Below are 144179 nucleotides of genomic sequence, written 5' to 3' on the forward strand. Positions count from 1 at the left end.
AAGGATAACACATCTCACCTCAACTCTGAATTTCCTGCCTTTTGTTTTCTTGAATCATAGCCTTGATGTTGTTTAACTAGTGCTCTGTATATTTAATTTCCTTTTTCTCTTCACAAAGACCAAACAATTTTTTAAAATCACCCCATCTTTCACAGCGGGTTATAAAAGTGTTCTTGAGCTGCCATTGAGCGAGTCTCTTATTTAAACATATAAATATATATTTAGGCATTTTAATCTACTGTCATTTATTTTATTGGCGATGGCTTGGACAGAAATGTATTTGTGCACATTTTATCCATGTCACATGCTTTGTAGTTAAAGATAACACAGCTGATAGTGCCTGCTAACATGTGTGCACAGATGGTTGGGCAAAGAACGCTCATCGTCCAGGGAACACGTACACAGAGTCCGTTCTTTGCTGTTTGCAGACTGTATCATTTACTCCCTTCTGCGTCTCAGAACCTCCCCAAAGTCAAGGGTATGTGGAGTTAGAAGGACATTTAAATAATTATTAGCCCAACTATGAAGCAGGCGCCAACATTCTCCAGCCTCTGCTTGCAAATCTCAGTAATAACACAGTGACCTCCTCGCAAAGGCAGCCCCTTTCATTGTCACTCATCTCTTAGTATTAGAAAGTCCCTCCCTTTACTGAAACCAAGTTTTCCTTCATCTAGCTCCCACCCCGTTGTGGTGCCTGTTAGACCTGCACAGAATACACTCAGGGAAGTCTTCAGGAGCCATTCTGACATCTTCTCTTCTGGCTTCTCAAAATGAAAGTTTCTCCTTTCCTTCAGGAGTTCCTTGTTATCTTGATAACTTCCTGTCAACCTACAAGAATTTATCAATGAGAGACATTTCAGGCCCGGTGATGCCTAATGCATCAGTGGGACGCCACCAACTCTGATATATTTATGCTATTATCTATAATAATAAAAGGGTAATATTAGACGGAACGTCCTTCTGGACGAAGCTGGGGCCGAAGTGAAGCCACCCCCGGGTGCCTGCCGGCAGCTGGAGAGAAGCCTGGGTCCAGGGTGCCGGGGGGAAGTCGGTGCCGACAGCCGGGGAAAGGAAAGCCTACTCTTGCACGAATTTTCGTGCATCAGGCCTCTAGTGTTTTAATAAAATGTGTATATTAAAAGCTATCAGTATTTAAGTTTTTGCAGCTTAACTCCTAAGAATTTTATCTACATGATCTCATTGACTTCTCCCAACACTTTGTGGTAGGTATCAGCCCCATTTTACTGATGAAGAAAATGAGGGCCAAAGGACATGGTATTACTACTGTTCACCAATTCCCAGTTCTACTATCTTTGCGAGCACGTGTACATAGCTATTCTCTGTTATATTAATAGTAGTCATGGCCATACAAATTCTGGCCAATGAAATATGAGCAGAAGTGATGTATGTTACTCTCCACCAATCTTTCCTCCGCCATGGTGGTCATGGAAACCAGAGGAGATGTGGAGCGTTAATGCTGAGCCATCACAAGGGGAACAGCTGTGCTGGAGAGTTGCCAGACCTGTATCAGACTTTGCTTGAGCAAGAAATAAACCATTTTTGTTTCCGGCCACTGAAATGTTAAGACTGTTTGTTACCACACCATAGTTTGGCCTTTCCTGACTAAGGCAGAGTGCTTAAAAGACTCTCCAAGGTCACAGAGCTTATAAATAGGGCAACCAGGAATTTGGATCCAGATTGGTATGACCCAAAGCTCATGTTCAATAGCTTGTGTAAGAAGGAGAAGATATAGATTTTCATGAGACCTATTATAACAGCTACTGTCATCAGCTTCCTTATTTCACCTTGAATATGGTACTGATGGCATCATCTTTTAAGTTGTGTGCATTTCTCCAGATTTGCACATGTTTGGGGGTGGGGGTGGGGTGGGAATAAACCAAACAGTATATAGCCTGACCATTTATGGCGGGGTATGTGTTTTTGACATTACTACTGTGAGAATAATAAAAAGTCATGTTCAACTTGTGAAGCAAAGAGTGTTGGTAGCACAGCTTGAAGGGGGGAGGGGAGGAAAGACATCTAAATCAAATACTATTTTTAAAAAAATACAAAAAAACTTTTACCCAGCAAGAAATTTCAATAACAAATCCTTCAGAGGCACTTCTGGGAAGCTAATCCAAGATTTCTTGGGAAGTTTAGGTAATAAAATTGGTAAATCCAGCAGGTAGATCAAAGGCTTTAAAGACAGAAATTGCTGAATACCCAGTCAGGTTGAATGGTTAAAGGAGGATCAAGCAGACAGAATACAAAAACAGTCATAGTTTCCAGACTCTGACTGTTAAAACAGCATAAAGCCCTATATGAACTATGACAGGAACTCCATAACTTGTCAAAGAGTCCTACACCACCAGGGTGAAAGATACATTAAATTTGAGTATGGCTCCTAAATTATTTAAAGAAACTAAAGACAAAAAGAAAAAGAACTGAAAGATAACATCTTCTTAATGTCTCTAATCCATCAAGCATCAAGCACATTGGGTACTTTTTCAAATCAGAACTAAAAGAAAAAGTAGACAAAGAAGGAAATAACTCCAACTGCCTATTTCCCTACTCACCCTGTCCTGATCCCAGGACAGGATATTATCATGGTCCAGGCACTTTCCCCTGAGGAATGGATGTGATGGGTGACAAATGAGGTGCTAATGGCTCCATTGGACTAAAGTTTAGATGCATGTGGGTCTTTGCCAAGGCTCTTTTCCAGGGAGAACAGAAGGCACAGAATTGGGTCTTGGTGTGTTATCTAAACAGAATGGATGTAGCACCAACGGCAGTAACCCAGGCCATGACCAGGTTCCAGCATCTCCTAGTCCCTTCTCCAACTCTATCCATCAGAAACAGGCCTCCCCCTCATGAGGTCATCTCCACCAGGGCTATTACATAGGAATTAGAGGCTTTATCAGCTCTGCCTTGATTGCTTTCTCTGATATAAGATGTTTATATTCCAGAATGAAGCGATTTGTGTGGTCACGTTGTGCAGAGCATTACAAGGCTGCCTGCAATTCCTGGCATCCTAAACTAACATGAACTCAATGCTAACCCTACACATGCTCAAAGTGATGTTCACGCTACCTTTTCTCAGTGGGAGATCATCGTAATACTGCACAGGAAATTCCTCACAATGTCTCCTGCTGTTGACATTGTAGGTAAAAATATTCTTCTCCCTCATCATCCCTCCGTGTAGGTATAAAAAAAGCCCTATGTACCAGAGGCCTCTGTACAATTCCCCACCTTGGTGGCCAAAAGCATAGCTTTGGCCATTAGAGACAGAGCATGGTGCTAACTTGGCTTGGTGATGTTCAAAGCCCCCAGCTAGAACTCAGAACTGGTCTGCAGTCAGCACTTAACCAGGTCTACCTGAAACCCTGCTGCATCTTGCTTTTTCCTGAGAGGCACTGGCATCTTAGGAGGTCTGGATGTTTTCCTCCTCTCCACTTCACCATCCACAGTGGCTGTGTCATCTTAAATGTGGTTCACATCACGGCTGCAGGATGGCTGTTACAAAAGTGAGGCTGCGCCCTGACTGGTTTGGTTCAGTGGATACAGCATCGGCCTGGGGACTGAAAGCAAGGGCATGTACCTTGCTTTTGGGCACATCCCCAGTAGGAGGTGTGCAAGAGGCAGCTGATCAATATTTCTCTCTCATCAATGTTTCTGACTCTCTATCCCTCTGTCTTCCTCTCTGTAAAAAAATCAATAAAAAAATATTTTTTTAAAAAAGTGAGGGCTGCATGCTTTTCGGCTCCCAACCACGGGTAGGGGTGGTGGAAAATTGACCTTAGGTGTCTTTCATTGAATAGCAAAAAGCTTTCCCAGGCAACTTCTCCTGGCATCATTTTGGCCAGAATTGGGTCACATGGCCACTGAGCCAGGGGGGGTGGAAATGTCCTTGGTGTTTGGGGGCCCTTGGGATTTTCAGGGCATTTCCTTTCTTCATTACTTACACTCTTACTTTATATTTTTAAAACTGGAGAGACTTAAACATGTTTAACTATCGATGGTTCAAGCTGTGATAAATGATCGATTATAACAGAGAAATACAATAAAATCGATAGTATAAAGTTTCCCAAGACAGCAGGAAGGAACAGGAGTCACAGCATAGATGGGGGAGGACTGGCCTCAGGTAGGGGCGTGACCCCTCCTCCATGATAACAGGAGAGGAGGAGAAGCAGATGGGGCCAGGTCTAGGGAGGGGACTAGCCACCATTGGTCCCTTTGGTCGACTGAGTGGGCCTAACCACTGCACACTTTCAACCACATTTACAAGGACAGGTTGGGTTGTTTTGTGTTTTTTTTGTGTGTGTTTTTTTTGTTTGTTTTTTTTGTTTTTGTTTTTTTGTTGTTGTTGTTTTTTTTTGCTTTCCGAGCTGCTGCCAAGTCCTGCCAGAGACACTGTTGAAAAGTGCAGCCTTGAAGAGCGCCAGCATTTCTAGCTGGGCTTTTCCGGTCAAGGCTTGACATCGTAAATCATGCGCTAAGAAGCATACTTAGTTTCCTCTTCGGATCATGCCTTCACCAGTCACTGCCACCTCATGACAAGCTCTGGCTCTGCTTTGCACCAAGTGTCCCAGCGTTTAGGCACAGGCTCGTGGGGTAAGATAAACTATGAAAGCTAGGAGTGCACCCTCCATACTTATCGCAGTTCTGTGAGGGGTCACTATCTCTCCCAAGACATGTATTCATCACAAAGGGAAAAACAGTAACTCTGCAGCAGAAAAGGTGGCAAATGCCACTGAACTAATGAATCAAAGTTAATATCACCAGTTATAAGACATATTGACTTCATGTGCTTCCTAACATGACAAATCAGAAGCGCACATTACTTCTGAGGTATCCATGCCAAAAATGCTTACCACAATCTAATCACGAGAAAACCAACTCAAATGAAGAAATGTGCAACAAAAACTGGCCAGTTGTCTTCAAAAGATTTGAGGTTGTTCAAATACTCTTCAACAGGTGAACGCTTAAAGTGGGGTCCATCAAACCATGGAATACCCACCAAGAAGAATGAATGAACGATTGATAAATGGCAACAACTTGGATGGATCTCAAGGGAATTAAGCTCAGTGGGAGAAAAAAAAAAGAAATCTCCAGAGGTTCTACACTGCAAGATGCTATTTATATGCCACTCTTGAAAAGACAAAACTATAGAGAGGGAGAACAGATTCGTGGTTGCCAGGGGTTAGGAGGCAGGAGAGGAAGGGAGGTAACTATGGCTTCTTCTTTGTGTACCATGAGGGATATTTGTGGTGGAACTGTTCTTTGGTGGTAGTCACACAAATCTATATGTGGTAAAATTGCACAGAAATACACACACACAGATAGATACAGGAGTCCATATAAAACTGGTGAAATCTGCCCTAACCGGTTTGGCTCCGTGGATAGAGTGTCGGCCCACAGACTGAAGGGTCCTGGATTCGATTCTGGTCAAGGACACGTATCTAGGTTGCAGGCTTGTTCCCCAGTAGGGGGTGTGCGGCTGATAGATCTTTCTTTGTCATCAATGTTTCTAACTCTCTATCCCTGTAAAATCAATAAAATATATTTTTTTAAAAAAACACACACTGGTGAAATCTGAGTAAAGTCCATGGATTTTTATCAACATCAAGCTCCCAATCATGATTCTGTGCTACAGTTATGTAAGATGCTGCCATGGAAGGAAATTGGGTGAAGTGTATAGGGACTTCCATGCATTATTTCCTATAATTGCATGTCAATCTACAATTATCTAAAAATAAGAAGTTTCTTAAAAATATGTTAAGGTTGCAAAGGTCAAGGAAAGATTTAGAAACAACCCCAGGTTGGAGGAGACTAAGAAGTCACACAACTAGATGTAATAAGGAAACTTGGATTGGATACTGAGCCAGAAAAAAAAGACTTTAGTGGAATACAGTTTGTAGTTAGGTTCATACATAAGTTCATTTCTTAGTTTTGATCAATGTGGTATCTATAATAATAAAAGGGTAATATGCTAATTAGACCAGACTTCCTTCCAGGCATCATTCTGGATGTCCTTCCAGACGAAGCCGGAGCTGGAGCTAAAGCCCGGGTCCCGGGTCCCAGGTCCTGGGTACCAGAGGGAAGCTGGTGCCAGCAGCTGGGAGAAGGAAGGCCTACTCTTGCATGAATTTTCATGCATTGGGCCTCTAGTTACTATATAAGATAGCAGCATTAGGGGAGCTAGGTGAAAGGAACTCTTTGTACTATTTTTGCAACTTTTTCTACACATTTAAAATAATTTCTAAATTTTTAAATAATTTTAAAATTTCAAATAAATTAACTTTAGAATTTCTATAAGGAAAAGTTTCTTTTACCCTAACTAATCAGACATTTGATAAACTACCTTTTAAACTTAAATTGGAAAGCTAGCAAATTAGAGTAAGCAAAAATAAAAAACAAAGGGGCGTATGTAATTTCTTAATAGTCTTACCTACAGCTTTCTTCAAGTTTAGGACCATGTCTAGCAGCTATAATATAAACACCTAGAGTTTAAATATCACATTGATACTACTTTTCTACTCAAGGAGGCTCTATGACTATTTGCCTGATCTGATACTTGTTTCTTAGAGATCTCTGTCCACAGATGTCTATCATGTGAATAAGCCATCTAGCTCCCTTCACCCGCTCTCTATGGAGGAGACCAAACCTGGTCTTGGGGCCACTTTGGTTCCAAAGATCCCATCCAGGCTGTCTCTAGTCTAGAGGAATAGTCCAGCATAACTCAACACATTGTGCAACACGATTGGTTGAAATAAGATAGATTTCTCACCATGATGTCAGTGTCACACTTTCAAGGACAGGGAACTCAAAAGAGACAACCAGCTCCCACCCAGCACAGTGCACTGCGCAGGCGTGTTCTCCAGGCTCGGCTTCCGCCATCTTCTTAGGTTGAGTCATCTACCATCCAGGTTTTGTTATGTGTGGACTTTTTTTTTTTTTCTTCCTTTAAATAAGTATTTTTCCAAGCATGGAATTCAGAGGAGAGGTCACTTCTTCTGCATGGGAATCTGTCTGCTTTCTTTTTATGGTCATTTCTATATCCAGAAGGTCCCAGGTCCAGTACACCAGAAGACATGCTGGTAAAGCTCCCTGAGCAAGCGCCCCTGTGCTCCCCTGGCTGTCTCGTCAAGTCAGATTTCATTCAGTGGTCACTCCCTTCCAGTCCCCTTCGGTCCCTGGTTTTTCTGCTCAAGCGGAAAAGTACCCTCCTTGAGGTTCTCCTTTGGGTTCTTATCTGTGCAGCTCTGGTCCAAGGCTGGGCTGGTCTGCTTTTCATCCATCTAGCTGCAGAGGTTACAGCAGGATGGACAGAAGTTTGGACCCCGCAGCCTGGGAAAACTTCTCCCATAAACCTGACTTGATACATCTGTCCTGCTGGCAGCCGGAGGCCCACCAGGCATCCAGCTGGCTCTTCGCCTCCTCCAAGAGGCTCACTCCAAGGAGGACCTCCCTAACATCCTTCGCTCTGGCAGAAGCAAGCGTCCCGCTCAAGACAGCCCAGTGGGCTAGGCATACATGGAGCCCGGATCGCCACGAGCAGTCTCCCGCCCCGGCAGGTGCACGGGGAGATCCAGACACCCAGCAGTGAAAGTAAGACGGGAGGGCCAGGCTGTGCCAGCCCCCACTGCTTTCAGAACAACATTCTCCTAGAAACAAACAACAAAGCCGCCACTTTCATCTCTTGGGTTCTGCTAGGTAAGCCTATAGGGCCTAAAGCTCAGTTCCACGTGTCCAGGCTCCTGAGACAATGTGTTTATTATGATACAGGAGACCAACCTAGAACTTCAGGTACCCCAAAGTGGCCTGGCACCAAGGACATTAAAGAGAGCCTGCCCCTCCCCCAAGCCTCACAGGCATGAACCCCTGCCCTGCTAGAGTGTTAAGGAAACCCAGCACACTGATACCTCAGGGTGTGTGGCTGCCCAGGGCTCTGGCCACGAGGGACACAGTCCAGGGCAGAGAAGGAGATGGATGCTATTTCGGGCCTCATCAAGGGTCTCTGTCACTTTGGTGAGGTTACTCAGCTCAGAGGGTTTCCAGACTCCCTGCAGGGCTGAGCTCATCCCACTGGCAGGCTGCGGGTGCTCGCGGGAAGCTGGCTAATGACTATCACATGGCTGGATGAGATCCCCCACCCTGGGGCTCACAGCACACTTCCAACACAGCCTGAGGTGAAAGCAGCACCAGGAGGGGCCCAGCCACTGGATGCTCCCCCCGCTCCCCACTGTACCTCCCGGTGCATCAGAAGGTCCTTGAGGGAGGGGTCGGGGCGGGGAGGGGGGGCGCACGGCTGCCACAGGCCCTGTAGGTGGGGGAAATCATCCATGGAACTCTGTGACATTTTCTTTCTGTTTATTCTTTATATTTTAATGGAATTCTGTGGTCCAGACTTGGTTTCAGTCTGTGTGCTCTCAGAGTCAGCTAAAGTACAAAGGGGGAAAAAAGAGAAAGTAGTGGGAAAAATTAGATTCTTGATTTGTGTCCAGATGGTACTGGACGAAAATAGACTCAGAGATTCTCACTGCAAACTCGCCTCTGGTATGACGCTCCCCTCCCTTCATTTAAGGTCTTCTTGGTAGAAGAGGGAATGGGAATGGGAAAAACACTGGGAACGGTCATTTTTCCCTTTCCCAGCCGCATATTAAAAGGCCTGCACAGGTTCCAGCGAGGACTGGTGGGGGACAGTAGGAGGCCCCTGCGCAGGGGCCTGGGACAATGAGATGACAACCGACTTGCAGAGACCCTTGGGAGGGGAGGCGGCCTGGCTGCAGGCAGGATGGACTGGTGTGCCCTATAACGTGTGCCATTAGGGGAAGTGTGGCAGCAGTGGGCGTGGCCATGAGGGGCCACCAGCCTTCCCAGCCCAAATCGCAGAGACCAGGCACAGCCCTGGGCACGGTCCACACCTGCAGGGAGCAGGTTTCAGACATGCGCATTCTCTCTCACTTCAGGGGATGACTCGCAGGGGCCTGGTGCCTCTGGAAAGCCAGCTAGAAAGCGGCGGGAGGGGGGGGGTGGCAGGGGGGGCGGGTGGGGGGAGACACAGTCCTCTTAAAAGACACTGTGGGGAGCTCTGAGGGTGTACACCTGTTAGAAACAGAAAACCTCCCAGATTGAATGGTTCCCCTGAGATACCACAGGCATGAGCTTGACTTCAAAACCAACTCGACCCCAGGCCCCACCCAGCCCAGTTAGAGGCCACGCCCTGTAGTCTCTCATCCCGTTTACTCCCCATCACTGCTCTGGTGGTCAGTGGGGACACCCCCAGTGTCCATAGCCGCCATGCAGGGCAGGCGTCCTCAAGTCCAGGACCTCCTCCATTGACGAGTAGCCCAGCAGCAGTCAGTCAGATGCCAATGAAATGAGTAGCGGCCAGAAGGAAGGTACTTTTAAAAAAATGCACCTTTCTCACAATCGGGTTTCCTTCCAAATGTTTTAACTGCCTTGGAAGACAAGGGGAGTGCCAGCGAGTCATCCTTGGTTCTGGGTGCCAGGGCTGGGCAAGGGCGAAGCCGAAGGGATCTCAGACACAAGGACCAGGCAGATGCCAGAGCGAAGGACGGGCAGGTGGGGGTCAGGCGGCAGGTGGGGTCAGAGCCCAGGCCCCAGGCAGACAGCATGAGCGAAGCATGAGCCCATCATCTCCTTGGGAACCGGGATTCAGACGTGGGGACCTCGTTCTAGTGTTCCCAGGACCACCTCTGGGTTCCGCTCTGATGTCGTTCAGAGCTGTAGGGCTTGAACTAAGATCTTTTAACTTTCCTAACCCCATTCGCTTCTATGTTGGGTATTTTCTCAACTTCAAGTAGCACTAAGGAAAACCTTCTTGTATGGCAAATATGGTCAGAGACTGATAATGTTTTACTATGCTTTAGACTTCACAAAGCTTTTTCCCATTTCTTCCCTCCTGTGGGCCTCATCATTATCCTTGGAGGCAGAAAGGAAAAGACCGGACTCCACAGACCATTTGAAACACAGAGAGTAGTCTGTTCACCACTGCAACCTAAGCATTGAATATGCTGCCTGGTACAGAGTAGATACTCAACTAAATATTTTTTTTAATAAAGGGATGGTTGGATGGGTGGGTGGATGCATGAGAAGGTGGATGGATGGATGGGTTTGCCTTAATTTTCAAGAGGGATTCCATTCCCAATTCCACGTATGAATGTATGGTTTTGTCTAAGTCGCTAAGCCTTCTTTTCCTCACCTATAAAATAGCAGTAATGATATTGTTCTTGCTACTGCAATAGCAAATAAAGAGACACGGGCTAACTCAGTGTCATAGTGACTGAGAATAGAGCCGGGCTTGAACCAGGGCCTCCTGAATCCTAGTCCAGTGTTTGTCCCAGTGTACTGTGGTGGAGGGAGAAAGGAAATTGTTGTGTGTTTATCTATCAGGCGCTGTTTTAGAAACTCTGAAATCCTCATAAAAGCTCTTCAGGGTAAGTATCATGATCCCCAGTTTACAGAGAAGTTAAGTGATTTGTCAAAGGTTCCACAGTGGAGCTGAGATTGAGACCCTGGTCCATCTGACTTGGCTGTCCAAGTTTCTCACCACGTGCCATATTTTCTTTCTTGCTCACCCCAAGTCCATGGTTGGAGGCCTCCCAGGTTCCCCATCTACCCTGGAAACAAGACTGGCAAAGGCTTCCAGAAATGCCAGTACCGCAGTGGGATAAGCCGTTTTAATTATTGACCAGTATATACAAACAACCCAGCAGCGCTGCAATCTTTTGGCCACAAACATGGCTGCCCACGGCCGCAGCCTAGATCTTCAAACCGCTCTCGGTTGCCCAGATATTTTATTCCAGACAGTCTGGAAAACAGCAGGGCAATGGTAACCTTTTGAGACTGGTTCCATGGAACCATTTATGGCCCAACATAAACTCAAAGTACATGAAGATTTATTGTGGAAGTCACAGTGTAGGGAAATCTGGAGGAAAATGAAAACAGAGCTTCGTTTAAATCTTTTCATATACTTTCTATTGGAGTAATTGGTTGAATTCACTCCCAGCCAGGAAGTAGGCACACGAAGTGAGTTAGGATCCAAAACTCTGGTTCGGAATGTTCCAATATGGGGCACACCTGTGCTCAGGAGGCGGCGGGGGAGAAAACTGGGGTGGAGGAGAAAGAAATAGTTTTAATCCTGGAACAAATGGAAACTCTTAATATGTCTGTCTCCAGGATGTATTGTGCTATCAGTTAAAGCTTAGGTACAAGTGACAAAGAACTCAGCCTAGATTAGTCTACAGCAATATATTAATTTATAGGTCCACATTACTCACAAGCCTAGAGGCAGGTTATTATACATAAAGGTTTGTCTCCTCCCCAAATTCATAGATTGAAACCCTAGCGCACATTGTGATGGTATTTAGAGGTGGGGACTGTGGGGCTAATTAGGTTTAGATGAGGTCATGAGGGAGGGTTCTCATGAGAGGATCAGTGACCTTATAAAAGGAGATCGGCCCTAGCTGGTTTGGCTCAGTGGATAGAGCGTTGGCCTTCGGACTGGGGGGGTCCCGAGCTCTATTCCGGTCGGGAGCACATGCCTGAGGGGCATTCCGGGGGCAGCTGATCAATGATTTTCTCTCATCATTGATGTTTCTATCTCTCTCTCCTTATCCTTTCCTCTCTGAAATCAATAAAAACATATTTTTTTAAAAAAGGAGACCAGCCCTAACCGGTTTGGCTCAGCAGATAGAGCGTGGGCCTTCAGATTCAAGGGTCCCAGGTTCGATTCCAGTCAAGGGCATGTACCTTGGTTGCGGGCACATCCCCAGTAAGAGGTGTGCAGGAGGCAGCTGATCCATGTTTCTCTTTCATCGATGTTTCTAACTCTCTATCCCTCTCCCTTCCTCTCTGTAAAAAATCGATAAAATACATTTTTAAAAAACCAATAAAATATATTTTTTTAAAAAGGGAGACCAGCGCATTCCCCCCCCCCCCCCTCTCTCTCTCTCTGCCAGGAAGAGAGCTCTCACCACAACCCAATCATGCTGTGAGAGAGTTTGTTTAAGCCACCCAGCCTGTGGTATTTTGTTACACCAGTCCAAGCTGGTGACGGCATAGGTCTAGCTTTGGGCATGGCTGCCTACAGGGGTGCAGAGTTGTCATTATCTTTTTTCTCTCTCCTTATCTTATACAGCTCCATTCTCATAAAAGTTCATGCCCCAGTGAAACAAAAATGGCTCCCAGGTTCAAGTTGGAAGACCCGCCTTGCAGAGAACACAGAAGGAGGTGGGGGCTGTGGACACTGAAGACACAAAGAGCACATCCTCCCACAAGTTAGTGGAGCCCGGGTGGGGGCCAGGCTAGGGGCTAGGTCTCAGAAATAAGCACTAGGACAAGAAAAGCGCAACATGGCAAGGGATGGATATGCACCACAAACGAAAGGCTGACTTGTCTCAACCTTGTACACTGAGTTTATGATTAAAACCTAACATGTTTTCTTTTTTTTTTTAAATATATTTTATTGATTTTTTTACAGAGAGTAAGGGAGGGGGATAGAGAGTTAGAAACATCGATGAGAGAGAAGCATCGATCAGCTGCCTCTTGCATACCCCCGACTGGGGATGTGCCCGCAACCAAGGTACATGCCCTTGGCCGGAATCGAACCCAAGACCCTTCAGTTCGCAGGCCGATGCTCTATCCACTGAGCCAAACCGGTCAGGGCTTAACATGTTTTCTGAGTGTGTGTGTTTTATCTTTATTATTGAGAGTATTACAAAAGTCCCTCTTGCTCCCCCGATCAATGCCCTCAAACATCAACCAGAAAGAATATATGCACCCCTATGTTCATAGCAGCATTATTTACAATAGGTAAGATCTGGAATAACCGGTAAAATGTTTTATCACAAATCATAAGTTGAAAGGTGGAGTTTGCTATGGTGGAAGCTCATACCTTATGTAATTTAAGCTGTAAAAGTCAGTTCATGGGATTCTGCAAAAGGCTTGCTTTATCCTATAGAAATGTTTTCTATTTAAATAAGTACAGTGGTGCCTTACTTTCCATGGTTCATTGATTCCTGAAATAAAGTGCATAAACTGAATGTGAGAGCAATGGATTGTGTTTCCAAATGCAGGCACTAAGGGCATTGCAAAATGCATCTACAGTGTGAAAAATCTCCCTTATTTTCTCTGTAAGTTTGGGTTGTGGCCTATTGGCTTTTGGTAGAGTGACACCTAGGTAGTATCCTCAACACACACACACACACACACACGCTACTTCAAAATCCACAGACCACACAGCAGTACCTGCAGAAAGAGCTTAACAATTTTTCCCTGCAATTTTTTCCCATGAGTCCATTCTTGTGGGACTAAATCTCAAAATCCACTTCCCCAGGCTGTGTTCCTCCCTAGACAACAACGAATTCCATAAACAAATGGCCCTTCAGTGACTTGACAGCAGAAAGACTCCAGAAGCCAATGCTCCCTGAGCCAACAAACAAAACTCTGTTTCAGTGGTGTTTTCATGGAATCTAAGGTCAGGCCCCCGTGTATCTTGATGGTACCAATGAGACCCAGGCCGACAGCGTTAACCAGGTCTCACTGGCAGCGGCCACCCGCACCGGCGGCCATAAGGACAGATGCCAACATTAGATGTGTGTGAATTGTTCTGATTCATTGATTTGTAAATTTTATTGGAACTGTTGGTAAAGGCGGATATTTAATCAGTACGAGGGCTACAGTTGTGCTTATTAGGAATTTTCCCTTCTCCCGGCTGGAAACTCAGAGGTTTCCTTTAGCCAGGGGCATTCGTGGCAATCTTTTAAGAACGATTTCTTCCACCTAAAAAGCTCTAGGATTTATGAATACGATCATGACATAAGCCCTGGAAAGTAGAGCAATAAGGCAAAGAGGACGCATGTTCAGCCTTTGCATGAGTCTCTTTTCAAGCACAAAATGGGGAGGGGCAGACAGCAAAGGACTTACAAGTGTTGCCCTCCTGTTTCCCCACCCCCGCCCGCTGCGCCCTCTCAGGAAGGAAGCAGAGGGCACCTTTCCTGGAAGGAGCGGGTACCTCTCTACCTGGTGTGATTTCAAGGGGCACTTGTGCCTCACCCCCAAGGAGCGTCCTCACATGCTCTCCATCTAGGCTGGCCTTTCAAAGCTCTTTCCACAGCAGTCACACTGCTTGGTTCCTCAAGTTCAAAGGCAGCTGTTCTGGGAAAGGCTGGTTTAAACCACGCATGTCCCTGGGAGATGTCAGAGCCTTTCCCGAGACTCAGTACTGAGGATATCAAACTTTCATTTTGGAAACTATCCTCATTTTCTCCTCCAAGTGACTTTAAGAACAGGCAGACTAGTATTAATGTCATTGCACAGATGAGCAAACTGACATTTAAAGAAATGAAGGAACTTGCCTGGGTCTCATAGGGTTTTGAGAATCGCAGGAGTTGGGAAGGGGATAGAAAAACATGAAGTGTGGGTCAGCTTTCCAGGGTCAAGCCCTGGACAAGTCACAGCTCAGCTCTTTCTGTATTCCCAGCAAGAGACCAGGTATGAGGTGGGGTGAGGGCAGGGTACTTCTCTACCTGGTGTGATGTCAAGGGGCACTTGTGCCTCACCCCCAAGCAGGTGCCCTCTGCTTCCTTCCGGAGAAGGCACAGGGGATGCCCAGAAAGCACGGTACGAGCCACGCACCCATCTGAGCAAACACATCCATCATTATTTTCCCGTATGGGGTTCCAGGGTGGAAACGAAAGGATCCCGGTGATTCTCCCTTCTTATCTCCTGTCAGTCATGACCTTGTGCCCATCCTCCGAGTTCTCACAGGTTGAGAGCAGCAGCAAGCAGGGAAGAGATTCCCACAGCCCTGGCACAGAATCAGACGTGGACAAAAGGCATCGAGCCCAGAACTAAGAATCAGGGTACCTGATACTCTCCCTGCGTCTCCCTCACCACTCCGCTCCTCAAAGGCTGCCAGATGGAATAGATTACAAACGACGCACCGGCCTCGGTATCTGTGCTTTGCTTTGTAATCCTAAGCCCGCTCGCCCGCAGAAAGTTCCGGTGCACCTTGGATGGGACAGACCAGGAAACAGCTCATTTCGCCCCGAGTCGCCTCAGGCAGCCACCCACCTGGGAAGGTCTGAGAGGCTGGCCGGGAAAGCGCTACAACGTCCAGGGATCCAGATGCTCCTTATTAAGACATTCTGCGTTTGTGCTGTTGAATTAATTTGTCCAATTACGAGAAGAAGTTAGGCACCGATAGCTCTCTTGGCAGTTTCCCGCACGTCCGTGATCAGATTCCTCTACAACTTAGTGGTGAGAATCTGAACAGTGTGACTTCCACTTAGCGGGTTGCTGAATCTGTCGACTCAGTCATTTAACCAATCTCTATTGAGCACCTACTGTGTGCCTGGCCCAGCGATGGCTGCTGGGCGTTCAGAGGTCCCCACTGGAGACAAATGATGACCGTGGCAAGTGACCGACCTGCAAGAGGAACAGGCATGCCCGCCATCGTAGGAGCGGAGTGCAGGGTCAAGGCCACAGCCGGGGCTGCCTGGCTGATGAAGTGTTTGCCATTACGAAGCGGACTCGGGTTTCGTCTGCAGTCTGGGATCCATTCCTATACTCAATTCAAAGTGCAGCAGGGCCCTTCCCAGTGAAATGAATCCACGCCACCCATCACACATCATTACATCCAAGGAAGTGGCAAGTGTTTCCGGGACCTGAGCATGTGCAGTCTGGCCTGGTGGGGGGAGCTGGCCCCTTAGCCCTCCTCCTCATGCGGAGGCCTGGGGACCTCAGTGGTAATGCAGGAGCCAGAGCAGAGTGAGTGCCCGCCAGCTGGATCCGTGTGCCAGTCGGTCAAGCAGTCACTCGTTCAGGTAACACCTATGTCTGCTGTGCCTACTGTCACCAGATGCTGCTCTGGGGCCCGGGCCGCAAAAGGACAAAACTCACTGCCTATGGAGCCGATGGCCTGTGCAAACCAGTCAGCCAATAAGAACAGCAACTGCTGTTACTGTGTGCCACCCCCTTCCTAGGTGCTGTCCATATTTCATCTTTACCACCACCCTCAAAGGAAGGTCCTATTATTAACCCCAATTTACAGACAAGGAAACTGAGGCAGAGAGGTCAAGTAACCTCCTCAAGGTCAAGGAAGTGGAGGAAGTGGAGGAGCCGTGCTTTCAGGAATAACATTCTACCACAAAATAAATGTCAGTCATATGTTACATTAGAACAGCGGTTCTCAACCTGTGGGTCGCGACCCCTTTGGCGGTCGAACAACCCTTTCACAGGGGTCGCCTAAGACCATCCTGCATATGAGATATTTACATTACGATTCATAACAGTAGCAACATTACAGTTATGAAGTAGCAACAAACATAATTTTATGGTTGGGTCACAACATGAGGAACTGTATTGAAAGGGCCAGAAGGTTGAGAACCACTGCATTAGAAGGTGCTACACTCAGAAGGAAAAAAGGATTAAAACAGGAAGCAGGACAGAAAGTGCTGGAGTGTATGGTATGTGTGGGAGGGGGTGGTTTATATTATATTATATGAAGGGGCCACTGGAGCGAAGACCTGAAGGAAGTGAGGCAGTGAGGGATGCAAGCATCTGGGGCAAATGCATTACACGGAGTGAAGAGGAAGGGCAAAGGCCCTGAGATCGAGTAAAGGTCCTGCCTCTAATTTCAACAGGGGGCGGTGGTTTCCATACCACAAGCAATTCCCCGACACCAGCTGGATGTCCTACAATTCCACTCAGGTCTGACTCTCTCCACCCAGAGATAGCGACCGAGTCCAAAGGCTAAGGGTTCAGTCGTACAAGACTACCCCTCCCTCATCACCATGTCAGACACCAATAGCAAATCCAGTTTGTTGCCTGTGCTTCTAACTGACCAGCTATAGATTGGAGACTCCAATGCCCACCCCCACCACCCCACCTTCCTAGGGTTTGATGAAATTGCTGGATGGTTCAGAACTAAGAGAGACATTTAGACATTTTACCTGCTGCATTATTACAAAAGCATGTAACTCAGACACAGTCCGAGGGAAGAGATGCACAGGGCCAGGTACGGGGAGAGGGCACGGGGCTTCCACACCCTCTTGGAGCACACCATTCTGCCCTGATCTCCCTGTGTCCGCCAACCCCGCGGCTCTCTGAGGCCTGTCCTTTCAGGTTTTCAGGGAGGCATGATTGATTAACGCATCAGCCGCAGGGGACTGATTCAGACTCCAGCCCCTCTCCCTCCTGAGGTCAGGGGGTTGGGACAGAGAGTTCCAACCCTTTCATCACAGGGTTGGCTCCTCAGTCAACCAGACCTCATCCTGAGGTGTGGTCCAAAAGTCGCCTCATTGATATAACAAAAGACACATTTACTGCTCTCATCGCAGGAAATTCCAAGGGTTTTAGGAGCTCGGTGCCAGAAAGGGGGTGAAGACCAAATACAGGGGTGAGCAAAAGTAGGTCTACAGTTATTCCTGTGGAAAAAGACAGTACTTGATTAATAAGTAATAATACCAGAATAAACTGCATTTCATGTACTAGTACTCACAACTATAAACCACCCCTGTGTCTATTTCTTATGATAAGTCACAATTCCTCAGGGAGCCTGCCTACAGTAGGAGGCAGCTGGAGTGGAGGGAGGGGGCACAGTAGAATGAGATGAGCCCAAAGAGGTAAGGGGGCTGGGAAGTCATTCCAGGCATGGTGAGGACCTGGGATATTTTCTGAGTGACATGAGGAGCTATGGTAGCCATTATGTTTTCTGAGAAGTATCCGCCCTCTGGCTACCCCATGGGATTGCCCTTCCTTGTCCCTTGGAGGCTACGTGTGACCATGTGACTTGCTCAGTCAACAAAATGTGAGCAGAGGTGATGTGGTCGCTTTCAAGCAGAAGCTTTAAACAAGAAACAAGCTTTGTTGGGTTAAGCTGCTGAAATGTTGGTGCTGTTTGTTATCTCAGCACAACCTTGCCCAAACTGACTGATACAGATTCCAAGACAGGTTTTTTCGGAAAGAAGAGTTCTGGTAGGAACGTTCTGGCAGCCGCTGGTGTTCAGAATAGACCCAAAGCAGAAAGCAGAGAAAGCAATTAAGAAAGTATTGCTTTGACCTAGGTGAGAGACTAAGCTGATGGTCTATTGATCATCAGTAATACTGGAGGTAATGAAAAGTGATCAGATTCTGGACACAATAAGTTAAACCACTAGCATCTGCTAATGAAATGAATACTGAATGGAAAAGAAAAGAACTGATGATGAGACCAAGGTTTTTGATGTGAGCAACCAGAAGTTTTGAAAGAGCTGTCAGCCTTCCAAACTGCCCTCCCATCTCCACCATGTATGATACACACACTTCAAAAAAAGAACTAAGTTTCTTATATTGCAGGCAGAATGCCTGACCTTTCACCATGGAAGTCATTCCTCTTGGAGAATCAATGCCCCCTTCTCAGGGAGCTTATTTCAAAATGGAAATATCCACTAGAGAGGTTGCTTACTGTGGATTGAACTTACAACTCAAAGACACCCTTGAGCCCTGGATGGTATGGCTCAACGGTTGAGTGTTGACCCAGGAACCAAGAGGTCACCAGTTCTATTCCTAGGCAGGTTGTGGGCTTGATCCCTAGTAGGAAGCATGAAGGAGGCAGCCAATAAATGATGTTTCTCTTTCACGATGTTTCTATCGCTCTATCCCTCTCCCTCTCTCTCTAAAAATCAATATGAATGTTTAAAAAACAAACACATCCTTGAAATTACTTAGTCCAAGCCTCGTGTTTCATTTGAAGAAACAAAGGTCCAGAGAGGTAAGCGATTGCCGGGGTCCAACCCCAGCAGGTCCAGGGGTTCCCAAAGGTGTGGACGGAGTCGGCGAAGAAGGAATGACACGGAGACAGCGTTCAGTTGATCAGCAGCCTAGCCAGGATCTCCAGCCAAGTTCTGGTCTTGATCTCCAGAGAGGCTCTGCTTAGGATCTCCAGCCAGGTTCTGTCCAGGTACTCCAGTCAGGTTCAGTCACCAGGTTCTAGTCAGGCTCTCCTGCCAATCTCCGCAGTCAGGTTCAGTCCAGGATCCCCTGCCATGCTCTCTCGCCAGGCCCCGCCTCCAGGCTCCGAGGCCAGTCCCTGTCCAGGATCCTCCAGCATGCTCTCGCCGGCGAAGTTCTTCTGTCCCTAGAGAACGTTCTGTGTAGGTTCTGTGCCTAGGCTCTGTCTCTCTTGGTCCTGTCTTCCAAGCCCTGTGTCCTTAGTTCTGTGTTCTGAGTTCTGTCTCTTGCTGTCTTGTTACATCTGTATTTATACCAGTTGATTCTAATCCTGTCAATTTCTATTACAAAGGCTAGGGCGTTTCTTATCTCCATTCCAGGGAGTAAAGATTATGTAGCTTAAGCATGATTGTTTGTAGTGATTAACTACTCGCCTGGCACTTAGTTAAGGAGTTTCATCCCCTCCCTGACTTCAGGGAAAAATTCCTACCTGGGGAAACAACCTTTCTAGGAGAGGCATCCCCTCCCTGACTTCAGGGAAAAATTCCTACCTGGAGAAACAACCTTTCTCCGAGAGGTGACCTTGGTTAAAACACAGCGCCAAGAAGGTGAGCAAACATATTAAGAACTGTATGCCATATATGCCAGGTCCCTTGAAACAGCAAGGATGGACCGGCTCCCGGCAAGCGATCTTGTCCAAGGTCATGTAGAACATGAGAGTTGAGCTGGTATCCAAAGAGGACTCCTGCCTCCCAGTGCATCGCTTTCTCCCCTGCCTCTGGTCCAGCCTGGGCAGGGGGCTCCTGGCTGTGCTCAGGCCTTGGAGGGGATGCAGGGAGGAGAGGGGCCGCATGTAAAAGGAGCATTGTCTCCTTCAGTATTTTTGTATGGACCAGTCCTGAGCAGGACTCCAGTCCATCTTCCTTCAAGGTTGCAAATCCTTCCATCACATTAACCTTGGCTTTGCTTGTCCTGAACCAAAAACCAAACCCGAGAAGAAAAATTATTTGTAAAAATGAATAAAATGCAGTTCAACTCTGTATGTGTGTGTGTGTGTGTGTGTGTGTGTGTTTGCGCGCGCGCCCTACCAAGCACGGACCACATTATCTCTCTGGACTTTAGTTTCTTTGAATGAAACACGGGACTTGGACTAGGGCTAGTGGTCGGCAAACTGTGGCTGGGCAAACCACGGCTCGCGAGCCACATGCGGCTCTTTGGCCCCTCCACAAAATACTGACTTCTGCCCATGGGCCACGAAGTTTCCATCGCACTGTACATGTGTGCCTGCACGTGGTATTTTGTGGAAGAGCCACACTGAAGGGGCCAAAGAGCCGCATGTGGCTCGCGAGCCGCAGTTTGCCAACCACGGGACTAGGCGATGCCAAGGTGTGTTTGTTTTTTAAATATTTGTATTGATTTTTAGAGAAAGAGAAGAAGGGAGAGGGACAGAGAGAATGTGCTTCCTCCATCTTCTCTGGCGTCTTCCTGCCTGCCAGCTTTGTGCCACTCTCCGGCACAGCATTCTTCGAGCTGCTCCCCGTGGGCCGGGCACAGCTAAAAGCTGCCAGAGCCAGCACGGCTCTCCGCAGCCTCGCACACTGGCCCCTGGCATGCCAACTAGAACCGTTTGTATTAAGCATTTTTCTGCCATGCTTCAAATCTACAAGCGCCTGACTATCGTTTTATTAGGTTTTTATTATTAGTTGTACCTTTTAAAACAGCTATTTGAAACATTTCACCCTGAATCCCTCTGTGGTTTCTGCAGATCCCCGACAATGCCCATTTTTAGTGACTTTTGTCTTAGACTTTTGCGCTGGGGTCCGGGAAAGCCAAGCTGCCTTTTTAGGTCATTGGGGACCAGACATTTCCCGTGAGTGGCAGAGGCAGGAGGCAACAGGAGGTGCAGACCTGAGTCTCCTTTTCGGAGAAGAAGGTAACGAATAACCTGAGGAGAAAAGCATTGCAGACGAGATTCGCGGTCTCAGAGCCCACATAGCCGCCCAGAGCCAGGCGGCCGAGGGACAGTATGTAATGTTCACCAGGCCCCAGGAGTGGAAAAATGTGCAGGATAAACCAAAATGGTGTTAGCTTTTCCTTCTGAAGTTTAAATGAGTATTTGCATTATATAAAAGTGCCGAAAAGTATATCAAAGCCTATAAAAATGTGAACTAAGACAGATGATTTTGCTTTCATTGGAAAAGAAATGTCCCCATAAAAAGGCATAATCTGTGCCTCGTTCCCCCGCTGCGAGATCTGTAAGTACTGTCTTCGATGTCCTGGGAAACCTCCCTTTCTGCCGATGCAGACGGATCGTGTCTTTCCCTGCGCACGTGCAAGGAGTTTGCAACGCCTGCTAAAGCCACACCTGGAACAAGGCGACATTGTGCGCTGATCCTGACGCGCGGCCTGTTTCGTGTGTTAACTTCTAAAGTCCATTAACGACAATGCCAGATGGGCTGCCTTCAGTCTTTACCCCCCCATATACCTTTATTCCACCCTAACAGATCCCAGCTATTATGAAAGAACAGTGCTGACGTTTCATTATAACAAAGATTTCTCTGGAACCAATATCCTAAATGATGGCCCACTGCTTAGAATAATTGTACTCGACTCAATGTCATGACCATGATGGGAAACAAATTCTGCCAGGTACCGTAGGGGCTCAGATCTGCCGATGCAGAGATGGAAAAGACCACAGAGCTGGGCTCAGAGGGCTCGATGTTTGAAATGACAAAATCCCAACACAACAAAAGAACTGTAGTTGGGACCTAATCGAGAATTCCAAGTGGGGATGGTAGTCTCACCCGATGGGAATTTTAGTTTCGTTTTGTGGTTTTCATTTCTGCAGCTCTTTGGCCAGGGGCCTGATGGCTCCCAGGTCCCACCACAGGGATAAGCCCTTCAACAATCTCTTTGTCTCTGTGGCAGCACAGACTCACGTCCAAGGCCTCCTCGTGGACACCACCGGCTGGATCAGGGCTTCCCTGCCCCAAAGCCACATCAGCTGCAGCGTTTCAGCCAGCTCTTTGCCCACCTGAGGTCCGTGGTGGCAAAGTAGCTCTTTATTTTATCTTGGCCCAGTGGGGCGACATTAAAGACAGGAGGCTTTCCTCTGGGGCCTCTTGTGCAGGCATTTTTCCCTCACCACAAAACGTTTTTCTTTTTTTAAAAAATGAACTTGTTGCTCCAACCGACTTGGTCTCTGGCTCTGGGTCCAGAATGAGGGTAACGGTGAAGTTGAAATGTGTTTCTGGATTCTGTGGTTTCAAAGCAGAGGCGCTTTCCAAACCAGGGTGGGCCCTGCGCAAACCGTCAAGCTGGCGAGGCCGGCCGCTCCCCCAGCTTGAGCGGAGCAGGAGGAGATGCGTCCATACCGGTCCCTGTGCAGAGCCCGCACTGTGTGCCCAGAAACATCCCAACGTGCTGGTCTTGGCTTAATCTTTCCATGTTTCCAGGTGCATCCCTGGTGGGGATCTGCCTCCTCAGGCATCTGATGCTCAGAGAGGTTAAGGAACTTGCCCGAGGTCACACAGATCGTGACAGGATAAAGGAACGTAGGATAAAAGACACTTGAAGGCCACAGGCCCAATCTCTAAGCCTCTACAGTCACATTCTTTATGCTACATAACGCAAAGGCAGGCTGCTTTCTAACAAAGGCAAAGAAGAAAATTTCTTGGAAAAATATATAACTTGGCTTCAGCCAAGGTATTTGCAGTCCTCCCACCACATCATATAAGCCCTAAGACAGCGGTTCTCAACCTGTGGGTCGCGACCCCTTAGGCGGTCGAACGACCCTTTCACAGGGGTCGCCTAAGACCATCGGAAAACACATATATAATTACATATTGCTTTTGTGATTAATCACTATGCTTTAATTATGTTCAATTTGTAACAAAATACATCCTGCATATCAGATATTTACATTACGATTCATAACAGTAGCAAAATTACAGTTATGAAGTAGCAACGAAAATAATGTTATGGTTGGGGGTCACCAGAACATGAGGAACTGTATGACAGGGTCGTGGCGTTAGGAAGGTTGAGAACCTCTGTGCTAAGAGAAAGACATAAACTGCTGAAGAACAAAGTCATCTCTGCACCCGGACCACTGTGACAATCAGCACGCCAGGAACGGGCCTCCATCCGGACAGCTCTGCAGGCGCAGAGTGAGGAGGAAAGGGGCTGAGGACAGTCTGCAGCCTTGTCTCCTGTTGTCCCCAAGCATCTGTCAGTCCCTCCCTCTTTAACCTGTGGCATCACCCACACACTGCTACAACCCCTCCAGCTCAGCCCTGGAGCGGCAACAGGCTGCGCAGGCTCAGGACGGGCTGAGGACCGGCCCTCGTGGGAGAGCAGTGAGAACCACAGAGGTGTCCGAAGACGCCACCCGTGAAGACCTGACCTGCGCTGTCCACCTGGTGGCCATTGGGTCATTGGAGGCCTTTTGGGGACAGAGATGCGTCTGAGAACCTGGAGGCTCACCCATGCTCGGGTCAGGAGAGCGGAGGACAGACGCTAATCAACCAGCACCTGGGATCTCATCACCTGTCCCCTCGGTGCCTGGGCGTCTCACCCCCCTTTCCACACGGAGCTCACCGAAATCACTATTTTCTTTTTTATTTATGGGCCTGGTTACGGGGTGGGGCAAAAGTAGGTTTACAGTTGTGAGTATGCAAAACACAGATTATTCTTGTCTTACTAGTTATGAATTATTGTATTATTTCCCATATGAACAACTCTAAACTTACTGTTGCCCCACCCTGTATAATGTACACTACATAAATACTTACTAAATATTTCCATAAATAATGTCAGATGGAGGGAACAGCTTGAACTAAGGCGTGCACCTTATTAGAACTTAAGCTGCATGTGGCTACAGGCTGTTTCATTCATTTCGTTCATGCTGAATCCCCAGAACCTAGAGTAGGACAGACACATAGCAGGTGCACAAACCTATTTATTTAATACAATGAGTAACATGATCATAAGCAGTCATAGTTATTATGGCTCAACAAGGACACGCCTTTCTCCCACGGCCACCCCACCAGAGAGGACAGATAGGGTAGGTGAGCTCAATCTTCCCCCTTCCAAGCTGGTAGCTTTCCTGGGCTGCGGTGCCCCCGCTGGAGACGAGCTGAACTGCTCTGGGCCTATGGAGACAGGACTGGTTCCAGAGATGAGACCCACAGGCTGCTGCAGCCCGAGTTATAAGTTACCACCCAGGTCAGAGTTGAAGCTGGGGGTGGAATCATAACCTTAGGAGGCATTGCGGGAAGGCTGAGGGTGGAGAAGAACGCAGACTGAGCCACAGAAACTTGATGGAAAACTGCTCCCTGCAGGCCGTCCTCGGGGAGGAAGCTGAGGGCTGGCAAAGTCTCGCTGAGTTTGGCTGAGAGAGGGCTCGGTGTTTAACAGCAAGAGCTCCACAGGCACCATCCAAGTCTCTACCCTGCCATTGATGGCTGCCAGCCATCTGAGTGGCTTTTGCTGCGTAAGAGACTTGCCCCTTAGGGCTTCAGTTTCCTTATTTACAAATAAATGGGTGTTACCTACCCACAGGGCAAGTAAAATGCTTGCCCCCCAACCCAAACAGGGGAAGCACTCAAGAAATGCTGTGATTATTATGGTGGTCATGATGTTATCGCAACTGGTGACCTTTAAGGAGAAAATGTCTGTTCAGTGGGGAGGTGAGATGAAGGAGATGGGAATCAGATGGCAGGAAGCTAAGGGGAACCGAAGAAATGCTGGGTGCTGAGGAGTTCCATAGTGCAAGCAGGTGAGAGGGCCAGGGGCTGGGCAGCGGGAGGGCCAGTAGTTTCTTTAAGAGAAAAGACAAGTGGACGGGCACAGGCGAAGGGGAGGGAATCTGCAGGTGAGAAACGGCAGCTGTCAGAGAGAGGTAGAGCCAGGAGCAGGCAGAGATGGCCCCGAGAGGAGACGGGAGCCCAGTGTTCTGCACTCCGCCTGCCTTTGCTCCTCTACCAGCCTTCCAAAGACCGGGGTTGGAGGTCTTTTCCTCGGCCTCTTCCAGAGAGTGAGGTAGCAAGCGGGCTTGCCTACAAGTCAGGAGGCTCCAGTTCTGGTCTGACCGTGGCCATTCCTACTTGGCTGAGCCCCAGTCCTTCCTGGGCTCTTGTGTCCCCCTCCTGGTGGCCAGAGTGATTATCTTGGTGATTCTGTAGCCATGTCATCACACTGAGCTTTATGAAATATTTCCTCTTCTCAAGTTTTTCTCCACTCTGATTAGAAGGAAGGAAAAACAATCTTTGCGCTGAAGCTATTTCTTCTTCCAGCAACTGGGACAATATTTCTGTTGCAGACGTACTGCCAGCAGAGCCCGCCACAGCGTCCACACGGGCAGATCGAGGCTGAGCCTCCCGGCGTGCAGCACAGCATGAGACCTTGGCCGTGGCTTCTGGAATGAAGCAAGAGCTTTGTGCTGGGCTGAGTGCTGCTGTGGCTGCAGGCTCTGGATCCTTGGAAATAACAATTCCTGTGCGCACCACACTCTGTCCGCCAAGGAAGCAAATGCATCAGCTGCCGGTTATTTTGATACCCTGGATAGAAAGCTCTTTCGAGAAAAATCTCCTTCAGAAAAACATTCTTCTCCTCTGCTTGTCTGCACCATTCCCTCTGCCCGCTGCCCTCCCAGCTGCTTCTCATTCCTATACGGTGGGGCCTTGACTTACGAGTTTAATTCATTCGGAGACCTAGCTCGTTAAGGAGCTCGTTTAACTCAAATTACTCTATCAACTCAATGCAAAAAATCGGCCGAGAGACAGCTGGTATCTCAAAAAATTCGTTAGTCGGGACACTCGTAAGTCAAGGCCCCACTGTACATGCAACTGGTCCAAGCCTTCAGGTCCTTCTCTCGGTGCCCCAGGAGAAGGACATTCCCGCTTGGACTCGTCACGAACGTGGAAGAGGCAAGAGAAGAGACCCCTGGCTGTGGGCTCTGTACCACGCCGACCTCATCTGGAACCCACCGGAAACCAGCCCTGTGTGGATGGGCTGTTTGACAGTCACAGATGGCTCTGACCATTACTGGATTCACTAAGCATTTACTGAACACCTACTGTGTGCCAGGTCCTGTGCTAGGATCTGAGGAGACCCTGATAAACATGGCCAGGGCCTAATATCCAGCCTCCACTAGAACACCAGCTCTCTGAGAACAGGCAGCTCAGCCATCTCACAGTGCCTGGCACATAGTAGGCGCTCGTAATTAATCTTTGGAGTATTTGTTTGTTCCTACATATTCTTATTTTCATGTTCTTATTTAAGATCCTTAAAATTCAGGGACAGAAACAGAGCTAGTCACGGATGGAAAGGAGCTCTCATTAAGCCAGCCTGTGCCGTCAGAATACGATCAAGAATTTGAGGAGGGCATCTAGGCCTAGATTCTGCTTACATCATTTCTACATTTCCCTCTTATACACCAGATAAAAGAAAAGCCACAAGTGCCCCAAATCCTTTTGTCCTTCTGGGTGATGCCACAGGGACATATACCAAAGCTCTGCGTTCAACAACTAAATTCTCTGTTATTCTAAAATTTTCAATTTCATCCCTAAATTCTCAGGCAGCTATTATGTCAGGCTTACGGCTAGTGCTTTCAAACAAGTTTATACATGACATGATTGATGAGTGAATTTGTCCTATTGTCCGGACATTTCTTTGTTTAATTGACGATGATAAATTTCCTAACCAGTCACCCCGACTCGGGGACTTTACAGCAAAAGGGTCCTTTATGGTGACCCCGTCGCCAGCACTCACCTCCAAGGTGTGCTCCCCCGCCAGTCTGTACCGAACAACTCAGAAGTGGCCAAGCCTTTGCTGGGAAGCAATGCGGCCAGACCAAAGCCAAAACTGACTTCCAATTCTGGGGCTTTCCTCCTACCTCGTCCTTCGCAGACCATGCACAAATGGGGTGAACTTAGGGCAAAGATGAAACTAGGAAGCAGTGGCGGCCTCAGACCAATCCGTGTCAAGGGCATGGGAAGCGCCTAAGAAGAGCCTCACCTTGCTCAAGTGCCTTCCACTGGGACTTACAACAGGAACCCCTATACGCACTACATCCAGGTACCCGAGGGTGACCTTCACCATGAAGAGACTGGGAGCCTCTCCCTCTCTGCCTCCCTCCCCACATCCCTTCTCCCTGCACCAGGCACAGGGTAGGGCTTCAGCACACAGTGTGCCAGGGAGGAAGTGAAGACATCTGACTGAGTTCAACACCAGAAAAAGTGGGCTATGACTTTGAAAGACCTATGGATCCCCCAGAACATGCTTACATTTGGTGAAAAATCTGACTTCAGGGATATTTCTGACTTGCTAGTGTGGGGCTGGGGTAGGAGAGGGCAGGCTCTGAATCCTTCCAGCCGGTTCTGGTTCTAAGAGCTACCGCCCTCCAGTCGGAGAGCGCCCGCACCTGCATCTTCTGGGGTTCCTCTGGGTGCTCACTTCTCCAGGGGTGACAAGACCCCTGGCTTCTCTAGACTGTGAGGAATAGCCAAACCTAAGGCAGGATGGCAAACGCCAGGCAGACCCCCAGACACTGGCTGCAGGCAGAGTCGGTGGGGGCGGGGGAATCCGGGGGCAACCCCGCCCACCCACAGCCCGTGGGCCCATGGGCCACCTTGGCCAGCACCCCTGCCTGGTGCCCCAGAAAACCCCCGCCTGCGCTCGGAGTGCGCGGCCCCTTCACCCACGTGCGTTTCCATTTGACCTCTGGGGTTTGAACCCTCCGTGGCGGAGCGGAGCAGCCCTTCTGGGAAGGATCGATTGCGAGTCCCCAACACCATCTACCGCCCGGCCTCGCGGCCCAGCCCAGACAGGTGTGGGGCTCCAGCCGGGAGCGATGGAGTCGGGACGGGTTTGGAGCGAGGAGGAGTCTGGGAGGAGGGGCTAAGGATTTCAGACAGTGAGTGTAAAAGCTGCTCGGCGCTCCCGCTCGGCAGAGAGCGCCGGGGACGGAGCGAGCGCGCAGGGTGAGTTCGGAGGCTGGAGCGAGCCCCGCGAGGGCGCAGCGCGGGGGCGGGGCGGGCCGGGGCCGGCGGGGCTGGGCTCCCGGGACGTCCCGGCCCCACGACCAGACCTCCATGCACCCGGAGGCTCCTTAGAAGAGCGTCCCCAGTGGGTGCCGGGGTGCGGGAGTCTCGGCGGGCGGGCAAGTCGTGGGGAGCTGCGGTCTTTCCGGTGGCGGAGTTCACGGTCTCCCAATGGCCCGAAGTCCGGAGGCCACCCTGGCGCCTGCGGTAGCCGCGTGTCGGTGCCAGGGACGGACTATCCGCTCCGGGGCTAGAAGGGGACAGCGCGCAAGTGAGGGAGAGCGAGTGAGCGGGGTGGCGGGAGGCGAGAGGGATGCGCGCGGGAGGGGAGCGCGCCTGGACCAGAGGAGCGTGGTCTGCACCGGAGGGCGAGTGCACCGTGCGCGCGGGCTGAGCTGTGCACGAGTTTGGAAATTCCCCAGGTGAGGGGACCAGAGGGCAGGGCGCGCTGGACCTTGCCAGGAACGGAGCAAGTGTCTGTGGGCTTTTCTGCGCGTAGCTGCAGGGCTGGGATTCACCAGGGAGGGCCCCCGAAGCTTGATGGAGGAAGCCTGCGGGCCAAGGGGCCTCCATCAAGCAGACCCCACCGACCCAGGTCGCCAAGGCTCGGCTCCGGCTTCTTGGGCACAGGCTGTCTGCTGCCAGGTGTGTGAGAAGCTGGCCTGGAGGGGTGGCGCCGGCAGCGCCTTGGTCCAGGCAGCAAAGACTGAGGACCCAGGGGGCAGAGAGCGGCATCGCGCAGCCAACGCAAACAAGAGGCTTTGCGCTGTTCCATTACGACTTTCCTCATTCTTTCAACAACAACAAAAATCTCTGCAATTCTCCTGGAAGGTGCTTTCTGCTTGAACTTTCTCTTCTCTTGCGAACCGAGATTTGAGAGGAGCCTGCTTGCTAGGCTGGTTTTTCCAAGTTGCTCCAGGTTGGAAGTTGTGAGAGTGGGAAGGATAATTTATGGGTGTTCCGTGCATTGAAGAGCATTACAGCAAAGCCTTTTGGGTGCCGTGGGTATTCAAGAACAACTTAGTGCACGTTCCCAGCTGGAAAGCAAAAACAGTGCTCGCCGGGGTGCCTCTGCCCTGTCTGTCATCCTGGAGAAAAGGCCCTTGATTAATGTCCTGGCTCCATCCCCTGGGCGCACCCACTGCCCGTGCCAGCCCCTCCTCCCCCACATGTGCTGCCAGCTGCCTTCTGCACAGTCAGGATCCTGCTGGAGGGCCCACCGGAACTTATCTCCAGGAGCTTCACGCTCTGCGCCTGAAACGCCCCCTCTGCAGAGCTGCAGGAGAGAGAGAGCAGCGGTTCTCAACCTGTGGGTCGCGACCCTTTGGGCGTCCAACGACCCTTCCACAGGGGTCGCCTAAGGCCATCGGAAAACACATATATAATTACATACTGTTTTTGTGATTCATCACTATGCTTTAGTTAGGTTCAATTTGTAACAATGAAAATACATCCTGCATATCAGATATTTGCATGACAATTCATAACAGTAGCAAAATTACAGTTAGGAAGTAGCAACGAAAATAATTTTATGGTTGGGGGTCACCCCGACATGAGGAACTGTATTAAACGGTCGCGGCATTAGGAAGGTTGAGAACCACTGGTCAAGAGAGTCCACTTGAGATCCGGATGGGTCTCTTCTGTGGACTAAGTCACATGACAACCCCACTGTCACTCCATGACAGGCAGCGTTCCCAGATGTTTGGGGTGAGGGGGCAGTGAGAGTGGTCTGGGGGCTGAGACTGGCCCTGCTGTCATGGACACACGGAAGGAAGAAATGAGCGTTCCCTGCACCTGGGTCCTTGGAGAGGGGCAGGGCTCACAGCACAGGCTCCCAAACCTCTCCCCCAGGCTTTCCCCATATTTGTATGCAGGTGAAAAAAAGGGCAGCCTTGAAGGGGAACATGTTAGGAGGCGCCAGGTCTCTGGGGCATGGGGACACGTGTTTGAAAGAACTGGAGGAGTAACAGAGGATTTTATAACCAGCTCTGGTGCCACGCCTTCCCTGGGCAGCCGCCTTACCCCTGCAGCAGCCCAGCCCCACTACAGAATTGGGAAATGGGTCCACTCAGGGCAGGCATCCCAGCACTGCGCCCTCAGCCGTTCTCAGAGTGAGGGTCTCACCTTGTCCCGTTTGCCCTCCCACATCTCCTGCCCAGAGCACCAGAGGGCTGAGGGGATGAAGCTTCACACTCCGCTCTCTCGCTCTCTCTTGCATGGAGAAATCCGTGCCTTGGCCAGGAAGGGGGCCCAGCTGCCACAGCAGCAGGGAGGGCAGGGCAGAGCAGGGCAGGGCTGCAGCCTCAGGGAAGTTTCTCATCACGCTGAGACGAAACTGATGAGAACCATCGCACTTCACTTGCAAATGCGAGCAGCGCTCCTGCTGCACATTCCAGGAGTGCCCCTTGCCACGCAGCTGCATGGAGCCGCAGAGAAGCTACAAAGGAGACGCGCTCCTGCCCCTCCGGACTGGGCACGGAGCAGTCGCCCACCCAGACATCGGTGCCACACCTGGCACCAGAGGTCCGGCCATCTGTCTTCTCCCAAAAAGACCTTGTAGGGACGTCAGGGCCCAGAGCAGGTAAGTCTTGGAGACCTCTGCTGGCAGCAAACACTTTCTGCTCTCGGGAGGCAGTGGCAGGCTTGCAGGGGATTCACTTAAAATGTCTGGACATCTCTGAGCAAACAACCCATGTTCCCAGAGGGTTTGTCTTTCTGTGACTGGCGCCTGTGATCTTCCAAACCTTCGGCGGAACCGTCAGCTTGCAGGCTTGGCTGGTCTGAGAAACCAGCTCCGTGATGGACCAGTTTTACAGAACAGCACAGGGTGGTGGCAGGAAGCAAACGCACGGAGGTGGAGGACCCTTCCCCAACCCGTTCCCAGGAAACTTGCTTCCCGGCCGTGGAGAAACGGTTAACATCCTCATTCCAAAGAGCAGTAAAGCCAAGATGGTCCTGAGGCAGACGCACGGCTGGAGACACTGAGGCCCGGGCGCCCCGCCTTTGGGTGGATGTGCACAAGGACTCTCACTATTTGAGCCGAGGCGGAGAGCCCTTCAGCCACAGAGTTTGGCCAAGAGCAGAATGATGACAGCGGACAACAAAGAAGAGTTCCGTGCTCCGTGATGCTTCCCGAATCCTCCTAGGGGCTACGTTACATGCTCTTGAGAAGTCGCCATAGACTACTGGCCTTCGACACAGCAGGAATCAGGCTGCAACATCGCGGATGATCTCTTGCTATTTTCCTCCTGTGTTTTAGTAACTTCCTGTGGTCGTTTCCTGAGTTTTGAAACAGGAGGGAAAGTAGCTTGGTGCCCTTGAGCAAGTCACTGAACTTCTCGGCGTCCATTCCCAATCGGCAGGACCAGTGCATTGAATTACTAGTGTTTCTCAATGGGGCCGGTGGCAGCTGGGGACACTTCCTGGGTAAGGATGACCGATTTGCCTAGCACGGGAAGCTTCGTATCCCTACCTTCGCTACTGAATGACGGAAGTCAGGGTGACAACCGAAGATTACCCCCTCCCCGCCGTGCCATTTATGGTTAAATGCTTATTAAAAGGATAATTTGCTCCCAGTTCAGAACACCCTTGGAAATTACCCGCGAGGCCCTTTCTTCCAGGCCTTAATGTTGGGCATCTCTTTATCACTGAGAATGGAGCCCAGCCTGGGGGCTCCATTCTCCAAGAATCAGCATTTCAGGCTACGGGAAGCCACTGGCAGGAACATCGGTGCTGTCGCGCCACCAGGCCTCATCCTTTGCCTTCCGTCAGTGGAGTGTGACTGCAAATGAGCCACATGCAAACAGAACCAGAGGGAATGGGGAGAAGGGCCGGCAGGGTTTAGATCGTGGCGGCCTCTGTCTGTGCTACTTGCTACTAAAAACACAGGCAGACTGTATGCCCGGGGTGCCCGCGGCTCTGGGCAGAGACCCTCCCCTCCTTCCTTAAGTGGGTCACACTGTGGCACCAGGAGGTTCCTCCCCAGATGACAGGATGAGGAAGCAGAACCTCCCCAGCACTGACAGCACTTAATGCCACGTGGGTACATGTTGCTATCAAATTAATACACCTGGGCCCCAGCTGTGAGGATAAATGGGAACCAATAATGTGACACTGGAGTGAAAAAAGGGGGCTGGCAATGCTACCCTGGAGGGACGGAGCTTCTAGCGCTGGGCTTATTCTCAAGGAGAACAGCTCATCCTTACCTCTGACCCAGCCTCTCCCTGGAGGGCAGTGTGAACCATTTGGTTATTCATAGTGCCAAGGGCCACAAGGAGTGTCTGGGAGGATGTTACAGGGAGGCCTACTTGCTACTCACCCCCAAGTAGTAGGAGAGAGAAAACTACCAAAGGGGTAGGGCTGATAGAGTTTGGAGAGTTGACTTGTAATGAAGTAATAATAATAGTAATAAAAAAGGCTGGGAGCCCTAGTGAGATCCCAGTAAGGAGACTGGCTGAGCCTGTGGTCTGTCAGGTGGGACTAGCAGATGCCTTTTGAATTGCCCAAGAGCTTGGCCAACCCCTTCCACTCGTGGAGCATCCTTTTATTTCTATGAGCAGGAGTATTAGTCAGAGTCAGTCAGGGTTTCCCTGTAAGCCCGCCACCAGGCTCAGCAGAGGGCGATGTTCGGGCCGCGCCTGTGGTGGCTTCTGCGGGTGGGGAGGGTCTAGCACTGGACGCCGTGGGAAGGAACACCCCGAGCTCCGCACAGAAGCCCTGCCACGTGGAGGGCAGCCACAGCCCGCAGCGACGGGACCTGTTCCCAGGAACCACATCGTATTTGCTGCTTGGTACAGAGGGGCTGCCGTGCCATCTTCCTTCGGCTCTTGGGTTAGGGGCCAGGGTCGGTGGTACGTATCACCTGTCTGCTTGCTGCATGCTGCTCCAGGGTGCGCCCAGGAGGACTGCCTGGTGGAAGCCAGGTGTGCTCAGCCCAGGTGGGGGTACAGAGAGGTGCTGTCTCAGGTCCTCGTCGCTGTGGCTCTGAGGTGTGGTTACAGTGACTTGAGTATCTCATTTGCCCACTCCGGTGACATGCCATCCCATGTTAGGACCTGAGCGGACCAGGCTCGGAGGTGAACACACTGGGGTGCCACAACCTTGTGTCGAATCCCCGCGGAGACGGAGATGCCAAGAGAGTCAGGCCCCCTTAGGACTGTGCTTTTGAAGGGAGGAGCGGTCATGCTGGGCTCTGACTGCAGGAAGGGTGTTGGACCAGGTGAGCAGAGAGGACGGAGATGAGCACCAGGGGACAGAGATGCAGGAGAGCATCTCTTGATCCCAGTTGCTCTTCTGGAAAAGAGATGAGCAGTACCTTCTCTGCCGGCTGCAGTGCACAGTGGGGATGCTGTCGGTGGGACTCCAGCCCGCGCCTGGCACACAGTGGGCACTCCTCAACACGCGATCCTTCCCCTCCTGTTCTCCCTGGGCAGGACTGATCTGGGGGTGGGGGGGGGGGTACCTTTCTTGATGCCTTTTCACTTCAGGTCAGTCAACACCACCTTTCATTCTCTAAGTCTATATTTTGACCTTCTGTGATGAACATTCTCATTTAGATAGAATTTTAGCCAATCTCTTCATCTGCATTTTCTTTGCCTCATAATATCTTGGTAAAAGGCGACCCGTGGCTACGTTCCGGCGGTTTTCTTTCCGAGGCAGCTTCCCCTCAGACTCGTACTTCAGAAACGTTATGCAACGCTCTCTAAATAAGGCACTTCTCGAGGAGGGCCATTTGTCCTGGCAGCATCCAGAGTGTTTGGTTCCTTACCCGCATAACAGCTCCTCCTCCTCCAGCAACTGGTGTCTGTAGGACTTTCTGTGTCTTATGGAATTTCCAGGAGAAGGAAGAAGGAGGCTGTGAGCTTTTCTACGAGAGCAGGGCGTCTGCGCTCTCCATGCCAAGGTGAGCAGCCCCGGGCAGCTGTTGCTGAATTGCATATCCCTGTGGCCAAAGGGGGGACAGCCCACCCCACTGGGGAGGGAGGTCCACCAGCTATCAGGCTGCTGGATTGACTCCCCTCCTCCCAATTAGCATCTCTATCACGGTGCTAACCAGGGCAGTCATGACAAATGTAAATCATGATCCTGCTCAAGGAGCTTGCTGTGGAGCCGAAATTAAAATAGCGTTAGGGGCTGGTCAGGGCATGTGAGTGAGGTAAGGCCACAGGCTGGTGGGGTGCAGTGAACTACAAATGGCATGGCCCATGGAAAGGGGACAGGCCGTGCGTCCCCTTTGCTTTGCACTGTTATAAATCCAGTGTGGCCAGATCTTCCAACCTTTCGAGAAAAGTCAAGACTCTGAGGTTGAATGTATAATTTCTTCACTTTCAAAACATCCGTGTAGCGCCAACAGAACCTGTCAGCAGGTTTTTTTACCGTCTCGTCTAGACTCGGAGCAATTGAGAGCCGTATCAGGGGAGCCAGCCGAAGAGGTGCTGACTGTGTGGCCATAAGACCTCAGAGAAGGGAGAGGCCTCAATGATGAGGCGCCCTCCAGGAAGGCTTCCTGGGGGAGGGGCCGTCCCGCGGGCGAGTAGATTTAATAGAAGGAGCCCGGCCCCAAATCAGACAGATTTTATCAGTTTATTCCGTAATCCCTCTGAGCCTCAGTTTCCTCATCTATAAAAGGGAACCATAAGGTCAGTGTCAGAGGTCAGTGGTGAGGGTGAGTGAGAGGGCGCTGGAAAGCCCTTACTAAGCCCAGAGGCTGATGGAGCAAGTGCCTGAGTTCGACTGCTTTTTCCTGCCCCAGGAAACGGACAGAAGGTATAGGTGACCTTTCTCCTCTCCAGCCCTCTCCCTGCTCCTCCCAAGGTCTGTGTCCTTGTGCCCACTTGTCAGAATCCTACCCCTTTAAAAATCCGACCTGGGCCTCAGCAGAAAAACACAGCTCCTCTCAGTAAGAAGGAAAAGTACTCCGGGAGGCTGTATAGACACGCACGGCAAATATTCAAGGAATTCTTAGGAATTAAAAAAAAAGAATTCGTAACTGGATTTTTGCATGAGGCCATCACAGGAACATGTTTTCTCAATTAGTGTGCACATTGCTCTCAGTGAAGTCACCGTGGCCGCGGCTCATCAGGGCCGGCGCACGCCCAGCCACCTGATCTGGGCTTCACTTTCCATGACCTACATCTGATTCAGCCAAGCCTGGCACTGCCCCTCGCTGTCGAAACCACATCACCCCCCAAATCTGCGAGCAGGGTGGAGGTGCACGCACACCCCCGAAAAGCAAGCATGATCACCAAAAACTGAGAAAGACAGCCCTACCGTTGGTGGTGAGTTGGTAGGTCTCCCACCACCCCTTGCGTTCTTCTTGTCCTTTGGCATTTAGTGTTAGATGGTGACTGTGCGTTGCCCCATCAGAACAGAGGGGACCTTTAGGTTCTGGAAACAGAGAGAATAGCTGCTTTTGCGAAAGCATGCATCAACCGCCTAAAATATTACTAGTCGGGGCCTGAGATCAGCGGGTATGTTTTCTGGATGGCTTCCTGGACTGACTCTTTTCCAAGCGAGCGTCTCTGTCAGATATTTGTAATTTCTGAAATATTTGATTGATGATGGCCCCTGACCAGAGGGACGGTCCAGAGTGCACAATTAGCAACATGCCTCAGAAGCAAAGATGCTGCCCGGCATCCAACAAGATCAAGCAGGGGGTTGAAAACATTTCAAATCGACTGTCAGAGGCCAGAGGAAAGGAAAATGTTGTTCAAAGACCCATATGGAGATGTGGAATCAATTTACTGGTCTCTCCCTCTCTCTCTCTAAATGAAAGAGAGCAGAGTACGATTTTCAGCAATTAGTGGGTATTGCATGCAGCAAGGGAAAGTATTCATGAAACTTGTTTCAGTTGTATATATGTTACACATATACATGTGCAAACTGGATCATGATGGAAATGTATTTTTTCACTGTGAGTCGTGGTTAAAAAAAAAAAGCTTACAAGCTACTGGTATGGATGACAGCATGGCTTAGGAAAAGGCATAGCTCAGAGGCCGGGGTTAAGTGCCAGCTCTGTGGCTCCCAGTTGTCTGACCTTGGGCAACAAGTTCTCTAAGCCTCAGTGTATAAGGTCAGAATGATGACCCCTCGCAGGGCTGGCGTGTGGAGTCACAGACCAAAGTGTGCAGTGTGGCCGGTACTTTGCCTGCCACCAAGGAGGCCCCCAGTCAGTGAGAGCTGCTGTCCTCATCTGTCCTCCCCTCTGCCTTGTCCTCCTTCTCCTCTCTATCTTCTTTAGGACAACGCAACTTCATCACCACCATGACTTCCCTACCCGCTTTCATCCCTGCGGTTTGATGTTCTCTGGCAAACCCAGCAAGAAAACAATAATCATATCTGGCCTTTGTCCCCACCTTCCATGTCATCTTCCTCCCACTTCGTTCTTGCAGAGCCATCTTCCTGTGATTCTGGCCCCCAGACACGACCGTGACCGCAGTTGTCCAAGGGGCACAAGACATCCTCCTCCCGCCGCTGGAGGGGATAACTGTGTTGGCCCTCCTGTGGGTGCAGTCGCTCTGGGAGGAGCTTCTGTCCCCACAAATCGCATCCCTTCCCCTCAGTATATTTTTGTAAGGACAGCAGGGCTAAGATGCCATTAAAGTGTTGACATTGTCAAATTCTTAAGCACTCCCTGCCCAGAGCAGAGAGCCTACCATTTTCTCATGAGGGAGGCTCCAGGCGGCTACAGCGTGGGGGGCGGGGGAGGGGGCCGTTTAAGCGTCTCCCCTCCTATAAACAGCTTTAGGCTCCTGGTGTGGACACTGGAGCTGACACCTTCAGGGAAACCAAACCCTAATCCTAACTTAGGGGCAGCCCATCACTGACCCCAGGCCCAACCTTCCCTTCCCAGGGGAGGGTGTGCGAAAGAGTGACACAAAGGTGACCTGTCCCCTTTTCCTGAGAGCCCTGCTATTGCAGCCCCTGCAGGCAGATCAGCAGTGACAATCCCACCCCCCCCACCCCCGCCCCCAGCTTCTTTTTTAACAAGAAAGCTTCCCCTTCTCCCCTCTGCATTTCCCATGCTCCCCTGGGGCTCATTCCAACTCTCCCCTTGTGAAACACCCTCCCACTGGGCCCCATGCTCACCACCGGGACTCAGAGAGGATTATTAGTGACATCTCCTCAAATGCTGAATTCCAGTCCCAACCAAAGTACCAGCTAGGCAGCTATGGCAGCTATTTGAGGTTACCGGGCAGTGGGGGGTGAGGGGAGGGAAGGGAAGGGGAGAAAACAGATTTATTTCTAGTGTCATTTTCATCTGAGTATCCCTTTCTCCTTGCCACCGCTCAGGCCACTGTTCCCTGTAACACTGTCATCAGGCCAGTTGCACCTTTCCAGTAACATTTACAGCCGAAGAGAGACGTGTGTCACATCACACCCAGTCCCCTCCCCTCCGCTCAGGGGACTGTATTGAACCTGAGTGGACGGCAAGCAAAGAAGCCAAGAGGCTATTTGAATTCATCACTGTTGCACCTTGGTGGTTTTGGGGTTTTTTTTGGTTTGTTTTGTTTTGAAGGGAAAAGCAAATGCCAACTTAGTTTTTCTGTGCCCAAAAAGGGGGGGGGGGGATGGAAAGTGTATGTCCACCCTTTCTGAAACTCATAATGACAAATGGAATCCATTGTCCCGGACATGACACACCGCCAAGGATGTCTCCTAGGCATGAAACAAATTACCTTCTTTTTGTCTGGGTTCAAGGGTGTCGTGTCTGCCCTTGGATGGGGAAAGTGTGAACCTTTAACAATGTTTTCCTTTTCCTTGGTGAGGAGGTCACACACCAAAACCTGACTCCAGATTTCATGGCCGGGTGTCAGCATCTCTCTCTGTATCTTAGAGATGGAAGAAAACATTTGGGGGTGGGGCTTTTAAGCATTGTTGTTTTTCATTTTTTCTGAGAAAGAACCGGGCATGTCAGAAAGTGAAGGACTTAGCAAAGCGACAAATATGTTTCAAAGGTTCTTTTGAAAAGCACCTTTATGATTAAGCAAAAAACAAAAAAAGTAATCTTAAAATTTTAAATGTTCAACTCTAGTCATTTCAGCTTCTTAAATGATTATGGACAGAAGTTGGACTGGCCATGCTTGGGCTTGGGAAAAGTCCACAAACCTGTCTGAAGCTTATTTCTTTTATGGATTGGGAAAGTTGTGTGTAAGACAGGATAACGGTTAAGTCAGGGATGGGTTCTTTATTTCGACACAGTAATGCTGCAATTCAGGAAAGCAGGGATTTATTTCTGGCTCAGCCTTCTGCTCGCTGTGTAATGTGGGCAAGTCACAGAACCCCTCTGAGCCTGTTTCTTAATCTATAAAATAAGACTAATAATATTGCCCCTGCCTGCTGAATGGGCTGCTGCATTGACCATGGTCTGAGGGCTGGGGAAACACCTTGGCCATAGACAAGGGGTAAGATGTGAGAGCGCCAGGTGAGGAGCGTCAGATTCCAGGTGCCAATGCTGGACCGTGGTGGCTGAGGGACCTTAAGAGTCACTTGCCCTACACGAGCGCTCCACGCTCCTGCCTGCCCCTCCCGGGCAGGAGGCCTGTGGTAGGCATTGCATGGGCCCCTGGCCAAGGACACCATGGAAAGAGCCTGAACATGGAATCAGACTCCCAGGGTGCCAGGCCCGGGAGGGATGGGGGGTGAGGTACAACAACTTTCTGGTTGTCAGTTTCCTCAGCTATAAAATGGGACTAATAGCACTTGTAAGTGTCAGGGTTAAACAAGGTGACGTCTGTGAAGTCTCCCGGTTGCTTAGATCCTGGTGTTTGAGTGGTTGGTGATGCTGAACACAAACAAATGCCCAAGGAGCTCCCCGATTGCGTGGCGACCTGGCTGAGGACAGGCTCAGGCAGATGGAGTGACGGGGCCAGGATGCCTTGGGGACATGGAGCTCTCCTTATGCCCCTTTCTCACTGGCCTCCTCTGCCACCACCTTTGCTAGCTTCTTCTTCCCCGGACCTCGAAATAGTGGGGTGCCCTGGAGCCGCTCCAGGATCCTTTCTTTCCTGTATCACTCTTCGTAGATGATTTCATGCTCCCCAGGCATTAAACACGACCTACAACTTCTAAGATCTCCATCCAAATGTCCATGGCCACGTGGATGTTTAATGGGCATCTCAAATGTAGGATTTTTGACCCCCAAACTATTCTTCACGTCTCAGTTCAGTCTCAATGACGTCATTATTCCCTCAGTTGTTCTGACCCCAGATCTAGAAAGCATCCCTGATTCTGCCTTCCTCATCACCTTTCATAGCCAAACCACCGGCAAGTTCTGGTGGCTTCATACGAAATTCTGAATCCAGTCACTTCTCCCCATCCCACGACTGCTTCTTCTTTTTTTAAAATATATTTTCTTTATTGATTTCAGAGAGGAAGGGAGGAGAGAGAGAGAGAAATATCAATGATGAGAGAGAATCATTGATCGGCTGCCTCTTTGCACACCCCCCTCTGGGGATCGAGCCCGCAACCCAAGTATGTGCCTTTGACCGGAATCGAACCTGGGACCCTTCGGTCCGCAGGCTGACGCTCTATCCACTGAGCCAAGCTGGCCAGGGCCCACAACTGCTTCTTAGTCCAAACCAGTATCCCCTCTCACCCGACGACTACAGGAACCTCCTCCTGGGTCCCACCGCCTCCATCCTTGTTCCCTCACAGCCTTTTAACCCAACAGCTGTCGGAGTGCCCTTCTAGAGCTGTAAGTCATGTCACATTATTTCCCAGCGCTCAACCCTCCAACAGCTTTCCATTACACATAGAGTAAAATCCAAATTTTTATCATGGACTTAGTTCAGTGGTTCTTAACCAGGAGTGAATTCTTCCCCCCCCCCCCCGTCCCCCCCTCCAGGGGACATTTGCAACAGCTGGAGACATTTTTGATTGTCACAGTGTGTGTGTGCGCGGGGGTGGGGTGGGGGGTAGTAGTGGTGGTGATGCTGGCATCTAATGAGTGGAGTCCAGGGATGCAGTTTAACATTCTGCAATGCACAGGGCTATAACCACCCACCCACCCTCGCTCAACAAAGAATTGGCTCAAAATATCAGCAGGGTTGAGGTAGAGAAGCCCTACCTTTATATGATTTGGCGCAGACACCCTCTCCAACAGTCTGCATCCTGCCTGCCTGCTCTGTGGCAGCCACGCTGACCTTCTTGCTCTGTCTTCAACACGCCGATCTTGTGACTATCTCTGGGACTTGCATATGCTGTTTCCTCTGTTTAGGACACTCCTACCCACAGATCTGCTTCACCACTAGGTCTGCTCAGATGACCCCCTAGTTGAAAATGTCTGTTCCCACCCGCACCAAACCCTGCCACCAGTAGACTCTGTTCCCTTACCCAACTTCATTTATTGCTTAGTACTTCATTCTATTATTTGTTTTCTTGTGTTAGAATGAGGGCGGGATCTTCTGTGTTCACCAAGTACTTCATCACATAGTGGGAGCTCAGTGAGTGTGTGCTGAACGAATGGATTGTTGATAAGTATGGTGCAAAGAAACTACAGAGGTTAGGAAAGGAGATTAGTGGGATGCAGCATTGCGGGGAAGGCTTCCTGGAGGAGGCGTGCCATGGGTTGCATTGCAAGTTTCTGGAGTCCCCGCCCCTACGGCTAAGCTGGCCCCAAAGGGGCAGGACTTTGGATGTGCAGCTTCCTCACAAGCATGAACGTACCTGGGGGGCCGGCCGCCTTGTAGATTAGAGCCAGCTGTGGACTTTAATATTCGGTATAAAGAGCAAAGCTGGAGGACTCAGAGGCCCAAGATGTGTGATTGAACAGAGGAGTCAGGAAAGAGAGATGAGTTGCCATTGGTTCCGAATAGAGGGAGGGCGGGGCCTGGGAGGGAAGAGCAGCCACCTCCAGGGGAGAATCTCTGAGTCAGCTCATCCCGAGGGGCTCACGGTAGTTCCTGGGGAAGGAACTGGGGAGGTCTTTCACCATCGTTTCCCAGGAGTGAGCGAGGGACCAGGGCCCCTAGGAAGGCCAGGCAGAGACTGTCCTGAACAGACCTGTTGAGTTGGGTCTATGTGAGATAAGTAGGAAAATCATGGCTCCAAGAGAGTCTTGATTCCAGACACTCTGATCCAGTGTCAAACACTGGTCCTTTGCTTCCGTTTAAAAAGTAATTCTTGTAATGCCACCTGTGATAATGCATAGTTCATGCTCAGCCCATCCCAGGTCAGCCCCCAGTGCCACCTCACAGTAAGGATGTTGATGTCCAGTTCTTGAGCGAGACTGATGGGGGTGGGGGGGGGGGCGGTGAGGGCCATGGCTCCTTTTCCCCAGGCCTCAAATTTCCAGGAGATGCAGATCATTGAGCCTCTCTTGAGAGGGGAATGCCTGGTCCCAGACACACGGGTCTGGTCATCCCCACACCTCCTACAAATGACACGGTATGGATAGTTTAGGGTTTGTGCCCTCAGGGCTACCTCAGGACACTTACTCATAACCCTGGTTCATTTTGCTGCCTGGATACTCATGAGGATATGACTATAGGAGACGAGCTGGCCAATACCTCATTTTATTAGTCTATAAATGTAGATTTAAAGTAATATACCTCAGATGTAGACGGCTTACTCCAACCTACCAAAAATATCATTATAAACATTTACAAGGTCTGAAGAATGATATAATGGCGATGAAATTCAGATGTGGTGGATTACCCTAATGTTTAATTTAGCCCTGACTCAGTCCATGAAAATACAGATTTTTCCCGCAGGCGCCTTCTCAGAGCTGCCTGGGCCCTGCGTGCCTCGTAGGGCTGAGGTGATGAGGCTGTCCATCACACAGCCTCGGAAGTCACACCTCGAGCTGACCATCCCTTCTCTGCTTCCTCAGAGAGCTGCTGACATGCCCCTGTGACTTTCTGTTCATGAAGCCTGCCTGCCAACTTGCCACCGGGCCCGCTTTGATCATTAGGTCCTCTGCTTGGTACACAGAAGTTTGATGCCGTCAAACTTCTACGCCATCAAAAAGTGACCTCTGACCCTTCATTCATAAGCAATGCATGGCCGATCATGCTCGGCTGCTGCTGATCCCAGAGGCGACTTCTTTGAATTCGGTCAGAAGGCTGTGGACCACTCACAGGCAACAGAGCAAGCAAAGGCTGGCCTTGGGCCTTCCTTCCTACTGACTGTGGGACTTTAAATACATTATATAAACTCCCCCTGATGCTCAGTTTCCTGAACTGTAAAATCGGAGTAATAGTAATACATCCTCACAAAGTAGTGGTTAAATGAGAGAATATATGTAGCCGCATAGTACCTGGCACATAAAAGTCATTCAACAAATGGCAGCTGTCCTCATTATATTAATAAAACCTTGGAGTAAACTTTCAAACATCAGTCAATGACTCAAGGGGATATTTTAAAGTATGAGGTCCTTGGAAAGTGAGAGGAAAGGGAAATGGGGTTTAAGACATTGGGAGGAAATCTCTAGACAAGGAAGACACAGGTTCAATGTCACATTATCACTGTGATTTACTGCTCATTTGTGGGATAACTCAGTTAAGGCACCTATACGTTGGGGGTAATAATAAGGCGGCTGTGATGATTAAATAGAATAATGCTTATAAAATGGGTACATTACACCAGGCACATAAGCCTCAAAATGTTGAGTGTTCTGGTCATTATTGCTGGCATTGGCACAACCCATCTTCCCCTGCTAGTTCTTACACAGGTCAACAGCTTCTGCACAGACAGGTTGAACCCGGGTTCCTGAGCACTGACCCAGGACTGAGGCCGAGACAGCTCTCCCCCGCCTCCAGGGTCTGTTCCCGTCACAGGGCGTTCTCAGGCAGCTAAAACTCACTCGCACAGATGTCTGGGATTCTCTCCACGCTGCTTCCACGTGGCTTCGTCACATGCAAAGTCAATGTCATGCTTTGCACAGGCCAGGGCTCCTTTCCTTTCTTACCAGGGCCTGGAGGTGGCTTCCCCTCTCATAGTGGTCACAAAAGCGACAAAGCCATGGTCTCTGGCATGAACTTATGCTGCACAAGGGAAGGGGGCCCATAACTTTGCTTTTGCCATTGGCCTGGCCAAAAAGAGCTGGACCGGGATAGGAAAGAAACGCCAGAGACAAGAGCCCTCTAGCTTGGCTGGACTCAGGGAGAAGTAATTGCAGGGTTGTCTCATTTGTGATCAAAGCTACCAAACTTATAAAGTGTTCTGAAGCTGTGTCTGCCCATATGTCCCTAAGTAAACACATAAAAATGGAGGAACGTTGGGTCCCACCAAAGTTCTTAATTAGAACCAGTACTTACTGCCAAAGTGAGGTTTGTCTGAAGGCGAACTATTCCGTAGTTTTTACTGAGTTCTCACTGCCCTGCGCTGCCCTGGGCATTAGCTGCATTTAGGACATTTATGACTCAGACCTGCCTGCAAGGGACCTACAAGCTGATTAGCCCTTTTTACTTGCATTTTAATTCCAAGAAAGCCTTTAGCCTTTCAGGCAAAGAATCACTGGGATGGACCTAATACCGCAGGGTCGGGAGGATTCTTCTAGGACCTGGGAGCCTCGGACATGAAAAGGGAATGAAGGGCTTTCATTATAAAATGTACTTCTCCCCCTTCTGCAGGCTTCTTCTGACTGCCCCGTCTACCCTCCACCACACGCGCACACACACACACACACACGTAACCACAAACACACCACACACACAAAAATAGAGACATTGCTGAGGCAGCTGCAAATATTCAAGACCTGCACAACCATTCTGACTCAAAGATCCATAGAATCCCAGCATCGAGAGAATTGTGAGAAATCCTGCATGGGGAAGATTTTAAATATATGATGGGGAGAGGGGGAAATAAAGAAAGAAGACCAGTGGATGAAGTGCCTTATCTAAAATCAGAGTTAGCAGCAAAGCCCGGCTCAGGTTTGTCTTTCTTTCTCCCTTTTCTTTTCTTTTCTTTTCTTTTCTTTTCTTTTCTTTTCTTTTCTTTTCTTTTCTTTTCTTTTCTTTTCTTTTTTTCTTTCCTCCCTCCTTCCCTTCTCTCTCTCTCTCTCTCTCTCTCTCTCTCTCTCTCTCTCCCCCCCCCCCCCATTTTTTCTTTCCTTCTACTTTACTCATCAGCTATTTCTCAAGCACCAGCTTTGTGGCAGGAGCTGTGCTAGGCACTGGTGAGACAGGTGGACAAAAACCATATACAGTTCCCTCCCGCACGGGCTTGCAGACTGGTCAGGAAGACAGCGACCAAGAACCACGCAAAGGAAGGGGAGGTCCCGCTCCGATCAGGGCCCTGAGAGAGCCATGCACTGTATGCTGTCTGAGAGGGCATATCAGGCAGGCAGGGAAGGCTTCCTGGAGGAAGGCATGGTACATCTGAGATCTGAAAGGTCGACAGGAGGAGAAGGTGAGATGCTTCAAAGATAAAGGAAGTCCTCCCTTCTCATCCCAGGCAATGTTGCAGCTCATGTGGGCTCGCTCCTGCTCCACTGGGAACGTCTCTTCTCTCCACACTCATGAGGTCACACTGGTAGCTTGCAGTTGGCCACAGTGGGAGTACTTACACCCCAGAAAGCAGCAGATGCCACAAAGCAGGCCTACTCTCCCCTTCAGCCCCTGCCTTGGGAGAGGCAATTACCAACACTACCAGGCTGCATGTACTCCACCTGCTTCCTAGCTGTGGACAGCCCAGACCCTGCTTTAAGCCCAGGCCTAGTTTCCTGCAGAAACTCGATCAAGAACCTATTCCCAGGAAGGCACTGTCAGCAAGGGCCTTAGGCCTTGGGGCTGTTTATTTCAGACCCTGGGTCCCCTGGCTCCTCCCAGGATCCGGAACATCCCGGCAAGTTAGTAGCGAGCAACTAAGAAAGAGCCCTTTCTTGGGGGTCTTCGTCACCCCTTGCCATTGAACGATATTTATCAACCGCCCACGCCTGCCCAGCGCTGCGGGAGACACTCGGCCAGGCCGATCTCAAGTCAGGCTGTGACCCCTCAGGAATTCGGGGCCTGGCAGAGGCTGCCAGGCCGACACTGTTCTTCCTTAATATAACTCAGCTGCCCGGGCACAGGAACCAGGGCCGCGAGCCCAGCCGAGGGCACCAGATTAGGAGCTGGCCCCACCGCCGGTTTCCCCAGTCTGTGTCTAGGCTCAGGAAGCAGCAGGTGAGTGGAGGGCAGAGCTCACAATATATACGATTTGATCAAGTTTAAAAACAATGGATTCCACTGACCTTGCGCTCCCACTGAATCCCGGCTCTCTGAAGAGATTTGCCAAACAGAAAAGTGAGTTTTGAGTTTTTACCAAGATGGGCAGGAAGGAAGGGGGGGGGGTGGGCATCCCAGAGGGAGGGTTGTGCAATGGAAGCATCTTTGTTTCCAGGAAACACCTGTGTGTGTGTGTGCGCGTGTGTGCGTGTGTGGTGTCTGCTGTGCACACAGAATGTGGGGGAACAAGCAGTGACTGGACAGGGGACAGGGCACCATGAGGCAGTCAGGCAGGGCGGTGAGATGGGGAATCTTAAAGGCACAGAGCAGCCATGGGGTCTGGCTGGGAAGAGAAGCTGAGCGCTCTAGAGCAAGGATGGCGAACCTTTTGAGCTCGGCGTGTCAGCATTTTGAAAAACCCTAACTTAACTCTGGTGCCGTGTCACATATAGAAATTTTTTGATATTTGCAACCATAGTAAAACAAAGACTTATTTTTTGATATTTATTTTATATATTTAAATGCCATTTAACAAAGAAAAATCAACCAAAAAAATGAGTCCGTGTGTCACCTCTGACAGGCGTGTCATAGGTTCGGCATCACTGCTCTAGATCAACAGACGTATTCCTTTCCCTCTGACCATCTCCCGGCTCCTGGGCAAGCGCTGGGACTATTCCAGATCAGGACTAGCTGTCCTGGCTGGGGAAGGCACCCCCTGGGCGACAGAAGCTCAACCACTTACTGGATTTGAAAGCTGGGTGACACCAGTCAGTCTTCCGACCAGGCTTCTCGGTGACAGCCAGGCATGAACACACGGGGACTGATTTAGGGGGTCCCGTGAAGCTCCCCGACATTCTCTGCCCAGGGCACCACTCTAGGCACCGCCACCTGGTGACAGTGAGTCTCCAGGAGGCTTCCCTTAAACGCGAACTCAGGAGCGATCAGGGTGGCATCACCAGCTTCTCACACCTGGACTGGAATCCACTTCTCAGGGTGCTGGGGAGGAGCGCAGGGCTGGGGAGAAGGGCTCCCCAAAGGGGTGTGTGCGGGCGGGGAGAGGCCAGCAGGTGGGCTGCGGGTGTGGAGGCGGGGAGTGGAGTGCTTGCTGTGTGCAGGTGCGGTGTGATTAGAGAGCAGAGGAGACAAAGGCGAGGGGGCGGCCGGAGATGACAGGTGTGGGAAAGAGGCTGGCACAGGGTGAGCCACCCACAGCTCCGCAGACAAAAGCTGGGTGGACATGAAGACGGGCGCCCGGCTGCCCTGCAGAGATGTCACATCCCCTCCCCGTTCCGTTGCTGACACCGCCTGGGAGCCCAGGGGTACCTGCGGACCCTCCGGGCCTGTGCAACAATTCAGGGGCCGGGCCGGGCACTGCGAGTCAGCCCCGTCCACAGCCAGCCCCGTCCAGTCATCGGGAGGGCACTGTGGGCAGTCAGTCTCCGTGGCAGTGGTACAGGTTGTATCCTGCACAGAGCTTCTAGCCGAGGGGGTGAGTCCGGGCTCTCTCTGCTCACCACACCATCCCCCTGGCACAGAGCTGACGCTGCCTGAGAAAAGGGTCCGTTCTGCTAATTCACACAAGGGCTCCATGCGGCCCAGCTGCAGCCCGACCCTGGGGAGCTCCCAGGGGGTCCTGGGAGGGAGCCCCGGCAGAGGATGGAAAGCCCAGAGGAGGGGGAAGGCAGCACTGGGGGGGCCAGAGGAGGGCCAGAGGTTGGAGGAGGGCAAGGTGAAGTCTAGTGCTGCCCACTTAACAAGGCCTGCGAGGGCCAGCAGCCCAGGGTGACCCACTCACTCCACTGAAATAAACGCATGTGGTCTGGAGATGAAGGGATATTTTCCTTATTAACATTGAAATAATTAACTTGTTTATGTTCTTGTGTTCATTGTCTAAATATTGTGAAATGAAATATCTTATTGCTGATAAGTAGCCAAAATGGCAGTGAGCACGGGCCTGCTGCCAGTGGCGGGGCTGTGTTTGCCGTTAGACAGTGAGCGCCACTTGCTGCCCGAGTCGCAGGACTGGGGTCTGACCGCGGCTGGGCTCGGGGATGGCTCTTTATCAGTCCCAGGCGAAGAGCGCTGGGAGGACGCGCCAATTATTCTCTGTGGTCGCATCCCCGAGTCCGTGGGTGACAAACACAGTGGCATTGTTTCCGTGAGTGAGTCTTGTTTTCCATATGTGGGAGGAATTCCAGACTTGAGAATTCTGCATCCAGACTTCCATAGATTTCTTTTTTCTAATTGAGACAACACAACGAATCATAAAGAACAATACCAGCCTGGCCTCTACGCTCCAGGAGGCTCTGGGTCAAGAGCTGACCTCTGCAGGACTGGACAGGGTCCAACAGCAACCACTGTCTCCTGTTGTCACGCGGGACCACGGCGCCACGAGACCAACTCTCCGTGGGCTTGTGGGGTGTGGATACAGAGCAGCTGTGCCTGCTGCTAATGTGCTATAGGCCAGGACCGCTCTCCGGGCTTATTGAAATCAGATGCCCAGCACTCAGAGCTGCCCTGCAAACAGATGGTGGCTCCAGGCAAGTGCCATCCCATTGGAAAATTACAAGAGCCGTGACTCCACCTCCTCGCTGCCAGGCCAAACTCCATTTTTACCTACTGGGCACGAGAAAGACCTCCCCTTCTCCATCACACGCTCCGAGGGGCCAGGCCTGTGTCAAAATAAGATCCTTTAGAAAACTAAAGTAAATTCTAGAAGGGTGTGCCCTAAATGTTAACATTAGTTATCCCTGAGTTAGCATTAGCTATCCCTGGATTGGAAAAAAACACAATAGAATATCTGGAATTTTGCATACTTGTTTGAGAAAATTACACTCAATCCCCCCAAAATATTCCATTAGTTATAAATAAATCTTGAGGTTATGGGGAAATTATATATACACACACACACACACAATATCCATTGAGAAAAATTTGCCTTAAAATGCTAGTTAGGTAATAAACTATTTCAATTGCTCTAAGATATAAAAGTTTAATCTCAGTTGTATGACACTCTTTGAGATTTTCTAGGTTAAAATGATGTAATTTGGGTAAAACACTGTTAGAGTGTATCTGTTTGTTGGTTGGTTGGTTTTTGACATTCAGCAAGGCAAACATATATGGCCTCAGTTTCGTCCTCTGTGCAAGAAAACAACTGTACTCATAGCGCTAGCATGAGCATGAAGTGAGATCATCCACTTCATATCCACTGGCATATACAAAATATTTGATGAATCTTAGCTATCACTAGTCATATGAAAATGAAATATATAGATTCATTGAAATAAATATGTATATTTAATTTTCTTTTAAATATATGAAAAAAGTAGGCAAATGAGCAGATATCAATTGTCTTCTTTTCTGAATTTCCCTGAGGTAGATGTGAGTGTGAAAGGAATATCAGGGCGAACTCAAGTCCCCCCGCCCTCAGCAGGTCTTAGATCTCTTCCCAGCTAACCCTACAAGTAATGCTTCCTTTGGTGAGGCAGGGATCCGGAAGGAATCTTAGAGATAATCGGTCCAGACCATTGGACAGATGAGGAGACTGAAACCAGAGATGGGGTGACGTCCCCGAGTAACAGAGACAAGACTGGACCCTGGGGCCCTTGCCGCCTGTGAGTCTTTTTCCTGATAGATGGTCCCTCAGTTTCTCTGCTGGTTGATGTATGATGAGACTAACTCCCCACTGGTTCCTGATCCCACTCGCAACATCACAGCACGCAGCACAGCCCTGGGAGCATAGTAGGTGGCATTCCAATTCAGCCGTGGTTTGTGGGCGATGATGTGACAGGTGCATGCGCGGCCATGTGAGGGGTAGGGAGCTAAATAAGACAGAGTGTCTGCTTTCAGGAACCTTCCAGAGACTTACCAGGGAAGGCACAGCGGCGGTTAGGGGGGTCTCAGAGAGGGGAGACTTGTTTAATTTCATCTGCAGAAGAATGAAGGTCAGAAATTGAATCTCATAATAAACCTCGGTGACCTAGTTCTGCAGGCTCCTTATCCAGATGAGTTCCAAAGCGAGATATTTCCAAACTGTAGCCCTTGACCTCTCCGTTTGATTACAAATTTCTGTATTAACTGCCTACTCAAACGCTCCACTTGTATGTCTAAGGAGCTCAAATTTAAGATGTCTAAACCTAAACTTGTCATTCTGATCTTAACACCTGCTTCCTCCCCAGTGCCCTCCATCTCAGCAAATCACACCTCCATCCAGCTGGATGCTGAAACCTTGGGGATCCTTGATTCTCCCCTTCCCCACTTCTCTACATCACTTCGGGAATCCTAATCTCCCTGTTCCTTCCACATACCCCACTTACAATGTCCTCTCACCTCCTCTACCCTGCCATCCTAGCCCAGACCGCCCCCTCCTCTCACCCAGGTTATTACAAGAACCATCTAACCCAGTGGTCCTCAACCTTCTGGCCCTTTAAATACAGTTCCTCATGTTGTGACCCAACCATAACATTATTTTCGTTGCTACTTCATAACTGTAATGTTGCTACTGTTATGAATCGTCATGTAAGTATCTGATATGCAGGATGGTCTTAGGCGACCCCTTGTGAAAGGGTCGTTCAACCGCCAAAGGGGTCGCGACCCACAGGTTGAGAACCGCTGATCTAACCACTCTTCCTGCTTCCACTCATGCTCTCCATTGTGTGGCTCAGCCAGGGTGCTCCTTTAAAAACATATCAAGACGTGTCATTTTCCTGCTCAACGCCTTCTCATGGCTTCCTTTCTCCTTTAGAATAAAGCCCTCGCCAGGATCCATAACGTTCTACAACAGCTGGCTCTGTTTGCGTCTCAGATCTCATCTTCTGCTACTCTCTCCGGCGGCGATCATCTGCCCGCCCCTCCGCAGGGGCATGGTCGATGTTTCTGCCAAGTGTGCTCCTGCCTCAGGACCTTTACACTGGCCACCCTCGGCCCCGTTTCTGCAGAGCTGTCTCCCATACTTCACCCTGGTCTCTTTATAAACATCACCTCATCGGAAAGACCTTCCCTGACCGAACCAGCACTTCCTTCAACTTGCGATTCCCAAACCCTCACCAGGCTTTGTTTTTTCCAGCCCTTACCACCAACTGACTTTTTGTTGCTTATTTGTTCTGTGTTTTCTGTCCACCCCACCAGAATTTAAGCTCCCTGGGAGCAGAGCCCGTCCCCACTCTGTTCACTACTGTATCCCCACATCTAGAACAGGGCTCTTAACACACAGTAGGTGCTCACTATATATTTGCTAAGCAAGTGAGTCAATAGTATACTTTCATTCTGTTTTGGGTTCGTTGTGTGTGTGCTTCTCTTATTACCCCGCCCAGACCAGCCTATTCTCCTCCTAACTTCCCAGCATGCTGCACCTGCGGGGCCCAGGTGCTCATTACATGTTTGTTGAATTCAGTTGAACAGTTGCCAAGCACTAGCCATAAATTATGTGACTTAAGCCCAGTTCATATCATCTGCAAGAGGCATTGTGCCCAACGGGCTTGTACATTTTCTGAGAGATGGTCTCCGTGTTTCATTAGAACGCTGGACACAGGAGCAGCCACAGCAGAGCAGTGCACAGAGACCTCCTGTCAGGCCTGTGCAGGCAGAGCCAGCGCTGGGGACAGCAGCAGAGTAAATGTGACCAAAGAGCTGATGACACCTGAGCCACTAGGGTCACAGGGCCTGTCTTGAAGGGGAGGGTGTGCCATACGCCCACAATAGTAACTGGTAGACACATCTTGGTGAGTTCGACTTTTGCTCCTGCCTCATTCTGCCGCATTTCCATAGAATTTGACAACTTCATTCCTCAATGTTGGAATCACATCCAACGATTTGCAATAACGGACTGGGTGGGGTCTTTCTGTAATGCCATCCTCAGGACCCGTGCTCCCCCCCACCCCCACACCCAGTCCCAGTACAGGTACAAAATTCATGGCCACGAGTTGAGATAGAACATGACACAATGTGCTAGGAATCATTTTACAAATTTATCTTAAAATCAAAGCTACTTGCAAAAATGGATTTAGCTCTGCCTTCTCAACTGTATCCTCAGGCTCAAATGTTGAAGCAGAAATCATTCACAAAATGTGTCACCGTCTGCTTGTATTTGCTCCTGATGGTAATAGAACGTTACTCAGCTCCCCAGTCCACCATCAATTATTTTTAAACTGCTTTGTCTTTTAATAAAAACCCTTTGGGGTCTGGAAGACTTGTTTCAAAGTTTGATCAGAAAAGGAAAAATAACTGTACATTTGAAAGATATATTTCAAACGGAAAGCGTTTTTAACAAAGAAACACAATTTTGCTTTTGCCTTTTTAGTGGTTTGATCCCATAAGTGATCCTCATAATGGGAAACTATGGAAAGAAACCCACCCAAATCAAAGCAAGCGCAGACTTACAGAGAAACAAACAGCCACTATCCCAGGTCATGCTCTGCAGCCAGCAGCCTGCTGGGAAGTTATCAAGCCCAGTTGAGCAGTTCAGGGCAAAAGACATTTAAAAAATAAAAGTACAAGCCCAGTGGGAATATTAAGAAAAGACTCATCCAAATTTTTAAAAAATGTGCGTCCCAGGCTCAAGCCATGGCCTCACGCCAAAGTAGGACTCTCTAAGCCAGAGCTACAGAGAGGCCGTTGAGAAAAGCTACTTAGGGCGGCATAAAAAGTGTCCTGGTCTTTCCTTCATACAGGCCTGGCCCCAAAGGACAGGACTTCCTTTGAACTCTTTCTAGAAGATCCCCAAATCATAACTGTGTGAGCTCCGGCATACTGGTTTTCAAAGCATTAGTCAACTCAAGAAGCTATTTCCTTTGGATAGTTAGAGTAATTATTCTCAACGTGGATTTCTTAGTATCTTAAGTCAAATTTATGTTACCAAATATTTAGTAAGATATGTTTCCATGAGCAAATAAATTTGACCCCAAGTCAGTGAGTCCTTCTAGACCCAGTGTGTATTAGAATATGGGAAGCTCTGATTAGAGAGAGCTATTTCTAACCCAGCAATTCCCAAAACCATTTGGCCATGGAACCCTTGTTTTACCAAACCTCTTTGGACATCCCAGGAGTGGGAAACGTTGGTCAAGACATTCCTGTGGCTTCAAGGCCAAGATCAGGTCCATTACCCATTGAGATCATTCATTCCCTTATTAAATGAACATTTAACTAGTTGGCTTTCACGGGCCAGGCTCTGCCTAGACACCAAGACAGATACAGAGTAGAAAGTGCCTAGGTCCTCGCACGCAGGTAGCTGTCATTATAATGGACAGGTACACAAGTGAACAAATATCAACAATTTTATGTGATACACCTTCCCTGAACCCCGTCATTGCTGACAGTCTATACAAAACAATTTAGAACCCAAGTTATTCACTAAATATTTCCTGTGCATTTGTCTTATCTCTTTCCAATATTGTTTATTACTTGAAGGCAAAATTCATGCTTTATACTTGCCTAGTATTTCCTACGGTACTGAGCGTGGTGTTGGGCACATCGTAGGTCATCCAATGAATACCACTTGATCGATTAAAGACTAAATTAGATGATTCCTGAGTCCTTTTCAGTTTTGCAGAGTTTCTAAGAGTCTTTCTCAAATACTGTTATAATTCTATGCCTCAAAATTATGGTGAACCACAAAAATATTGACTAATTCATTAACTCCGGTTTTCCAGGGGCTGTCTTGATGACATAGAAGGAACAAAATTAATGTGTACTCCTCCTCCAAATAGGCCAGCCACAGCAAACTAAAGCAATTTACACTCTGCTTATAGACACAGCTGAAGTGTTAAAACTTAGTGATTTGACCTTGTCATCGGAGAACAGCCAAGTTTCCGATTTTACATATGGGAATCCCGAGTGAGACTCCGTGAATGTTTAGCTATTCATCGTAGAATTTAATACAGATTAGGGTTAGCCACAATTGGTAACACTTGGGGAGTTGTTAATTTCTTGCTGGCAATTTCACTATGAACTCCCCTCATAAATTTCAGAGTTAAACTTGGCACTGTCATCCAGATTTTATGCACATTTATTTGATTTACATATGCTCAGTGGTTCCTAATTATATGACCAATAAACAGCACCTCAGATGCTTCATATCTTTGAGAACTGTTCAGAGCCACGGAAACTTAATATCATAAGTGAACAGGAAGTGGAGTTAGTGGGGTGAGTTACATTGGGTTCTATTATGATATGGCAAGCTTTCTCCACCTCAACTCTATTAACAGTTTGGCCCAGATGATTCTTCACTGTGGTAAGTGGTCCTGTGCACAATATGATGTTTAGCAGCATCCATGGCCTCTACCTACAAGATGCCAGTAGCACCCCCCAGCAAAAATGTCTCCAGATGTTGCCAAGTGTCTCCTGGGGTGGTGTCAGGGGTCAAAATCACTCCTAGTTGAGAACCACGGGTGGTAAAAGAACCCCTGGTGATTAAAGTCAGTTCTAGACTAATGGCAAGTGATTTGTTTCACTTTGTGGACCATCTGTCAGTATGTGCTTTGGGACTAGATCATTCCTTTTCCTAGCCTGTGTGGCCTGCAACAAGTTACCATATCTCCGCATCTCAGTTCCCTTGTCTATCTGATAAGTGTAAGTGAGCCACACGGTGAAAGGCCCTAGTATAACGCTGGGCAAGTGGCAGGTACGCATTGGTGGTTCCCCTCCGCCTCCTCCCACTGCTCCTCCTCCTGCTCTTGCCCCAAAACTGGGGTGTACAAAACCAAACGATACGCACTACAAATAGCTTGGCGGTTTGTTTCCAATTCTTTCCTCCCATGTAACAGATAATCAGAAGCTGACATTATATCCAAACCTTATGTGAGCTTTGGAGTATGCAGCCGCCCCAGCCAACAACAGATAAAGGAGAATCTGAGTCCTCAACCCTTCACATTCATGGCCAAGAACTGCCCAATATAGGGAATGTGTCCACAGACATCTGAGCCGTTCAGCAGTTTCTAATTCTCTGTTCAACATGATAAATCTGTAACTTGAGACAACAAAGAGGCTGCTCACAGGTTGAGCATGTCCGCTACCTGCACTCGCCAAAAGCCACAGAGTAAACCTGGGGACTTAGTCAGCAACACTGACTGAGCCGCTGCAGAACGAAACAGCTTAGACTAGGCACCATGGGGCGAACACTGACGTGGGAATGTATCTGGTATCGCCCGAAACCTGAAGGGTTTACAGAAAGAACATATGGAAAGGTTTATGGACTTTACTTTCATTATAAAGACATTATAACAACATTATGAACCACTTGGAAAATGAAGGAGAGGAGGCGATCACCCGAAGTTCTAACACTCAATACAACTGGTTTCATTTTAAGTATTTACTTCCAGACCTGGCTCCTATGCACATGTGATTTCCCTAGGCTGCAATGATTTCAGTCTTCTCGAACCTGCTTCTCCCTCCTTTCACACTACAGCACAAGCATGTCTCCTTGTTCCTGTTGTCTTCACAGTTTTTCATATTGAATGACTACAGAGAAGCTCCTGAAAAAGAATTTCCACAAAGTAACTAACAACTATCCCACTATTGAAGAACACTTGGCGTCTGCTTTTGCAGTTATAAATCACTTACCCACACACACAAAAATCATGAGTGTATCTTTTTCCCCTTTTCAGATTATTTTATTAGGATAAAGTCTCAAAAGTGGAATTAATAGGTAAAATCTATGGACATTTCAATAGTTTTAGATATAATATTGTCAAAGTATTTTAAAATACATTATTCTAATTATAAAAGCTATTCATGGATCATTGCAATAATTTAGAAAATATGGAAAAGTATAAAGAATAAACAAAAATTACCCATAATCCTCTAACTCAAGTACCGCTAACATTTGCTGTATTTCCTTTTAGTCTTTTCCCCCCTGTGTCTGCCTTTAACATATGCATCTACTTAAAATTAGCTTCATTCTAATATTACCAAGATGAGGCTTCCTGAATGAGCAGTTATATGTGGTACCAGCCTCAGTGAAGGCAGTCAGATGAGTAACTTGAGTCTGCAGCTCTCCACCTCCCAGGCTCACTTTGTGGAACATGAAGAATCACCCTCATGTTGACACTATGACGCATTTTCTCTCTCTCCCTCCTTTCCTTCTTCCTTTCCTGCCTCCCTTCCTCCTTTGAGTTGTCCTAGTTGCTTATAATTGAATAGACTTTTAGTTTAGTACTCTTTTATGAGAGGCCATTCTCCCGCACTGAACAGGGCTCATGATGGAAATCCCACCTCAGCAGGCGGCCCTTTTGCCGGATATTCTCAGCAACCTCATGTTGATGAAGACCCCAGGTCTGCTCATTCATCCCAACTGCGTCTCCCGGAACGATGGAGAGCAGCTCTTCTCCCTCACCCCGTGAAAGCTTTCCTGCATCCGTAACATTCCTAATCCATCCGGTCGTTTTTTGTTAGGGGGTGGTTTCCAGGTGCCCCGCCTTCCTGGTTTGCCGTTAATGCTTGAGGCGCCAGGAAGAGAAGGACGCACTAACTGGCTGGGCAGCAGGAACAGGGAAATGGCAGTGGCGCAGGCAGAATGGAGCCGTGGCCTGCACCCGAGACTTACGCATGGCACCTGGTGGAGCAATGATGCAGGCCCCAAGTGAAATCCAAGTACATCACCATTTATCTGTGTTTGGATTTGGTTTGGGGTTTTATTCATGACAGAGGATTTGACTGAACACAGCTTACGTTCTAACGAACTGCAGCTGGATCGGAGCATCAATGGGAAGCCCCAATTCCCCCCCCCCTTGTCTTTTGATCCTTTTCACTTGCCATTTCTTTCCAAGGCATTTTCTCTGAATCTGATAATAGTGAGGTCATTTAATCTCATTTATCTGAAGCGCGCCAGTCTGGCACACCCAGCACAGCGGGTCTGGGATGAAGGACTTTTGTGTTGAACGTGCTGTGTAGTATCCTGGGATGTGGCCTTGTCCTAACCTATGGAATGAAATCACTGTGTCACTCTGCCAAGCAATGTTATCACTGGGTTTGGGCTCAAATGGAATGTTTCCAGTAAAAATCATATTCTAATAGACTGCTAATTGGAAAATATCAGCAGGATTATCTGGTAAGGTTACCAGAAGCCAGTTCAATGAAATCTGGGTTCTGTGGGGGAGTTGCTAGTGGCTGTTTAGCTGCTGCTCGGGCTGTTTCTCTAGGGAAACCCAGAGTCACATCTCACCAGCACAGACTATGATCTGTGCAAGGATTTCTTCCACTTTCCTAAAGCTGAGGCCAAGGCCATCTTCAAGGTCTGCTCCCAACCTCTCCCTTTATCTTCCATTTCCTCCTTTCGCCGGTTCCTCTCTCAGCTGCTCCCCTCTCTTCCTATTGCTCCTTTGCCCTTTGGGTCTCTCTCTTCACCCTCCTTTCCTTGCTCATTCTTTGTCATTTTGTTGCCCCCTCTCGCCCCTCATTTACTGTTCTTATTCTTTCTCCAACTCCCCTCCTCTCTCAATTGCTTTGTACTCTAGGTCCATCTTCCTCCCTCCACATCTTCGTTTTCCCTCCACCATGACATCAGGCTTCCTAACGGTAGGGCGAATCCTAGCTCACTCAGCTCTCCTAGTGCCTGCAGGTGTTGGGCTGGTCTGAGTCCATCTGTTTGAGACACATCCATTCATGCCACGAGCACTCATCATGCTCCAAGCTGATCGGAAATGAGATCGGTTTCTCCTCTGTCCCTGACCTGGGCTCAGCCCCAGGCTGGTCCCTAATTGGGAGCAACAGAGCTAGCCCCAGAGCCAGGGCCCTCCTCAGTGCCAGCATTACTCAGATTCCCGTGGTGCCCAGGGGGAAGGGGCCAAGCCACATGATTCATGGCCAGTGTGTGCCCTTCTGATGCGTCTGCCAAAATGTCACTGTTGTCCTATAGGTGACAGTCAGAGCTCCCTGGTGGAGAGCCTTCTGATGACTTGTTCCTTCCTGCTCACGCTATTCCTAAGAAGCTCAAAGAAGGCAGCGGCCCTGTCTCTTTTAAAGAGCGTCTGGTGGCAGTAGGCTGGAGGGCCAGGTTTTCACCCCAGATCTGAAAGTGGAAACCACCATTCTGCTGCACTCAGAGCAGCATGATTCCTAATCTAAACCATTTCCTCGACTCAATCTGACAAGTCAGAACGAACAGCTTCTCTTCTGTCTAGGTCACAGCCTGAGACTCTCGTTCTTCTAGAAAAGGGCCATTTTCTAGAAGATGAAACTATGAAAACAACTATGTCTGCCTGAAAAATACAGAGATAGTAACTCAACCTCCTCTTCTTGCCTTTGACTCACTTCTCCCCTCTGAAGTGCTCGCTGCCGAGAGCACACAGGCGGGACGAGGGAACCCTGACTGAGTGGTTCACAGGGTCCTGGGAAATAAAGGCAATGATTCACCAACTGAACTCGCTTCCGAATGCCCGTCCACCGAGGTCCTTCGACACTCGATCGCTTTGCTTTGCTGCTCAGTGTTTATTACTTCCCTCCCATCCCTCAAACCAAAGTCGTCGCTGGGTAATTTCTTGTTTTAGAAAGTGACAAACAGAGCAGGCAGAGAAAACACTGTATATTTTGGGCTAAAAATGAAATCATTAGGGTAAGTTTCTATTCTTGGCAACTGGAATTTTACTCTGGTTCTGATTAAACTCAACAAAGATATTACATTCGATGTTTTCCTGTAAATGCATGAGGTGGTTTTCTAGTGCATGTCCACGAATGGCAACATTAACAGACCCCACTTGGCTCCATCAGCCTCAGGCTTGGTCTTCACGCCCAAAAGGCCAACCAACAGAGAATCCCACCCCAGTCCAGAGTGAGGAGATCATGTCTTGCCTGTGCCCTCCCCCCACCCCCCCGCCAGCCCCCTCCATGGCCTCACAATTAATAGCAAATCTTATCCAGAAAATATAGGAGAGTCACTGGAATCGCCACATTCCTATGTTTATAAACTGCCCAGTAAGAAACAACCCCACATTCTCAGCATCTATCTTCTGTGCCTGCATTTCTGCCAGAACCGTGGGTCTTCCAAGAAGCTGTTTCTGGGTGGAGAGAGTATCTCAGTGAGGAGGGAGCATGGTCTGTGGTTGCCCTCAAGGTTGTAAGCGAGGAGGGTCTGGTGACAGACAAGTGGAGAAGTCAAGGCCAATTACAATGAGAAAATCAGTACTAGATTCTAAAAAGAAATGAGTAAATTCAAGAATAGAAAACATGCAGAATCCTGCCCATACATTATCCATATCACAGGAGCAGAAATGGACCCTCGAATGCAAAACCCAGAGAACACGGCCGTTGCTCCTTTGCATGGCCAGATTTTGAGCAGATCAGAGCGAGGTGAAGAGGAGAGACCAGAGAGTGGGGGACCTGGGCTTTTCCATCCTCCTATCCCCTAGGCAGGGTGGCTTTGCACTTGCCCTCTGCATGCTAAGCTGAAGTTCCTTACCTATCAAATGGGGATGATACTGACCTCAGAAGATTTTAGTAAGTATTTTAAAGGAGGAAGTATAGAAAGCCCTCAGTATAGCACCTGGCACATACAACACAATAAATGTGATCAGTGGTCGTAATTGCATTCACTTCTAACCCACAGTTGATTCTAGGGAAGTACTCAACATATTTTAACACATCATATTACATTACATTGAACTTTACACCTAAAGTATAGGCACTTCTATCCTAATCACTACCTCTCAGACAGCCTAAGCGGGCTCCTTGGGGATTTCTATCCCACCCCTGCCCTTTTTCCCCCAAGCTCAAGCTCAAACTTCCAGTGTTGGCATCCTCACCCTCATGGCCCTACAGGAAGAAGCTCCCCACTCAGTCTGAACAAGTGGCTGAGGAAGAAGCCTGCCTCCTGGGCCAGCTAGCTGGTGGGTCCCTTTCCCTGCTGGGACAGAAGGGCCAGGAGAGAGCCTGGCCTTTAACTCTCAGGGAACGCCCCTCTTTCAAGCGGGAGCCAATCACTGCTAGGGAGTCAGTCCTCTAGGCAGAGGCTGAGGGGAGGGGTGAGAGAGAGCGTTCCTTCCTGCAGACCTAAGCACAGATCCACTTGTCTCCAGGGGTGAAGACGCAGAAAAACGCAAAAGTGATCGGCAAACATTGTGCACTTATCCTTAACTCATTGCATCAGGCAAACAAAAGAACCTGCCTCGTTTTGGAGGACCAAGGCCCACAATTCCTCATTTACCTTCTGGAGTGTGTGTGTGTGTGTGTGTGTGTGTGTGTGTACACATAATGTCCTTGAGATAGTCATTCCTCTTTGGAGGTAAATGTATCAAGGTCTAAACTGAATAATGTTGACGTCTACATTACTGGGAAAACAAAGTTGACTCAAAAATATATCAGGAGAAAGAAAATAAAATAAAAAGAATGGTTTCTGGATATACTGTAATAGAATATACAGGAGAGCAATGCTTTCGTGAGTAGATCCAGTTCAGTTGGGCATTAGATGGACCTAAACCATTCACCTACCTACTCGGGAAGCAACTAAGTGACTCCCAGTCTTGCTGATTCTATTGACAGCCTAGAGGAGGTCTTGGAGAACAGTGCTCAGTTCTTGGACTCCAGGAAGTTCTTTAATCCTTTGATGGTGGTGGTGGTGATGGTGATGGTAGTAATGGTGATGTTGGTATTGAAGGTGGGAGTGGTAACAGTGATGGTAAAATGGTGCAAGTGGTCATGTTGATGGTGGTAGCAGGTAGTGATAGGATGGTGGTGGGAGGAAGTGTGGGAGCAGATGGTGGTGGTGGTGATGGTGAGGCAATGATGGGGGTGGAGGTCATAGTCATGGTGATGGAGGTGGTGTTGATGGAGATAATGCCGCCATGCTCTACGGACCCGAACAGGACGTGTATAGATACTGCGGTAGATTTGAGAAGTGGGCAGAGAGGGGGGCACTCAGACTTACTGAGCACAGAGCATCTGGTAGGAGGGATCTTGTCCATAACTATAACATGCGCCTTTGGAGGCGATTCCTCTCTCAGGGACAGTGCAAGCCAAACAGACATGCTTTGGCAAATCTACACTGTTCTACCTGTTGTGGGGTCTGGGGGTTTTTGTTTGTTGGAATTTTTTTGTTCGTTTTGCTTGTAAATTTTTATTTATTTTTGTTTCTTATCCTAAAAAAAGTATGAATCTATATTTTAGGAATATGGAAATCAGGTCTGTGGAATAAAAAGAAAAGTAGAAACAGTTCAAAAGAAAGCTGGGCTGCAAGTCCTGGACACAGATAGGCGGATAGGATGCAGACTAGAGAGGAGAGACCTTCCCACACAGTGAACCGAAGGCTGGCTCAGGCAGAGCTGGGAAAGAACCGAGGTCAATGCACCGTCACACAGGAGGGGTGGTGACCTGCGGGAGACCGATGGTGAGAGCTGGAGATGGCCTGGTGGCTGTGGACGAGGGAGCTGGGGCGGTCAGTCAAGGCCCCTCCTTCCTGGGGACAAAGGGTGACATTCCTGATGGGCAGGATGGAGCGGGTGCCTGGAAGGCCTTGGAGGTGCAGCTCCCTCGCAGACAGAGGCCTGGTGCCAGCCACTCGGCTGGTTCACAAAGGAAGGAGTGAAACGCTAGCAAATGGTTTTCATTATCATCACGCAGCCCCACCCTCTTCTGTATGTGTGAGCTCTGCTTTCTTTCTTGCTTTTTTTCCTCCTTTCAGGGGTGGTAACTAAACAATGAGGTGATTGCCATCCCAGTGGATTGCACATTACCAGCGGCTGCTGGAGCGGACTTGCTCCAAGGAAATTCTGGACAAGAAAAATAAGCAAGCTGGAAACAGGAAGGAGTAGGTTTTGTCCAACACCTGTGAGTGCTCTTTAGTGCCCGTGATGACGGCGGAATGCAGGTCTACTGAGCGAAGTCTCTTAGCTCCTCAGCAGTGCACCTGTCACCCACCCAGGGGGCGCGCTCCTTCAGGGAAACGCCGCATTGCCAAAGTTACCCAGGAATAGAAAGGAGGGCCACTTGTTCTTTCCCAACATAATATGAAATACTGATTCACTGTGAACAAGCTGGGTGCAGCTGTGTGGAGAGTTTTCAGTCTTGTTCAGTAAACAATCATTCAGTGCCCAGTCCAGGACCGGCCCACAGACGGAAAAACACCAAAGACCTCAAGAAGTCAACCATCCAGGTGGTGCCTAAATGTGTCCCAAATCCCTGGATCATTAAGCATAAATTTGACAATGAGGGCACTTTCCTGGTGTATCCCCTTGGAAGGGGCAATTACCTACGCTAAGATGCTGTTAACTCTATGGGTCCCGGCAAGTGTTTGCGGTACCCAAATGACACTGCACTGCACCGCCGGCCCCTCCCTGTCGCCCCCAACTAGTTATAGCGAGCAGCATCCTCTGTTTGACTGCAACAGGGCTGAAGGAAATGGATCATTTCAGAGGCAAATGTTTCAGTTTCTTACTCAGCATCTTGGTTGGCAAATGATTGCAGATAATCGTCCTGCAGCTGCAGACGGGGCCACTGAGCATGTGCACGGCCAGCCACTGCGGCCACGATTGGGACGCAAAGCACAGAGACGGCCAGATGGGGACACGGGGTGGACACGGGCTTCACTTCTGTTCTGCGCCCAGCCTGCCAGTAACTCGCTGCCTGATGACGAGAGTAGCTGACTGTCTCTAATGATATTAAGAATAGCTAATACAGGGTGTCCCCCGAAATGTTTACCCATTTTGAATGATTATAAAGTCAGTGTTGATTAACATACAGTTCCCTTGAAACATTTAAAAGAATCTACAGACAGGAATAATTATTTCCCAATGTTTTCATACTGATGGCCGCTCTGGTCCAGGCACTGCTGATAACGTGAAGCAGTGGAATCATAAGCATCAAGAATCATTTTGTTCAGTATGTGCATGTCCTCGATTTGTCAACTGCTGCCAGTTTTGTAAATTTTATCTTTTAAGTATCCCCATTAAAAAAAGTCTAGTGGCACTTTAGGATAAATGTTCTTTGTTCAAAGCTTAGTCTGGCTTCACCCATTATTTCAAACCCATTAAACCTGAAAAGGAGTGAAAATTAAGTGACGTATCAGCTGTTAAAGTATGTATACATTTTGGGGGACACCCTGTCTTTATGTAGCACCAACAAGGTGCCAGGCACTGGGCTACATGCTTATTCTATTTAATCTTCTCAATAGCCCAGGGTGGAAGGTATAATTATTCCGATTTTTGAATGGAGACATCGAGGCACAGAGAGGTTAAGTCACTTGCTAAAGGTCACCCAGCTGAAAACTGGTGGGGCCTCCGTCGGCCCGGCTGCCAGGGGAAGCCACTGGACCGCAGAGTCATCAGTGCCCTTTCTTCAGGGCTCCAACGGTCTAATTATGTAAAATAACAACTGAGATTCTGAAGTTAGTTTCTATTTCTCTGAGTCTTAAACTTCCAAACTTAACTCTTTAGAAGCAACAGGGTGAGTGGCTGATCTCTCTCTCTCTCTCTCTCTCTCTCTCTCTCTCTCTCCCCACCTCCCCCCACCACCACTATCATGATTGAGTGGGGAAACTTCTGCCCCTCTTTGACTGTCTAATCGCCCACAGTGTGCCGGTCCCTGGAGACAGATGCACTCTGTGGGCCTCTGGTGAGCTCCGGGTGAATTTCCTAGTGCCGAGTGTTCATTCTGTTCATGTCACGGTCAAGTAAAACCTAAAGAGAGAAACACTAGAAGACTGGGAATGTTCTGAAATATGATTATGTGGGACTCCAGTGACTTTAGAAGGGACGGCAGGACTCCACCTCCCCTGACCTTTCCTCCCGAGACAGTACAAGAGCTAGGTGAGACTGCCTGAGGGAAGCTTAAGGACACCCATCCAACAGCCCTTCAGGGCAGTTAACCACACCCATGACATCCGACATTCCTTCATCTGTTGTGTATGTCCCTGTGGGGTAGGAGCCCACTGGGACTGGGATGGTTTCAAAGCCATGCACAGGGAGCAGGAGACACGGTGGCAGCTGTCACTCCAGAGTGGTGGGGAGTCAGAAGGCATCTGACGTGGCCTTGGGACTCGGTTTCCCCCCGGGGTGTTTGGGGCTGGCTACATGTGGTCCTTGTTCTCTCGGATGCAGGCTGGTTGAGATGCACCAGTTTTTTGCAGTGACACAGAAATCCCCTCGCCTCACGGACATTTTTCAAGGTACAGGCGGCATTCTACTGGAATCCTTACATTCGGGTCCCATAGCTTGTCCTGCATCCCTCTTTCCTTGAAGGGTGGACTGCCTGCCTTTTTTTTCAAGCCCCAGAACACTGCGTCTGTTAAACCAGGATTTTTTCTGGTCTTTCTCAGGACTATGAATCTTTAGCTTGTCTGACTTCCTTAAATTACATCTGAATTGCATTATAGACTTATATGTTGTAACATTGCTTGACCCATTGCTTGGAAAACATACCACACACTGAGAGGAAGAGGTTAGCTCAAGAAGAGCTGAGGACATTTAATCCTATAACACAAATAGAATAAAGGGCTTGGATCTGAGTTCACGTTCACTGGCAACGTTTTGTTTTCATTCACGTACATATTCCATCCCAGGGGGTCCCCCGAGGTCTCCAGTGGGCTGGGGACCCCGATAGGTGCTGGTATTATTGGATATACACTTTGACTCCAGCCAACCTGAGAGTCCGCCTTTTTCCCCAGTACTTCTGTCTGCTCTTAGTCCCAAATATGGAAACAACAGGCAGGGAGAGGCCGAAAGCAGAGCTGAAATGGATCTTTTTCTTGTGGTTTAAGGATCAGCCAGTTGGAACCAAGGAGATGTTTTCTTAGGGTCACAGAAAAGTTTGAAAAACTATTCGATTGCTTTTGACACTCCCATGGAGATTACAGATTTATTACTGGAATTTGCTAACTTGATGGGCTGCACTACAATGACTGTTATTTAGCAGCATATTCCTGCAAAAAAAAAAAATGTATTTACTGCTCTCAGCTCTATAATAGAAGGTCGCTGTGTGTTTCATGTCTTATCTTCACCACGTTAATGCTGCAAGTACCCAAAGCCTTTCTGTGGTGTTGGCATTGCACAGCTCAGGAACCCAGTCAGGTAAATGCCACACAGACTGGCCCACCACACACCCCGGAGTGTCATGCACATTCCTAGCCAATGCTCTGTGATTCTGCAGCTCAAGGTCAATCAACCACAATAGCTTCTTCCTTGAGCTGCCTGACTCTCTTGGGAAATGCCAGGAAGGGTTTTGTAATTTATCCCAGAATCTCCGAGAGAGCCAAAGGACCATTCCTCTTTTAGGGAAGTGTGTGGCAAGGCCCTTTAGAGCTGTGATTATTGAAATTTCCAGTGAAAAAGAATAGCGGTTTTGCTGAACCTTAATGTCTTCCTAAGTCCTCGGTGCCAGATGCACTATTTTCCTACTGGATGTGCCAAAACCACTAAATAGTTAAAACACATCAAATCATCTCAAAATGGCCAAAATTGAATTTTTTTCTAAAAAAAAAAAAAAGAGCTCCTACTCAGCAAACCTCACAGTCATAATCCATAATAGAAAGCTTCTGATTAGGCTAAAAATTAGGAAAACAGACACGCAACGCAAAAGACTCCAAATGTTCTCTTTGTGTAGAGGCTCAGAATAAGAACTAACAGAGAGAGGAGAGAATTAAAGGGAACGGTTACGGCAATGAAAACCACAGCCACAGCACAAACAATTATTACGCCCTCCACAATGTGTTCTTAAGCTCTACATTTTTAGTGAGTTTTCCCAGCTCGCAGACCACCAGCAGGTGGAAGCCGGGGAAAGGAGCCCGCTCTTCACACCAGCGCTCTAGCATCTTCCACGTGGTGTGAGCTGCTCTTGGAGCCGGCCATTACTTCTGAAGAGTCATCCAAGAGATCTTTGGGGTCAAGCACCCCCAAATCTTTGGTATTAAAAATGTCAGCCAGTAATCCTTGGGCTTAATAATAAGCTAACCATAGCTCCGACATCAAACAACATTTTAAATGGCATGCAAGGAGTAAAAAGAAAACCTTCCAATTCACAAATGTCAATTACATCTAGACAACTGGGGGTGGGAGGACGGGTGGGGAGCGGGGGCAGCAGGGGAGATGGGGACGGCATCCCCCAGAGAGTCTGCAAGCTATATTCTCACACCTTGCTGCCAATAATGTGACCACACCTGCACTTTACATTTGCTGAACCATGTTCATTTCTTGATAATTTCTCTTAATTACTAGCTTATCAAAGTCAATGTCAAGCATCCCACTCACTGAACAGCAGTGGTTCTCAGCCCTGGCTTTTCCTTGGGATCACCTTGGGAGCTTTATAAATAACTGAGACCCAGGTGGCCCTCCAGACCAGTTAAATCAGAATCTCTGGAGGTGGGACAGGTGCCAGGAGCTCCTAAAACTCCCCCAGAGGATTCCAGCGTGTGGCAGGGTTGAGAGGCCCTGCCATAGAGGGTTTGGGGTGAGGGAGGGCAGCAGAAAGTGGGAGCCAAGAGGGAGGTAGAACCTTCCACAGAGTACGAGCATGGAGGACTCTGCAGGGTGCTGACTGAAGTTAGGCTGCCGTAGCTGAGCCAATGCCCTTCCCTCCTGATAAACTACCAGCAGAGGGTCAGCTTCCTTAAACTATGTATTGATTAGATTTTGAACAACTTGCCATTAATCATCTAAGCTTCTTGGCTACAATTGACCAAAATATCACTGAGGCCTTAAGAAAGTGAAGGGCTGACCAGTTTTGCTCAGTGGATAGAGTGTCGGCCTGCGGACTCAAGGGTCCCGGGTTCGATTCCAGTCAAGGACATGTACTTTGGTTGCGGGCACATCCCCAGTAGGAGGTGTGCAGGAGGCAGCTGGTCGATGTTTCTCTCTCATCAATGTTTCTAGCTCTTTATCCCTCATCCTTCCTCTCTGTAAAAAAATCAATAAAATATATTTTTTTTTTAAAAAAAGAAAGTAACTAAAGGGGACGCTGAGGCAAGCATCAACAGAGAGGACCATACCAACAGGCTTAAACTCGGGCGTGGGAGGGGGTGCATTAGAATTTGCATTTCTAACAAGTTCCTAGATATTGCTAATACTCCTACTTTGAGAATCACTGCTGTAAAGCATGAGACCCAGGATAGGAGAGGGCTGTCCGGGTCTAGAAGAGGCACCCCAGACTTCACCAGTATCCCTTTGTGCCCTACAGGAAGGAACAGAACGTGGTCCTGAGAGGAGCTGGGTTTAATTTTCATGCGTGTATAAAAGTGTGAGAGCCATCTGATGAAGTGATTACCTCGTGAGAACAGACAGGGTTTTAAAAATAGAGATGCCTTTGGGTTGTTTGTTCCTAATATTTTTGCATTAGAAACTGGTAATATTTAAATCAGATTTAATTTTAGAGCCGCAACCTTTACTAGCATGAGACTAAAAACAATGGCCGTCACGTCTGTGAGAATCACGTCGTGTTGCAGTGTTCTGGACAGTGGACTTCTCTCCCCAGCAGCGAGCCACCTGCGCCTGCACTGAACAAGAGAAGGCCAAGGGCATGGGAGATGCTAGCCAGGGCCTCAGATACAACGCTCGGGCATGCGCCAAGGCAGCGTGGCCCAGAGAACGCAGAAACAGGGGCAGGGAACCTTTTGCGGTTGGTCTATAGCTGACCCCCAGAAAGGCAGGTCTGCTTAGAGGTTGTAGCGTTTTTTTATTTACTTTGAACTTCACTCTTCTTCTCCAATCTAGATTGGAGGCCATCCTGGCATATAGTGGAATATCCAGAATGTTTCTAGTCACCTTACTTCCCTGGTTGTTCCCTAGATAAAAAGTGGAGGCTTTTTGTGAAATTGCAGCCAGTGGGCGGGCCATAGCAGTGAACTCTACAAGCTCAGAGGCACCTACTTCTGTATAAGGCCCATCACATACTCCTCTCACCTCTCCCCAAACCCCCTATGAAGTCACGTTGGACCTCTTGCCAGTTCTTGAATTCTGGGGCTCTGTGATGACTTTCCTCCCCATCTTCCTTAACAAGCTTCTATTTATCCTTAAGAACCATTCTCAGATGTTACTTCCTCTAGGAACGTATGCCTCTAGTGAGTCTGGCCAGGTAAGACTAAGTCCTCCTCCCATATCACGCCCACTACCCGTCATACTTATCGCATGGTGCTAAGTATGTGACAAGTCCCTGTGCTGGCCTTTCCTCGCCTCGAGATTATTTGCTCTTGGAGGTTAAATGTTATTTTGTATTATTTGTGTCCCTAGCACCTAATACAGTAGCTGGCATGGCACCTGCAAGTTTAATGTTTAATTAATGGGATGAATGAATTCCAGTGTTTGAATGGGGGAAAGCATTCGTCAAGTACCCAGTAGGGATGTGGGCTGGAAAACATTAACGCTCATAGAGTCACAGACGATCAGAGCTGGAGGGCACCTGTGGTAGTTCCTCTCGCTGCGTCGGAGGAACTCCTTAAAGACACTGAGTGACCTACCCTAGAAGGAGAGCAAACTGGACCAAAACGAAGAGTTTCTGGTACCCTGACATATGTAATATTTTCAACAATAAAGATTTTCTTAAAAAGAAAAAAAAAGAGTGTGGACTAGATCAGATCCCCTTTCCTACAAGTGATGGAACCAGACGCCATGGTGCCAACCTTTTACCCTGGGGCGCATGACATCCGCCCTCTCCTGTGCTAAATCCAACCCAGAGAGAGTGGAAATGTTCTTTGCTGCAGAACATAACCTTCTTTGAGAGTCTTTGAGCACGTGTTCTTCTCTAGGCCTGAACCCCAATTGAGTAGGAAGGTTTTCCTGGTTCTTCCAAAGCAAAGAGGCTGTTTTGAGCAAAGTGGGTAAGGAAGAGGAATGGATGCACCCTGGTTCACGGTTCTAGCAGCAGGAGGCCCTTGTACCTCTCTGTCCTCGGCTCCTCTATGTGAGGGACTTGGGGCCACAGTGTCTTCCTTGATATTTGCTTCTGTAGCACAAAATGAGAGGGGGTTTGAAGGAAGGTAACTGGTGGGGATCCACAGTGGAAAAAGACTTGAAAAAGGCCCAGGGGAAAGGAGTTTGGGGCGTTGGAAAGAGAATATAGACAGGAAGGGTAACAATGTCATCCTATAATTTTTTTCTTTTATTAGAGCTGCCACACCCTACAACTTCTGCAGCAGGCACAACAGTTTAGTCATTCATTCATTCATTCATTCATTCATTCATTCATTCATTCATTTAAAAAGTGTCATGTAACTCTCCTGCTTAAATCCCTTCACTCCCTTTCCATTTCCCTTAGGATAAAACCATAGTTCCCAGCTATTTCCATGCAGACCTGGCTCCTTCTACCTCATCCCAATTTATTTCCTAGGTCTGTTCTCTACTCACTCAGCAACTTCGACTTGTTTCTACCTCAGGACCTAGGCACTTGCTGTTCCTTCTGCTTGAAATGCTCTCTCTCTCTCTCTCTCTCTCTCTCTCTTTCTCTCTTATTCTCATCCTTCAGATCTCAATGTGAAGGCCACTTCCTCAGAGAACCCTTCACTAAGCATCCTGTCTACAGTAGCCCCTCGCCACTTGCCTGCTATCATCACACCCCACGTATTTCCTTCATGGCATAAGAAGAATCTGAAGATAATCATATTTATTTACACAAGACTATAAGCTCCATGAGAGCAGAGACCTTGTCGTCTTATTCACTGCCGTGTCCCCAGCCCCTAAAATAGTGCTTGGCACATAGTAGGTGCTCAGGAAATATTGCTGACTAAATGAATAAAGCACCTATATATATGAAGTTTACACAAGTGAGAAAATAGAAACCTTCCATTGCTTCCAGGAACTACAACCTAAAACTGGGTAGCATTTTTTTCTCCTTGAATGATCCCCATAGCTTCTGATTCCTGGAATTTGGCTTGTGCAATGGTTCTTGAGATTCCCATCCCAGTCCTGTAGAGCTCTCTGTTATCTGTCAAGTGGTCAGGTTGCCTGGATTTTTATCAAAGCGCCAATTTATTCTCAAGTGCCAAGACTTTTCCTTCTGTATGTTATCTTAGGCTGGTCCCGAGTTGGGTCTACTACATCTACATGTGTGTGGTGTACAGAATAATATCCATGTTGGTGCTGGATTAGGGGTCTGTTGGAGCAGGACTCTGGTGTGGGATTGGAAGCACCTATGCTGGGCATAAGATCAGCCAGACTGTGTCCCAGCAGAAACCAAAAGCGCTGGCACAAGATGCCACCATAGGTCTGTGCAAGGCCAGCCCCAAGCAGTTTGGGAAGCTGGGCTCTAGCTCCTTTCTGAGCTCTGATGCTGATAAAATCCCAGAACGCAGGGAAATGGGGTTTGTCCTGTTGGCACATCCCTCCCTTCCTGCCTGGGGCACAGCTCTCCATCTGCCTGAGAATGTGGCGAAGTGCCCATCTCATGCCAGCTCTTTCCTCCCACAGAGTCCTGGCCCGTGGTCGTGCAGTCCAGGTGGCTGGATGGCATGCTGGACCCAAGCTCAGCTCAGCGTCCGGGCCCAATAACGGCTTTTCCAAGGAAGCAGCTTTCCGTCCTGGCCACACTGAGGTAAGCGCCGGGGGTGTCCATCTCACCGTGGTTCCTGGCTCTGGAACTGCCGGGAGGGCGGGAAATGAGCCCCAGGCTGGGGAAGGGGCATTGGATCCCACTGCTGATCATAAGGCCTACCTCCAACACATGTGACTCTCCTGGCCCAGGTGGGAGAGGAAGTCCCTGTGCTCTCAGGGCTTCCAGGGACATGCTGGGAGTCTGAGCGCCCACCACTAAAGTGACGGGACACAGGGCTCACACAGCTCCTGCTCTCTCTGTGCAGGCAGCCTTATGGGATGTGAGGTCCTTGATCACTCCCGTGCCCTTGGCCGTGGAGTGGAGCGAGGGGAGAGCCCAGATGTGGAGGCAGAGGCCCGGCTCTGAGTTCCTTTCCCTCCAGATATGTGCCCGTGGTCCAGTTACTCTCACCGTGTCTGCTTCCTCCTCTACAAAAGGGAAATAACAAGGCCTATATCCCCGGCTTGTTGTGATGGTTAATGAGACAGTTAAGTCCAAGAGATGATAATAAGATCTCACCTCATTCATTTTAAGATGTGTCTCTAAGAACAAGGATCAGTAGATTCTGTTTCCATTCTGCCCTGCAGTGACCAATAAACCGCAGGTGCCCGCATGTGCCCGCGTGTTCTGGCTGCTTATTTCCACCAGGGGCATTTTAAGTGCTTTCGGATCAAGTTTACGCGAGGCCCAGAAACCTGATAAACTAGATTTTAAAATAACTAAATATCCAAATGTTTCCTGGTATCTAGATTTGTGGCTTAAGGAGGGTAAGATGTATGGTCTGTTGAAAGGAATTTTCACTTTGATGTCGGGGGTTGAGTAAACCTAGCCCAGGATCCCAGCAATTACGACGTGTGTGGGACTTCAGTCCTCTATCCCCTGGAAAGTGCTGAGCAACGTCAAGGGCCCGCCTGTGGAGCCTGCATAACCCCAGGTCACTTAGCCTTCAAGACCCATTTCTCTGCTCTGTCAAGTTCAACGATTGAGCTGGAGGAGTCGTTCTCAAAATGTGGTCCCCAGACCAGCAGCACCAGTATCCCCTGGGAACTTGTGAGAAATGCCGATTTCCGGGCCCCACCCAGGGCCTCCCGAATCAGAAACCGGGGGAGGGGCCTAGAAGCCTGTGGTTTAACACCTTCTCCGGGTGATTCCCATGCACTGCACCTCTGGACTTGAGACCCTCTGACACCCCCTCCAGTTCCCCTGGGAAAAGCTAGCAAAGGGCTGGGTGCCTTTCTCCACCGCAGCCTTGGTCGGGGCTACCTCCCCGGGGAGCTGAGGAGCCACAGAATCCCTCACACCCCACACAGGCCCCGACCACTGAGAGTCTCTGAGTCTACAACTGAAGACAGCAGCCGCTTACATTTACAGCGGAGGCCGAGAGTAAAACAAGACATGACCCTTGACCCGCTGTCATAATGTGGCGAGTGAGGTGGAGGAGGAGGAGGCTGGATTTCCTCAGCCGCAGGAATTTCCCCTCTCACTAACAGGCAGTGACCTTGGCTCACTGATGCAATCTCTGGCCCGAGCATCACTAAGAGCTCTTGGCGCTAGCCCCTGGAGGCGGGAAGGATCTACTCCCCTCTGCAACGCACCTCCGAAGGCAGGTGGCCGAGCCTCCCCGTGCCTCAGCCCTCCTATTTGGGGCCAGTGGCTTAGCTCTGTCCAGCAGCTTCATCCCCTATTCAGATGAGGCCAAAACCTACACAAAGCTCATTCACCTGATGCCGGAATGTCTCTTCTTATGGCCGGGTGTGAGGTACCCCTGGCCCAGGAAGAGACGAAAGGGTTGGGCAGCCTGTTCGTATCTGGATAAAAGGCACCGGTGGGTCCCCGCACTCTTAGTCATTTATCTTCCATTCTGGGAGGAGCAGGGCCATCAGGGAGCATTCACACATTCAGCCTATCTTCACCGCCCCCCCTTCAGCTCACGGAGCTCCGGAGCTCCGCTTAGTGGAGCCCTGGTCAGGACTGTCATCATTTCAAAGGTTGTTATTAAAAATAATAAGATGAAAGTCCTGCCGGGTTCACTCCAACTAAGGACAGAATGTTCTTTTGTAAACTGCGTTGTGCATTATATCACTGGAATAGAAAATACACTTGTTTCTTCTTTTTTTTTTTCTACTGATGATTTTTTTAAAGGAAGACTTTTTTTGTTTAAAAAGATTATAAGGGCACACTATGGTAAATCAAATAAATATTTTTTAAAAAATAACACCTTTTCCTCTGAAACTCAGATGAGAGTATCTTCAAATCTTAATGAAACTGTCTGTCCATGATGCAAATCCCGGCCCAGAGTGCACGCCACCAGGCCCCACGGCTATGTGCGAACGGTGGGCTGAGAGGGAGCATTAGCCTGTGAGAGCTTTGCCAAGGCCACTCAGCAGAGCTGGAAGCTTTGTACAGGCAGACCTCGTTGTATCACGCTTCACTTTGCCGCGCATCCCAGATATTTCGTTTTTATCAGCATCGAGGCAAGACCCTCAACCAGCAAAATATTACCACTCGCTGAATGAAGGCTCAGATGGCGGTTAGCATTTTATAGCAATGAAGTCGTTTTTAATGAAGGTATTATTCAGTGTATTTTTAGAAACAATGCTATTGCACACTTCATGGACTACAGGAAAATGTAAACATAACTTTTATGTGCACTGGGAAACCAAAAAAATTGTGCTATTTGCTGTACCGCAATATTCTCTTTATTGTGGTCGCCTGAGACTAAACCCACAACATCTCCAAAGTGTGACTGTAATTGCTTAAACTCCAAGAAGGTCAGAGTTGGAAGCTACCTTAAATGTTACCACTCAGATGGAGAAGTTACGGAGCACTGAAGGGACTAAGCGTGGGGGGACCCACCGGTGCCTTTTATCCTGCCACACACTCAGATTCTTAGAGGCGGAGCTAGCTGCGGGGGACGGGGGGGGGGGGCGGGGGGGGAGGGCGGGCCCGAGGTCACCTGACACAACAGAGATGAACAGGATGTTCTGCCCTCGGGGAGGTTGCCCTCTAGAATATCGGTCGCCAACCGGTGGTCCGTGGACCACTGGTGGCCCATGAGGTCCGAAAGGTTGGCTACCACTGCTTTAGAAGGAAGGATAAGACAAGAACACAACTGTGACAAGCGACTGGAGGAAATGCTTTTAGAATGGAGAGGGGGAGAGTTTGTCTCTTTGGAAACAGGAAGAGCTCCCCAGTGGAGGTGGCATCTTCGTGGGGTGTTAAAAGACAACAGGAAGGAGTCCAGCCAGCAGAGATAGGAGCAGAAAAGACGCAGGGAGGGGCGGCAGGGAGTATGCCAGGGACAGAAGAGTCTAAAGGGGCCAATGGTGGGGAAGCACAGAACAGACGCTCCGGGGAGGAGTTCTGTTTACCGGGAATGCAAAACGTGTGAGGCAGTGAAGGCGGGCAGGGCCTGACGTGTGCCTGAGCAGTCCCACTGGCTTGCGAGACAACCGGCTCACCACTGGGTGCTCAGAGCGGGCTGATGTGCTCAGAACAGCACCTTAAGAAGGTAAGTGGTGCGGCCAGGGCTAGCAGGCACTGGGAGAAGAGAGATGAGGGTCCAGGTATAGAGGGGAGAGATTACAGTTTCCAGAGATGCTCCTGAACCAGAACCCACAGGGCTGGAGGGAGGGCACGAGACTAGAGCGGAGTCCAGCGGTGAGCCCAGGTCCGGAGCTGGAGAGTGAAGGACAGGGGCCCAGGCATGGAGAAAGGGGCATGCGCAGAAACACGCGGAGAAGGATGGGGAGAGGGGTCAGGAGACAGTAGCCGTGGAACGGCTGCGTAATCAGCGAGGGGCCCCCAATGGGCTGCTGCTGCTGAGGAAAGAGGAGGAGGTGATGGTCCTAAGAGGGACTGTTTCAGATGCCTCGATCTTAAGGTGTCAGTCTCCAGGCATCGACAACATAGCAACTTCAGGTGAATCCTTAGAAGAGGGTGAGAGCACCAATGGGGAGACTGGAGTGAGGTGGGAACCCCTGGAAAGGGGAAACAGGGAGCAATATGGCCCTTATTGCCATCAAGACCCTACAGTGTAGTCCTTTCTTTCATTTCCTTATCCAAGTTCTAATTTGGGTAGAGAGGGATGAATATCAGTTTCAGTTCTTCTCCCTCCATCTACCTAATGAGAGATACCGTGTACTAAGAAGCAGAGAGAAATGAAGCATGAAAAGGAACCAAAGTAAAGGGCTTGACTTCGCTGCCACCTGAGTGATGAGCTCTCTAACAGCCGCTGGGCATTGATCGGCCCGGCCACTGGCCAACAGAACCGGGCGTGGTCAGCAGCCCAGACGTGCCCCAACCCCCTGCACGGCCGGCTGGAGAACTGGAGCATACACGAGTGTTTTCAAAGTGACCAAAGAGAAAAGAATGCGATGGCCTTGTTCTTGGTATCTGATCAAAGAGCTATTTTCCAGATGCAGAAAAGCACGGTACTGAGCGGAATGCATCGCTTTAAAGCAGTAGGAACGCTGGGTGTGGCCACATGCACAAAATCCAGACGTGAGCTCTGGTGGACAGAAGGCAGATGGGGAGCTGCCCTGGCGATCCCTGTTCACTCTTCCGTCCCTTCTCCTGATGGTTGTTGAGGACCTACTACATGCCAGGCACTGCCCATGGCCCTGGGATATTTAAATGCAAAAGGCACAGCTTCTAACGCTCTCTTGGGGAGACAGGCGTGTAAGTGGTTATCCACAGCACTAGGAGGGTGCCAGGGATGGAGTGACTAGCTGGTGTGGCACAGCTCTGTCCCCCAGGCACAGCCAGTGGGGGGCCAGGCTCCAATCATTACACTTTGAAAGAAGCCTGATGGAGGTAAAACAAGGTGCTATGACAAGATGTAGATGGAGTGAGCTCAGGGCGCGAAGAAGCAGCTATATAATTCAGAAAGATGAAGTCTTTGGCCACAGGATATGACAGTGAGTCAGCGTTAACGAGGATTTTATGAGCGCCTAATTAATCCTATCAACAACCCTGTGAAATGGTGTTTATTGCCCACTTGTATCAATAAGGAAACCAAGGCTCTGAAAGATTAGTGACTTCCTTTTGTGAACAAGTAGCCAAGCTGGGAATCCAAACAAGGTTTTCTAACCCCGGGTCCAATGCAGAGTTCTTCCCACTACATTGATTTAGTAGGAGAGAACACACACACACACACACACACTTCCGAAGTTGAGAATGGAAAGAGATCACTTTTGATTGGGGTGATCTGAGAAGGTCTCAAGACGCAGGTGGTATCTGTGCCCGGCTGGACAAGCAGGCAGGGAGCAGAAGGACCCATGGGCATGGGGAGGGGAGGTGGGGGAAGGGATAGACTTAGAATCTGAACACCCTCTACAGGGGATGCTCTTACCCTGCTAAGAAGACTTGGGGACGCTTCACAGAGGAGGTGACAATTGATATGAATCTACGCATGTGAACAGAGGCTCACCAGCTCAAGAAGAGGGCTAGTGCCACAGCTAATTGACCCGGGCGGGGGGGTGGCTGGTTACTGGTGGGCAACCATATGCAGCTCAGAGCCCGTCTGGCTCATGCTCAGGGCTTGCACTGCCTCTTGGGGAGACATAGATATGCCACTTGATCTCTTCTCATTAAGAACAAATAATAGAAAGAAAGGACATGTTGAAGAATGAAGGAGAAAGTGAGGGAGGAAGGAAAGCATGGAAGGGTGGACTCGCTCAGTAAAGGACCAGGTTTGGATTCTATCTCTGTTCCAGTGTGTGTGAGTGACTTTAAGCCTCTTGGTTGATTTTCTGTGGATCGCTTTCCTCGTATATGGGAGAAAGAGGATAAATCCTAACCTAACTCACAGGCTAATGGGAAATTAGAAGTGAACATATTTGAAAAGTTTCACAACAACGCACAGAGAGGGAACGTTATCAGTGTCCCGTCATAGGCGAGGCCTGCGGCTGACCAGACGGGCTGGCTGGCTGACTGAGATGGTCTCAGAACCACACAGCTTTTGCCAAACACGATGCTTCATGGATTCATAATAAGTGTTCAGAGTCACGGGATCTCAGAGCTGACACAGTGCGGCAGCTCTGAAGAGGGTGTGTGTTCTTGCTAAGGCTTCCGGACATGTCCCAGGCAGCCCTGCCCACTGCCGTCACAGGGAGTCCAGCTGTTGGGCAGGAGAGAGGAGAGGAGGCCCACTCACCCGCTGCCTCCCGGTGCACATGCATGTGCACACGCACCCGCTCACGGCTGCCTCCAGCTGGCAGGCAGAGAGCTCCAGGGATTCTGTGAGCGATGTTTCCACGTTCATACCAGGCCACAGGGCAGACTTTCAGGGCCTCTGCCCCTTCCTGGAAAAGCGCACCCCTGAGAGGATGACCTCATAGCCGGGTGTCTGAGCCAGGCCTATTTATGCCTGTGGTCCGAGTGTCATTGCTCCTAGCACCCCCTTTCCCTCTCGAAAGTGTCCCGGCTGAAGGTCATTTCCAGGGTCCCCTTGCCCACGGCCTCCCGGGTGAAGCCTCCTTGTGATCCTCTTGGGAGGCCGATTCTGCGCGACCCAGACTCTGCCTTGGTGCGACAGAGCCTCCGTGCATGACCCTCGTTTCTGCCTCGTTTCAGGTGCATAGCGTGATGTCCATGTTGTTCTACACTCTGATCACAGCTCTTCTGATCGGCATCCAGGCAGAACCACAGGCAGAGAGCGATGTCCCAGCAGGGCACCCCGTCCCCCAAGCCCACTGGACGAACCTGCAGCATTCCCTCGACACAGCCCTCCGCCGAGCCCGCAGCGCCCCGGCCCGGGCGATAGCCGCCAGGGTGGCCGGGCAGACCTGCAACATCACTGTGGACCCCAAGCTTTTTAAGAAGCGGCGACTGCGCTCACCCCGCGTGCTGTTCAGCACGCAGCCCCCGCCTGTGGCCGCGGACACCCAGCCGCTGGACCTGGAGGCCGGTGGTGCGGCCTCCTTCAACAGGACTCACAGGAGCAAGCGCTCCGCGTCCCACCCCATCTTCCACAGGGGCGAGTTCTCGGTGTGCGACAGCATCAGCGTGTGGGTGGGGGACAAGACCACGGCCACGGACATCAAGGGCAAGGAGGTGATGGTGTTGGGAGAGGTGAACATCAACAACAGCGTGTTCAAACAGTACTTTTTCGAGACCAAGTGCCGGGACCCCACTCCCGTGGACAGCGGGTGCCGGGGCATTGACGCCAAGCACTGGAACTCGTACTGCACCACGACGCACACCTTCGTCAAGGCACTGACCATGGACGACAAGCAGGCTGCCTGGCGGTTCATCCGGATAGACACGGCCTGCGTGTGTGTGCTCAGCAGGAAGGCTGGGAGGAGAGCCTGACCCTCACCAGCCCCGCCCCAGCTCCCTCCACTCTCTCCTGGGCCCCTCCCTACCTCAACCTGTAAATTATTTTAAATTATAAGGACTGCATGGTAATTTATAGTTTATACAGTTTTAAAGAAATATCATTATTTATTAAATTTTTGGAAGCATCCTGTGTGTTGCCACTCCGGTCATTTTCCCCAGGGTGACCATCTGCAAGTCTGGGGCCGGCCGGGGTCGGGGCGGGGGAAGGGAGAGGTTGTCCGCAACAGCCCCTGGCTCCCCTGAAAGGCCTGCCTGGAGCCCTCAGCCCACCCCAGCCAGCACTGCCGCTTCCGGGAAGGCTAACTGGTTTCAGATATTAGCCCACAATGGACGTGATTAGGAAGGGAAGTCTGCTGGATGGCAACTTTGTTCTGCATTCCAGAGCCAAAGCTCCCTAATCCTTGGATTACCTGCCCCTCGGCCTGGATGCATGCGCCTTGATTGCTCCACTCGGGGAGTCTGTGGGGCCTCATTGGAAGGCTCCGTCCTGGGGGGACCCACTCACTCTGTAGGCAGGAGGAGACTCGCACCAAGGACCCGCGAGGCTGGCCGGCTTCTAGGGGAAGATCTGCAAAAAGCTGAGGCGCTATTTGGCAGAGCTGCACCGAAATAACCACATGAGGCCTGTCACGGTGGATCTGATTTCACGGTTCGGATTGTCTTAGTCCTTAAATGGCTTGTCCTCAGCGTCTCCTCCAGCCGCTTCCCACAGAAAGACTTCGTTACCCGAGGAAACAGAAGGGCCTCCACACTCTTGCTACCCACGAAGGGCCTCGCAGCCCTTCCGATGTCAGCCTCTGCTCAGGGGAGTCAGAGACCTGCCCTGAAAAAAACTTGAAAATGTTTTCGTTCTAATTGGGTGATTTTCACAAGTGTCCGAAGGTGGGCAGGGTCATGGGATCTCAGAGAGAGGGTGGGGGTAGGAAAGACACAAGTAACTGGAGCGAAAACCGACACAAATACACCAGGCAAGGTGGGCCACGCCAGGGGAACAGTGCCTTTCCGCTGCTCCCCAACAGGGGAGCCACCAGGGGAGAGAGGAGGGCGGGAGGGTGTGGGAAGGGGGACACGGAGCAGGAGGAGGGGGAAGGTGTCATCTCACCTTTACCAGCCTCCCCTGCCTCCAAGAGACCCAGCACCCTGGGGGGGGGGGGGTCTTCTTTTTTGGAGGGATGGGTGCTAATCAACACTGACAACGTCAAGAGCATCTTGTCTTAGAGATGGAGGTGACAGAGATGGAGGTGACAGAGATGGAGGTGACAGAGATGGAGGTGACAGAAAGACTCCAGGTTACAGCCCAGAACAGGACTCCAACCAGCCTCAAGATGCCACTTTGCCCTGTAACTTTTCTGTTTGTTTTGTATTTTCTCTGAAGGCACAACTACCTCCCCTCAAGAGAGAGAGACTTACACTGAAATGGGAATTTTGCTCTCCCCCCACCCCTTCCCTGACCCTAGCTTTTATGAGAACTGGCCCAAATTGTCCCTCTGATATAAAAAGCAAATAATCGTGCTTATTCCTCTGTAACTCTCCGTGGCCCACCCCACCCCCAACCCAACCCAAATAGGGCGAATTAGAAACGTAGAGAGCTTTGGCACGAGAGGAATTTGATGAGGGCGAAAGCATGATGAAATGTAGCCCTGCTTTCCTATCAACGCTACTGCAGCTAGAATGCAGATTTATGTTAAAGAAACACCAACCAGAACATTCTGGTCAGATAAAGACTGCAGGGGGAGAGGCCTCCCGCTGACCTGTGTCTGCGGCTTTTCCCTGGGCACCAGTGCCAGGGCCTCAGCCATCCTGGCCCCTCTTAACAAACAGTTCCCGGGCGCTTTCTCCTAGGGCTGCGCAGGCCTGCTGGGCCCCGGAGGTGGTGAGAGAGGAGGGGGCCGGGGGCATTGGGAAGCTGGCTTTGTCTCCACCAGCGTGGAGTCTGGATCTGGGAGCCACTCCACACTTCAGGGCATGGGTCCCCAAGACCTGGAGGGAAGACAGCCTCCAAGGGAGGATGGAGGCCGAGGGGTGGGTAACGGAGGCCCCCCTGACCCCACTAACCGCGGCCCTCCCCAAAGGCAGCGTTGGCTGTAGGCCGAGCCTGGAGCCAATGTGTTTACACACCGCATGGGATTATCAGTCTGCCTGAACCGAGGGGTCCAAAAACAACCCTGAGCCTGGTGGTTTCTGCAACTTGGACTCTGCCCCCCACACAGGGGGGAGCTCTGGCTTCCAGACCCACCCGGGCTGCCCCCAAGGGGCCGTCCTGGGTCGCCAGGCCCCAGACGCTTGGACACATTGAAAAACGGCTCAAAACCGCCCGCTGTGTTCTGCGCAGGAGCAGCAGTGGCAGGTCGGTCTTGTAAACGTTCCCTTTGCGCGCCTCACTGAGGTTTTCGTGCCCGGGTCACGGAAAGCCCGAGGTCAGAGCAGATGCCTTCCCCTGAGCAGCTCCCTCTCCAAAGCGTCCCTCCAGCAACCAAAGTCCCTGCCGCCTCGGCCTGACACAGCCCAGCTCTCCTAGCGATGACGCTGAGGCAAAATGCTGGATCTGGGAGACGGAGCCTGACCCTAGTTCATGTTCCAAGTCAGTCCTCTGACCCCCTCCCAGCGCAGGCCCCAGCCTCCCTGAGACCTGTTTTCCCCTCACAGACATCCTGCCGCGGGAGACAGGTCTGCAACACAACCAAACGGCTCTTTTCACTCCCAGGAACCCCAGGACTGCTGTCCATCCCACCACCGTCTCGGCATCATCTGTGTGATGGGATCAGGGGCTGCCCCTACCTGGGGTGCAGAGGACAGAGGGGCTGCCCCTCCTGGGCAACATGGTCCCTGCTCCTTGGAAGAAAGGGACTGACCGTTGGGCAGGGGCTCGCAGGAACACAGGGCCCAACTCAGCAGTGACCTCAGAGTCTCTGCTCCACGGCCTGAGTGGGACAGTGGGGAGCTGGGGCCCTGGTGCTGAGGAAGCAGTCGGATGTGAAGGTACAAACTTGGTACCAGGATCTAGGCCCAGCTCCCCATGCCTGCCTGCGAACGCTCAGCAAGCCACTGTTCCTCTCTGACCTCAGCTCCTGCCCTTGTGGAATGAAAATAAGCATTTCTATAGCCCAGAGCTAAAGCAAAACCATGCATTTGAAAGTAAACAGTCAGGTCCCATGCAAGTGGAGGGCAAAGTGATTTGTTCTAAACTTACAATCCTGCAGTGGTTGTAGGAGAGTAACAACGATGAGGTGCTCACTAGGTATTTGTTTGCTGGCAGATGTGGAGATGGGGTAAGGGAAACCCGCTGGTCATGGGCATTAAAAATATGGACCTGGCACAGCCGGGCTCAGAGGGTAAGAGTAAGACCAGCAGCTATTCTGCTCTGGGCTCGGGAAGACCACCTAGATCAGCGGTTCTCAACCTGTGGGTCGCGACCCCTTTGGCGGTCGAACGACCCTTTCACAGGGGTCACCTACGACCATCCTGCATATCAGATATTTACATTATGATTCATAACAGTAGCAACATTACAGTTATGACGTAGCAACGAAAATAATTTTATGGTTGGGTCACAACATGAGGAACTGTATTGAAAGAGCCAGAAGGTTGCCGAAACCGGTTTGGCTCAGTGGATAGAGCGTTGGCCTGCGGACTGAAAGGTCCCAGGTTCGATTCCGGTCAAGGGCATGTACCTGGGTTGCGGGCATATCCCCAGTAGGAGATGTGCAGGAGGCAGCTGATCGATGTTTCTCTCTCATCGATGTTTCTAACTCTCTATCTCTCTCCCTTCCTCTCTGTAAAAAAATCAATAAAATATATTTAAAAAATAAAAATAAAAAAAAAGAAAGAGCCAGAAGGTTGAGAACCACTGACCTAGATGCTAGAGACCTGATTAAGAGCATGGGCTCTGGAGCCAGACAAGCAGGATAATTCTACTTAGGCTGTGTAACCTTAGGCAAGTTGCTTCACTTCTCTGAGTTCCAATTTCTTCATCTGTGTAATGAGGACAGAGGGCTGGGAGACAATTAAATGATATAAATTATATAATATAAACATACACAAGTGCCTGGCATTGAAGAAGATGGAATACATTTTAGTTCTGAGAACTAAGTAGAGTTGGCTGAGAAACCCTGAAAGGATGTTGGAACAGGGTGGAACACCTTTCAACAAGGCAAGGAGGTTCGTGAACAGAGCGTTTTGTAAATGCATCACGGGCTTACTCTGTGACGAGCAAGCTAATATGACTGTTAGCATTTACTGAGCGTGTGCCGTGTGCCGGCCCCGTAGGAGGCAGGTAACGTGGCTTAGCCGGAGCAAGCCTCCTCGTTCCAGTACTAGGAGCACCTTGCGGAGATGCCCGAGGCTGCGCGCTCTGTGTTCACGCATCACTGCCAGCGAGCCTCTCCACGGTGCTCTGGGATGTGTTTGCTCTCTCGGCCCGTGGCAAGTTTATAAACCATTGGCGCTGAGAGTTTCCATGTGTCCAGCATGTGGGTTCTGTTTTGCTCCAATTAGTTTGGGTCGGCAAAGGAAGAGCGCTGACCTGCTTAAAGTTCACCTGGGCGGGTGGAGATGGCTCGGCGGCCCAGGGCCAACATGAGGTGGGGCGGGCCCTCCCCGGCAGCAGCCTGAGGAGAACCCCTTAAACCCAGGGCTGCAGCCCCTGGACCCAATCTTGCAGGTCACAGGCACTCAATCAGTGTCTTAGGGCGGGTCAGATAGAATTAGTTCCCATCCCGGCCTGTCTGTGCCTACCCTGTGTCAGCAATAAGTGGGTTAACGGTCTGAGTTGAAGGTAAGGTCCCTCCTGAGGCCACTGCGTGGGACTCATCCCAGCACTTTTCAGAGGCTGGTGTCATGGCGAAGAACATGATCAGATGGCCACGGTCAGACCCTAGCCTTACCACCAGCTTGTCTGAGTGACATTGGACAAATGACCGCTCACTCTCTCTGTACTCCAGTTTTCTTACATGGAAAATGTGGATGATAATAATAGATCCTACGCTGTCGACTTGTAAAGCACTTAGTCCAGTGCTTGGCATATAGTAAATTATTGTATATAAAACATGCAAACATACACACAGCTATATGCACATACTAGTAAATATAGCCCCCCCCACACACACACACAATATACATATACACTCACAGAGCCACTGAGCATTAAGAAGCAGAGCCAGGATGTACATTCCACACTCACATGCACCCGCAGACTAACTTCAAAACACAGAGCAATGCACAAATTATGCAGATGAATATTCTGAGCGATGGCTACAGCAATGAGAAGCAATCAGATGGGAAGAGTAAAACCAGGAAGACGTCTCAAAGGAAACAACCTCTGAATCGTGTTTGGGGGAAAAGGTTGAGTGAAATTACTGTTTGTGCTGGGACTTCTTCCAGATTTTCAAACAAGGTAAAACCCAAACCAGAGGTTTCCCAGGTCTGGATGAGAGAGAGAGAGAGCAGCCTCTATCCTCTCACCTCATCGTGAACCACAAACTGGCAGCGGGGCCAGCTTCTCCTGCAAATACAGACCTCGGGAAAACTCAAAGAACAACCATGTGAAGTCCTGCAGGTGGACACAGGATATCTTTGTATTCAGACCAAATGCTGAAGAGCCTGTCAAGTAGCTTCCTGAAGATGGGGCTTCCTCCACCCGTCCTGATCAGCTGGGATGGATTTCCTTGATCCCCCAAAAAATAAGTAGGAAAAAGGAAGGCCCTCATGTGCCCCGGACCCAGGGATGGACTTGAGTGTGAAGCCAGCTAGACGCCTTGGCTAACATTTGGTGCCACGGCTAAGTGCAGTCTCCAGCTCAGCGGGCCTCTCCCCCTTTATCTCGCCCTTACCATTCCTTTCACTTTGACATAATGAAAGTGCAACTTGCACACTGTCTCGAGATTGCATATGATAATTGGAAACATGTGTCCAAGCTGGCACCCCTTCAAAGGGCTCTGCAGCTCCGACTTGGGCCGTCTTCTGATTGCAAAAGCAATCCCCCAAGCTGGCTCTCCTGCCTTCACATTTTTTCAGCCGTACCTTAGCGTTAACTCTTGCCAGGAGGAGGCTGCTGCAAGCCAAGCTCACTCCCGGCCTTCTGCAGGGGCTGGCAGTAACAATCCCCCAAGTGCACAGCAAGGCTCTGAACTTGGCATCTACGCACTGACTTTTCCGCAATAATAGCAAGAATCAGAAAGTCCATTTTTCTTTTATGCAGAAATGGCATGTTAATAGCTCAACACCCAGGTGGGGGCCTGGTCTTCTGGGGCACTGCCTGGACTTTCACTGAATAGAGGGCTGGATCTTCTCTGATCCAGCAAGGTGGCTTCTGGGAAAGAAAACAGCAAAGTGTCTTTATCTTACCAGGAGTCTCCTGGGGGAAACCAGAAGCAGTGGTGACTCTCCACTACAATTACCCTAAGGGTGGGTGAAGGGACCTACTCAGTTCAGGAGAGACCAGCTACACATCTGTGATGTGCAAATGCCACCCAAGGTCCTGAGTGGACAGGGGACAAGATGGGCCCCCTGTCCTCCAACATCCGAATTGTAGGCTGAAGAGAGGATTTCGGTCTTTCAGCTTTCAGTCTGGATATATCTACATACCACACACCCACAGCACAGGGAGGAGGGCTCTCACACACCCTGGTGTTGGCAGCAACTATGCTGTCTCTTCACCTTGGCCTCTACCTGCTTGTTCCTAACCTGCTTTCACTTCCATTTCATCCCTACTGAGTTCCAAACTCTTGTCCCCATGACCCTGACCCTGACCCTGCCCTAGGTTTTCCAGAGAAGTGCTTCTCCATCTTTAATGTTCACCTAAGTCATTTGGGGACCTGATTCAGTAGAGGGGGAGTGGGAAGCTGAGATCCTGCACTCCTAACAAGCGCCCTGGCAAGGCCCACAATGCTGTTTTGGGGGCCACACCCTGGAGAAGCAGGGTCATAGACCACACATGGTCATCCCAAGTCTAGACCTCAATTCTCACTTAGGTCAAGTTGGGAACTTGAGCCAGACTCATCCGTCTTGTTCTCAAAGTCCAAATTAGCTTTGGGTACAACAGTCCTGGCTCTATGTCCAGCCACTGGGAATTCAACCCCTGCCTCATGCTCCTGGCCCAGTGTCCCACATGGTAAGCTTTGCTGTCCTCCCTTGATGGGGAAGTCAGGAAGGGGAAGGCCTGACTTACATAAATATGGGAAGAATGTGATGAGGGCTACAACCAAGTCTTGAGGATGTAGAAACTCATCCCAAAGGGAAGCCAGAGGCAGAGGCGAGGTCAGAGTCAGGCCTCTGGCAGCAGAGCAGGATGAGGGAAAGGCATCTGCCACTTGGCACCAGGCTTGGTCCTAGTCGTAGAAGAAGGGTCGGTGACAAGCAAAGCACCACGATGGAGGCCTGCTGCCATCTTTCGTGTCAAAATATTTCCGAGCAGGCTTGCTTTCTTCTCCGACGCTCAGTGTGTTCATCTTGATAACAGAGGGAGGAAAAGTCATCTTCATCGGCGTCAGACATTCGGGACTGTCCTAAAATTTCTCAGAGGGGCTGTTTTTACTGCACCCGGGACAGTTTATATGACACTTGATATAACAATTGGCAATGGCTGTAAAAATGTCACAGTTAAGTATGTAAAACAAGTAGCAACCATCAGTCTCAGAGTTTGTCTTCCTTCAGCTTTAAGTAGATGAATTCCAAAGCCAAATCATGTCAGGAGTCATTGAAGCATTTGAAAACCCCAAACTGTTCCCTGGATGGCCATATGTGGAGTTTCCACCTCTGGCTCTCACCCTTAAAGGGCAATATACAGTTTATTTGCAGTTTGTCATATTTGAAGAATGTCATTTAAAAATAACAGCCAGTTCTATTCCTTTTCTCTTTAGTTGGCTCCTTTCTGGATCTATAATGGATGCTGATGTAGTTACAATCTCTCTTTTATCCCTTAAGTAAAAATATCACTATTTTAAGTAAAATATCGTGGACATACCAAAAAAAGAGAGGAGGCTTTCAAATGCCCTAAAAGAAGCTTTGCTGGAAAAACATAGCAGAGAATTTAAGCCACCTAAAGTTTATCAGAACAGACGGCTAGTTCTCTCTGAATTAACAGATGCTAAAAGCAATAAAACCAAAGTAAATGTTGTATGTGCATACCAGAAGTCATCTATTCAGAATCTCTTTGGTTTACATCTAGGTAGTCAAAGCCACAGACTTGCAGCCTCAGGTGGTAAATATAAACTTATCTCTGAAAAATATTTTGTTTCAGAGACTGTTTGATTGTTTTTTACAACATGATCCTACACAGGATGAGAGCCAAAAGACCAAAATGTGGGCAAAATTCCCTCTAAATCAAGTCTTGCTCTCTTATGCCAGCAGCCTCTGGATTCAGCACAAGCAAGAATTCTCGCTGAGAAAGCTGTCTGTTTGCTACCGCTGTTCTTCTTCTTGACTTAACTTTCACTTGGTCATTTTCCTGGATTCTCCCTACATGTTCCAGGAAGCCTCCCTTTGTACCTCCTGCCAGACACGACTTCGTCTCCACTGAGAAATCACGGTGGCATAAGATTCACGGTGCGGAAAGTGATGATAGGACAGAGGTCTATGAGCAAGAGGGCCCAACATACATCAAAGGGTTTGGATACCCTGTGGTAAGAGGATGCAAAACTCTACTCAGTGAGGGATTTAGTCTATATAGACTTTAATTATGGCTTCATTGGGTTGTGGTTTTTGCATATTTGGTGAGTCATAGAAGTTTTTAAAAGCTTTTCAATTTTCTTACTCGTTATAAAAGGCTTTGTCTTATGTAAAGCAATAAAGACACAATTAGAATGGGATAACCAGGTCCCAGTGGAATAAGGGGAGTGTCAGACAAGAAAGCAATATTTAAATCAGAATCCTGACTGTGCCACTGAACGGAGAAGGCTCAGCCTGGTGACACGTGCAGACCATCTGGACTATGGGTGGATCTGAGTACTGATTAACTGTACACAGTTCAGGTGGCAAGGAGTGACAAGTCCAAAGAACACATTAATCCCCACTGTCCTCAACACGCCACACGAGCTACACATGTATCTCTGCCCCTTATTCACTGGGGTGAGGGAGAAACCTTACTCCATCAGTCCACGTTCAGCCAAACTTCTAATCCACCTGGTTTGTTTTGTTTATGAATTTATACTTTAGCAGGTGGCTGAGGGAGTAAGCTATGGAAGTAGAATTCCGGGTTCAAATTCTGGCTCTCTCATTTACAGCCTGTATCAGTCATTGAATGGGTGGCTTAAACAGCATAAATTTATTTTCTCACAGATTTTAAGGCTGGAAAGTCTTCTGGCCAATTTGGTCTTTGGTGAGGGCTCTCTTCCTGAGAGGAGAAGTAGGGAGGAAGAGCTCTTATAAAGACACTAACCCTATTGGATCAGAGCCCCATCCATATGACCTTATTTAACTTTAATTGCTTCCTTGGAGGCCCCATTTACAAATACAGTCACATTGAGAGCTAGGGTTTCTACACATGAATTTTAGGGACACACCGTTCACTCTATAAAACTAAGGTATGTGACTTTGAGCAAGTTAAGTAAACTTCGCCTCAGTAAAAGGGAATGATAATTATATCTATCCTACACGTTGCATTCACTATGACCTCTGTAAGTGCTCAGCATAGCATTAGTTGTCAATATTATCTTTCACTCACATAGAAGTAAATTCTAGGGCTTCAATCCATTAGGGTGACGAAGAAGGATCTGAGACTTGAGATTATGAGGGAAGAAAAGGGAACCTGCAAACCAGCTCTTTACCCGGACAAGGAGAGGCAGAAAAGAGACAAGAAAGTGGCCCCGCTGGCATGGCTCAGTGGTTGAGCACTGACCTATGAACCATGATGTCATGGTTTGATTCCCAGTCAGGGCATATGCCAGGGTTTCGGGCTCCATCCCCAGGGTAGGGCATGCAGGAGGGAGCCAATCAATTGATGTTTCTCTCTCTCTTTCCCTCTCCCTTCCTCTCCGAAATCAATAAAAATATTTTAAAGAGAGAGAGAGAGACAAGAAAGGGAAGTGCTAAGAAAAGAGAACACCCAGTCCATGTTTGGTGGCCTGGGTGCTGGAAAGTTTCTCCTCATGTTGAACTAAGAATCTTTCCCCAACATTTCCACCTACTCACCCAAGTACTGTCCCTAGGAAGTGTTCTCTGATACAACAGGAGGTGTTGGCCCGTGCCCTTATCCACATGACAAATCTCCAAAAACAGCTATTATGTCCCCTGCCTACGTTGTTTATTTCCCAAGCTGAACAGTCCAGGTCCTTCAGTCATCTCCATATAATAGAGTTTCCAGTCACTTGCTGTCCTGGTCAGCCCTCTCTGATACACTCTAATTTGTTCATGTTCCTCTTCAAATGTGGTATCCAGAAGGAAACACAATACTCTAGAAGTGGACTGACCAGCACTAATTACAATGGGAATATTAACTCCTTTGATCCGCATAGTATATGTCTATTAATGGAGCCTAAAATTACAAAAACTTTTTCAGCTGCCACATCACTCTAGGTTTTTACTTTGAGTACATGGAAAATTATAACTTGTTTTTTATGTTTTGTCTTATTGTGCTTTGTTTTCTTATTGTTATTAAGCCAGGACTCCTTCATCTTTCATTTTTACCAGTGATTACTCAGGCTAAACATAGGCGTGTGGTTGACTAAATGGTTAGACTTACAGTCTATGTGGGCAGGAACTAAGTCTAAGTCATCATGGTTTCCCAGAACCTAGTACAGTGCCCGGTTCACTGACATGTTAGTTACATCTTCTACAGCTGTCTCCCACCGTGATGAGAGATTAAAGAATAAAAGCACCAAAAAATGTACCAGGAAAAAGCTAGGTCTTTATTCCTAATTAGAGGCCCAGTGCACGAAATTCATGCACTAGTAGGGTCTCTGGCTGCCGGCCGGAGCCTCCTTCCCTTCCCGCAGCCGGCCCCGCCCCCTGGTCAAACTCCTGGACGACCTCCCAATGGAGGGGGCAATTTGCATACTACACTTTTATTATATAGGATTATACCATTGGCCCCCAAGCTCCTATAATGTCTCCCACCCTGACAACCTGGGCTGGAGCACCTCTGACCTTTGTAGGACTTTTGTGAATTCATTCAAACAATCCATCTAATGGCAAACACAGCAGAGAAGAAAAAGCACAGAAAGCTGTATGAGACATGGGGTGAATAAGAGTGTTTGCTCAGTCCAGCTCCATTTATAACTGCATTCTATTCCTCAGACTAAGAGCCCCATCTTTTCTATTTAGTCACCTTGTGAGAGGAGGGGGAAGCCTTGAGCTCCCCCTAGAGGTTAGAGCATGGGACTAATAAGAAATGCTCAATAACTTGAATGACCACTGATCTTTCCTATCTGAATCTTGATCTGATAAACCAACGTACTGATCGATCTTCTCAACTGTCAGAGAATGGTGACTTGAGAAAGGGTCAGGCCAACTGGGACCTCTGGAGAGAACGACCAGTGTAGGTGACCTTGGCCCAAGGAAATTACTACAAACTCATTTTGTCTAAATGCTCACTCCCTCACCATGTTGGTTTGCTTGTTCTTGTCAGCTTTAGACCCCAGGCTGCCTCCCACAGATTTCCATATTTTGCCTTTGCTTAACTTGGAGCTTATCATTCCTATCCATTCATTTGTTCATATAAGCTGGGAATACACTTGTAAGAAAAATCAGACATGGGACTTACAGTCTAGTGAAGGAGAAAGATAACCCACAAATAAGTGAAATGGCAACCATGATGAGAGCTACAAATAAAAGTATGTAGGGCCATGAGCACCACACTAGAGGGATTTGACCTGGTTGGGAAGGAGAAAGGCACATGTGATGTGAGGGATGAGTGGGACCTACTTGGGAGGAGGGAGGCAGAGATAATGGCCTTCTGCAAAAGGTACTGTGAGAGGAAGTTCTTAACTCTGCCTGGAGAGGCCAGGAAGGCCCTTTATAGGAGGGGCATTTGAGCCGAGGCTTGAAGGATAAGTAGGAATACACTAGGGGGGGGGGGGGGGGGCGCAAAAGGAAGTTCCAGGCAGAGAAACAGCATTTGCGAAGGCATGGATGCAAAGGAAAGCATGGGGCAGTGGGTAACTGAAGGAAGGTGGCTTGGACAGAGTCTAAGATGTCCTCAAGCATCAGGAGAAAGATGATGCTGGAAAAGCAAGCAAGAGTCACTCATGATGAGCTTTGAACACTGTTCTCTAGAATTTAGATCTTATCCCATAGGCGATGGCAAGCCTCTAAAGCTCCAATTTGTACTTTAGAAAGATCACCCAGGCAGCCATGTGAAGGATAATTTGTAATCGTGAAGAATCAAAGAGAATTTTAACTCATCTGACATCAATGACTGGTTGGCCCATATACATTTGGCATTTTATATATGGTGTTACTTGGATTTGTTTGACAGAGGATCTAAAGCAATAGCAATCACAGAAACTCTGGGAAGACAGCTAGAGTTGGCTCAGTTTTTCCCAGAGTGTGTTCTATAGAACACTAATTCTATGGGGTATCGGTAGGTGTTAAGCAAGGGAGAAATATCTGCCCATTATAGTCTCAGAAATGATACTTTAGGTTATTACCCATAGGGAGTAGAATAGTCTTATAGGTAAACCAAAGGAGATAAAGCAATAAAAGAGCTTCCATGTCTCTTCAAAAAGCATCAAAAAAGACATAATGGGTAGCGACAGACAAATGGGTACCTGCTTCTCTTTCTGTGATTGTTTTCCTTGGATTAGTAGTAAACCGGGCTGATATGGGTACTTTTGAGCATTCAGATACTGATAGGAAGAAAGCAGTTTCAACTTCAGCTGGGCAACAGAGAGAAATCAGTTTACTAGGATAATTCAAAAATTGGCTGTGCAGCTATCTAACCCTCCCCTGGAGAAAGAGCCAGACTGGGTAGGTTGTACCAGGCAGGATGATCAAGGTAAGGAGAAGTTTAAGTCAGAAAGAGAAGTGACCATGGGGCAGAGAAGAGCAGGGAGATGCAGGATAGCAATGTAAAACAATGACCGCGTGTTTTAGTATCAAGATAAAGAAACTGAGTCTAAGGCCTGGGCCTAAAAAGAAGATCCAGTAGGAGATCGGGTCCCAAGTAAATGCAGAGACAGAGTAGGAATCTGGGATCGAGATGCAAATGAAACAGAAAGGTCAGGCCTTTCTGATCTGGGTAGAGATGGGGAGCTCAGAGCATCTTCTCATGAGACACAGCCATGTGGTGGCAGGGGGTGGGGGTCTTGCTACATTAAGCCACAGCATCTGGCTAGGCGAGGTCATCCATACACAGATAGATTGAGCCCTCCCCCCAGACTATAACTTATGGGGCAGGAATCATTTGATACGTCTTAGTTACTCTAGCATCCCCACACAGAGCCTGGCACAACAGAAGGTACTTAGTTAAGATTTTTCTGAACAAATGGTTGAAGTAAGCTTCCCTCCATCTTACCAACCTCTCTTGACCTCTAGATTCCAAAGGAAGTTCTGTTTGAATTCAGAATTTTACAGAGCGACCCTCCCTGTTAATCCCAATAGAAAGATGTGAAGACCTTATGTTTATGTTTATTGAGATGTCAACTCCCAATCTCAATAGTGAAACGATACCATTGGCAAAGCAAGCACAGTGAAACACCAAGACTGACATGTATTAGCCTCTCCTCGCCCTTCTTCCACTTCATTCCAGCATTAGGCTGAACTGCTAGTGAGCTGAGTGAGCAGGAAACCCAGGCCCATAGGATAGCTTCCCAACAACAGGCCTTAGGAAACTTTTAACGGTAATATTAATTTAGGCTTGTCAATCTGCAATTTTAGTAAAGAAACTTAAACCACAGAAATGTTATATTGTGTTATTTTAAGGGTGTTTTTTTTCCTCCCAGCTTCTAAAACCATGGAAGAGTTTTGGCATGACTATCCTCTCCCACAAGGAAGGGGAGGGAGGGCATTTCACGTCTTACATGGTGCCTGGATCCACGTGGTGAGGGATCCATCCCCATTCCAAGTGCCAAGGAGAGCAGGTATGGAATCGACAGGCAACATGCCAGAGGCTCCAGAGGACAGGAAATGTACGCGTGCCCGCCTCCTACGGAGCAGGGGATGGCGTTTCAGAGCGATTTCCGTGGTGCCATCTTCCTGTGGCCTGCACTCACCGGAAGGACGGAGGGGGCTGCTAGGTGCAGCTTTGTACGTGCAGGAATGTAAACAAGATAGAGCCCTAACCGGTTTGGCTCAGTGGATAGAGCGTCGGCCTGTGGACTCAAGGGTCCCAGGTTCGATTCCGGTCAAGGGCATGTACCTAGGTTGCGGGCACATCCCCAGTAGGGAGTATGCAGGAGGCAGCTGATCGATGTTTCTCTCTCATCGGTGTTTCTAGCTCTCTATCCCTCTCCCTTCCTCTCTGTAAAAAATCAATGAAATATATTTAAAAAAAAAATAGAAACCAGGGTCTTCGAGTTAAAAGCAAGTTGATCCTGTTGCACAGCAATGTGAACGTACATCATGCCATGGAACTGTACACTGGCTTAAATGGTGAATTTTATGTGACATATATTTTACCATAAGAAAACATTTTTCATGAGCAAACAGAGTAAAGGGGTGGGGCGGGAGCATCAATATTTCCAGTCCCCTGCTCCCTCCAGGCACAAAGAAGGACTGCACCGTCCGGCCTCCGTAAAGTTAGGAGTGGCCGCTTTGCTTGCTCTGGTCTGTGCAGAGCAGGTGGAAGTGATGTGGGTCATATCCTGGTGGAAACATTTAGGCACCAGTGTCCACTTCTCATGCTCTCCTCCCCGGCTGCCGTGAACCCCAAAGCTGGGTGTTGAGATGGTGAAATCGTAAAGTGGCGAAACCCTTGTCAGGCGAAACCTTTGTTCTGTAAACCTTCTGGCCGGTGAGATTTGAGTCTACTACAGAAACACACAGTATAACTTAGCCCAGTGATGGCGAAGCTATGACACGCGTGTCAGAGGTGACACGCGAACTCATTCTTTTGGTTGATTTTTCTTTGTTAAATGGCATTTAAATATATAAAATAAATATCAAAAATATAAATCTTTGTTTTACTATGGTTGCAAATATCAAAAAATTGCTATATGTGACAGGGCATCAGAGTTAAGTTAGGGTTTTACAAAATGCTGACACGCCGAGCTCAAAAGGTTCGCCATGACTGACTTAGCCTATCTTGCTGAGTACAGATATACTGCCTCATCTCAGCGACAATAATCAAGCTCTTGTCTTCTTGCAAAAGCCTTCTTATGTTCAAGTCTTAGTTAATTGCATTTGCTAGCTGTGAAAACTCAAACAAGAAAAAAACTCTCTGAACCTTTGTGTGTGTGTGTGTGTGTGTGTGTGTGTGTGTGTGTGTGGTTTCATTTATGAGGGAGCTGCAGGAGAGTTTAAGCTGAATTTTATTCAGCAAACACCTTCAGAGAGTGTGAAAGTGCCAGGCACAATGTTGGTGCGAGTTGGTACGGAGAGTCCCTTCTATATCTGGTAGAATGGGCCCGTCCTGACCAGCTACCTAGGACTGTCCTGCAGAGCTTACTGCTAGGGACAAACTTGGGTCAAGTGGCAGCACTCACTGCATGTGACACTTTGGGCAAGTTATTGCTTAATCTGTCTCTCTCCGTTTCCTCAACTAGTAAAACAAGGATATTTATCCCACCCACTAGGTCTGTTGGGAGGGTTAAATAAAACAGTGTGTGTAGCCCAGCCGGTATGGCTCAGTGGTTGAGCATCTACCTATGAACCAGGAGGTCATGGTTCAATTCCCAGTCAGGGCACATGCCCAGGTTGCGGTCTTGACCCCCAGTGTGGGGCGTGCAGGAGGCAGCCAATCAATGATTCTCTCTCATCATTGATGTTTCTATCTCTCTCTCTCCCCCTTCCTTCCTCTCTGAAATCAATAAAAAATATATATATATATTTTTTAAAACAAAACAGTGTGTGTGTGTAGAACTCCCTGGTTAAGTTCACTGGTGATTGAAGCAGACAGATCTGGTTCCAGTCTGCTGGCACCTCTTACTTGGTGTCTGACCTTGAGCATGTTACTTAGACACTTTATGCCTCCGTGTCTCCATCTATAACGAGAGAATAGCTGTGGTACCACTACTTCCACTGGGTTGTAATGAGAAATGTTGAATTATGAAACACAGTGACACTCCACACATGTTAATGGCCCCTACGATAGCTGTTTTACACACACTGGGCTGTTTCATGTATATACAACAAAACATAATTATTGAGTGGGTATTTCTCCCGCCTTGAAGGTAGGGACTGAGCCTTAATCCTCTCCACATCTCCAGTGCCTGGAAAGTAGACAGGTTAAATAACTGTAATAAATTCACCATATTTTCAATGCCTTTCTTTCTCTCCTCCTGCAGAAAACTCAATCTCTTGGCCTTAGAAAGTCATAAGCTCTTCTGGGGACTGTCTAGGTGTCAAAGAGGTCCTCTGCCCCACATTTTCCATCAGACCCTCCTGGGCCCAACAAGTGGAGAGAAGGGGGTGGGGGTGGGGATGGGGAAGGGAAAGGGCAGGAAGGAGCACGCAAGCTCCCCAAGTTGCCTCAGTCTCTGGGTCGTGTTTTTCTGCAGTCTGAGAGGTTTTGTTTTTGATTTAAAGAAACAAAACAGTTTCCAAGGAAAACTCATTTTGTTATCATTCAAAACCATTTCATTTGTGATATTATTTCCTCTGCTGAGCTTTCAACTTTGTACACTCCTGTGAGGCTGGGACAGCTCCAGGGCTGGGAGGGCTCCTGCGTGCATGCACCACGTGGCTCCCCTGCAGAGCCCACCACCGCTGCCTGAGAAGCCCAGAGATGCAGCTCAGAGAAGTAAGTCCCTCTCCCTGCTCCGTTCAGACCCATGCCGGCAGCACCCTTGCAAGGGGACCTTCCATGTCTCCATGCAAAAGCCTTTTTATACTCCAGGATTAGTCATTCCTGGACCTTCCCCTGCAGAAGGCGTAGGATCAGTGGCCAGACACAGCACAGCTGAGGTCAGGGCTGGTGAGGTGAGTATCTCTGTGTGGTCTTGTGGCCAACGGCTGGGCTTGCTTTACGACATCTGAGAGAAAAATCTGTGGAACCCCACATTGTGGCTATCTGTCCTCACTATTCGCGATCATAGAGGACTCCCACTTTTCCTCAAACCCCCCACCAATGTGTTGTGCAACATGGGGGTGGCCAAAGGGAAGGTCTTCCTTCATGTGATGGGTATGCCACAGCAATATGTTTAAGAGCTGGGGCCTTCTGAGGCCGTTTTTAAACAGGGAGGAAAACTCATCCTGGTTCATGGAATTCACTGGTGTGAAATTTTCTCAAGTAAGAAGCCACCCAACACAGTGAGATGCAGGGCTCATGGGCAACGTTTTCCTTATGGATGAGAGGTAGTTCAGACCAAGGGCAGGATGCTACACTTAGATCAATTTTGAATCGAAAGAAGGCTAAACTTTCTATCATAATTTTCTTAAAAAATGGACATTTTTCCTTGGAGTGAGTCTCCTGTCACTGGACTTGTTTAAATAAACTAAACACCAGGCAGAAACGTTATAGAAGAGATTCAAACAAATGAATACTGACATTTGATGACCTCAGTTATCCTCTCAATCCCAGGGTGCTATGATTGGATTAACACAATCTCATTTAACAGACACTAAGAGCCTGTGTGTGCACTGGACTCCTCGAGGCACCATGAGACATGCAGAAATAAAAATATCAATGTTTACTGAAAGGGTTAAAGGAACACAAAAATCAGACTGTTGAAGTCACATTCCTGTAGCTGCACATATATAGTCTACATTTTATATGTAGATTTTAAGAGTGAGAAATGCATGTTGATGAGTCAGAAGGATTGAGGTGGCAAGAAGGGGGTCTGAGAAATGTTGATGGCAGGCACTGGAGGCCGGAAAGAAGAAAGCAATAGGATTGTTGGGATCAGTAGTAAGCAGCACAATAGTTCTCTGAGCAGCAGGACGGGACCTCCCTCCGCTGCCTGTAAGAAGGCAAGAGGGGAAGGTGGTTGGAGACACAATGGGGGAATGAGAACCTGGACGAGGGTGGCAACCGTGGGAAGAAAAAGACCAGGTGCTGCAGAGGTGAATCGGGAGGGAACATCAGATGTAGGTGATAACGATGGAGGAGCCAAGGACGACTCCCAGTTTCCCAGATAAGAAACTTCTTCCCGTTGCAATCTTCTAGCCATCCCTTCTATTTTTATAGCCCTTTACCATTGCTAAAGAACCTCTGTATCCATTAAGTTCCTTCCATTTTACAAGTGAGACAACTACTAGTAAGACTCAAAGGGTATCAATAAGCATTGTCCACCCCAAAGCCCTCCCTTTACTTTGACAATTGACTCTCATTGTGCGTACAGACAGACAGCTTGGAGCGAAGTCATTGAGGTCATAGATATAGTTGGTTAACTTAAAGGGAAATGAGTTCTGGGGTAAGGAATCAGGAAATTCTGGTTCCCTGTTGAAGACTATGTACAAGATGCTAATGCACGCTCAGTTTCCTGTGGAATAAACACAGACCGCACAGTCTAAGAGAAGGGCGTGTGTCCAGCCTCAAACCAGGAACCATAGTCCCACAAGTGAAAATCGTGGGAGGAAAAGTCCTGACAGAAGAGGGGCAATGGCTGCCGAAGGCCGCCATCTCTAACAGAATGTCATGGTTGTAGGTTATCGGCCAACCTAGCCCAACCTCCTTTCTGTGCTCCCTGCCTTAAGCAAGGGACACAGCAGGAAGCCTTCCGAGTTAAAAGGGGAGCCCTAAGTCCAAGTTCCCTCTCTTTACATAATTTGCACTCCCTGGAAAGCTTTGTCATTATGAGGGTTCGTGAGGATTGGACAAATAATGACATAGTCCCTTCAGAAGGGTAATTATTACTAGAAAAAGAAGAGTTATTACTCATTCTTCTAACTTCTAATAAAACAATATTTATTATTTTCTGTCAATGTTTTTCCTTCTTTTTGCTCCTTTTCTTTTTCTTCTTTTACCATAATGTACTAGAAGTTTAAAAAAAAAAAAAGACACATATGAGGTTCCTATGGCTGGGAAACAAGGTATCTCTTCATATCTAACAAGTTGGCATTTTTGTTCACAAATCTGATTCCTGCAAAGGAATAGATCTTTCTTGCAGTCAGGTCTGCTACACACTTAGCAAACGTTAGCCCATAAAAGATGGAGACTCAAAAAATGCATGTTGACTGATAATATATATCAACTCATCAGACAAGCATGACTTAAGCTGGGTTGCTGAATGCAGTTGTCTGAAGTATTCTTGCTTCCATTCCTGCTCAAAGCCAAGTGAAAGATACATATGTTCTGCTGCCAGCAAGTTCATACCAAGTTCCTCCTTGATACTTCCTTCTAATTGGCCTCCTGAGGAAAAGAAGCCAAGTAGAGCAGTCGCATTAGCCGTGCACGCTGAGATTTATGTAACAGACTTTGGAGCTCACCCTCTCTGTAACCATGTTTCCTAAGAAGCTGCCATAATATGAGTCGTTCAAAAAAACAAATACCGCGTTGGCATGGGAGGCAGTGAGCATAGCTTATCTTCATCCCTGCCAGGGCCAGACCTGCTTATCAGTTAATTAATTGCTTTACAATTATCCTCAAGTCACTTCGTGTAGATCAAACAAAGTCCCAATTGAGTTTAGGCTTCCTGAAGACCTGGGCTGTTTTTCTGTTTCACTTTATCATCACTCAGGACCAGGTTCACAGAAGCCTGATTAAATCCACCCTGAGATGAGAGAAGGCAGAAGAGAAGTCCTCCATGGTGGAAACACACGTTTATTGGGGGGGGGGGAGGGGGGATTCCTTCTTTGTTACAGAATCAGTTCTCTGTGGCCCCAAATTTTCATCGCGCAGAGGTTCTGATTGTCTCCATGGAGTTACGATCAGATCATGCAGTTAAAACTGTTCTTCATGCAAGCACAGAATATTTTAAGATAGGCAGTTCAAATGGATTGCCACATTACTTGAAAACAGTTCTTCACTTTAAAAATCAGCTTCAGGCAGCCTGTTTAGATTTGCAAAACATCTGTGCCTGTAACACTTGGAAAGACACTCCGGAGCACAGACGCCGTCTCCAATAGGTCTGCTGCCAAGCTGCTTAGAAAATAACAAAAGCATCAAACGAACTCTCCAAGCAAGTGCTCCCTTTCTACAGCAACACTGGCTTCATTCCTCTTTTATTTTATTATCCCAAAAAAGGCTTTGTCTCCCAGGCTTTCTCCGTGATGCAAAAAGGGATGGGCTACTGCGCAGTGGTCTGGGGGTGAAGGTGGGCACTGCCATCTTCCCAGGAACCCAGAGACCAGCTCCCAAATGCCCCCATGTATTTCCCTCCAGACAAAAACTCATGAAATCTTTTTTTTTTTTTCAAAGAAAATTCTCCAGCCCTAGCCAGTTTGGCTCAGTGGACAGAGTGTCGGCCTGCAGACTGAAGGATCCCAGGTTCGATTCCAGCCAAGGGCATATGCCCAGGTTGCGGGCTTGATCCCCAGTAGGGGGTGTGCAGGAGGCAGCCAATCAATGATTCTCTCTCATCATTGATGTTTCTATCTCTCTCTCCCTCTCCTTTCCTCTCTAAAATCAATAAAGATATATATTTTAAAAAAAAAGAAAAAGAAAATTCTCCAAACCTACTACATCCTATTCCTGAATCTTAGAGTTGAGAGTGGCCTTAGAGGTCATCTAGCAAGACATTTGTCCCCATGTAGGAATTTCCTCTGTCACCAGGCCCTCCCTGTTGGGGGTCATCTCCCCTGTTCAAGGGGCCTCCAATGATGGGAGCTTGCCACCTCAAGGTACAGTCCAGGCCTTTTATTTATTAGCTCCTCTCCATGTCCCAAATGGTTTCCCTGTAACTCAAACCATCAGACCCATTCTACCCTGTGAAACCTCAAAGGATAAATCAAATTTCAAATATGCTAAAGTAGGTGGTAGGGCCTCCTCTGAGTCTTCTCTTCTTTGGGCTGAATGGCTCCCAGGTTCCTGGGGTTGTCAGGCTCCTCCCCATTCAGGCAGCCCCACTGAGCAGGCTCCTGCTTGAAGATGTCTTGCAGGCAGGGAACTCCCAGATAGTAATAAAATCCTCTGGAGGTGATCTGCTGAGCACAGAAGATGCTGGAACCTTACCTCCCTTATCCTTTGTTCTTTTAAAAAAAAAAAAAAAAAGACACAATCCTAGCATTCTATGGTTTATCTGGGGTTTTTTCTGCATTAACTGGCTCCGAAGTCACCTTCACCTCATGTTGGACACTGTTGATTTTTTGAAGCGTACAGCCCGTCTCCACCTTTGTCTCTGAAATGTTTATCTCCAGGCTTCAAGGCTTCGTTTAGTCTATTGAAATGGTTTTGAATCATGGCACTGTCACCTAACATATCATCTATCCCTCCTGGCTTTAGGAGAAAATGACTTCTATGTCTTAATCTGAGCCCAAGATTTAAAAACAAAAAAAAAAGTATGTATACGACAGGGCCCAGGACAGAATATTCAATAGTTTACAACATTTACTGAGTGTTTAAGAACACATGCCAGGCACTATTCTAAACTTCATGAGTTAGCACATTTAGTTCTCATGTCAATGCTCAGATGTAGGTATAATGAATATCCCCCACTTTACTGATGGGGAAACTGAGTCACCTCCCAAGGTCACTCAGCTAGTAAATGGCAGAGTCAGGGTTTGAGGCCGGGCGTCCTGGCTCCAGGGTCTTACCCACTGCTCTGTATTTCTCCGGCCAGAACACTTTGAGACACTTCCTTCCACTTTGACATCATTAGTCCAACAATCAATGCTCTTGGGGAATATCTGGGTTAATCAGCTACAAGTCCAACATCTGTACTATCAATTAAGCTATTTCCATCCATCCTTTCCATAGGAATATTATTTATAAGGAACTCTGTCAAATGCCTTTTTGAAGTCAGACAGTACTGTGTCTATAGCATCCCCTGGATCTGCAGGTTCAATACGCCCATCAAAGGAGATGATTTAGTTTGGAAAGACTTGTTCTTAGAGGATCTATGCTGGCTGGAGCGCTTGGTTGCTCTCCTTCTGGCCCTTTAAGCCAGCCTGGCTCTCCCTACCACCCCCTAGCTGCTCATGCGTATCACAGAGGGCTATTCTTGCTTATTCGAGTCTAGTCCAGTCCAGTCTTGCTCCCAAACCCTCCACTGCCTACTCTAATTCCTTCACATTCTAATTCAATCTTTGATCCTTTCTTCTCACATCAAGTATCTACAAGTGTGCTTTATTGGAACACTCCTCTGCCAGCAATACGTTTTGTTTTTTTTAAGGAGTGGTTCTTGAGTCAAAAAATAAAACAAGTTCATTTGCTGTGGAGTTTTTAATATGCTAATGTGCATTGTGAGGCTCTAGTTGGAATGATATACCACATAGAATTTCAAATTGGTTCACCATGGAATCTATGCTACACACACACACACACACACACACACACACACACACACACACACACACACACGTGAGGATACTGGGAGAGCACCAGTAACTATCTCCTTGTCTAAATGCTCACAATCACCTGTTTGTTAATGCAGCCTAGAATTCTATTAAGGACAGAGGGAAATCTAACCAGTTGGTCAGTGCCAGAATCTATCTTTTTCTAGGAAAAAAAATGCACACAGAATATTTGTGTCTCCATTTAGTGGGAGTGATATTATATGCATTCTTTTAAATCTCCTAGGATGAATGTTCTCTGGGCTCAGAAATTTGAAATGAAAGGAATTACTTCCTCTCACCTCAATTGGGCCTCTGTGTCCCCTTAACTGTCCCTGTGCTTACCTTTGTAGATGGATCATTTTTTCTTGCTTCTATATCACCTTCAAACCTTGTTCAAATGCCACATTCTCAAGGAAATAAAACCTTTGCTGATCACCTTATTTTAAAGTCTAACACCTCCCCAATACTCTCTAGGACCCCCACCCCTTTCCTGCATTACTTTTCTCAATAGACCTCAAGGCCTTCAAATGTAGTCTATAATTTACACACTTGCCTTGTTTTTTGCCTGTGTCTCTCCAAGGAGCTACTGCTGTGTCTCCAGCACCTGTAATAACACCTGCAGCAAAGCCAGCTCAGGGGAGGGAGCCTCACCTATGTATCATCTTCTCACACCAGTTTCATTCCTTTGTCTCTTATATCCACCTTCTGGACGATGTCCTTAAGTTTGCTCTTCACACTATTAATTCTGTTTTCCAAACTATAAAATCATCTCCTTATTGCTTCCCACATGGATTTTAACTAAGCTATTGCATATTAATATTTTATCAGTTTTAAAGTTGTCCTATACGCCCTCCAAATGTATCCTATACCCTTGTCTTTGTATGTCAACATTCTGTCTTTTCAGCCTGTTGTCTCCTGTGTGAATTTTCTGCTCCTTTGCAATAGAAGCCATGTCTTCTTGAATTTCATTGAAAATGCCAAGTAATTTGCTGAAATTTTATTCTGAATCCTTTAGTATTTCATTTCCAGAGCACGTTCTTTCGTTCTTTAAATAAAATATATCGTGCTATAAGTGAGCATGTGTACTTTGTGCATATCATACAAGGAATATTTATTAAATAAGCACAAAGGCACCCACCACTCAGTTTTAAAAACAGAACATTATCAGTGTTTTTGAAATTCTATGTGAGCCTTTGCCCCACCCCAATCCTGAGGTGACCATTCACCTGAGTTTGCTGTTAATTATCCCCGTTTTCCTTTATGTTTTTACATTTATCAATGTATCCCTAACAATAAGTTGTTCAGTTTTGCATCTTATCTTTATGCAGATTAAATCATACTGTATGTATTCTGTCATGACTTTCATTCTTTTATGAGTCTTTTTGACTCCACCTGGGATTCATCCATGTTGGTGCATATGGTTGTAGTGCACTCATTTTTACTTCGGTATAGTATTTCATTACATGAATGAACAACAATTCATTTATCCATTCAGGTGTTGATGGATTTTGCATTGGTTCCAGATTTTGCTGTTACAAATAATGCTACAGTCATAATCTTGTCCATGATTCCTGAAGCATTTATGTGAGTCCTCTAGAAATTCTTACATCACAGGATATTCACATCCTCAACTATACCAAGGAATGCCAAATGGGTTTCCAATGTGGCTGTATCAATTGATACTCCACGGACCAGTGTCTGAACATTTCCATTGTTCCACATCCTCGACAGTACTTAGTATTGTAAGATTTGTTATTTTTGTAAACCTGGGTGATACGAAGTGCTACTTAATTGAACATCTTTTCACATTTATAGATCAATCCTGTTTCTTCTCTGTGAAATATTTGTTCAAATCTTTTGCCCATTTTTTCCCTAATGGACTGTATTTTTCTTATTAATCCACAGGATTTGTTATATAAACTAGATACTAATTCTTTATTGGTTACTACATTGCAACTATTTTCTAACAATTTGGGGCTTCTCTTTTTACTTTCTTTTGAAGAAAAGGTTTTTAAATGTAAAGCAGTCTAATTTGCCAAGTGAATTTTTACAAAGTTTGCCTCCTTTGAACAGTAAGAAATTCTTTTCAACTCTTAAAGTCAAAAGACATTTTTTTGTATATTTTAATAAAAAAAATTGTAAGTTTTCCCATTTCAACTGAAGTCCTACACTCATTTGGAATTTGTGCAGGTGTGGTAGAATACAGTTGTTTTTTTCCCAAATGGATAACTAGTACTTCATTGTCACTTGTTAAATGGTTCATCTTTTCCTAATTGACCTTTAGTGCCTACGGTGGCTTTTTATCAGCTATGTATGAGTTTGTGTCTGGTTTCTCTATGCTATTCCATTGGGCCATTTCCCTATTCCTACACGCAAACCACACTGTCTTAATTACTACAGCTTGAAAAAAGACTGGATCTGGTAGGGCAGGTCCTCCTACCTGGACCTGTATCTTCAGGAGTGTATTGGCTACTTATGAACCTTTTGTTCATTCATATTAATTTCAAAAATAGCTAATCCATTTATTTAGGTCTTCTTCACTATCCTTCAATAAATTTTTATACTTCTCTCCATAAAGATCTTGCATATCTTTTATTAAATATCCTCCTAGGGGCTGAACATTCTTTGGGGGGAACAAAAAGGGATATCGTAAATTCTTTTTCGGGAGGAGGAGGGCGGAACTCTTTCCCCACTCTGTTTCCTTCCACGTGGAGGGAACTTCACCTGTGAAACAATCCTGGCCTGTCTCCACCCCTCACTCAGGCTGGCCCTGAGGGAGAAGAAGCAACATAATCTGATTAATGGTTTGGAAGGATAAACTTGGCTTTCTTGCCCAGGCCCCTTCTCCCCTTCCTCTTGGGAGCTGCTCTGTCTGTGAGAGCATGTGGTCTTGATTACCCTAAGCCATGCAGAGAGCTTCAGAAAAGACCCTTCCCCTGTAGCAGAGGCCTTTGGAGTTCATATACTGCTAATGACTCGTTGAGTAAGGCTGTTTAATTCTGGAAGCCAGCACTATGAATCTCTCTTATGCACAAATATAAGCCACATTTTTCAAAATCAACATTATTGATAGCGGTGTTTCAGCTTCTCTCTGCCTTTTCTTTTGCCTGGTTCAGAACTCAGGCTGAGAAGAAAGGTGCTATGAATTAGGCTCCCTTGAACTTCAATATGAATGCATTTTCTAACTGGATGTTACCATTGGATAGACACATAATAGACTTTCATGAATGGATCTTATATTTTGACAAACTTCATAAATATTTTATTAAATTTAATAATTTGCCCATAGATTTTAATTTTCAATATTCACAAGTATATCATCTGAAAAGAATTTCATGTCTTTCTTTCCAAACCTTGTACGTTTCATTTATAATTCTTGTCTTATTTGCTGGCTAGGTTCTCTGGAAAAATACTGAATAGAAGTGATGACAGGGTGCATCTTTAGAAGACTTGCCTATAAAAGTTTGAATGTGGTTTTCTTATTAAGAAAAATCTTTAAATACTTAATTCCTTAAATGGTTATAAAAACATTCAGATTTTGTATTTTTTCTTGGAACAATTTTGGTGAGTTTTTACAATGTTGAGTGCAAGAATTTTTCCAACTCACATAAGTTTTCAAATTTGATTAGCTTAAGTTTTTTTTTCATTATATTATCTTATCTTCTTTGTTACCATTTATATGAGTCATCTTGCCAGAGATTTTAAGTTTTTATATATTTTTCAAGAACTCAGGTTTAGGCTTTATTGCTTTTCTACTTTAATTTTTAATTGCATTAATTTTAGTTCATATCTTCATAATTTCCCTCATCCTACTTTCCTTGGCTTAGGTGTGTGTGTGTTTTTCTACTTTAATTTTTTTTCTACCTAATTATGACCTAACTTCTCTTCAAATATAAATATTTAAGACTATAAATTTCCCTCTTGGTGAAGCTTTGTACCTCAAAAGTTGTTGTTTTTTGTTGTTGTTGCTATTATTTCTTTCAAAATTTTAGTCATTTTATTATAAAATAAAATAGGATTTAAAACACTGGCAAGCCCCTTCAGGAGATGGTTCAAACTCCCTACAATGAAGGCTTCTAGAAGCACTGAAAAAGCAGTGGCTCACACTAAGCAGAGTTGAAATGCCAGACTTGTCATGACAGATGGCAAAGGAAGAGGTTAAAATTCTCAAGGAATCAGGCATAATAGAATGGATATGCTACATACCACCAAAGATCTGCTAGGCGACTTGTTCCCCTGGAACAGAGTTTGCACGTTATTTACAAAATTCATAGGGAACACACTAATACCAACATAACCATAAAGCTCAGTGGAGGCTCTCGGCAGGCCAGGGCTGAGAGTATAGGAGGCTGTCATAGAATGTAGCAGGCTGATAGCAATGACATGACAGGACCCTGCTATAATAGAGGCTAGGTGGCATCACTGCCGTCCATATCTCTAATCAATTTGAAATTCTATTTGGTTCCTTTTCAATTATTTTTAGTCCCTATTTATAATCTCCTTTTAAATGCCTTCTTTTTTAAAAATTTATTAAACACATTCTACTTTTGACAATTCCAATATATTTAAGTTTTGTCCTTGTGTTTCTGCAGTTTATTGTGTCTTTTGATTCTAGTACATGTGGTGTGCGTGTGCGTGTGCATGTGCATGTGTGTGTGTGTGTGTGTAAATTCATTGTCCTTGGAAATTTATCAAAAATTTATAGAAATTTTTGAATCCTGAAATTTTAAAAATATTTCCACAGAGAGGATTTTCATTTGATTTTTCCAGAGACCTGGATGGACAATACATCCTGAGACTCAAATCTTAGAGCTGCTATGAATTTTGGTCCCAGATACATGCGAAGGTGAGCTTGGGGTTAGGAATTCTTGTAGAAGACAGTTCTGCCTTTATGGTCCTCCAGTCAGAACCAAAGCCAAGACAGGAAAAGATCCACACTGTCTCTGTGGTGTGGGTTGTTGTTGTTTTAACCCTGATTTACCACAGAGGATGTTGCCCCTCAGTGATGTTGGCTTCACGCAGGACGCTCAGGTCCACTACCCTCCTGCCTTACATAAGCTCTGTCTTCAGCCCAGTTGAAGTGTAAACTAGGAAACTACGGATCCACATATGCCCAGTGGCAAATGCTGGCTATACCTTTCTTGTCATTTCAAGGCTTTGAAGATCTCTTTTACTTTCCCACCAACTCAGCAAGGCATTTACATGAATGATTCAGCATTTTTCAGGTGTTCTAAGCTTGGAGTTTCTCCAGTCTCTGCTATGTCATGAAACCCAGAAGTTCTCTTCCTTTGCGTTTTCACAACCATGTTAACGTTTCTTTGCTCTATGGTACTTTTTAGATCATCTCCATGGACAGATTTCCTCTTTACACATCCTCATATAAAACAGGATCCATATACTCGGAATCTTTGCAACCTGCAGGGTGCATGAATGGTCGTTGGATCCACTCTAACTCCTAGGCTGATGGATGATTCCTCTCCTCGGTTCTGCAGCTAAAGGTAAGATGATACTCACAGTTCAAGTGGCCACGATTTTTTAAAATCTATCTTTATTGTTGAAAGTATTACAGATGTCCTTTCTTTTTCCCACCCCATTTCCCCCACCCAGGCTCAAGTTGCTACAATTTATAACAGACTTTCATCTAAGTCAGCTTCAGTGGCATTTTCTCCTGTACTTATTCTTCCAGGTCCTAATGCTTTGAACAAACATGGTTTCAGAAAATTAGTTTCCACCATGTACTGTTAACAACATTATTTTTCTCTCTTACTGCACCTACTTCACTCATGAGAACACCTATTAAAATGCAATACTCCACCACCAGTTTCTCCAACTCTCCCCTCCTTTCTCTTCCCCAATTCCTACCCATTTTTGCCATTGGGTCTGTAGCTTTTCCCAATACACACATTGATATCATTCTCATCACTGATGAGACTGCATCTGTCTTTCTATGAACAGAGAAAGATGGCTGGGTAGTAGGAGAACAACTTACAGGAAACCTCAAAGTGCTCTACCCCATGTCCTACAGGAATATTGCCCTGTTTTCTGGTTTGTGAAAACCCTCAGCCTCTGATCAATGAAGCAGTTATCAAGAGATTATAAAGTGACCTTTCCCCCCAGATCTTCTGTTTTGTGAAGTTTTAAGTGAAACCTACACAGACTTTACTCCCCAATTTGTTCCATCACTATATACTGGAGAGATTCTTCTTAGATGTTAGCATTAGGTGGTCCATAATGTTTAGTTTAGTTGATTTTTTTTTTCTGGTCCTTCAGGGATATTTATGGCATTTGGGATATTTTGAGAAGCTATAGTCCCCTTCCTTGGCCTGCACAAATTATATAAAAATAGGATACTTTCACCCAAAGTTCCTGTTTTCCACATTCCTGATAAATTGGTAAATGTTTTCAAAGGAGAGTGGGACACTCATAACTGGATTCTAAATATTGGGATCAGACTAGAGAGTGGTGACTCTTTACACTGTCTCCTACAACAATGCATACTGTTGGTGGGTGGGGAGAGAGATCAATTCAGCTGTTCAAGCTAAGTCTAAGGTCTCGGCTATACAGCACAATCTCCTCCTCCCTTGAGCTCCACCTCTGGTCCACTTCTCTCAACAGTGTTCAAAGCTTTCGTTGTCTTGGGTTTCCTCCCAGTGATAATACCCCCCAATTCCCTATTGTCTACGCCCTTGAATTCCTTTTACAATTGCAGAAAGCTCACCTACAACTGCTGGCTTCTGGCACAGGTTAAAAACAGAGAAGCCCTTGAAGATTGGGCATCCTGACCCTTGCGTGGTCAGGATTCCTTTTGCTGCCAGAATTAAGTCCAGTCAGCTCTTCCTCAACCTCCTGAGACATCAAGACAAATCAAGAATTTCTCAATGCATTTCCCAATGTCCCTACCATTCAGTGAATGAGTATATTGCCTCTGGGCCAGAGCAATGATTCCTGTATCAGTCCACCTGGCTAGATGGCATCCAGAAACCTCATACTGATTAATATCGTCTTCTAAGCATATGCATTTTAATAACCACACTCAGATTTTTAACAAAAGAACTTTCCCTTGCTAACTGAATGACTAATGAAGTGATCAGGCTTGGGAGCTCTCAAGATCGTAGCCTCAGTGAAGAACTACTAAATAATTTTGCAGTTCAGCAACCTTACTCAAGGATGATGAATAAGTGCTGGTTTAGGAAAGTCTTCAGTGTTGGACTAAAGGCCTCTACCACTGGAACAGTTTACTCAAAATTTCAGATGACACAAAGCCAAGAAGACCACTAATGGGTGTACTGACAAATTAAAATTCAGCAAACAGCCCTGACCAGGTGCTTCAGTTGGTTGGAGCATCGTTCCATACACCAAAAGTTTGCGTGTTCAGATCCCCATCAGGGCACATACCTAAGGTGCAGGTTTGATCCCCAGTCGGGGTGAGTATGAAAGGCAACCAATCGCTGTTTGTCTCTTTTGTCTCTTTTTCTCTCCTTCTCGCTCTCAAAAATATATTTTAAAAATATGTCTTCGGTCAAAGATTAAAAAAACAAATAAAAGTAAAATAAAATTCAGTGAACAGATAAGAACAATGGCCCAAAATAAACTAAAGTGAGGAGAGGTCTTTAACTGATGACAAAGTCACCTGCCTTTAGATTAAAATATTTAATTGATTACTATAACAGTCTAATCCAGGAAAGCTCTAATTTAATAACAGTTTCTGTAGAACTACCTTGAGGTTTTAATTTATCAGACACTAAATATTAAATAATCACATAATCTGATTTTTTAAAAAAAAAAAACCTGTAATGCTATCAGCCTAAATCCAGACAATTTCCACCTTCCATCCTCCACACTGTTAGAACCGTGCTGGGGTAGTGACCAGGTGATACTTTTGGAGGACATTGGAAAATGTGGCATTCTTAGTCAAGAGCTACCTGGCTTGTAACAGATCTAGAAACTGTCCCAGGATCTAGAAACTGTCACATGAGAAACGATAAGATAAACCAGGTTATAGAGGATGGGAAAGAGGTATCTATCTTTAAATTAATTTAAAGTGCTGTCAAATGAAAGAGGAGGCAAATTTGCCTGTTTGCTCTATTTCATAGAACTTGAGTCAATGAAACAAGGTTTTGGGGAGGTGGGCTTCAACTTATAAAAGGATGTCTGATCAACTTCCGCTGCACCACATGGCATGGGCTACCCTACAAAGTAGTGACCTCTTTGCCATTGGAATTATTCAAGAACAGTCTCAATGACCATCTGTCAGGAAGTTATCAAAAATAAAATTGGGGGGAGGGGGACAGCAGGAATTGGACAGTGACCCCTAACTTTAAGAAGCTATGATTTTAAAATTATTTTCCACTAGAGTTTTAATGACTAATATGTAGGACGATACCATATGACAAAAACAATGACTAATGGCACCAGAGCAGGCATTATCTCAGTCATTATCACAGCTTTTACAGGAGATAAAATTTTTGTCTGAGGTAGGGCAAGGAGGGTCTTCTAAATGTTTATTCACTGAGGCAAGTTCATATGAGAACACTGGCTTCAGTTTAGATACTGACTGCATCAGTATCTTTGTAGGAGCAAAGAAGGGAGGGAGTTTTATCCTATAAACCTTAATCACACACATTCACATATGTTATTTCATTGAGTCATTGCAACAACCCAGGACAGTGGAAACTATCATATCTGTTTTATAAATGAAGACACTGACATTTAGAGAAGAGTGGAAGGTCACACAGCTAGTAAGAATTACAACATAGCCCAGCTGGTGTGGCTCAGTGGTTGAGCATGGCTCCATGAACCAGGAGGTCACTGTTGGATTCCTGTTCAGGGCACATGCCTGGGTTGTGGACTCCAATCCCCGGTAGGGGGCGTGCAGGAGGGAGCTGATCAATGATTCTCATCATTGATGTTTCTATCTCTCTCTTGCCCTTTCCCTTCCTCTCTGAAATCAATTTTTAGAAAAAGAAGAAGAAAGATTTCCTCCTCCAGCAAAGAATGTGGGGGAGGAGGAGAACTGAACAGGCAAATCTCAAAGGAATATGCACAAATGGCCAATAAGTAAAAAAAAGTGTTCAACGTCATTCGTCATTAGGGAAAAAAAAGAATTACAACACAGTGATAGAGATAGAAAAGAAGACAAATGGGCTTTCTCAAAGTCTTCTCTCTTTTTTTTCTTTTCTTTTTTTTCCCAACGTCTTCTTTATGGGATTCCAGATCCCTGAAATGGAAAAAGCTTTAGAGATTTTCTATTCTAACCCCCATCAGCAATACAAAGTCCTTATTAGCCTTGGAGAATTAGGTATGTGCACTTGGACTAAAGGTCAACCTCATAAGAAAAGAATAAAACTGGCTTTTAAACCCTAATGGTTCATCTATGGGACACACCGAAAACAGTCCTGAGAGGGAAGCTCATAGCATTTCAGGCCTACCTCAAGAAGCAAGAAAAATTTCTAGTAAACAATCTAACCTTCACCTAAAAGAACTGGGAAAAGAAAATTGGGAAAAGCTCAGAGTAAGTAGAAGGAAGGAAATAATAAAGATCAGAGCAGAAATTTTTTTTAAAAAAATCAATGAAACCAAAAGCTGGCTCTTTGAAAGGATAAACAAGATTGATAAACCTTTAACCAGACTCATCAAGTAACAAAGAGAGCAGACCCAAATAAATAAAGTAAGAAATGAAAGAAGAGAGGTAACAACAGACATCACAGAAATATAAATGATTGTAAGAAAATATTACGAACAACAATATGCCAACAAAATAGACAAACTGGGTGAAATGGATAAATCCCTAGAAACATACAATCTTCCAAGACTGCATAGGAAGAAGCAGAGCATCTTTTTTTTTTTTAATTAAATCTTTATTGTTCAGATTATTACATTTGTTCCTCTTTTTTCCCCCCATAACTCCCCTCCTCCGAGTTCCCGCCCCACCCTCTGCCCTCACTCCCCACCCACTATCCTCTTCCATAGGTGCACGATTTTTGTCCAGTTTCAAGAAGCAGAACATCTGAATAGACCAATAACAACTAATGAAATCAAAGCAGTAATAAAAAAATAAAAAATAAATAAAATAAAAAAACTTCCAGCAAACAAAGTCCTGAATCAGACAGCTTCACAGGCAAATTTTACCAAACATTCAAAGAACTAATACCTATCCTCTTCAGACTATTCCAAAAAATTCAACATTATCCTAATACCAAAACTAGATAAGGACATAAAAAGAAAGAAAATTATTGACCAATATCCCTGATGAACATAGATGCTAAAATCCTCAACAAAATATTAGCAAATTTGATCCAGCAATACATTTTAAAAAATCATACACCATGATCAAATGGGATTTATTCCAGAGATGCTAGGGTAGTACAACATTCATAAATCAATAAATGTGATACATCATATAAACAAAATGACAGATAAAAATCACATGATCATATCAATAGATGTAGAAAAATCATTTAATAAAATCCAGCATCCATTTACGATAAAAACTCTCAGCAAAGTGGGCATAGAGGGATCAAATCTCAACATCATAAAGGCCATATACCCAGGGAGCTGGATCTTCTAAACCACCCTGTACACCTGCACCCCGGGGAGCAAGCCTCTATGGGAAAGTGCAATATTCTCAACGTTCATGTGGTCAATCCATTTCTTTCTCTGAATTTCCTGATCGGGCTGTCGATGCTTCCATACTGCCTCAGAGAGGAGGCTCCAAGATGCAAAGCCTTCTGCCCCATAACCTCCGCTCACTCCCGAAGGCAGTCCTGGGTGTAGTCCAGTTGCTGAGCGAGTACAAGGAGCAGAAACTCTCACCCTCCTGGTGTGAGTCACCGGTCTCTGGCTTCCCAGCTAGTGACACATCCTGGCTCAAAAACAAATTTGTAATCTTCATCAAATCTTTGAAGAGGAGCCAACTGGAATTAAGTAGCATAAGAAAGAAAAAAATAAAGAGATGAAGGAGAAAGGAAAATATCTTGGTCTCTAGCATCCTTCAGAGCAGGGATCAATAATAGGGTGGACTAGCCCGACCAGCGCGGCTCAGTGGTTGAGCATCAACCTACGAACCAGGAGGTCATGGCTCAATTCCCAGTCGGGGCACATGCCCAGGTTGCAAGCTCAGTCCCCAGTGTGGGGTGTGCAGGAGGCAGCCGATCAATGATTCTCTCTTATCATTGATGTTTCTATCTCTTTCTCCCTCTCCCTGCCTCTCTGAAATCAATAAAAGTGTATGTTTTTTTTAAAAAAAGAATAGGATAGACTAGTCCTCTAAATTCTAAAACAAGCTCTGTGAGGCCTCGGGTGACTGTGGCAGTTCAGTTTTCCTGGCTTTTATCATGCTGTGCGAGGCTCTGTGAAGAATACCAAGCTGTGTAAGGTGTCTCCTTGTCCAGTGAAAGCCTCCTGGTAAAACCTTCTTTCTCGAATCCTCCAGGAAACAATGGCACCTTCCACCATGATTCCTTAGCAATCTACTTGTTCCCTTCCCATCGAGTGCCACACTGTAAGTGGTCACTATACTAGAAGCTCATTAAATCCAGAACCCAATTTTAATCATCTGTATATCTGCAAAGCAGCTAGGGTAGTGCCTGCCCCACAATAAAAGTGAAATGAAGGCAGTCTTCTTGGGGAGATGAAAGATATATGGGCACAAATGAGAAGAGCATGCTAGGCAACGCAAGGGAAGCACAAAGGGGAAGAACCCCAGGGGGTGAGTCAGCTCACTGGCTCTGATCCCAGCCCAGCCGTTAAGAGCTGTGTAAACTTGGACAGGTTGTTTCCTCTCCCCGCGCCTTGCCAATCCAGGCGCCCAGGCTTCCACGTCTGTCAAGTTAAGGGGCTGGGACAGGATTTCTGGAGACTCTTCCACAAAGAGGTTCCGAGATGAGTGGGCTCCATAAGCGATGGCAGCCAAGTTCTGTGTAAACGCACGGCCCTCTGGGAGTCCCACCCTGAACTTCCCCCTTTGGAGGTAGGGATGTCCCCTCAGGATTATGGCTCCTGGTTCCTTTGCCATCGGGAACTGAAGGGCCTGGGGTGGAGGAAACCTCTTAGCAATATCTGCCCCCGTGGGCTTCTCTCCACACCACACTTTGCGCTGCTTGCTTAAGGAAGAATTTTAGCAAGTTTTCTGCTCTCCACATTCCTGAATATCCTCGTACCACAGTTTGAAAATTAGGACATCAGCACATCCAGTAGTTTTGAAGCAGCACTGAAGATTCTATAATCATGTCTGCAATCATATCTGTCCTCTGGGATGCAATTCGTCTGCCTCGTTGGGAGGTGCTGCGCATTCTCTTACCAAGTCTTCACCTCTCTCAGAACCTGCCGAACTGTGCTGGGTCCACATTGTTCTCTGTGTAGGAGATAACCCTTCTTAGTGGACAACTTCATTTAAAAACAGGATCTGGGCATTCTGGGTTCTTCCTGTCGTCCGTTAACATCTCACCGGCCGCTCCAACAAGTGGGTCTGGGACTCCTCTGATCTTTCCTTTGTTTTGATTATAGTTTTAAAAGAAGGTGTGTTGTTCTTGTTCTCAACACTGTTTGAAAACTTCATCTCCTTCAGCGAATTCCGAACTCTGCTCACCTTGGCTGAGTCACTTCCTTCCAGGCCCCATGGATGTGCCCGTGGGAAGCTGAACTCTAAGAAAACTCCTTATTTGTAAAGTTGTTTCCCCTTTTTTCCCCGTATCGGGCTCATTTTCTCTGAATAGTCACAATTCTAATTCTTAGACTCTCCCAGACTTTTAAATCTGCTTCCACTTTTCAAGAGCCCTGGATTTATACCTGATTTTCTACGACATTTGTGTCCCTAAATCCAGGGAAGATGCCAGGGTTCCTATCCTTGGCTACTTCTATCTAAGACTATTTCCCCCAAATGTTCTGTCGTTTCCTTATCTTTAAAATGAGTTGTTTCTTACTGATCTGCGTTGAGTCCAGAGAAGGACTCTCCCACATTCACAGCGGCAGCCTCTGGGGAGAGAGGGAAGGACGCTGAGGTGGGGGAACAGAGGGAATTTCGCTTGATCTCAGAATTTTTACTTCTCCAGTAAAAGTCTAGGGCAAGTGTCTCAAAGCAGTAATGTTTGTCAATTCCAGGAGTTGGTTAATTATTCTGGGTATGATTTGTCAAAATACAATAATACTTATTTTTAAAAATTAAATCCAGAATGGCAGTTCACCTCACTGCTTCCTCCACTTTTTCAGAGAGAAATTGGTAAAGCGGTATCACAATTTATCAGCTATTCTGCTTCTTCAGACATTTCAGCTTCACGCGGCAGGGCATACCCCTCACACCTACTGCATATACATCACTCCAAAGGCACCTCCTCTCTCCATGCTTCCTCCCCATGTTGCCGTCTTACTCTCGCTCACATGGCCCTTGGCACTCATTTTGATCCCCGGCTTTCTTCTCAGATCACATTTCTCCCTGACCTCTGTCTTACTTGATTTCTCCCACCTCGTCTCGGAGTCCAGAAGTCACTTATTCTTCCCAATACGTTGGGACGTGTTTGTGCATTACTCGGGTCCTTGGCCCAGCTTTTACTTGGTGCCCACATCAGCGGTGACCACCTTTTCTGTGACAGCTAGCTGAGAACAGATTTTACCAGAAAAGCTGCATTAATCCACAGGCTATTATCTGGGTGAGGTGGCGTGTGATACCTAGAAACCTGGGCCTCTGTCCCCACCATTCCAGGGAAATAAAGGACAGAGAAAAGGAAAGGTCAGGGGGCACAAAACCCAACCTAACTGCCTTTATAATTTCTCCATGTCAATTCTGCGTAAGGCACACAATAAAAGAGAAGTTGCTAAACCAGCATAGGAACTACATTAACCAAAGGTATGAAGGAAGTTGTCTGTGCAAGACTATGGCAGATATGAGGTTGTTCAACAACAAATGCTCGGCCAATGAGGAGGGAGGGTTTGATAAGGCACAGAAAGTAACCACAGCGATGAGGGAAGATGAAGGTAGCAGCATTCAGTCCTGAAGTTGTTCTCTTATGGAACTTTATAAATCTTCTTCAAGTGCCACAGGCTATGGAGAGCAGGTGTTCTGTGATATGCCATCAAAGCAAGAAAATTCACAAAAAAAGAAAATGAAACAAAGTCCTTCTCTCTTTAGGTCCAGCATTGCACAAATGCATCCAGTGGTCAGCAGGAGAAGAATTAAGACCGCATTAAAAAGGGGGTGGCAATTCTGTACCTTAAACCAATCATACCCAGAGAATCGTAGCGAGCTTTCTCCAACTTAGTGTAAACCCGTGGGATTGGTCTAAAAACGTGACCCGTGTAGACATTCTCTTCTGAATCAATTTGACACCCAGAAAAGAACAACAGAGGCAAAGGCCCAAAACTAGAATCCACCAGAAAAATGCTCCTTAATTACCCTGGTTCAGGATCTCACTAGTACTCTACAGAGCGTGGTTTCTTAGAGCAAACACCAGAACCAGAATTATATTACCCCGGTTATTTTAATTTAGCGTGTGTGTATTTTGGGATGTACACACTCACCATGTTCTTAAATTAACTGCTTAATCAATTCTGTGTTTTGAGGCCCTGCTGTACAGGTGTTATCCCCCCTTGACAGACGAGGAAACGGGCTCAGGATCTAACTCTTCTGACTCATAACCCGGTGCCCCTTCAAGGGCAAAAGGGATGAAATATTTGACAACAACTTTCTCAATTAACTCGCTAGCCTGTATTGAAAACTTCAATACTTCTGGTCAAAAAGACTCACTACCTTTGGCTCAGGAAACGTGGGAAATATCAGGAGATACAGGTACAAGGTACAAAGCACAGATGCTCTGTGAATTATAAAACTGCAAAATGTGAGTGGTGGTTGACATTCCCTTGTAGGCACCGTTTCCCAAGTTTCTGAGCGAGAGATGGAAACGCCTTTCAGTTCCAACCACAGCACAGCCCGTGAGACATCCCAGGCCCAGCTGAGCAGGGAGTCAGGACCGGCTGGCGTGTCCCTTCCTCCATCAATTCCTTATGCCGCCAGACCCAGTGCTGAAGGGAGGAAATTACAGTCTTCCCGTTTTATGACCTTCATGGTGTGGCTGAAGGGTTTAAAACCGCCAGGCCCACTGACTGGGAGGCTGGGCGGTTGGGGACACCTTCTCATCGTGTTTTATTTGCTTCTGTCACCGTCTGTGAAAGTGATGAAGACGAGTCCTTCCCAGCACTGCCTCTGCCACCCACGCCTGCTAACCTGCTGCAGACCTGAGGTTGGGGGCTGACACAGGGCAGGGTGGGCCCAATCCGGGGTGGCAGGATCACAGCAGAGCTTCCTCAGAGCCTTAGATATTAAGTATGTCATATAGGGTGTCCCAAAATTCATGCAAGATTTGAATTTTGCATGAGCATTAACCACAACAACAACAAAAAATAAAAGCCTAATTTGACTTGGTTTATTGAATCAGATTCTAATATCTGTTGCCCTTTGATTTCAATCCCTTCAATTTTATAAGCATTACCAAGTACCAATTATGGCCCAGGAGCAGGGACAATGAAGACCAACGAAGACCAATGAAGACCACAGCTTTGCGTATGTGCCAGCAAAGCCGTGGAGGCCATTTACCTGATGTGCTATTCCATACATAACCCTATACTGTATATTTTATGAATCAATAAAAAACTTTCCAATTTTTAATTATAAACCTGTGTTTTCTATCAAAATTACTTCTTGCGTGAATTTTGGGACACCCTATACAAACTCCGAGATGGAGAGGGGCTCCAGGGTCAGCCAAATCTAATTCAGATCCAAGCTCTGCCACTGGCTCACTGTGCAACTGTGAGCTAATTACTTAATGTCTATAAGCCTCAGTTCTCTCTTCTGTAACATGAGGACGGTAATAATCCCTACCTCGTACCATTTCTGTAAGCATTTAATGAGATAAGGTGGGCACTTAGCATAAAACTTTGCCCCAAACAATAATTGCTAACTATTGTTACAGCAACTATTATGGATTACCATTTAGGGTTTATTATGCCAATGAACTGGTCAGAGTGGAATGAAGGGAAACACCCCAGGGAGTTTGGGTCCAGCATCTTCGGATCAACCAATCAGAACACTGATTTTCCTTCCTTCTTTGGAATGGTTAGGGGAGATTTTATACCAGGGGTGGAGTGCAGAGGAAGGCAAGTCGGGGAATGGCAGGTAAAGTGTGTTCATTTTCTTCTATGTGTGTTGCTGCTGCTGTTGTTGTTTAGGGAAAAGGAGAAAAGGCCTCCTACCTTCCAGTGTCCCTCCAATGTCCACTGGGCTTGGAGGGGGTGAAGCCAGGGCCAGTCCCTAGGAGAAGGGGTAGGAGTAGAAGGTAATGACGTTGGGGAAGAGGTGCCCAGGGCGGAGGGGTGCCTCTGCTTCCTCGGGGTGAAGCTAGAGGAGTTCTCAGCCTGGATCTCTCTGCCCAGGGTCAGCGCAAAAGGAAGCCTTCCTACAGGGGCTCCCGGGCCTTCCCGCAGAGCCCACACACAGGACGGGGAGGCCGATCTGGGTGGGGAGGAAGGTGTGTGCAGCCCTCCAGTAGGCAGGACATTTACTTACCCTATGTATACACGCCTCACCACCACCACAGCACTACTACCTTCATTTTACACATGATAAAAGTGGAGTTCGGACCAAGGTCACAGTGCCAGCAAGTACCGATCAACCCCAGGTGTGTGACTGAGACCCAGCTCTAAGAGTCCTTGCCCAGGTCCAGAAAGAGCTCACAAATCAGGGCATCTGGAAAGTCAGGTTCTAGTGCCATTCTGCCCCTGACTAGCTGGGTGACCTTAGGTAAGACAACTTGCTTCTGGAGGCCAGAGATTCCTCCTGGGTTCAATGAGTCAGAGGTCTCAATGCCTCGGAGGGACCTACGTGACTGTCTGCACCAGGGAGTGGCTGGTCCAGTGCGGCCATCACAGGCCTGGTGCACTGGGCGAGAGATGTCCTCGCGTATGGATCACTGGCCCACAGGGCTGGAACCCACCGCTGGCCTATGTCAACCCCTCCAACTCTCTGCCCAACTTGTTTCCTGGGCTTTTTTTCTTCATCTCCCCCTCCTCTCTCATCCCTACACATACAGTTCCCTGAGCTGGGGCAAATGCCCACATCCCCCTGCTCTAAGCCACACATTCAATAACACTGAGATATACAACGCAGAATTTAATAGTGTCCCCAGGGTAACGTTAAGTCAGATTAATTGCTATTATTTCCTTGGAGATTTTGTTATTAGCCATTCATATCCTGAAAGCCTGAGGAATCCCCAAATCCTTAAATGTTCCAGGGCTAAGAAAGGCATAATCTGGCATCTGGCCCTTTCCATCAGCTCCCCACTCCTCCCCCCACATGCCCACCCCCATCTGCTCAGCCACAGATCCTAGGCTACCCACAGGAGGACAGTTCCTTCAGGGCCACAGTCACCCCGACAACCTCATAGGTGGGCAACCACAGCCTCTAGCTCCCTCCATGAAGCTCTGAACTAATTCAAAACCTGGGGCCCCGGCTTCACTCAGAGGAGCGAAGGGTCAGGTGTCTGGGGAGACTCACAACAACTTACTGTTGACAGTCTGTCATCTGAGAATGTTCCACCAGCATCCTCCACCTGGGTGAGGAAATAGAGCTAGGAGGCGTCAGCTGTTCTAATACTATAAGTAACCCTTGGAGGGAGGAGGGGAAAGGAGGGCTTCACCCCCACAGTGTGCTCCCAGGAAGACGGAGGTGAGTGTTTTAGGTTTACAGGGGGCTGTCCCGTGGTCTGCAAGCTAAAAGCACGACCCTGAATGGCTCAGTTCTGCTTTGGGGCATCCTGGCTCCTTCACTTCCTAGCCGTGTGGCCTCCAGAAAGTTATTCAACCTCTTCCTATCTCCTCCATCATTTCCGATGTGTAAAATGGGGTTAAGTCCTTACAGAGGACTTTTGTAAGAATGAAATAAAAGAGTGCAGAGACCTTTCTGCTTCGTCAGTAGTAACTTATAACATCGTTTCGGAAACTTGTGGTGAGTTCTGCAGCAAAGCCTACACGCTTCTCTTTATTAAATTCAGATACTTTTACATCAAGTTTTCTTAAATAAACCTCGAGACCCCAAATTTCCCACCAGATGAAAACTTGCTCTCTGTAAAATAGGTGTGACAGGCAGAAAAACTGTACTAACCTATACCTGAAGTCCCCCCAGACCCCCCAAGACTTCAACACTGCTTCTCTGCCAGGGAGCAGTTCTGGGGAGAGGGATCCTAGGAAGAGAAGGGCTCAAGTTCTGGGAGGGGCAGGGTATACAGAGACCAGTTCCCTGAACTGAGAGCAGTCGCCCGAAGGCACCTTCCTGGCTAAAGGATAATGACTATGACATTTGGGAAATACAAGGTTATGCGTAAAGGTAAACAGGATGACGTAGGTCCTTTTATCCTTCAATGTACATTCTGAAATCTTCAAGAGAGATGCTAGTCTGTAGGATTTCTCAGATATTTGGCCATCTGAGAAATAACTGACCATCGACCTCTGCCCCCAGAGCGTGCCACAGGGCCGAGGGTAACAGAGCTCACTTTGGGATGCAGGACCTAAAACCTGGCTGATCAGAGCCTCTCTAGGGTGGCATGCAGCTCCGGGCACCTCAAAGAAAGAACAATCGACATCAGTTGGACAGGATTAGGAAGAGCAGTCAGGTTGACAAAATATTCAAAATCATAATATCTAAGGAATGTTAGATGAAAATGACATTTTGCCTAAAAAGGAGCTGACTTGCCAGGAGAGTGAGATGATCACAGAAAGTTAACAGATAATTGCTAGATAATTGCAATTAAATCTTGGAAGAGCTGTCTTATGAGAAAGGAATTAGACTTGTCCATGTGTGACCTCAAGCGATAAAACTAGGACCAAGGGTTGAGTCCTCAGTGAGTCACATTTCAGCTTATCATATACTGTTTCCTTCATGCATCCTCCTTTTGGCTAAAATTCTGGTGGCTAAAACCAGCTGGAAGTATTATATCCAAGAGTTTCTGATTCCCTTGCTTTTCATTCTTTTTCGCCCCGAGACAGGAGTTGAATCATAAGGCAACAGTCGCCAACCATGAGGTCCGAAAGGTTGGCGACCGCTGTCATAAGGGATCAAAACGGGGCACTCAAATCCTATCTGAGGCTGTTTGGAAAGACATGAGTCCATGGATAGTTCCCAGCCAAGACCTTGAGGGGAAGCTAAGAAGCAAGCCAGGAAGAACAGGAACAACCTCAATCCAAAGGGCAGGAGACAGTAAACAGGAGGGAGAGCCAAAAGTCAGGCCCAGGCACAAAGAACGCTGAAATGAGTGAAGGTCAAGAACCTAGTCTGGGATCGGTGCTGTGAACAGCCGCCCCTCTGGAGGGAATCAGCATGGGAGATGCCAGGCATTAGCATAAAGATACAGGGTGGCAAGGGGTCCCGGGTGGCCAAGCACAGCAGCAGGAAGAAGCGGTCTGAAGCCGTCCCAGGTGATAATCTGCCATAGATAATAAGCAGTTAAAGTGACACTCATACAAAACACCAATGTTTGCATAAATCCAAGAGTCTCCTTCAATGACCCTCCTAAGACTAAGACTTTAAGAATTTTTCAGTACTCTGAATTTCGTTAGCACTTGTACTAATTGATTCAAGAGGCCCAGAGAGGGACAATGACAGAACTTGACAGATTAGAGCAGGGCGGGGCTTGAACCAAGACCTTCTCGACTGCCCTTCTCCTTCTTGTCCCTTTGTGTCTACCATGGTGCTCAGAACAGTGACCAGTTTCCAGTCTCTGCCCCATAAGCGTTTGTTGAAGTACAAATGAAGCGAGCCTCAGTGTGAACAGCACTAGTGTTGACGTCTCTATTTAAATAGCCAAAATGGAAGACGAAGGGGCGAATGCAGCTTCTTGCCTGTCCCTATTTGGCATGGGGGGCAGTGGGGGGGTGAGGGGGGTTATAAAAGGGCCCCTACCCTGGACCTTTTCCCTGTAAGGTACTGGCATGAGCTCTAAGTGCTGACCCAAGGGAGGCCCTGTGAGCCCACATCCACCACATCAGATTCTAAGGTGATGCTAAGGGCCCTGGTCTTGGGCCCCCCGCTGCCTACAAGCAAAGCGCGATATTTATTTGAAATATGGGCTATAGGTCTTTCCCTGCCTGGTGTTTGGGAACTCCCCCAGGCCCCCAGAGTCGTGCCGCCAGAAAAGGCCATTAACTCCCACAACTCGGGGTAAATGCTGCTTCCCAGCCAAGGCTCATAAAATTTCAAACAGAAACCCGTCCGAACCCAGGAAGATCAGCCTCGCTGACAAGAAACACATGGGCAGAGTCAACACATGGAATGCATTTTGCTCTGAACAGCTTCTTTTGATGATGTTCCCAAGGGCTGAGGCCACGGCTCTCTGCACCTTCGTGGCAAGTGCTCAACTCTTGTTCCCCTGGGCCTTGGCATGTCCTTAGAGCCCCTGGTCTCAGGGACTGTGGACTCTCAATGCCTTCATTGTGCCACGGGAGCAGCCCTGGCCCTTTGGGCATCAACACATTCCATATTGTCGCTATCTCAACCAGCCCGCTGCCTCCACCACAGGCGCAGAGCTAAAAGTGTGAGCCTCAGCTGTAGGGCAGACAGCCTCAGACGGAATGCTCACCTTTACTTGGCCCGAGGACCACTTCTCCACTTGTTGCACCTCCCTCAGGGAGCCCCTAGGCTGACGATGCATGACTTTTTCATCGGAGTCTCAACTGCACCCTGGCAGGTCCCACAGTTCTTATCTATTCTTCTAGTTCTTCCCCAGCTGTCATTACTGCTCTCACAAGTGCCCATGGATGGCCTGTCCCATTCCCTGGACCACGTCCACTAGCCCCTTCCTTCCTACCCTCGAGCATCCTGTAGGTCTTTCTTCCATCCTGTACTGCTTCACCTCCTCCATCTCCCTTCTCTTCTACCTCAAGCACAGCTCTAGGAAACCTTCCTAAGTTGACCTCTCCGAGCCCAGATCATTGCCTTTCCCCTTTCATGTTTAGCCCTCTAGTCTTCTAGCCCCATCACAGAGACTTATGTGCAGATGGATAGGGCTTTTGTTTCATTAAATATTTCTTCTATTTCACTGTGGTTATTCAGTGTGGGTGGGAAGATGGATGGATGGATGGATGGATGGATGGATGGATGAATTAAAGATATAAACAGTGACTCCCACTAGGCCCTGGACTTTGTCTAAACCTAAATTCCTATTTTGGTACAAGAATCTTAAGCACAGTATTCAAAAACGTACTCAAGAAAGATACCTTTCTCTGGCCATGAGGCCAGTCTGGTTTTCTACTACAAAACACACACACACACACACACACACACACACACACACACACACACAAACCTGCCCTACCTCAAGACCAGAGGTCCTGGTCTGCATTCTGATCACCTCCCAGTAAGACCAAGGAGATTCCTCTTTGACTAATTCAGCTCTGATCCCTGGCAATCAACAGCCGCTCCCAGGCACCCACAACAGCCTCCTGTCTTAATCAGTTCAGGCTGCAATAACAAAATACCATAAACTGGGTGGCTTATAAAGAACAGAAATTTATTTCTCACAGTTCTGGAGGCCGAGAACACCAAGATCAAGGCGTTGGCAGAGTCAATGTCCTGTGAGAGCCCCCTTCCTAGTTCATAGGTGGCCGTGTGTTCACTGTGTCCTCACCTGGTGGAAGGGGTGAGGGAGCTGTCTCGGCCTCTTTTATCAGGGCACTGTCCTATTCATGAGGGCTCTGCCCTCTATTGCCCAATCACTCTCCACAGGCCCCGCCTCCTAATGCCATCACCTTGGGGATCAGGATTCCTACTCCTAAACTCTGGAGGGACGTAAACATTCAAACCACAGCACCTCCCATGCCTCATTTTACCCCCGTCTCTGTATATCTCACAGCAATCAAACGTGTTCATTTTAAAGATTTTTCTGTTGGTATCTTTTTTTTCTTTTTAAGAATGAAGAGGAATGGGGGTGGAGAAGTTAAACATCAGACATAAGCATCTAACCACAGAGGAGAGAATTTTTTAAAAAAAAGGCACAAAGAGCCCCTGCCCAGAGGGCTTGCTGTGTAAATTAGACACATAGAGGGAGTGCGACAAGACGGGGCAGCACCCACAGGGAGACAGGTGGCAGCCGAGGATAACTGTCTTTGTTCCTGGCCAGGCCAGTCTGTCACCTGCCACCTTGGAGGCAGCTTGGGGCGGAGGCGGTTTAAGAGAGAGGACAGAATAGTGGCGAATTATTTCCAGTGATAAGCGGAAATGAAGGCACAGTTAAAAGAGGCCCAGACACTTGGCTTCTGACACCGGTCCTCCCTTAGGGGTGAGAGAGAGAGAAAGGGGAGGCCAGTGAAGTAGCTCCCAATCCCCAGCGGCTAAGAGAAAAAGGCAGGCATGAGGACCAAACAGAGGGGTGTCCAGGATTTGACGCTGGCTTTGCTGTATGTCATGGGTGAGCGAGCGCGCGTGTGTGTTCGTGTGTGTGTTTACTGTTCCAATGTTATTCTTCTAACATATGTTATGGTGCTGAGCCCTTGTGAGTGGGTGACATCCTGCAGTCTCACCCATGCCATAACCCTGCGGCATTCTCTCTCCATAAATTCCAGGGCCAGAGCCCAAAGGCATCTCGGGCCAACACATCTTGTCTCATTGAAATAAAAGCAACATTAAAACACGGGCATTGTGCAATGCCCCATAAAGCTCCCCCAACACACAATCCAGGCTCAGATTTCCCAGCATAACACTGCTGCTCCTAAGACAACCCACTTAATATGCATGTGGGATACGTAGGTCAAGAAGGAAGGATTTTAATCCTCCTTGAGTTACATCAGTTCAGGATGGTATGGAAGGAGAGTGTCCCGGGCAAGGTTGATGGAAGCTGGCAGAGTCTGTCCAGCGTGGGACTCCACCCTGGGTGCTTCAGGGACACATGGGGCTTTGCTAGAGACCTGATGCCACCATCTCTATCCTACAAAGGCCACACAAACGCTGCGCCCCCCTCTGCCTGGATCAGCACTCTCATCATAACTCGGGAAGAAGGGTGGCACGCCCGTGGGCGCCCAAGTCCTGGTCCTTGACTTCACATCTGAGTCCGTCCCCTCCATTTGTTAAAGGCAACTCCCCCAATTACACAGCAGTCAATCACCGTGCCAGCTGGAATCCAGTTCTTCATCGTGTTCCCTTTCTTCGGGGATTGCGAAACCTGTTGCAGATGCGTGTTTTAGAGCGAACCGGCCAGAGGGAAGGAGCAGAGGTTCACAAGGTTTGACAGTTCTGATGAATGAATAATGGAGCCGTCAGAGGCTGGTTCTCCAGGAGCCATGGATGTAGGTAGGACCCGGAGGGAGGCAGAGCCTTTCTTGGAGAGAAAGGGCGCTGTGATGTGTAAGGGGGCAGCTTTCAGCCCCCTCCCAGTCCCCCCTGCGGCACAGGGGATGGGCAATGCGAAGACCAGGGGAAGAAGATGGCTCCCTAGGGGTGCCCTTGCTTCCAGAGCCCGGTGTGGGCCAAACACCAGACCAGATCCTCAATTTCTGAACCGTCTGGGGAAAAACAGGACAGAGGCACTGCGAGCCTGTGGTTCACTCCTCTGCATCTCCTCTGTGAGCGGGGGAAGCTTGGGGCAAGCCCTGATGTGCGCAACGAAAGCTGTCTTTCTGGATTTGCAGGTAGATTAATGGGGTTGAGTTTTACAGAAAGCATGTTTCCAAACACATTAGCCACAGGCCAAACATCTCCCCGGAGGAATTTTATTTTTAGAAGAGCCTTAAAAGTATCGTCTTTGCAGGACCTGAGACAGAAATCAATCCCTAGGATTCCCTGAAACTCCATTTTCCGTGAACTTTCCGAGACAGGAGAGCCGTGTGGACAAACTCCCTCCAGAGCGGGGCTGGGTGCTTAACCAGCAGGGGACAAACCTCACTGGGGAAAACCGGGGTGGGGAGGGTGGGGAGGGTGGGAAGCGCTCCTTCCACCCGACACGGCCATCTCTTGCTCTACAGCATCTGACAGAAACTGCCAGAAGGGAGAACCAAGTTCCTATTGGGCTTCGCCCCGGTCTTGGGCATGTCACAACTTTTCTAAGTCTCCATTTCCCTATTTATATAAAGAAGAATGGCACACACTTTCCTTCCTGACCCAGGAACTGCTTTCCGAACTATGAAGACACACCCGAGACTCCTGCAGCTTCGCTAAAGGAACTATCAGCGGAAATCGGAGTCGATCATACTGGAGGCACGTTTAAAGTGGAAAACATTTCCATGATTGCCGTTGCAGACCTCCCAACACGTCTGCGAAGGAAGTAACGCAAAGAAGGATGCTGGGACTTAGGCTACGTATGCTCTCAGTCCCAGAGCTCTTAAGTCAGTGGTTCTCAACCTTCTGGCCCTTTAAATACAGTTCCTCATGTTGTGACCCAACCATAAAATTATTTTCGTTGCTACTTCATAACTGTCATGTTGCTACTGTTATGAATCGTCATGTAAATATCTGATATGCAGGATGGTCTTAGGCGACCCCTGTGAAAGGGTCATTCAACTGCCAAAGGGGTCGCAACCCACAGGTTGAGAACCACTGTCTTAAGTGATAAAATGGTGCGATTGGTTTGTTTCTACTGTGTCATTTCCCAACACCATTTCTAGCTGAATCCTGGGACCAATCACAGAGAAGTTACTGTCTCAAGAGTTGAGAATTGAATAATGATTGTAATAGTTGTAACCAACTGAGATTCTACTATGAGCCATGGGTTGGGGCAGTCCTCACAGCAACCCTACAAGTAGGTGTATTGTCCTCATTTGATCAGGAAAGCTGGGATCCCTTAAATATCCATGATGGAGTAAAGATTAAATCTATGCTGTGATTAGGAGAAAAAGAATTCCATCAGGGAGCCTTTGGAAAGTCTAATGACCTTCCCAATATTGCTAGGGTCTCGGGGGCTTCAAGTCAGGGTGCTATTATCAGGGCCAGATTTTTAAAACTCGCCCAAGTCTATATGCTGTTGGCTGTGGAACATCCAGAAGGTGTGATAATGACACTGGTTTCTATGAAGACTTCCTACACGAGCGGGAAAACTCGTTCACCTTCCAGGAGAGTCCAGAGCTTACTAACTGTCCACCTTGGACTACAGCACATTGTGGCCGTTTTTTTAAAGCAATTATTAGTATGTTTACTAAATATATCAGCCTCTTCATGAAAGAGCAGAATGGGGAGCAGAATTAAAACAGCTCACCTATCACACTGATCGGCTTAAGACTGGACCTGCTCCCTAAAAGCAGGCTGGTGATTCATGCCACCTTTGAGTTATTTTACAGACAGCACTGCGCATGTGCCAGCCCTGTCCTCAAGGTGACCCCAGAACCAAGAAGCTTTCGTCTGCGGAACTCAAGCAACGGAAATGTGGCCGCCAGAGCCCTTTACAAGCGAGAGGTCCTTCAATAAGGAAGCCCAGGCCAAACATGGACAAACAGAGATTGGAATTCCTTTGTGCTTTCTCTTGGCCCATCACCCTACACCATAAGTGGCCATGTTCTGACACTCGCCCATCAAAACTTTCCTCATAACCTCATGCCACCGTCTTCTCCCTGACCCTTACAACTTGTCCGGACCCCAGATCAGGGAGACAGAATAGAGCGGCATTTCTGTCTCCTCCCGGGTTGACTCAAGAATAATGAAAGTTTTCTTTTAGAGCCAGTTTTGGCTCCTATGTGCATCGGCAGCAGACCCTTGTTCAGAAACAGAGCCCAGAGGTTACACTATGCGTCCTCCTGTTCATGCAGAATGTAAAGCAGGTTTTCCATAAATATATCTGTGGGATGGGTGAGGGGTGGGATGATTGGACTGCAGGAAAGTTTGGGGAAGACACCAACCTACCCCTCTAGAAATTCCCAAAGAACTCTGTAAAGGGGGACCATGGATCCACATTTGAAAAGAGCCCAAGTGAGCAAGGTGTTGACCGCCCTAACATGCCAGATAACTCAATCTCACACCCAGCCCAGAAGGGGTGAAGTTAACACCAGAAATAATGTAAAAACAAGGGAACTCTTTCCCTTCAGGAGTCTAGCAAAATTGTCACACTACAAAAATGCACCTTGTTCTAGGTAGCCAAGATGCACACGTGCAGTCCCGGTTCTCAAGACGGGGCAGAAAACATGAGCTCCTGTGAAGGACTTCTGCCAAAGTTCTCAGAAGCCACCTGCACTCTTCCTCCTGGAAGGTTCCGTGAATTAATCACTCCGATCACCAGCCACCCCCAGGGCAGGCCCATCCTCAGGGGCTTCAGAGCCTCCTTTGTATATGGAAGACAGCCTCCCGCTCCCAGGTCACGAAGAGGAGAGAGAACTAAGACAGGGAATAGAAGCCTAACCAAGAGTTTACCTCATGTTCAATTTAAGAAGAATCCTCAAGTGCAGTAAACACGTCATTACACATGTGTGCCTTTGTTGTTTCAACAGTTTTCCACCCCATTTGCCATTGCAGGGTGACACCCCCCTGGGCCCACAAACACCAGGGCGTCTGCTCACTAGTCTGTGAGGATTCAGGTGATACCTATGGATTTCAGTGTCAGCTAAAGCAAGCTCGGTGCAGTCAAACCTGCTGTCCCCTGCTCCCCTCCCCCACGCCCTGCATTCCTAAGCTAATTATATGTGATGGGGGGTGGCGGGGGGGGCGGGGGGGGGGGGGCGGCGGTTTCTCCTGCGCTCAGGACCATCCACTTGACTGCTCCTCTAGGGTTGACAGCGCTGTGGCACATGCTATCAACCGCTTAACGAAGCAGGGCTGACGCGGCGCCCCGGGGCTCTGCTAGACAAGGGTGAACAGAGGGATTTCACACAACCGGACCCGCTCTCAGCAGCACAAATCTGGGACGTGTTAGGGATGTGAAAACAGCTCCACATCTGCATGCACCTCCCTTGCTCCAAGTTTGGGAGGCACCGGAGACCTTGCCTCACTAGCAAAGCCGCATCCCACCCAGCGCCTGAGCCCAGGCCTCCGGGCCCGGCCCCCCCCGACCACAAGAGGCCTCGCTGGCCTGCCACAGGCAGGTTGGACCACACCCCTTCTGCATTCCGGCCCCGCTGTTCCAGCAGGCCCAGTGCCGAGCTGATAAGCTCCATTTGTTTCCCTTCCCACGGAATTGAGAGGGGAGGCGTGTTGCTCTTCATTTCCTGTCTCCCTGTCTCCACTGACTTGCAGAGAGTTTGCCCCTTCCCACCCTCTGGGGATGGATGCCCTTCAGTGACCCATGGTGCCAGGCCAAGCGGCTGCACAAACTCCAACCGGTGTGCGGAGCTGACAGGGCCGGGGGAGCTTCAGGTGTTGTCTCCCTTCAGAGTGAAGCCTAATGGGGGGGGGGTGGGGGGGTCCCGGGACCAATTCATACAGGGGCTGGGGGTCCTCGTACAACTGGCTCAGTTCCCCTCTCCCCCCTGTGCTTTCTCCCCTTCCTTCAGGAATCACATCTGTGAGCCCCTGGTGCTCTGGGCTGCCGGAGGGACAGGTGTCATCCCTGTTCCCAGGTCTGCTAATGACAAACAGCCGGGAGACAGAGGCCTTGCCCTCCACGCTCGGGGGAGATACGTGCTCACACGCAGCTCGCTCCCTTCTCGGTCCCTGGAAGGCAGGCTTCTTTTTCGGTTGTGAGTTCCCAAGGGAAGTGGCTATTTTGAGACCAGCCTCTGGCCACTCTTGTTCTCCAAATGGAGGGTGAGAATATCCAGAAGGTGAGAGGCCGTCTGTGGCTGGTTTGAACACATTCTTTAAGTTTTACGTTGAGGTTGATTCTTTCCCCATACGAGTTCCATAACGTTCCTTTTCTTTCCTTATTTTTCCATGAAAGACTATCCTCCTATACTCTGTTTATGACGCTTAAGGCTTAAAAAATCTTGAGGATAAGACACATAGCATGCTATTGGTGCCCAATAATCTGAAACCTGAAACAAAACTGCAAAGTGAGTTGATTTTTTTCCTCCGACACTCAACCCCACGCACACAACATGCATACACGTTTTGCCTGCCTCTCTCCCACCTTGGTACCGCCCTGAGCTCCCTGGCAGCCTGAGGGAGGCCACAGTGGCACTCTCTACACAGCCCCTTGCTGAGTAGTCCTCTGAGCTCCAAGTTCACCTCTTACCCCATCACTTAATCTCTAAACTCATTCAAATGGATGTGTTAATAGATGATAATGGGAAGTAACAATAACAAACGCTTACATATGTATAGAATGAAATACTTTTGAAAGCACTGGGCACTTTTCAAAGTTTTTATATTCATTATTTCACTTGATCATGTTTTTTTACAACGGCTCATTAATTAAGGCTGAAATTGTCTTCTCTATGTTATGGATAAGAAATTTGGAGTTCTTAGAGTTTAATTGTCTGGCCCAAAGCCACAGGGCTAGAAGGATGGGGTTATGGGCCTAGATCAGTGGTCGGCAAACCGCAGCTCGCAAGCCACGTGCGGCTCTTAGGCCCCTTGAGTGTGGCTTTCCACAAAATACCGACTTCTGTGCATGGGCCACGAAGTTTCAATCGCACTGTACGTGCGCGCCCGCACGTGGTATTTTGTGGAAGAGCCACACTCAAGGGGCCAAAGAGCCGCATGTGGCTCGCGAGCCGCAGTTTGCCGACCACGGGCCTAGATCCTCGTGTCCTGGAGCCTGCTTCTCACACTACAGCCGGACAGTTGCTCTTTCAACCTGTGAGTCTCCTTCTGAAAGACAACAGCTAGAGTAGGCCATGCCTTCATTACTTCACAAGACAGAGACATGCTCGAAACTTTGGGGTACGTATTCATAGCATAGATTCCTGGGTACCCCCCCAAACCTATTGTATCTGAATCTCTGAGGAGGGTAGGGACAGACCAGAAATCTGCTATTTAATATCCTAATTTCTAGGATGATTCCTATGCACACTAATGTCTGAGAACCATTTACTTAAGTCAAAGAACTAGCTTTCCAATGGTGAAATGTCAGACTTCAGAGGAAAAGAAGATTAAAGAACTGTTTGAGAATTGAATGCCATTCATACTTTCTGAGCGCACACTACCTCGACATTGCCTCCACACCCTGGGACAGCCAGGTGCTGCTGCCTGAGTACTGTCCCTGACCTCCACCCCCGTGATTCTTCTTCCCTAACCAGGAACACCCACTGCAATTTGGAGTGGGGTCTATGCCCTATGCTTCTTTTTTACGTTCTGTCTCTGTTTTGCTTGATATTGTTAAATATAAACTCACAAAGGAAAAGAAAGTCTGTGTATTATGAAGACACTCTCTTCTCCCTTTCCAAAATGTTTTCCTCCGCCATTTTGCAAGAATAATACATTATTATCAAGGATTAAATCCCCACAGTGGCTATATTCATGTAAAATTTAAAAACACCTGGATAATTGATTGACTTTTTCTCTCTTCATTCAAATGTGCAGCATGGTGTGCAACCAGCCCGTGTGTTCCCCCATGGAAACCGCCAGGGATGTAAATCCAACTTTCAGCTCTTTAATTAAAGCTGCAAAAACATCAAGAGGGTCTCACCCTTGTAAACACAAGGAGCCTTTCCAGGAAATCGCTCTGCCTCTTGTGTTAACAGATGTCAGGGGGCAGTTGGGTGAGAGAGTGTTGTTTTAAAATTCTCAATCTGTCTCACAAGAGATTTTTCCTTAGATGGTTCCTGGATAGCATCACATACTTTTTCCTCTCTTCAATGCTCATATCACTTCCTGTAGTTTTTCTGCTCTGTCTGCTTGTGTCCCCACAAAATACCTATGTTGAAATCTTATCCCCCAAGTTGATGACATTAGGAGCGAGGGAACTTTGGGAGGTGATTAATCATGAGAGAAGAGTCCTCATGAATGGAATTCATGCCCATATAAAAGAAGCCCTAAAGAGCTCCCTCAGCCCTTCTACCATACAACAAGAATACAATCAACTATGAACCAGGAAGTGGGCCCACACCCGACATCAATGCTTTGACCTTGCACTTCCCAGCTTCCAGGACTGAATGGGATTCATGCCCAGAGAGACCCCTTGTACCTTCCACTGTGAGGACACAGCAAGAAGCTGACAGACTACAATCTGGAAGAGGGTCTTCATCAGAACCTGACCACGCTGGCAACCTGACCTTAGACTTCCATCTGCAGAACTGTGAGAAGTAAATTTCTATTGTTTACAAGATTCCCATGCTGTGGATTTTGCTATAGCAGCCAGGATGAAGAAGACACTCACTTTCAGCACTTGTCATGTGGACCAGAAATAACCTAAAAGCCCACTCCTTCGATGTATGATGGCCATCACCGGCCATCGGCTGGCCATATTCTCATGATTTGCCTGCTGATACTGAGGTAGTGAGCAGCTTTGTAGTTACACAATATTGGATGCAACTTCCTGACTTTAAACATCAGGGTGAAAAGTAGAATATCTTTTCAGAAAATCAGGTAGATGCTTAGGATCATTGTAACCAAGTTCCAGATACCTGAAAGATTTTTTTTCCCTAGATCCTTTAAGGTTATTGGTTCAACGTTTCTGTGTATGCCACTTTGTCAGCAGCGAGCAGCCTTCCAGGTGAGCATTCTGTTCCATGGAAGAGAGGCAAGCTCCTCAAAGGGAAGCACCGAGCACCTTCACCCCAGCAGGGGACCAAGTCAGGACAGAGACCTCGGGGAGTCGGGGGCAGGGGGGGAGAGAAGAACACTTCACATAGACAGCAGGGTAAGAAGACTCAGCATACAAAAGGCTGGGTCAGAGATTTTGTAATCTTGAAGATAAGCAATTCGAGTTCAGTGTGGTATACTAACCAGTCAAAAGATATGGCTGACACGTAACTAAAGAGAACAGAGAGAAAGGCCATTGGAGCAGACTCCATCAAGGGACTGAGGTAGGAGGGCAGAGGTGCCTCCATATGGATGCTCAAGTCCCTGGGATGATCACAGCATCTTAACATGCGCTCAAATCATTGCAAACAGCCATACATGGTCCATAAGAAGTCAAAAGTGACCAGGCAGTAAATGGGGCAGTGTGAGAGGGTTGGCCAGGGGAAGAGGTGCTGTGCTCAGGAGAAGGTGAAATGACTGTCTGGAAGCAGAGGAGATGCAACGAATATGCCATCCAAGCTCATCATTTGGGCACCTATAGGGAGAGAAGTGGTGGCTCTAGAGGCTGGATGATCTCTATGGCTTCCTCCCATCTGGTTCAGGGAGGAGGGAGATGAGGGAAGCAGAAAGGCCCTAGATGATGGGGTACTGCTGCCAAAATCACCCTTTCCCCTCCCTCGTCCTGTTTTCTCACTGACATGCCCTTTATTATCTTGTTGTTGTTGTTGCTGAAGTAGTGTTTTTTTCCCCACGGAGTTCTGTGGGACAGGACAGCACAGCATGCACTGAGCAGATAGGAGAGGAGAGTGGGAAAGAGGAAGAAGGGCTCCTCTAGGGTTCCGCAAGCCCTCGCTCTCCAGGACCACAGACCAGGGAGGCATGCCTTCCAGACTGGGAATCTGAGAAGGTGAAAATCTCTCCAGATCCCCCACTCACTCCAAATTCTACAACCTTTTCATCAGTGTTCCCCGTGCCACTGCTCATGGTTCTCTGCCATATCCTGCTTTCTTTCCACGCCTCTCTGGGACTCTGGCACATTCTTGCAGAGGCCAAAGAGCTGAGATGGTAGAATCTACAAAGCATAACATACTTCTATTCTGGTAACCATTTTCCCTACATACAATACATGGCAAAATTTAATGATTTTTAAGCAACAACCATTTTATTCGCTCCAATTCTGTGGGTCAGATGGGTGTTTCTTCTGGTCTAGGGTGGTTTGTGGCTAAATGGTCTAAAATAGAGCCGTCCAATAGAAATATAATATAAACCACATCTGTAATTTAAAATTTTCTAGTAGCCACATTTAAAAAACAAAAGAAATAGGTGAAGTTAATTTTAATAAAATATTTCAATGTAACCCAATCTATCCAAAATATTACTTTAATATGTAATATAAAAATTATAAATGAAGTCTTCTCCATTCTTTTTATCACACAAGTCTTCAAAATCCAGTGTGCATTTTACACTTACACTATATCTCAGTCTGTACCAGCCGCATTTAAAGTGCTCAACAGCCACACTCATATCTGCCTTCTCAGTTGGGATGACTGGAAAGGCTGGCGTGTCTGAGGCTTCTCTTCAATACGGTTTCTGACGGATGAAATCTTGGCTTCGGCTAGTGGATGGATGCTCGGACAATCGATAGAAATGGAAAAGACTATGGGAGTAGCGGATTTGGGGGTAAAACTAAAAAAAAGTCTGTTTTGGCCTTGTCAAATGGGAGCAGCTATGAGATAGCCAGAGGAGGTGTTGGAAATGAGTCCAGAAATTTGGGTAGAGATCGGGGTTGGCAAGGCACAAGTCAAAGCTGACAGGACGTGGGTGGGGTTCAGCGTTGTCTTGTACTAACTCCTCTCATTAAGTTGTCAGATGATAAAAATAAATAAGTCGTTGAAAGGAGAGTAAGGAGCATTCACTCAGCCCCCAGAAAATGAGCATTATTGCCCCTTACTGAGCAAGTCGCTTCCCCAGCTCTGACTTCACTGTGCGTGTCTGTAAAATGGAGGCAGTGATGACACCTACCAAGAAGGGTCGCTCTGAGGCCCAAAGGGGCCGGCATTTGCAGATGTGACTCGCAGGGTGTCTAGCACAATGCAGGCCCCTTTCAGTGAATGGCTGTCGGCTCTGTGTAATCTGAAAGACCTTCCGGGGGAAAAATGCAAGGAAAATATGGGGACCACCCTCAGAAGGAGTCTTCGCCATGCTTCTCACAGGCCCGTATGTTGACAGCTTTGATAGAGCAAAATCAACACTGTGCAGAGCCCTCACTTGCATCTGAAATTAGCTGCTTCTGGGAAAAAACAGAGATGAATCTCTCAACAGCCATGCTATCTGTCAGCCCAATAACATATTTTTTCAAGATTATGTAGACTTGAGCCAAGTAAGCAACAGTAAAAATGCATTCTACAAATATTATTACTGCTTCTGAGTGGAATATTTTTTAGTTTTCCCTCTCTCTCTCTCTCTCTCTCTCTCTCTCTCTCTCTCTCTCTCTCAGTGCCTGCGAGGAGCCTATTTTGGGGGCTGACTTGAGCTGTTTTCCTGGCTATCCTCCAGGGAGGTTCATAGCAAGGGTGCTTAAGCTGCAGATAGAGGTTTTATGGACTATTTGTTGCTGCTTTTAAGAGCCCTAAAGACCTCTCATTCCCATGTCTTCCTAGTTCAAAACAGAGGTCCAGGAGTCCTGACCACAAACAATGAGTGCAGATCTTCCCAAATCAAAGGGTTGAGGAGGGCAGGGAGATGGGCTATTACTTAACTCCATGGTCCTCTGTTCCCTTCTCGTGACAGTGGCAATGCAACACTGGACCTGCGCCAGGATCCTGGTGGGAAAATCTGTAGACGAACCACCACAGCAAACAGCACCCTTGGGGAATGTTCTTGTGGTGTTTCTGTCATAAAGGGGTGATGTGCGCTCCAGCAGTTTCCAAGGAGAACACCATCCAAGCGTGGGGTGTCACTTAGAGGGCACGGGGCACCGGCCTGCTGTGAACCACACCAGCTCTCCACGCGGGAGGTGGAGGCAAGGCTGCCCCACGCAGGCCAGGGCTCAGCAGGGCTGGGCAACCTCTAAACAGAGGCTGTGAACTAACCAGCTCAAGTGGGTCCTGAATTCTGGATGAATAAGTTAAGTCTTCACACATCACAGACATGGCTCCTCCTGGAAAATCACCCATCCCGTCCCCCACTGCGCATTTGCTGGCAACAGAAGGGCCTCCCTGGAGCTTCCACCAGCATGGAGAGAGCCCTCTCCCGGGCTCTAGGGGGTCAGGCTGGGGCAGAAGGCAGGTGGGTGTCTCCTGGTGGCAGTAAGTGGAGTGATGAGGAAGAGGCAGGAATCTGGAACCAAACCAAAGCCAAGACTCCTGTGAGCTCCATCCTGGTAAGGCCGGTCCCTAGATAAAGGGTCATTTTGAATTCTCATTTGATTTATTTCCCAGTATTATGTGTAGCCGGCATGTTTCTGGGTTTTTTAAAACAACCAACCTTGAAAGCAACTTAATCTTTATTAAGACTGAGAATTACAATGCTGATATTATCTTGATGATGAGGAAAATGTGACTCTGGGGATTCTGTGGTGAAACGATTATTATAGGAATAGATGAAATGAGAATTATTTTACAAGTCTCTGCACTATTTCTCTTTCTTTCTGTCCTCATAACTGGGGAAGAATGAAAAACTGTTCCCAAAGTTTTTATATGGGAAGAAATGTAACTCTAGCAAGATGAACACAGCCCAGTATGTGTTAGAAGTTCTTCCTGTTGCCCAGCTCAATGTCTACAAATACTTCATTTTCCTGAAATCTTAAATGAAGGTATTTATTATTCAATAAAGAAAAAGAAAGAAAGAAAAATGGTTCCCACATTGTGGACTGTTTCCTTCCAGATTAAGCCAACCCATCCTAGCAGCTTCGGCCCCAGGCAAAGGACTGCACCAACTGGAAGGAGTTCTTACAAACAACTATGTTGCTTAGACCTGAACACTTAACATTCCCCCCTTCGTGTTAATCACACCCAAGTGCACTCGCCAAGGTCCTGGCTGAGCGAGGTGCCCCCAGCAAGTGAAGCACATGCCACCTCTGTCGTCAAAGCAGAGAACATCATGAAGAGGGAACAGGGACCATTGGACATCAACCCTGACCGAGGATTCCTTTAATCTACGGTCTACTGAGCCTACAGGATGCCAAACATCTGGATGAAAGATGCAGCATTCAGTCAGGAAGCTCACTGTTCCTCCAGATAATCGAGTAGACTTTTATGTGAATTATATAAACCTAGCAGTTATACCAACTTCTATTTCCATAATAATTGACATACGTGTGTGTTGTGTAAAACTTCATCTAGTTACCATATCCTCATGGAATGAGCTTCATTATCCAAGTTTACACATGAGGAAATTGAGACTCCTTACCAAGCGTGTTTTGATCTCATCCTCTGTGCCAGTATTCTCAAGGTCTACAAAGGAGAAATAAAACAGTCCCTGGCCTAAAGATGCTCACAGACCAAGGGAGGAGCTTGGAAGTGAATGGACTTGACTTGCCCAAGGTCACACAACTATTGAATGTCAGATCTGGGACACCGTCAACTTTGTGGGCTCCAAGTTCAGCACTCTCTTCACAGCTGCCTCCAATAAAGGCCAGATGCACTTAAAGAGCAGTGGGTAGAAAGGGGCGGGGACAGAGGTACCACTAGAGTTATGAGTCTCATTATTGGCTCTGAGTTCAGAACTGAAGTACAAGTCATTAAAATTACAATTACGAAGACTGTGAGCAGACATTAGCAAATGCTTTACGCAATGCCAGGTTCAAATAAAAGCAGAGCACAAACAGCATGTCTGCCCACATCCACTTGATACACATGTGGACAGGGACAGGACAAGAACGTGGGCAAATTTAAACAGCTGGATATTTTTCATGTGGCCGGGTTATAGCTGAAATTTCCCGTTTTTCTCTGTTTCTTTCTTTTTTCTATTACTTTCTAGTTTTGTTGATGTTGCTAAAACATAAGTTATAGGCAGGAAGAAAGAAATAACGTAGAATGATTAAAGCTTTTGTAGCCATGCAGACCTGAACCAAATCTCAGTTTTGCCAATGACGAGCTGTATGATCTTGGGAAAGTTATTTAACTTCTCTGTGCCTCAGTTTCTTTGGCAGAGACTAATGTTCACCTTCCAGGGTTGTGCTGAGAATTAGAGATTATGTGTTAGAACACCTCATACACACAGAGCAGCCACTCGGGCTATAATTAATTTTTTATTATTATAGAATGTGAACCAAGAAGTGTGTTGGAGGACAGACAGGCTTTGCAGGCCCTGCTGTGAGGCACAGGTTTGGCCAAGAGTCTGCAATGCTGTCTTCAACCCAAAGAACCGCAAAGTGGAATTATCCTTATCAGCAGCAAAAACACATATTAAGCCAGGTCCTCAGGATACAAACCTATAAAACATCACTTGTCCTAAAGGGATTTACCATCCATCTCTTTACCCACTCATTAAACTCATGCACCTCTTCTAAGTCAGAGACTGAGGAGAGAACTAGCGGTATAAAGATAAGGAGGACTTAGTCCTTACCATAGCTCACTGGGGGAAAAGAATCATGGAAACAGATAACTTCAATGTAATGTGAAAAGCTAACCGCAAAGTTAGGCAGTAGATAAACACCTAATCCAACCTGGTGAGGGAAGACGAGGAAAGTCTAGGGCGGGTTTCTGAAAGCGCTGGCCCTGGATCTGAGCCTTCAAGCAGGAGTTAGTTAGGAAAGGGCCTGTGGGAGGGTAGAGGAGCATCCCAGGCGGGGTGGGAAATATAAGAAAGAGTGTTATCAAAGGGCCACCCGCTGTTCAGTTTTGCTCAGAATTGGAAAGAGGGGATAGATTGGAGAGGGAGGGAGGAGCCAGCTCATATGAAATTTATCCAGAGGGCAGTGGAGGATTTGAAGCCAGGGAGGTAGGAGTCAGGGTGGTCAGCTTTACACCTCAGCCGTGTAGAGGGAGAATGTGAATGGGACGACCTGTTACCGCCGGGACTTAGCCACCTCTAGGGGTTCAGGAAAAAGGTGAGTTCAGGACATGGAGATGAGGGCAACGCAAACCATATGACAAGACAGTCCCTAATGATCCCAAGAGCCCAGTGACAAGTACAGAGAGGAACCTACTTACGCTTTGAGAACATTTTCCTTGCAGATAAAGTCTAGGAAAGCTTCATGAAGGAGGTAGGACATGAGCAGCCTTTTAAAGAAGAAGAAGAAAATACAGGTGGAAGAAGAGGGGATGATCCCAGAGGGAGGGGGGAATGGAATTAACAAAGCCAAAGAAGCAGTAATATGCAGGTTGTGTTCACAGGTAAGTAGCTGGATCGGCAGTAAGAGTATGACCTTTGACATCCTCCACATTGTACATTCTCGTCCCCATCATAGGGAAAGCGTTTGTGCAAGGATAGCTTGTTTCCTCCCCAAAACCCCTGCTTTCCTGAGCCTAGGCATAAAGAGAAGCTAAATGAGCTCAAGGTAGAGAAGAATTCAGAAATTCTTCTAGACTATACTGCAGAAAAGACTGAGTTGCTCATTTCTCCCCTAAATGAGCTCAAGGTAGAGAAGAATTCAGAAATTCTTCTAGACTATACTGCAGAAAAGAAAAGACTGAGTTGCTCCTGATGGCATAAAAGTTCTGGTGGTCGTGTGGTGACTCCAAGCTGTGGCCAGACAAGGGGAGAGACTCTTGCCTCTGTCCTGCTTCTCCTTCCCACCTCCAGCCACACTCCCGCCCTCCAGAGGCAGCCAGAGTGATTGACAATGAATAAGATGGGGGAGAGTGGGGAGAAAAGTGGTGAAGTGACCAAAGGGTCAAGGGGGGAGGGGAGAAAGATAGTGTTCAAGGCCACTGGTTCCCTTGCCAACCTGAACGTCACAGGGAGCTCAGGGTTAGAAAAGGAGCCCTGCAAACTTGCTCTGTAAAGGGTAGAAACCATTTCAGCTTTGTGGGACATTCGTTATCTCAACTACTCGCCTCCGCCATTTAGCACAAAAGCAGTCATAGACAATAGGTAAATAAATGAGCACAGCTATGTTTCGGTCCAACTTTGTGTATGGACACTAAGACTTGAACTTCATAAAATGTCCACACGTGACAAAATAGTTTTCTTTGATTTTTTTTCAACCAGTTAAAAATGTAAAAATCATCCTTAGCTCACATACAAAAGCAGGCAGTGGGCTGGGATTGGTCTGTGGAGTGTGGTTTGCCCTCCCGGGTTTAGAATAAGGGTCTCGTGGTAGATGAAGGGCTGGGCTGGGTCAACTGGCATGAGAAGCTGCTCCCAAACCCACACACTCCTGTGGGTTCCGGATGGGATGGGATACAGGGCCAAAACCAAAGGACAGAACTGTTCTCTATACTTTTCTGGATTCCACGGGTGCTTCCCTGGCTGACAATAAGTTGTTTAGTAGTGGACTATACCGGCCCGTTTTCCATAATTAAGGATGCAGTGATGGGGGTCTTACATTGTTTTTCCATTCATTAAATCTTGAAATACTGCTTTCTATATTTCTATAAACCATATCATAGTATTCAAAAATAATAATAATAAAACAAGTCATACATATTTTAGCTATTACATGTTCCTCTGGTTTCTAAAAAGCCAGGTAACACCTAGAACTGGGCCTGTGAGCAGCTGGACTTCCCTATGACCTCAACTGCCCATCTGGGAAATGGGCAGAACTTCCTAAGCAGCTCTAAGTCTTGCTCTTGCCCAATCGGCTGCTCCAACTTGTAAGGGTCTCAGACTGTCTGCAGACACATAGTGTTTTATCTGTCTGCCTGAGTCTCAGCCCCTTCCCTCGTTGGGTACTAAATTATTTTTTCTAGTTTCCAAAGCTTTATGTGGTCTTGCTAGGAAAATACCTGAGAAGCCTCAGGCTTTGACTTTTCTCCGAGCAGCATAGCTGAGGTGTAGCTGTGCATCAGAATAAGATGATTAGGACGATTGCCTTGCAAGATTCTTGACAAAAAGCCAACCATGTTCCTTGGCCTGGGCACAAGTCTCCAGATTTCCTTAAAATAAATCATTGACACTAAATTCAGGCTCTAAAGCCCTCAGCCCCTGACCCACTGCCCCAGAATAAAAGGACTCATGTGGCTATATTTCTCTTCTTTTCTGCTCTGTGGAGGCAGTTATTCTCCCTTATTAGAGAGAACATTTGTGATATTCTCCATGGCCCATCACCTTAACTATATTCTAATTTCCCAGCTACCACCCCAGACTCTTTCTCCTTCCCAAACACTCACAATCTTTTAGAGGCAGGATAAAAGAAAGGGGTCCATGGGAAGAGGAGAAGCCCTAGAGAAACTAAGGATGCATGTTCAGGGCCCTTGTTTCTGATGCTCCTCCTGTCCTCAGCTGTCCCTGATGGCCAAGAAAGGAACTAGCCACTAGACCCCAGGACCTAAAAAGTGTGGGAGCCACAGAACTCAAAACTGAGGGGACTCTGCCAAACAAATTCCACAGAACCAACTATGGCAAGCTTTGTTAGGTACATTTCCAACAAGTCAAAGCTCACAGGACTTGCCTGGCGCTTAGTGGAGGGCCCGCCCCTCATCACTGGGGTTGAGGGAGGAGGGACGATAGCTGCACTCTTCCCAACTCCAGGGCTCCAGTCTCCACCAGGAGGCACAAGGTTGGTTCGGCTGGCTTCCCGTAAATCTGGTCCTGCAGCAAGCACACAGCTCCGCTGAAAACACACTCCTCCTCGTCTCCCATTTGATCTTTCCTCCACATGCCTTTTGGATTACTGCTGGCATTCTGTTTCCATCTGTTTTCAACTCTTGGTTAGAAACGTACGAGCCCGGCTCTAGCCCTCTACAGAGCCGGGGGTCCTGGGCAGGGTGCTGCTCTGAGAAGGGTCCGGGGAAAATCAACTGCATGTCTTATTGCCAATCAACAGACACTGAGTGAGCACCTCCCATGTGCCGGGCACTGCTCTATCCATCAGACACTAGCTGGGTGCCTTGTCATTTCCTGACCCAAAATCCAGCACAGGCTTCCATTTCACTTGGAGCAAAAGCTCCAGTCATCACAATGACCTACCAGACCTAAAATGACCCCCTCCATAGCCATCCCTCACTTTCTGACCTCATCTCCTGCAACTCTTGCTCTTACTCCCCAAAGCCACCCAGACCTTCATCGCTCTTTGTGGCCATGCCTGCCACCTTCTGCCTTAGCGCCTTTGCACCAGCAGCTCCCTCCGCTCCACCCAGAATGCCCTTTCCTCAGAATGGCTAACATCCTCGCCTTCTTCAAGTCTTCACTCAAGTATCGCCTTTTCAACAAGGCTTACACTGACAATCCTGCTGCAAATGGCAACCCTTCAACAGCAGACCTGATCCCCTTTCTTACTCTTCCCTAAATTTTCTTCTTCTGTAGCACGTATCACCTACTGCCTTGGCCCAGTTCCCTAGAAAACACAGCTCGAAGGAATGCAATCCCAGGGAAGCAGGAATGAGTGGAGAGGGTGGATAAAGCACAGAAGGGGGAGAGCAAGCCTAAGGGAGTTTGTTTCCAAATGGCATTAGTGCTGTAACAAGTGACGGCTCGGTCCCACAGGACATCTTCAGAGAGGCTGAATGAAGCTAATGCATCGCCAGGCAGTGTGCCCAGGAAGGAGAAAGGTGTATTGTTCAGTATCTCTCTCCCATTGGTCAATGTCTGCCCCATGGGTGTTAATGCCCACATACTTCAGGTGATGAGAAAGCAGGTTTAAGCCATGAAGGCCCATCACCTTGGTAGCAACAGGGAGTCCCAGCATGGAAGGTGGCAGCTGAGAGGTGCCCTGTCATTCCCCCGCCCACCCCCCCACACACACACACACACTCTCTCATCTCAGGTGAGGGGCTATGAAGCTACCCTGTGGGTAGCATGAGGGACGGTCCTTAGCCTGTAGGAGTGGCAGGGAAGCAGCAGTGGCTCCAGGGCTGCAGGCATAGACCTAGCCATTATCATAGCTGCTCCAGCCAGGCAACCATGTGTGGGTCTGGACTGTGCATGAACTGAATCCTATATGACCCTCCAACATGGCATCCATCTCCCCCAGCTAGAATGCAAGCTCCATAAAGGCAAGATCTTTCTCTCTGTCCCTGAAGCATCCCAAGAGTCCTTGGTGCCCTGCTGAAAGAATGAAAGGACTATGCTAATGAAGGCAATGGAGACCCTGCCCTCAATGAGCTCACAGTGCCGAGGGGGACACAGGCAAGCGAACAGTTCACGGTGGTACGGGTGGTACAGAGCAAGAGTGCGGTGCTGGCTGGAGGCAGGCCAGGCGGCAGCAGCACCTGGCAGAGCTGTGGGCAACTGATCTGAGTCCTGGTGCTTTGACTATAGGTGTAACAGGTTGTGCCCAGCCTGGTGTCGCTGATCAAACAAGGACACTGGAGTAGGAAGTCAAGATCTGGGCTCTCAACCCAACCTCAGCTGCTAACCGGCCATAGGACCTTTTGAGAATTACCTAAAAACCAGTAATTACTATTTATCAAGTCCTCCTTTTCTACCAGAGCACAGGCTGAGTACTGTGCTGTCTTAGTCTGTTCAGAAGCAGAGTACCTTAGACTGGCTGGTTTATAAACAAGAGACATTTATTTCTCATAGTTGTGGGGGCTGGGAAGCTCAAGCTGAAGGTGCTGGCAGATTTGGTATCTGGCTCCTAATGGCCGTCTTTCACTAATAAGAGCATCAACTCATTCGTGAGGGCAGGGGCCTAGTCATCCCAAAGGCCCCACCTCCTGACACCATCGCCTTGGGGCTTAGGATTTAACATATGAATCTGGGGGAGGGGTGACAACATTTAGTCCATAACATTGGCATACATTTTCATATCGCATTCCTGCAACGATTCAATGACAGCGAGATGGTGACCCTCATTTAATAGAAAGCTAAACTGAGCCCAGAAAAGTTCCATGAGCCTACCCAGACTCTCCTGGCAAAGAAGTGGCAGAGCGAGGCTTTGAACCTGAAACCGCCTCTGCCAAAGTGTAAGCTCATAATCACCTCCCGCCAGCACTGTGCAGCTGCGTCTTAGTGCCCTCTTTTGTGAAATGAAAAGATTAGAGACATAATCTTTAAAGCCCTTTTCCCATTACGCTGCATCCTAAACATGTCAAGTTCAAAGAAAAGTGATCCAGCGCAGACTTTGTGGGAAATGACTGGATATTGTCCAGGGCAAATACACCTACAGTGTGCCATGGGCCACCGACCAGGCCTGAGTCACCCTCAGACCAGTGGGCACAAGCCGCTCTGTTCGGTACATGGGCACGTGCACAGGAGATCAGCCTGCCCCCGGCAGAGGTGCCACCTGAGGAAACTTCCTGTGGGATTGGAAAGACACACACGAAGTGTCCTCTGCATTTTCAATGAAATTCGACATATGGAAGCCCAACCAGTCACTCCCTACACAGCCTGAAGGTCGGGGGGCACCAGGGCAAGTGCAGTGAAAGCCTGTCACTCAGCCAATGCCACTTCAGGCCTCCATCCCTGATCTATGTCACCACGTATGTCATTTTACACTTTCTAGCGGCCACACTTCAAACAGCAAAAAGAAGAGTTGAAATTAATATTCATAGTCAACTTTGTTTAACCCAGTATCATCTCAACACGTACTAAAGATGAAATTCCAGCGAGATAGTGTACATTCTATTTTTCATAGCAAGTCTTTGAAATCTGGTGTGTATTTTACTTGGAGCACATCTCAATTCCGAAGCCACCTTTCAAGCGCTCAATATGAATCCCCAGGAATCCAGTGTTCACATGTGAACTGTGGCTGCTGAACGGGACAGTGCAGCCCAGTGCAGGCCAATGCAGGCTGGAGCTGATGGGAGAAAACACACACGTTCGTGCCCACACTCATCTCAGAGCAGCTCAGACAACAGGAACTGTCAAATTCCTGCCGCATCAGGACTGGCGCATAGCACAAGGGACAGCCCTGCACTCAGGGGGCAGCCTGGCAACAGCAGAGGCCCCGGGGAAACGGACAGCAACCTGAACTCACACATGGAGTGCAGAGAAGTGAAAGGAAGTCAGCCCCGTGGGGTAAGAAGACATCTGGCGTGCTACCCTTTGAAGTTCAGCTCACCTTCTAATATCGAGACTAGCAGGCCGGGGAAAAGTACTGGACGCCTTTAAGCAATTGAGGCCAGAAGTCAGACATCCTTGGTCAGTTCCTTGGAAAATGGGTTTCATATGAGATTCCGGAGGGGAGAAGGGAATATTCCTAACGTTAACAACTTGTGTATTCAAGTGGTGTCAAACCACAGGAGCCTGGAGTCCTAACACATGAGTGACCGCCCAGGCCCGCACTCATTCACAGTGAAATTAATTGCTGCACGGAACAGACCCACAGAAGCGAGAAGCAGCAGAGAAGATGGATGTTTTTCAAAAGTGAAGGACTTGGAGACTGCTGGGGGGGTTGTGATTTTTCTAGGAATGGCACAGATTGAAATGGATTTTTAAAGCCAGAAAGAAAAGAAAATATTTCTAACCCTTCTTTGTAGCCCACCCCCTCCAACACACACACACACACACACACCAACCAAACACGCGAAGCGATGAAGAAAGAGTGACTGACTCTTCAACCATCTGCCACCAGGAGAATTGCTTCCCTCCCTGACAGGGTACCTCCCAGTGCAGACCTTCCCAGGGCCCATCCTCCCAGCCCCTCCCCCATCAGGAGCGGACCATATGGGCGACACTTCAGAGCCACACTTGGAGCGTGTTTGCTCGCTGCATCTGTGAGGCTGAGACTGGAGCCACATGGAAGGCACATGCAGGAAACGCGCTGCAATGGTCTTATGTTTATGATTCTGGGAGGAGGTGGCAGAGCCGAGGATGGGATTGATCAGGTTCCAAATCTATTTCCTGGAGTCAAGTTTAAAAGAGAGACGTTAAGGGCGAAATCTCTAACGACGTGGGTACATCGCAACAAGCTACAAGTTTATTTCTACTGGTGTTTATACAGATTTTTTTAAATCTGTTGCTTTCTTCTCACATTGGACTAGCCCATCCCTGCCAATGCTTAGAGAACTCTGAAAGCTGCCACCTGTGACACATTCTTGTCAGATTCAGAGAATCCGGTTTTCTAAGGGTTCGTTTACAGGAGAACCACCCCCCTTTGCTGTAATGCCTTCACTGTTTCTTCTTGTTGTTGCTCAGATGTTAAGCGTTACCATCTGAAAATCTTGTCCGTTTTCAGTGACGTCAGATATCCACCCAATGCTAGTTTGGTTTCCACATTTCTCCTTGGACAACCAGCGCTCAGAGCGGGCCTGTCTCCATTCGCTGGCACACCCGGGCAAGAAGGCATTCCCAGGCCCCGGAGTCTCTGTAACGCCTCTTGTCTGAGCCAGCCACTGCCCTGGAGCTGCTCTGAGTCACCGGTGCCCATTGTCTCCAGCAGGAAGGGATGTTGAAGGCAGATTTCCCAGGCTCCCTCGCATGGCATTCACATTCTAGTCACATGCCTCAGCTAGGAGAGCTGGGAGGCAACGGGAGGAAACAGGTGCGCCGGAAAACTAACCGTAAGGATGACTAAGGGTAAGTCCTGCCATCGGGACAGCGCTTTACAGTTTACAGAATGATTCCACATGCAGTATCTCGTTTAACCTCACAGTCACTCAGTGAGACAGAGATTTAACTTTCTGTTTATAATGAGGAAACTGAGGCTGGGTTTGCTGACATCCCACATACGGTCACACAAGGGACCCATGGCAGAGCTAGGAATTGGACAGCTCTTCAGACAAGGAACCCAGCCCAGCTCTGTCCCTCATTGCCTTTGGATGGTGCTTAGGTAAAACAATTCCAATGTTCATCCAAAAGCATGCATTGAGAGGAAAATAAGTAAAATTTCAACCAAATATATACTGAGGGTCTGCTATGTGGGGAAAAAAAAACTTGCTGCTTACTCTCACATTTATATTGTTTGAGTAGAAAAGCTATAGCTCATTGAGGGTTAGATGTCAACCTAGGGAACACAACAACAGCTGTCACCATTGTCAAGGTGTGGGTTCATCCTGGGCTGGGGAGGACCATGGGAGTTTTGTGGAAAAGGAGGAACGTGAGCAAGCCCTGGGCAGGGACTCCCCAACTTTCCTGAAGAAAGAGTCCCCAGGAGCATAGTTAACTCTGTACATCTTGTTAGTCCATGGTTAAAAACACAGATTCCTAGACTTTAATGCCACATCAGGATTTCCAGGAGGA

The 144179-nt window shown here is 47.8% G+C and overlaps 1 protein-coding gene across 2 annotated transcripts; it reads left to right on the plus strand.

The window, feature by feature from the left end:
• The first annotated feature begins 27843 nt into the window (after positions 1 to 27843).
• Positions 27844 to 77043, plus strand: NGF (nerve growth factor). 2 transcript variants are annotated; one of them, XM_059673339.1, is made up of 3 exons: positions 27844 to 27938; positions 69454 to 69577; positions 76154 to 77043. In XM_059673339.1, exon 3 carries the CDS (start codon positions 76166 to 76168, stop codon positions 76889 to 76891), a length of 726 nt encoding a protein of 241 aa, XP_059529322.1. In that variant the 5' UTR covers positions 27844 to 27938; positions 69454 to 69577; positions 76154 to 76165; the 3' UTR covers positions 76892 to 77043. The 2 variants fall into 2 exon arrangements, with proteins under 2 accessions (XP_059529322.1, XP_059529321.1); XM_059673338.1 differs by lacking the exon at positions 27844 to 27938 and adding an exon at positions 45199 to 45223.
• The last annotated feature ends 67136 nt before the right edge of the window (positions 77044 to 144179 follow it).

The sequence above is a fragment of the Myotis daubentonii genome, chromosome 18, assembly GCF_963259705.1.
Source record: "Myotis daubentonii chromosome 18, mMyoDau2.1, whole genome shotgun sequence".
Taxonomy (NCBI): domain Eukaryota; kingdom Metazoa; phylum Chordata; class Mammalia; order Chiroptera; family Vespertilionidae; genus Myotis; species Myotis daubentonii.

Excerpts from the sequence above, each read along its gene's own strand:
- NGF (XM_059673339.1), top strand. The coding sequence starts at position 76,166 with ATGTCCATGTTGTTCTACACTCTGATCACAGCTCTTCTGATCGGCATC.